This window comes from Natator depressus, chromosome 25 (genome assembly GCF_965152275.1).
Source record: "Natator depressus isolate rNatDep1 chromosome 25, rNatDep2.hap1, whole genome shotgun sequence".
Classification (NCBI taxonomy): Eukaryota; Metazoa; Chordata; order Testudines; family Cheloniidae; genus Natator; species Natator depressus.
In genome coordinates, this window is record NC_134258.1 from 15341286 (window position 1) to 15477988 (window position 136703).

The window sequence follows — 136703 nt, forward strand, 5'->3', positions numbered from 1 at the left end:
CGCCCCATGTGAATGCCATCAAGCGGCGTTTCTCGGGGACCCCACTGCTGCCACCGCTGGCTTGTCGCCATGTGGCGCTCAGCGAGGCCAGCAGGCTCCCAGAGCCAGAGGGCCCCAGGGTCGTGTTCACCATTGAGGAGAGCAGGCCGAGCAGCGGCCAGGAGCCTGGCTTCCTACGGTAAGGCGGGCGGTTGGTGGGCCCCGCGCTCCCCGAGGTCTCCCGGCCGGGCTGGGGAGAGCCTGGCCTCCCCTCCTGATGGGAAGAGCCGGGGCGCTCTCTGCACTGACTGGGGGGGCTCCCACGCTGCCGGCCCTACCTGCTGAAAGGCCCAGAGAGGTGAAGAGAGGCCCATCAGGGCTCCGGCTCCCCCATTGCCGTCTGCTTCGTGGGGGGCTTGGGGAGCCTTATGCGGGGGCCATAGAGCCAGCAGGACTTAGCCTGGACCCCCCAGTTCCCGGCACGGTTAGTGACGCTGCTTCAGGGAACAGGTGAATATACCTGGAGCTCTGCAGACCCGCGAGATGGACGGTGCCTGGCGGAGGGGTGGTGGAGCAGGGGGGTGTCAGCTTATGGGGAGGCCAGGGGTGTGCGGCGCGGGGGTGTGTGTGCGGCAGGGACCATTATTAACGGGTTTCTGTCGGAGAGAGGCACAGGGAGGGGAAATGGCTGCAAAGCGGAGGGACCTCGATGCCTCCTGCAGTTTGTGTGGGCATCTCCAGCGGGCTGGGCTGGTTCCCATGGCTCGCGTTCAGCCCCATTGCTCAGGAAACAGGGCTCTGGTGGCCCAGCTGCTTCGCTCTGTCTCAGGAACGCAGAGCTCCTGACAGCACCTGAAGTGAGCCCAGAGCCGCCGTGTGGATTTTACAGCACGTTAAACCATAAATCTTGGTCTTGAGGCAAAACTTCCCCAAGGAGCCCCTGCAGAACGCTAGGAACTCACCCACTGGACGCACTCTGCAAACTGCCAGGCCAGAGCTGCCACTCCCAGAGCAGCTCGGGGTGATGCTTGCAGCCTACCCCCTGGCCGCCCACTTACGGTGACACCACCAAGCCTGGGGGCCCTTTTGCTTCAACAGAGGCCTGCTCCTTCCCTCGGGCCAGCGGCCCCTCCATCTTCTGCTGCTCATTAGCAGCCTGGCACCCATCCCAGGCAGTGCTCCCGGCTCCAGTGACTGGCTAACCTACTTGATATTCATTCCCCACAGATGTGTTCCCGAACATCTATTGCCTTGCTTTGAGTCCGCTCTCGCAGAGAGCCCGGCACATATTTCATGCTCAGTTTTCAAACTTGGCCGGGAGAGGGAGCAGATGCCCCGGAGGGGGGGCGGGGAAGGGGTACTGCTTTTGGAGCACTCTTCCCCTCCTGCCTGTGGCCCCACTGGCCCAGCCCCCCGCCCCACACCGCCTTCCCCCAGCTCCACATTCTTAACTTCCTCGCCGGCAACATCGATTGTGACGGTTCCGCCGCAGCAGATTGTCTCTGGCTGCTTCTCTGCGCTGGAGCCCGGCACCTCCCTGCCTCACGCACGTTTCGGGGCCGGGGGGGGGGTTAATTTCTTCTTGTGGCAAGAAAAACAAGCGGCAGCAGCCCCGCATCGCCTCCCTGCCCCGCAGCGCGGCCTTGGTGCCGAGATTGGATCCGTGCTGCTTTTCACTGGGCCGATGGGAAATGACCGGCCCCCCAGGGATGCTTTTCACAGAGCCGAGCTGGGGGCATGTTACGCTACTGGTGACCTGCTCTCCCCAGACGGGGACCTGGCTAGAAAAAAGGGTGTTTGGGGAGGTTCTGCCCTCTCGGTCGAGGCTGCTTTGTTTGTGGTTTTTGGCTTCACTTCCCCATTTTGCACCAAGGCGTGATGGCACCATCCCCTGCCCCTCCACTGGCAAGCCGCGAGTCCCACTTGGCAGGGCCAGAGAGACAAGTGTGGGATGAAATCCTGGCTCCACTGAAGTTGGTGACAAACCCCCCATCAACTTGAGGGAGGCCGAGCTCCCACCCCGGCAGTGGGAGTGAGGTTTCAGTTCCCACCCTCGCTGCATAAAGCAGATGCTCTCAATGCCCATGCGGCCGCTGCTGGAGGACCAGGTGTCTGCTTTGTTTCAGACAGAGCAGGTGCCTGTCCTGCCCACGTAGGCTTTCCCCATGCATGATCTAGTCCCTCTTGGCAGGGGGCTTCACCTCCTGATCCAGACAGCGGTTGCTGTCATATGAAAGTCCAATGTGAGGGGAGGTGGATTCTTGGCACTGCGCGTTCCTCCCTCTGTTCTCTGCATGGCCCCGCTGTGCTATGCCCCTCTGCCAGGCCTGCTCGGGGGCATAGGACAGACAATGAGCAATAACCACAGCCCCTGCACATTTGTCTCGGAGAGCCTGGTGCTGACTGTAGGACCAGACGCCTCTGCCTTTGCTGGCTGGCAGTGAACTGGGTCTGGCCATGTTGCTTGTGTTTTAATCAGAGCCCAGAGCTCTAGGCTGTGTCCAGCGTCTCCGCGTTTGGCCTTGCAGCAGCCCATGCATGGCTTCCAACAGGGCCAGCGACAAGCTGCTTTGGGGGAACATGCAAGAATCTGGTGCTGGCCCATCAGAGGCATGTGGCTCTTCAGGTGCGGTGCGGGAATTCCTGTAGGGCCCAGTTCCAAAATCTGCCCGTTGGCCACACTGGGCTTTGGCTCGGGGTCCTGCCCTTGTTCCACATGCTCCTCCGGTAGAGAGGAGCAGAGAAATCCCGGAGCCCAGCATGGGCTCAGCCTGCTCCTCGGGGCAGCACAGCGCCGCACCTTGGTCGGGGCGGAACAATGGTCAAGACACAGTGTGACGAGGCGGGACTGTTCTTAATGTTTCCTCTGAATAGTGTGGGGGTGCCTCAGTTTCCCCTATGCAGTTCTTAAGTATCTAGGTGGTGGGGTAAGGGTGTATGATCATTGCAGAGCCCTAGAGGACAGGTGTGTGCGGGGGGTCTGGACACAGAGAATGGCCAACACCCTGTTTCCTGGCAACTGATGGCCTGGGCCCTTCCCCCCTGTGAGGTGAGAGCTAAAGGGTTGGAGAACAAAGGAATCTGGTGACCTCCTGGCCCGGGAAAGGGACAGAGCAGGGCGGGGCTGGAGGGAGTTTCAGTTTGGGGTTGGCTGGGACATGGAGTGAAGGGCAGACGTGGTTGTCTGGCTCACTGCCCCCCAAAATGGACCCGGCTGAGGGGTCCTGTTCTCTGCACCTACAAGCTCTGTGTTAGACCATGTTCCTGTCGTCTAATAAACCTTCTGTGTTACTGGCTGGCTGAGAGTCACGTCTGACTGCGGAGTTGGGGTGCAGGACCCTCTGGCTTCCCCAGGAGCCCGCCTGGGCGGACTGGCTGGGGGAAGCGCACGGAGGGGCAGAGGAGGCTAAATGCTCCGAGCTCAGACCCAGGAAGGTGGAAGCTGTGTGAGCTGTGTGTCCTGCAGACAGGCTGCTCCCAGAGAGGAGACTTCCCCAGAGTCCTGCCTGGCTTCTCAGGGAGCAGCTCCAGAGCATTGCCTGGGGATGCCGTGACATGGGCCCCGATGGGGAAAGGTTTGCACCCGCTCTTCTTCCGACCCAGACTTCACAGAAGTTTCACATTACCGGACCTGGCATCTGCCAGTCTGCGGGACACTTGCAGGGTTGGTGGGTGTTGTGGAGGCTGGGGTGGCAGGGCCCGGGCGCTGGCCGAGGGACAGCTAAGGGCTGGCGTTGCCTGAGCCTGGCTCTCCAGGGCATGTCCCAACCCTTCGCAGGGGCCGAGGGTCTCCTGAATTGAGGCCAGGCCCAGCATGGCTGACGGAGCAGGGCAGCCTGGCCCTGCCCGGGGCGCCCAACTGGGCATGGGTTACAGCAGCATGATTACTCCCGAGGCCCCTCTGCCCCACCCTGACCTCTCGCCATGGAAGTTACAGACCTCAGTGCACTCTGACCCGCCAGCCCCCCGATGCAGTGGGTGAGAGAGCAACTGGGCTGCTGCCCCCACCCCAGCCGGCTGGGCCCTGCATCTCCCCTCCCCCATACCAGCCAGTGGGCCCCACATCTCTCCTTCCCCCCCATCCCTGCTGGGCCCCACATCTCCCCCACTCCCCCATCCCTGCTAGAGCGCCGACCAGCAGTGTCTGTCCAGCTCCTGGCAGTGCCCCGGCTACCAGGCCCGGTGCGGGGGTCTGTGGCAGAGGGGTCCTGGCTGGGGGGGGGGAGCGGGGGGGTTGGCCCACTGAAAAGTGTCACTGTCCCTTCATGGCAGGCGGTGCCTGGCAGCGATGGTGGGGGCCCAGCCTGATCCGGGAGCAGCCCCCACCCCTTCCCCACAGGCCCCCCCAGGGTGGCCGGCGGGGCCCCCGGGCCATGGCCCATGGGAAAGCAGCAGCCTGTGACCCGGCCGCCAGGCGCTGGTGGGTGGAGGCAGGACCAGCGGCTCCTGCCCCACGGAGCTTCCAGTCCGGCCCGCCAAGGCGCTGCCGGCCCGAGGCCCCGGGGATGGCCGCGCCCGGCTGTGGGCGGGGCGGGGTTAGCGCTTCCCCCCAGCGCACCTGCGCCGAGCTCCGCTATATAACTGGCCTCTCGGAGCGCGCTGCAGCCGCTGCGGAGCCCGGCGGCGGGGGAGCCGGGCGAAGGCGCTGGCGCTGGGGCTGGGGCTGGGGCTGGGGCTGGCCGGCGGGGCGCAGCCGGGAAAGTTTCCGGCCGGGGCCGCGCGTCCTCCCGCAGCTGCCAGGAACTTGCCGGTTCCGTGGGCGGCTCCCGGCGCGCTCGGAGCCGCTTCAGCACCGGGGGGCGAACAGCGCCCCGGGCCCGCAGCCATGGAGCTGAGCCGGGACGGGGCCGGCACCGCCAAGCCCCCCAAGCACCTGTGGCGCCAGCCCCGCACCCACATCCGCATCCAGCAGCGCTTCCACTCCGACACCGAGCGGTACCTGCACCCCCGCGCCCCGGACGGCGCGCCCCGGCCCGGCCTCCGGCAGCCCAGGATGTCCTGGCCCTGCTCCCTGCAGCGCCGGTAAGAGCCGCGCCCCGGGCTGGGGGGGGGTCAGGAGCCCCGGTTACTAAGGGGTTAAGAGTCTCTGTGTCCCGGAGTCCGCCTCGCCGGGTTCGGCCGCCTTCCCTCTCCCTTCCCAGCTCTGGTACCGAGCCCAAGGACTGAGGGGCAGGGGGCAGCCGGCCCGGTCTAAGGCGCGTGTAACGCCCGAGCCGGGCTGGGGTCTCGGCTCTCGCTGGCTGCTGGGCGTTACGGGGCAGCTGGGGGTGAGCCAAGCCCCATCTAGCCCGCGCGAGGGGCTCTGAGTGGGGCTACACCCGGACAAAGATCTGAATAAGTGGGGGTGGAAGGAATTGTACCCGGAGCCTGGGAGGGCCAGCCCCGGAGAGCCCCTGCCCAGATCAGAGACCCAAAGCCCTGGGCGGAAATCAAGCCCCAAGAAAAACCAGAGCTAGCCGCTCTTTTCTTTCCCCCGCTGCGGGCGGCCCCGGGACAATGTGTCACCCCGCAGCCGGGAACTGCCCGTGAAAGTCCAGAGCCAGCTGCGAGGTCCGGGTCTGCGGCTGGTCCTTAGGAATTGTCCCCCCGTTCCCACTGGGGTGAGTCAGGACAGAGCGAGCTCGGAGGGAACCTGTGTCCGACTGAACAAACGGGGGCCCCTGTAGAAATTAATTCCTCGGCGGCCGCGTTAGACTATTTCGTTTGTTTCTGCTGCGTGAGGAAGATTGATGGTGGCTCAGCTGGGCTGGAATCAAACCCTTCAACTCTGGGGCTGCAAGGCTGGTAAAATCCTAATTGCGCCCCAAGCTCCTGCTTGGAAAGCTGGCGCTGGAGCCGGCCCTGTAAACAGCAGCCGCCGGTTTGGGTTTGTTTGTTCTGTTTTACAATCTGTGTATCCAGCAACACAAACACGGAGTCTTGTGGTAAATCAGCTAATCAGGCTGATCAGTCTCCTGGGAAGGAGCAAAGGGTGTCATTATTTTTGTCTGTTAACAACCTTCCCCCCCACGCCCTCCATCTGCACATTGCATGGGCATCTGCCAGGAAATCCTCTTCCAGGGAGGCTGGTTTCAGGCTGCTGGAGGCTTGGCTAAAGTTGTCTCTTCCTTAGCTGCCATGCCGGTCCTGGGCCGAGTCTGTGTCTGTTCGGCAGGTCGGTGGGCTGCGTGGGTGAGGTCCTGGCCATGCTGCGGTCAATGAGAGTTTTGCTGTGATGGCCGCGCAGCCAGGCATCACCCAGCATGCATACGCTTGGCATTGCTAGCTAGGCACTTGCCGTATTTATACCCTCTTTTCTGAGAACCAGCTTCAAGGGGCTGGATTTCACCCACACGTCCCTCCAGAAAAGTGGCAGGGCTTCAGAGTGGGGATTAAATTGGCCGCAGACATGCAGACTGGATGCTGGGGCATTTCGTGGTCTGAGATCTGAGCCTGGCACCTCGGTGCACGGGGACCTTTCTCCCTCAGGCCAGGGGTGTGATGGCCTTGCCCCTGCTCCGCAGGGGGGCTCCATGTTTACAAAGGAGGGACAGTCCTAGAGGAAGCAGCCCCGGGGTGAGCAGAGGCCCTTCTCCTGTGCTCCACTGGGTGCCGAGCCCAGCAGATGGCTGGAGAAGCACAGCCCTGCTCAGCAGAGCTGGAAGGACAAGCAGCGCCAGGATAGAGCTGACTGAGCAGGGCTTTTTCTGGAACAGCCACAGTCCTGCCGTCTGACCCAGCCATCCTGGGCTATCCCTGCTTGGGTCTGGCCAGCGCAGAGGGGGGTGGTTCTCCAGGGACCGGGGCTGGGGGGGAGCAGTGGCCACGGTGAAGCATGAGCTGGGGTTTAGCACAGGCCTGGCCTGGTGCTGGGAGTTTTGTTTTCCAGCTGCACTCGAACCAGAGGTTGGCTTCCATTTCCTGGGGACTGATTGGCTAGTCTTGGGATAGACAGGCCAAGGAACATTGGCCCGGGGGATTGTGAGATAGTGTTGGTGGACTCAGGGCACGAGTTTGGGGCCCTGGCCTGAGCTGCATCCACCCTGCAAAATGATGAAGTTTGGACCCAAGTCCCTGTGGGACTCTGGCTTGGACCCACCCCCTCTGCCAGGTCCTGAGGGCTTCCTAGCCCACATCAGACAGCCTGGTGTGTGGATGGAAGAGAGGCTGGGGCTCAAGCCGGAGTCTGAGCATGGGCTCACATTGCAGTGTAGACGCACAGGCCGTGAGGTGAAATGGGATGGAAGTGACTAGCCCGGAAGGGCTCCAGGCTGTGGGATGGTCTCCAAAGCCAGGGCAGCTCTGTCACTTGGGACTTTACAATGTAACTGGATCAAGCAGGATCTAGCCTGAGCTGGCTGTGTGTTGGCAGGGTGGGAGTGAGGCGCATGATCCTCTCACTCTCCTTTCTGGGCCAGGGGTTTCTGGTTTTATTGATCTCTGCAAGCCCAGCTGATCTTTCCTGGCCTGCTGGCAACCTCTGCGTGCAATCTGCCACTAACGGTCCTTTGCCTTTTGACAGGGATTCACTTGGCCTGCGCTTCTGGCCGGTCGCACGCACATGGGAGTGGAGCAGGTGTCATGGCAGGAATGGTGACTCTAAAGTGGCCACTGAAAAATAAGTGGGATTTGTGTTTGCCCTCTTGACAGTTGCCCTGGAAGTTAGATTCTCCAAGTGCTGCTTGGACAGTCAGGAAGGAGCGGGATGAAGCCACTGAGGGTCCAATCACACCTGGTCCCAGCTCAGACCCCAGACACGCAGTAACTGCACCCAGCTGCTCAGATTGTTCTCCGCTGAATTTCAAATAAGTCTGTGAAAAATGTCACCTGTCAGCCTTTGATCGTTCGCTGCGGCTGCTCAGCATGTGCTGCCTTGAGATCACAGCGGGTTCCGTATTCTGACGAACGACCTTGGTTCCCAGAGGCCTGGAGCCCACGGCGTGGGGGGAGCTGGTGCTCTGGGGGTTCATGTTCAAACTTGGATTCAGCCTCAATTTTTTTTAAACTGAAATGTCATTTCCCATGTAGGGTGATGGCGACCAGCGCTCCTCTGTCTCCCTGGGCTCTGCTAGTGGCATGTGGAGGCCACACTGGGTCAGAGCAAAGGTCCCTCTAGCCCAGTGTCCTGTCTGCCGACAGTGGCCAGTGCCAGGTGCCCCCGAGGGAATGAACAGACCAGGGAATCATCCAGTGACCCATCCCCAGCTTCTGTCAAACAGAGGCTAGGGACACCATCCCTGCCCAGCCTGGCTAATAGCCATTGACAGACCTAGCCTCCATGAACTTATCTAGTTCTTTTTTGAACCCTGGTATAGTCTTGGCCTTCACGCCGTCCTCTGGCAAAGAGTTCCCCAGGGTGACTGCACGTTGTGTGACGACATACTTCCTTGTGTTTGTTTTAAACCTGCTGCCTAGTCATTTCATTGGGTGACCCCTGGTTCTTGTGTTACGAGGAGTAAATAGCTCTTCCTTACATAGGCGCCGAGTTTCTAATCTGCCAGGGGTGCTCCCCCCTGCTCTGCCCAGGCCCCACCCCCACTCCACCTCTTCCCCCAAGGCCCCGCTCCTGCCCTGCCTCTTCCCCGCCCAGATCCGCCCCTCCCCCAAGCACGCTGAGCCCTCGCTCCTCCCCCACCCAGCATCTCCTGACGACAGGAAACAGCTGATCCGCGGGGGCAGTAGGTGCTGATCTGTGGGGTCCCGTGGCAGGCAGGAGGCACTGAGGGGAGGTTCTGCCAGGGGGGCTGCTGGTGGGTGCTGAGCATCCACCTTTTTTCCCCCATGGGTGCTCCAGCCCCATAGCACCCATGGAGTTGGTGCCTGTGCATCCTTATTTACTTCCTCCTCACCAGTCATCGTTTTATAGACCTCTAGCATATCCCCCATTCGTCGTCTCTTCCAAGCTGAAGAGTTCTTCTCTTATTAATCTCTCCTTATATGGAACCTGATCCATCCCCTCGTCATTTTTGTTGTCCTTTTCTGGACCTTTTCCAATTCCAGTATAGATTTGCAACAGCTAAACTTCCTGTCTGGGGCTATCCCAGAGGGATTCTTCCTTCCAGAGCAAAACCTGCTAAATCGCCAGGGGCTGGTGACAAAGGGGGAGAGTCCTTTGGGGACCCTGCTTGAGAGCTTGGCATCTTTTTAGTCATTACAAGAATATGGGTTTTCCTCGGAGCTAGTTTCCCATATTTGGCTGGCTGTGACTCAGACAGGTAACTCCTCTGGCAGACACAGCTCAGTGACTCAGCTGCGAGGGGAAGAGGTTTGGCTCATGTAGAAACGGCCTTGAGTTAAAATTGCTCAGAAGTTAACGGGGCCGCGTTTCTTTTCCAGCTCCCTGACTCACTGGTGTGTAAACGCAAAGTTCGCTGTATTTAAATAGCTTCTGTGTGTTGCATGGAAAGGGGGAGGGGAGAGTTCTTCTTTCGTGTTCTCTTCTGTTCCATAAACAACGGAAGTGAAGAGCCTTGAGGTGGCCCGGGCAGGCGCTCAGACTGCACCTGCAACCTTAGCTCTGCCCCACGTGTCTCTGCAGCATTCCCGCCCAGTCCAGCTCCATGTGCCCGGGAATATCGGGAGCCTAGGGGGTAGCAGCAATCTCCCGTGGCTTTGGGGGCTCAGCGGTGAGTGCCCGACAGAACCTGAGAAGGGGACCCTGGCTCCCACAGCTCCGCTTTGCACTGACTGAGCCAGGGCTCCCACCCCCTCGCGCCTTGTCCAGAGGGCAGGCTGGCGCCGCAGCAGGGCTCCCATATGGGTGTGCACAGTGCAGCCTCCTCCCCAAAGGTCCTGCACAGCCCCAGGCTCAGCTATGTGGGGAGGGACCTGCCCAGTCTCCCGGTGCAGCCCCGGTTAGCACTGGGACTCTCAGTGAGGGCTGCCCTCCTGCTAATGTGCCCCCAGCCCAGGAGCTGCACGATCAGGGCACCCCCAGCAACGTATTATCATCTCCAGGGGTTCTCCGAAGGGCTGGATGGGGGGCTCCCCCTCCCCCAGACGTGCAAAGCACAGTCCAAGGGCTTAGGGGGTACCATGTAGATGACTGGGGGCTCCGTCATGTGCCAGTGTGGGGTCTGCTGGCAGAGAGTCCCCTGCCCTGCATAGATATGGGTGGATGCAGGCCAGGGAGAGGGACTTCCGAACTGGGCCGTGAATCAGGGAGTTCCATTCCCCCAGCCCCTGGTGCACCAGGCAGTGTTTTGCAGCTGTTATTCATAGCCTGGGCATATTGGCGTGCGCAGATGGTGGGTGTGAATCACAGCCCGAGACCTGCCAGGGCGGGGGCAGACTGTAGAGTGGACAGGACCCAGTAGTCCGTGCACGAGCGATACCGACAGCCGGTGATTGCAGGCACTGAGTAGGACGCTGGACCGGCTGCAGGGAGGTGGTTCGCTATAAATATGACTGTGATCCCCCCCACCACACACACAGACTGTGACCCCGTCCATCCCCTTCCCCCCAGCCTCTACTTCCCTCAGCGGGGGGGAAATGTGTTCCAGTATCCCAGGGTGACGAACCTTCCTTCCCATGGGATGCCCCGCAAGGGCAATTTCCCTTCCACACCAGGTTACTGGATACGGGTTTCCTTTCCATGCTGCTCACTGAGCAACAAGCCAGAGTCTCTGGTGCAGAGAGCAGGTGCGAGCGCCTCTTTCCTGGACACGGCAGCAAGACCAAAGCCCGTGGCTCCGTGCCAGGTGGAGCTTCCAAGTTCCCGCCGTGGTGGGCGGTTAATGCAGTGCTGCTGGCTCAAACAGCTCCCCTCCCACCGGCCGAGGCCTCCGCTGGCCGGCCGTGAAATCATGGACGCTAGAGGCGGGCAAAGCCGCTTAGACCACTCCGTCTGTTTCCTGGTGGTACCGACCACCCACCGTGTGTGTGTTCGCGGGAGCGCTCAGCGTCCCAAGCCCCGGGGCTCCCACCCCTTCCTGGGGCGAGGGATCATTCCCAGCGCCCTGCGTCTCTTGGGAGGCTTTCCTCATGTTCTACTTGATTCCTCCCCTCTCAATTTGATCCCGTTCCTCAACTGCCCCCTCAGTCCTTCCTGGCGGTTCAAGCCCTTCCCCTGTTTCTAAACTGTCCGGGTCGCCCTTCCTTCGCCTTGGCGTAGCCCCTTCTAACTAGCCCTGTCTGCCCCAGCCCTGAGAGCCCTGGGTCGGGCTGGCCGCTCTTCTCGCAACCGTCTCCAATTCCTCCGCTGTGGCACTGAGGTGCTGGGGGGGAGGTGCACTGGGGGGGCTGGCCCCTCCCTGCGCCGTGGCCTGGTGCCATGCGTGCTGCTCCTGCAGGGGCATTGCAGGAGCTAAAGGGAGCATCCCTGCCCCAGAGAACTACCTGGGATTGGGTGTCTCTTCCCGAAAGCCGCACTCTTGCTTAGACAGAAGTTCGGGCTGGCGACGGATCGTTGGGGGATTCTCTGGCCTGTGTGATACAGGGGTGCAGCCTGGAGGCCCCTTCTGTGGAGCCGTTACTCTGAGGAGTGGGGTGGGGGAGCTGGGGTATGGACAGGCGTCCCACGGGAGGGAGTGAGCACACCAGTGGTTCCAAGGCTCACACTTATTTAATGCCATTGGTTTATTTACTCATTAAGTTGATTAAAACAAGGGCAGGCACTGATTTCAGCGTTGCTGGCACTAGCAAAGCCACTCCCGGGAGCTATTTCGACACTCTCTTCTGCGCACTGTTTAATCAGCATCACATTTCCTTGTGAAAACGCACAGACCCAAACCGAGGGGAACCTGCACAAGCAGCGTCTGTCCCCAGGCCTTCGCCCTCAGCCAGCCAGGCTCCGCAGCACCAGCCCCTGCTTTCCTGCCTCCGCCACAGAGATGGCGGACAGAAGCCCAGGGTGTGCGTGTGTGTGTGTGCGCGTGCAGGGCGGGGGGCTCTGTGCAATGGATATGGCTCCTGTAGCTCCGTTTAGATGCGTGAAGTTTGCACTAACGCCCTGCTCCATGATGAGTGTGACGATGTGACGCAGCAGGGAGGGGGGAGTGTTGACCTGGGAATGTGCCCTGGGGACGGGAGACCTGAGAGCCTGTCACCTGAGCCAGGAGGGGGAGGGGGAGGTGACACCTCTGCCCAGGAATGTGGACGGAGGCTGCAGCAGGGAACCTGCTCGGTGGGTTTAGTTTCAGTTTGGGGCTGGGTGGAGGAACACAGGGAACCCCAGGGCTGGGGTCTAAGCTCCCTGCTCCCCCAGAAGGACTTCACTGAGGGGTCCTGGGTGTACCCACAAGCTCTGTTTTGGACTGTGTTCCTGTTGTCCAATAAACCTTCTGTTTTACTGGCTGGCTGAGAGTCTCAGTGAATCCCAGGAAGAGGGGTGCAGGGCCTGGACTCCCCCACACTCCGTGACAACTGGTGGCAGCGGTGGGATCTACTGCACCCCGTGAACGGCGCTTCCTGCAGTAAGTGACTGGGGAACAGTAAAACGAAGGGGGATTGACGGGACCAGGCGTGCTGAAGATTCAGAGAGAGACGGTTTCAGGGGGCGGTTAACCCCTGGGAGTGTGTGACCAGAGAGAAGGACTTTTGCAGTAACAGGGTCCCCCGGAGGATTGCAGCGAGCGGTCCCAGGGGCGGAGGAGTCTGCAGCTCGACCCTGGCAAAGAGGTGGTGGCCTCAAGAAGGACTGGCACACTAGGGGCTTTTCCTGGAAACCGTGGACAGCTGCCCGGCCTGCGAGTGGCCAGCCGGGAGATGTACGCTAAACGCCTTAAGAGCGACCTGGTGGAGCTGTGCAGGCAGCGGGGGCTGCGCGTCGGGAGGTCCACCAAGGAACAGCTGATTGCCCAGCTGGAGGAGAGGGGTCGCTTGGATGACCCGATCCCTGTCCCTGAGGGAAGCCGCCCGGCGGACGCAGCGTGGGCCCTGGGGCCTGACCAGGCTGGGAGGGGTCAGACTGCTGCCCAGGACACCCCGAGACCCTTCCTACCTATGCCTGGGGGAGGGGTTGTGGGAAGCCCAGCGAATACCGAGGGCCCCCTGACCCCAGCAGCCAGCAGGGGATCCTCCCAGCGGAGCTCCCCATCCCTGGAGCGGATGCGGCTGGAATGGGAGAGGGAGAGGAAAATGAGGGAGCTGGAGGATCATGAAAAACAATGTCAACATGAGGAGAAACAACGTCAACATGAGCAGGAGGAGAAGGAGAAACAACGTCAACATGAGCAGGAGGAGAAGGAGAGGGAACGGTCAACATGAGCAGCAGGAGAAGGAGAAACAAAGACAGCATGAACTGGAGCTGGCCAGGCTGAGGAGCAGTGGGGCCCCGGCTGCGGTGAGTGAGGGGGGACCCAAGACTGCAAGGAGCTTTGATAAGTGCTTCCTGGCCCAGCGGAAGGAGGGGGAGGACATGGATAGCTTCCTGACGGCCTTTGAGAATGCCTGCGAGCTGCACAGGGTTGACCCTGCAGACAGGCTCCAGTTCCTCACCCCCTTACTGGACCCCAAAGCCGTGGAGGTGTACAGCCGGATGACGGGCAGAGGCAGGGGACTATGAACTGTTCAAACAGGCCCTGCTCCGTGAGTTTGGGCTGACCCCCGAGATGTACCGGAGAAGGTTCCGGAGTCAGCGTAAAACGCCTGAGGTCACCTACCTACAACTGGTCAACAGGATGCAGGGATATGCCCGCAAGTGGACAGCGGGGGCCCAAACTAAAGAGGACCTGCTTGACCTGTTTGTACTGGAGCAACTGTATGAACAGTGCCCTTCCGACCTGAGGCTGTGGCTGGTGGACAAAAAGCTCGCGAACCCCCAGCATGCAGGGCAGCTGGCCGACGAGTTTGTGAACAGTCGGTCAGGGGGTAGCCGGGAGGAGTCCCAAAAGAACAGGCCCCCCCCGATGCAGAGAGAGAGTCACCATGGGGCCTCCCAGCGGGGAAATAGGGAGAACCCCCTCCAAAGGGGAACGCCTGGTGTCGGGCCCCTCCGACCCGTTCGAGGGGACCAACGTGACCTGAGCTGCTATCACTGTGGCCAGAGAGGCCACGTACGGGCCCAGTGCCCCGGGCTCAGGGACAAACTGAGCAGACCCAACCTACCCAGGGTTAACTGGGTAGGGACTCAGCTGGACGAGGGGCAGGCGACCCAGGAAAGGGGGGCTACCAGTTTGCCACCTGCTCAGGAGGGAAGAGTACCCCCAGCCAGCCCCGCCAGAGGGCTGGAGGCTCTGGACTCAGGGTGCTCGGTTTACAGGGTGGGTGCGGGGCTGTCCCTCCGGAGAGAGTGCCTTGTTCCCCTGGAGGTGGATGGGAGGAAGGTCAATGGATACTGGGATACGGGCGCGGAGGTGACGCTGGCCCGGCCCGAGGTGGTGGCCCCAGATCGGGTGGTGCCCAACACCTACCTGACCCTGACGGGGGTGGGCGGGACCCCATTTAAGGTGCCCGTGGCAAGGGTACACCTGAAATGGGGGACCAAGGAGGGCCCCAAGGATGTGGGGGTACACCACCATTTGCCCACTGAAGTTTTGATGGGGGGAGACCTAGAGGACTGGCCAAGCGGCCCCCAGACCGCCCTGGTTGTGACCCGTAGCCAGAGCCGGCGAGGGGCACTGCGACCTGACCCTGGGGAGGGTACCACACTGGAGGCGCGAGACCCTACTCGGGTGGGGAGGGAGCGCCGAGGGGCACGGCTCAGAGAGGCTGTGGCCTCAGACCTGGCCACGGAGGGGGAACCGGGCCCCATCCCTTCCCCAGCCGCTGAGTTCCAGGCCGAGTTGAGGAAAGATCCCTCCTTGCAGAAGCTCAGGGACCTGGCCGACCTCAGTGAGGGACGGACCATGAGGAGAGGCTGCCAGGAGAGGTTCCTGTGGGAGAAGGGGTTCCTGTACCGAGAATGGGCTCCCCCAGGGGAAGGGGAGTCCTGTGGGATCAGGAGGCAGCTGGTGGTCCCCCAGAAGTACCGCCGCAAGCTCCTGTCCCTGGCCCATGACATCCCCCTCGCAGGGCACCAGGGAATCCGACGCACCCGGCAGAGGTTGCTACAGAACTTTTACTGGCCCGGGGTCTTTACCACCGTCCGGCAGTATTGCCGATCCTGTGACCCCTGTCAGAGGGTGGGGAAGGCCCGGGACAAGGGGAAAGCGGCGTTGAGACCTTTGCCCATCATAGAGGAGCCTTTCCAGAAGGTGGCCATGGACATCGTGGGGCCTCTCAGCAAGACGACCCGGTCGGGGAAGAAATACATTCTGGTGGTGGTAGATTTCGCCACCCGCTACCCCGAGGCAGTGCCCTTAGCTTCCATTGAAGCAGACACCGTGGCAGATGCGCTCCTGACCATTTTCAGCCGAGTGGGGTTCCCCAGGGAAGTCTTGACAGACCAAGGCTCCAACTTCATGTCGGCCCTGCTCCGGTGCTTGTGGGAGAAATGTGGGGTCCGGCATGACTGGGCCTCAGCGTATCACCCCCAGTCCAATGGGCTGGTGGAGAGGTTTAACGGGACGCTAAAGATGATGCTGAAAACCTTTATGAACCAGCACCCGCAGGATTGGGACAAGTACTTACCTCACCTGCTGTTCGCGTACAGGGAGGTGCCCCAGGAGTCTACCGGATTTTCGCCTTTCGAACTGTTATATGGAAGGAGGGTGAGGGGCCCCCTGGACCTGATGAGAGACGAGTGGGAGGGGAAGGCCACTCCCGATGGAGAGTCAGTGGTGGAGTATGTCCTGACCTTCCGAGAGACTGGCTGAACTCATGGGCCTGGCCAGGGAGAATCTGGCCAGAGCCCAGAGGAAGCAGAAGGTCTGGTATGACCGCACGGCGCGGGCCCGTGCCTACGCCACCGGGGATCAGGTGATGGTTCTCATCCCCGTGAGAAAGAACAAACTACAGGCCGCCTGGGAGGGCCCGTTCAAGGTCGTCAAGCAGCTCAATGAGGTAAACTATGTGGTGGAGCTGTCGAACCGGGCCCACCACCGCCGGGTGTACCATGTGAATATGATGAAGCCATATTATGCCAGGGGGAATGTGGTGTAGTTGTCACGGAGTGTGGGGGAGTCCAGGCCCTGCACCCCTCTTCCTGGGATTCACTGAGACTCTCAGCCAGCCAGTAAAACAGAAGGTTTATTGGACAACAGGAACACAGTCCAAAACAGAGCTTGTGGGTACACCCAGGACCCCTCAGTGAAGTCCTTCTGGGGGAGCAGGGAGCTTAGACCCCAGCCCTGGGGTTCCCTGTGTTCCTCCACCCAGCCCCAAACTGAAACTAAACCCATCGAGCAGGTTCCCTGCTGCAGCCTCCGTCCACATTCCTGGGCAGAGGTGTCACCTCCCCCTCCCCCTCCTGGCTCAGGTGACAGGCTCTCAGGTCTCCTGTCCCCAGGGCACATTCCCAGGTCAACACTCCCCCCTCCCTGCTGCGTCACATCGTCACAATGAGTAATCAAAGACTTTATAGAAACGCCCACAGAATCCCCTGCTGGAGTGGGACGCTGCCTGGCTTCACAATCTCTCAACCGGTCTCTGCACCATCTGATGCAAATGCCACCGGCGCTCGGCATTGTCAGCACGTTCCCGTTGAAAGCCGGGTATCTGGGCTCAGCCGTGGCCCAGGGCAGGTACAATCTAGCACCCACCCATGCAGCGGCCAGGGCATCCTAGGAAGCACTGGGGTGAGCGTCCCTGAGCCAGTCGCTGGGACAGCCAAGTTGTTTCTCAACAGAAAATGAATTTTGTGCAGTAAGAGTTTCTCTGCCTGAGTCTGGAAGAAAATGATCCTTAAGCACCTGTCTTAGGAGGGGATAAATTATGGTGAAATTAGAGACACTTCCTGGGAAGGGCTGTTATTCAATAGCAGGGGACGCAGAGAACCTAGGAAGGCTGTCATCCCCCCGCCCCCCATGTTTTGTTTAAATCGAGGGAGTGGCTGGTGCAGATGCAGCTGCATGGAAATTGCTCTTTAAATGAAAAGACACAATCCCAGCCCCTTTCCCCTGCCAAGTCCTCTTAATTCCCACTTGTGAGGCTCTGACGCGGGCTCGCTGGGCGTTGGTGATTACAGCCCCCAGAGGAGGATGCAGAACGAGACCTTTGCCCCCAGCTCTGCGTAGGAGCCGCTTGTGGAAAAAGCCGTAATGGTGCCTCCCGCAGGGCCCTGGGGAAATGGCTGGCGGGGCGCCGTGCTGAGTGCTGGCTCCCGGATGATCTGCCAAGAATGATCCATGCTGCCCCCCCAGCAGGACAGAGCTGACGCCTGGAAGGGATCTTGTGTCACCTGTGGGTTAGAAAATAAAAGGGTTGCTAACTGCAGCTCCTGGTGCAGGCCCGGAGAGCCACGGGGGAATGGGTCTTGAGCCTGATCTCTGCAAGGCGTCTGCTCCCATTCCCGGCACTGCCAGCCGCGCCCTTGGTACCAGCCGGGTTTCAAGCACTGCAGCAGCGGTTTTGTCTGTCTGCAGGAGGGGCAAAGCTCTGCCTTGGGGTTCAGGGGCAGACCAGCAGCCTCCTGTGGGTGCCTGAGCAGGGGGACAGATGGCCGAGCCTGGCTTCCAAGGGGGGCCTCTGGGGAGCCCAAGTCTTCAGCTGCCCCTGGTTCCACACCTGTCCCCAGCCCTGCAGCAGGGACACAGCCAGGAGGTAACAGGTTGCCCCTTTGGACTGTGACGGCTCTGGCCTGAATCCTCTCCCAGCACCGTTCCTCTAGGGATCGTGGAGGGCCCGCAGCCCTCCCATCACCAGGATTAACCCCACAAAAGGACATGGGTGGCTGAGCGGTGATAGAACCCAGGAGTCCTGAACTGCAGCCCCTCCCCCAACCGCAGGGTGAGACCATCACCCTGCTCTGCCCTGCGAGTTGGAGGCCTGAAAGAAGACTAACGCAGAGCGACTCCATGTTCCGGCTGGGGCACCGAGAGCACAGGGGCCTCTGCGGAACGGGAACCAGCCTCTGGCCCACAAGGCGATGGACCCCTCTCCCTCCCAGGGCCGGGGGAGGGCTTCTCGGGGCCCCTGCAGCCAGTGCAGCTCCTCAGACCTCAGCCTGCCAGAGCATCGCTGCCCCATGGCTGGGGAGCTGCAGTCTGAGGCCTGGCTGCCCCCCACCACTCTGCTCTTGCCAGCAGAGCCCATGCCCTGTGTAACTGAATGACTGATGGGGGCCAGTCCCACGCCATGCTGCAGGGGCACAGAAGGAGACGCTGCCCTGGCCCAGGAGCCTCTGCGCATTGGGCAGGGTGAGCAGCATGAGAAGCCCAGGGATGGACGAGCCGTTTCCTGGTGAAATGGACACAGAGGGGTTGGTCTGGTCCACAGTCCAGTGCCTTGGCTTTGATGTCCATCTCTGGGGATGCGGGGCGCCCTGAAAAGGCTTCTCGCCCGGAGGTCTGCGTGGAGCAGGCTGGCTTGCCCTGCTCCCAGCCGTCACAGACACTCACGGGCCACACGCTGAGCTGCTGCTTCCGTTCGGTTCCCCACGATCCAGTGGGCGAGGGAGACACCCCAGTGGGGCTGCAGGCCACTTGATGCCGGTCGGAACCTGACTGGCCAGGGGGTGCTCTGGGGGGAAGAGCTGTCGGGCCTGGGGAAGCCCCCGGGGCTGGTGTGTTCAGTAATTAGGAGGAAGCAGGACATGGGTGGGAGCCTTGACAGGGTGTTAATGCTGGGGGCCGAGCTGGCCGGAGGGGGGCGCGGAGCCAGGCCACAGAGCTGCAGCCGTTTTTTAGAAAAGGTTGGAAAACGAAATGTGGCCCAAACCGCAGAGAGGCCTGGAAGGTGACCTGGAGCTCTCGCACGAAGGCCCTGCTCCATCTGGGCAACCAGACTTGCTGGACCTCCTCCACCCCGCTCTGCTGGGGCCCCCAGGCTGCGGAGAAAGGGAAGAAGAGGCCAGGAGCCCTCTGTGTCAGAGGGGACTCGCCCCCATGCTGCCCAGCCCCGCTCTGTAAGTGCATGCTGCTGCCGGGGGGAAGAGAGGGGGCACGTGTCTGGCCGTGGCTCCATGGCTGGGGTTCAGCGGTTTGGGATCTGACCCAGGGTCTCCCAGGCTCCCATCCCAAGGGAGGGAAATGATAGGGGACGACACAGCAGCTAAACAGTTTCTGCCTCCATGTCCTGGCGTCCCCGTGCCATGCTCTGGAGCTGCTCTCTACGAAGCCGGGCAGGACTCTGGGGAAGTCTCCTCTCTGGGAGCAGCCTGTCTGCAGGACACACAGCTCACCCGGCTTCCACCTTCCTGGGTCTGACCTCGAAGCATTCAGCATCCTCTGCCCCTCCGTGCACTTCCCACAGCAAGTCTGCACAGGCGGGGTCCTGGGGAAGCCAGAGGGTCCTGCCCCCCAACTCCGCAGTCAGACGTGACTCTCAGCCAGCCAGTAAAACAGAGGTTTATTAGCCGACAGGAACATGGTCTAAAACAGAGCTTGTAGGGGCAGACAACAGGACCCCTCAGCTGGGTCCATTTTGCGGGGCAGTGAGCAAGACAACCACGTCTGCACTTCACTCCAGGTCCCCAGCCAGCCCCAAACTGAAACTCCCTCCAGCCCCTCCTCCTCTGGGCTTTGTCCCTTTCCCTGGCCAGGAGGTCACCTAATCTCTTTTGTCTTCAACCTTTTTAGCTCTCACCTTCCGGGGGTGGGGGGGGAAGGGCCCAGGCCATCAGGTGCCAGGAAACAGGGTGTCGGCCATTCTCTGTGTCCAGACCCCTGCACACACCTGCCCTCTAGGGCTCTGCAACGATCATACGCCCTTACCCCACCACCTAGATACTTAAGAACTGCCTAGGGGAAACTGAGGCACCCCCACAATATTCAGAGAAAACATTAAGAACAGTCCCGCTTCGTCACACTCCAGTCACTGGAGGAAGCTAGGCCTTTCTCAGAATGGCCAGCAGCCAAAGAAGGGCCCCACAAAGCAGCCAGCAATCGTCTCCATTAGCCTGGTGGGTGCTAACGAGCGGCACTAGGAGAGCTGGCAGCTAACTGCTGCACCTGGCATAGCGACTTGGCTCTGCTCTGCCCGTCCTGGCCCCGCCGTCCCCCAGAGACCAGGCCGGCAGCCACCTCCTGGGAGCGAGCCGAGGGAATTCAGTGCTAGTGGAATATGCCTGACGCAAGCCCAGGGCTCGGGGGATGCTCAGAGCAGGTGCAGAGCGTCCCCTGCACTCCCCTCTGCTCTGCATGACTCCAGGACAAGAGAGCTCAGTCCCGTGGTGTGTCCCGGCCCGCTGCTTGTTCTGAACAGACTGTCCGTTCCTCTGCCAGTGCCAGCCCCATGAAATAGCTCTGAGTCCCGGCCTGCTGCCCCGGGCTGCTGCACCAAGCCCCTGACAGCAGCTAGCCCTGAGGGGTGGGGCGGGGCAGCCGGGTGATTTCCCCCTCCCCGCCCGCTAGCTTTGCCCCCACCCCTGCAGGCCGAGCATTTAGTCACGATGTCACTGCCCGCGAGTGCCCCATGAGATGACAGGTGCCATCCACTGGGCCCCTTTCCAGCTGCCCTGCCCTCTCAGGCGTGTGGCACAGGGGCCTGACCCCCCAGGCCATGCCAGAGGCACTGATGGCTCCGCACCCCAGCACAGGCCTAGGGGCCTGAGTCCCCCGACTCTGCTCAGCACCCCGGCACGGTGGATCCTGGGAGCTCATCGCTCCACGGTGCCAAATACAGACCCCTCCCCCACAAACGCAGGTCCTTCTTTCCGTGCCCACCCCGTTGGGACCCTCTGACACCCATGGCTGTGACTTGTCCCGGGATTGCAAGCCCTGGGCAGGGACCTTCTTGTAGCTGGCGGCAAAGTGCCAAGTGCCCTGGTGGCCCCTTCCAGGCAAAAATCCTGAGCCAGACCCAGCCTCTCCGGGAGCAGGGCCCAGTGTCCGGGCATGGAGTGGGGGGCTGGGGAGGCTGGATGGGGGAGGCCTCTCCTTGTGTGTGGTGATTTGCTGCAGTTGGACCCAGCTGGGTCTGGCCCCGCAGGCAGGGCCGGGCCCAGCTCCCCTCTCCCAGGAAGGGAGCCGTTCCCTGGCCTTAGGGAAAGTCATAAATCGCTGGGCTCACTGGGCAGAGCTCACACTGTGACCCAGGAGACCTTGAACCCAGAGGCTTGAGTCTAGGCTTGGTCGGGCTGTGGGGCCTACCCTGAAGGAAGAGTGGGACCCCCTTGGGGGTCTGGCACACCGAAGGGGTTCCTCCAAGAGACTACTCCAGAGCTGGCTGTAGCTCAGATCCTACGGGGCCGTGACAGAGTCCGTGTGGAGTAGCATGGCCGGGGTGTGCAGTAGATGGGTCTGGACTCCTCGCGTTCTCCCTGCCCATATCGCTTGCCTTCGAGGGTGACTCCCCGGAGCAGCCTGGGGCAGGGACCTTCCTCCAGAAATCCACGTCCTTTTCTGCTCTTTCCCACTGATCCTGCAGCAGTTTCAGGGCAGGAGATGCACAGACTCAGCTTGGACTCTGGCCCGGCGGCTGTGATCTGCATGTGTTCTGGGGAGATATACCTGAGCTCAGGCCCTGGGGCTTCTGCCTCAGACAGAAGAGGACACTGTGCCCTCTAGCACCAGGCTGGGAATCCCTGCTGAGCCTTTGGCTGGCTCGCGCAGCCGAGGCTCAATTGCCCTGCTCTTGCGCCCAAGCTGGGCCATGGCAGCTGGCTCTCTGGCGGCTCTCCCAGGGCTCCATGTGCTCTTAGCCTCCTGATCTTGTTTTTGTGCCTTCCCAGCCAGGCTGAGCAGCCAGAAATAACTCAGTGACTCAGGCCAAGTAAACACAGTCTCCGAGCAGGTGTTTTCCCAAGGGGCTGCTCTCTCCGTGCGGGAAAGTGACCTGCCCTGTCCGCTGGCCCAGGCTCTCGGCCTCGCTCCCTCCAGGCACCCTTCTGGGGAGAGAACCCAGCACAGAACCATCCATTCAAGGGGAACGGGAAGCCCCTTTCTCACAGCAGAACTTAAGGCCCTTCTGAAAGCCTTGCAGAGAGCGGTGTGATCCCACCCGCTGGCTGGCAGGGGTTACCGGCCCAAACCTCCCACAGCAAGGGGGCGAGGCCTGGCAGTCCCACAAACGTCCTCGCTGTGCTGCGGGGTGACTGCGACCCTGTGCCAGGCCCTGCTCCCCCCACACACACACCCACAGCTGCTTATGGGCTCTCTGGGGCAGGAGCTGGCTCTCGCTGGGTCTGGGCTGGGCCTGGCACCATCATGTCCTGAGCTGGGTGGGTGCTGCTTGGGGAGGTTCTGCTCCCCATGGCCCTGTGCAGGAGGGAGGTGATGACCCCCCTCCAGGCAGGGACAGGGGCCCGGAGAGGAGAGGGCACTTGCCCAGGCTCAGAGAGCTGGGAGGTAGAGCCGGCGGTAGAACCCAGATCCCCTGAGCTGTGGAGAACGGGCTCCCCTCGCCCCAGGAATGGGGGTGAATCCTGCGCTGTCACTGCTGTTGTGTTCTGGGGTTCGGGCTCCGGGGCTGCCCCTGCAGCACCTCACCGGAGCTCCGGGTCGCTGCGCCCGGCTGCTGTGACAATGGGACACTGAGAACAGCTCCGCTGTGCTCGGGCCATTGGGACCCCCATTGCACTGGGGCCGTGCCCGGCAGTTCAGACCCCAGTGCTCTGCTGGGTAGGGCCCCCGGGTGCTAGTGCCAGACGCGGCAGAGTGAGGGTCTCAGAGCCCCTGCCCAAGGGGAGTGTAACGCGCAGAGAGGGGGATGGGCAACACCGTGCTCAGCTGGTGCTGCAGATTGTGTTTGGGGGGAGGACCGTGCTCTCTGCTCTGAGTTAATCCCAGGGGGATGGCGCCTGCCCCGTGCCCACCCCTTCTCGCTGCCCTCTCACGCTGTGGCTGTTGGGATTCTTTGTGGTCCCTGGCTCCAGCCCACCCCATGCCCTGCCCTGCCCCAAACTCTCCTGGCTGCCGCATCGTCCAAGGCTCGGCTGATCAGGGAGAGTTTCGATGCCAGGGCTGCAGGAAATGAGCTGAACCGAGCCCAGGCCCCCGGGCCGTGCTCCGTTCCATCACTGGACCATGACGCTGACCCAGGGTAATGCCCAGCCTCCCACGCTCCGCCCATTCTAGCGCAGTTCTGAACACGTTCTGGGGGCTGGCTCCTGTTGCAGCGCTGGGCCAAGGCATGCACTGGGGGGAGGGATGACGTTTCACATGGAAATTTACCAGCCTCCCACAGTCCTTGGTGCTGCAAATATCCCAGACGTGGGGTTTTGTGCCAGCAAAGGGACAGGCTGCTGCCGCTCCCCTTACTGGGGGCTCCTGGTCTCCCTGCCGTAAGGCTCATCCCTCACTGGCCCTGTGTGGGAGGCTGGAGAGAGGGGTCCCAGCCTGATCTTGGACCAGAAGGCAACTCTAACATAGCAGACCCTGCTGCCAGTAGGTTGGCTAATAAACTCGCCCCCTTGACCAGGCGTTCGCCTGCCCTGCGGTGTGTTCTCCAGCGATGAAAGCAATAGCTGCGTGCAGGGCTGGAGGATGCAGACAGCCTTGCAGTCTGCTCTAGGGCTGAGGCTGGGCAGAGAGGGATGTGCGCCTGTAAACGCTCACTGTAATTGCACCTAGAGATTGATGAGAGGCCCCCCCGCCATAAACCGAACAGAAATGAAGTCTGGAGACTAACTTGCTGAGGAGCGATAGCTGCTCGTGTGGGCGTCTGGTGCTTTCTCTGCCTTAAGAGCTTTTCGGGGGCGAGAACACGTCTGTGACTCTCCTAGCCACGCACAGGCACGTGCAACCGGGCGACTCTCAGGCAAAATGGTCGGTGTTTCCATCTGGGTCCCGAGCAGGCAGAGGTGCTGGGGGGAGACTCCACAGTGGATGGGTCAATACAGGGGACTGACACACCAGCTGGGGGTCTGCTGGGTAAATGGAAGCCTTGTAACCTCTGCTCTGCAGGGCATTGTGGGGGAGCAATAGCAGCATGGAGTAAGGACATACAAATGGCCACTTTGGGTCAGCCCCATGGTCCGTCTAGCCCCATGCCTGTCGCTGACAGTGGCCAGTGTCAGGTGTGTCAGACGGAGTGAACAGAGCAGGGCAGTTATCGAGAGATGCCTCTCCTGTCGTCCAGTCCCAGAGTCTGGCAGTCAGAGGTTCAGGGACACCCGGAGCATGGGGTTGCGTCCCTAACCGTCTAGGCTAACATTCATCGAGGGCCCTGTCCTCCAGGAACGTATCTAGTTCTTCTTTGAACTGTTACACTTTTGGCCTTCACAACATCCCCGACCAATGAGTTCCCCAGGGTAACAGTGCTTTGTGTGAAGAAATACTTCCCTTCGTTTGTTTTAAACCTGTTGCCTGCTCATTTCATTGGGTGACCCTGGTGTCCCGGAGTCCCCGGGCGATGCTCTGGAGCTGCTCCCTATGAAACCAGGCAGGACTCTGGGGAAGTCTCCTCTCTGGGAGCAGCCTGTCTGCAGGACACACAGCTCACCTGGCTTCCACCTTCCTGGGTCTGACCTCGAAGCATTCAGCATCCTCTGCCCCTCTGTGCGCTTCCCACAGTGAGTCCGCTCCGGTGGGGCTCCTGGGGAAGCCAGAGGGTCCTGTCCCCCAACTCCGCAGTCAGACGTGACTCTCAGCCAGCCAGTAAAACAGAGGTTTATTAGATGACAGGAACATGGTGTAAAACAGAGCCTGCAGGCGCAGAGAACAGGACCCCTCAGCTGGGTTCATTCTGGGGGGCAGTGAGTCAGACAACCACGTCTGCACTTCACTCCATGTCTCCAGCCAGCCCCAAACTGAAACTCTCCCCAGCCCCTCCTCCTCTGGGCTTTGTCCCTTTCCAGGCCAGGAGGGCACCTGATTCCTTTGTTCTCCAACCCTTTAGCTCTCACCTCGCAGGGGGAAAGGGCCCAGGCCATCAGTTGCCAGGAAACAGGGTGTCGGCCATTCTCTGTGTCCAGACCCCTGCACACACCTGCCCTCTAGGGCTCTGCAACGATCATACACCCTTACCCCACCACCTAGATACTTAAGAACTGCATAGGGGAAACTGAGGCACCCCCACACTATTCAGAGGAAACATTAAGAACAGTCCCACTTCATTATATCTCTCCCCCCTTCGAGATCAAACTGAGCGGGGTCACTTTAGCTGGTGAACTGGGGAAGTTCAAAGCCACCAACGTTCCCATGGATGCCCCAGCATCTCTCCCATTCCTTGGTAGGAGTTACACCAGGCCCTTCCAGTTTCACACCCTCCCTTAGGTCGGGGGTGGTCGATAGCACTCGCAGGCCGCATGTGGGAAGGTTTATGCCGCCCGTGCCCTTTGGCCACCCCAAAACCCCAGGGGGTCAAACTGGGATTGGGTCTTCTCCCCAACAAGCTGGCCAAACACAGCCACTTGGTTATAGGACTGTTTAACTTTCTTAACAGCTTTCACTTCATCTGAGACCTTCTCAAAGCTCTCCACACTGAATCGTTCAACAGGAAAGTTAGTGGATCCATTCACAACAGAAAATTTCTGGCTGTTAGGAACTTTGAAACTTTCTTGATTAAATCACTGTCACACCCTTCAGTTGCAGTAAACTGCTTGCAAAGACTCCTTTCCCTAGGGCTTTTCTATACAACAATTCACCCCTCACAGAAATTCTGCTCTTACCCTCTTTACCTAGGGCTTGCTCTAGAGGAACACTTTCCTGAGCAACAACAGACTCTTTCTGGGTCTCTGTTACATCCAGAATTACCTCTGGCCCATCCAGCGGATTCCTACACCCTAACCCTTTCAGGCAAACTGACAGACTTCCTAGATAAAAGGTCAGAAGCATTCTCCTTCCCTTTGCCACACACAAGTTAGAATCATAGAATCCTAGAATATCAGGGTTGGAAGGGACCTCAGGAGGTCATCTAGTCCAACCCCCTGCTCAAAGCAGGACCAATCCCCAACTAAATCATCCCAGCCGAGGCTTTGTCAAGCCTGACCTTAAAAACTTCCAAGGAAGGAGATTCTACCACCTCCCTAGGTAACGCATTCCAGTGTTTCACCACCCTCCTAGTGAAAAAGTTTTTCCTAATATCCAACCTAAACCTCCCCCACTGCAACTTGAGACCATTACTCCTTGTTCTGTCATCTGGTACCACTGAGAATAGTCTAGATCCATCCTCTTTGGAACCCCCTTTCAAGCAGCTATCAAATCTCCCCTCATTCTTCTCTTCCGCAGACTAAACAATCCCAGTTCCCTCAGCCTCTCCTCATAAGTCATGTGTTCCAGACCCCTAATCATTTTTGTTGCCCTTCGCTGGACTCTCTCCAATTTCTCCACATCCTTCTTGTAGTGTGGGGCCCAAAACTGGACACAGTACTCCAGATGAGGCCTCACCAATGTTGAATAGAGGGGAACGATCACCTCCCTCGATCTGCTCTCTATTCCCCTACTTATACATCCCAAAATGCCATTGGCCTTCTTGGCAACAAGGGCACACTGCTGACTCATATCCAGCTTCTCGTCCACTGTAACCCCTAGGTCCTTTTCCGCAGAACTGCTGCCGAGCCATTCGGTCCCTAATCTGTAGCGGTGCATTGGGTTCTTCCGTCCTAAGTGCAGGACCCTGCACTTATCCTTATTGAACCTCATCAGGTTTCTTTTGGCCCAATCCTCCAATTTGTCTAGGTCCCTCTGTATCCTATCCCTGCCCTCCAGCGTATCTACCCCTCCTCCCAGTTTAGTATCATCCGCAAATTTGCTGAGAGTGCAATCCACACCATCCTCCAGATCATTTATGAAGATATTGAACAAAACCGGCCCCAGGACCGACCCTTGGGGCACTCCACTTGATACCGGCTGCCAACTAGACATGGAGCCATTGATCACTACCCGCTGAGCCCGACAATCTAGCCAGCTTTCTACCCACCTTATAGTGTATTCATCCAGCCCATACTTCCTTAACTTGCTGACAAGAATACTGTGGGAGACAGTGTCAAAAGCTTTGCTAAAGTCAAGAAACAATACATCCACTGCTTTCCCTTCATCCACAGAACCAGTAATCTCATCACAGAAGGCGATTAGATTAGTCAGGCATGACCTTCCCTTGGTGAATCCATGCTGACTGTTCCTGATCACTTTCCTCTCGTGTAAGTGCTTCAGGATTGATTCCTTGAGGACCTGCTCCATGATTTTTCCAGGGACTGAGGTGAGGCTGACTGGCCTGTAGTTCCCAGGATCCTCCTTCTTCCCTTTTTTAAAGATGGGCACCACATTAGCCTTTTTCCAGTCATCCGGGCCTTCCCCCGTTCGCCACGAGTTTACTACTACTACTGCCAAGTTCAGGAATCTTTTCCTTCTTGCTACAGGTTTCCACACCCTCAGCAGGTAACACAATCACATCACCTTCCTGCTCTCCTTGTGCCCTGGCTAGGATCTCACCCTGATTAGACAGAGTTGCGACACCCTTTCCCTACAACACACTAGCAACAGGCAAAATACAAGCACCAGAATTGTCTGGGCTCTGGGATTTTACATAGACACTAACTGGATGCGACCTAGTTACAGGGCCATTCTCCCGAGCAGACACAAACTTAGGACCCTTCCCGTCCTGGGCTTCAGCTGAATCCAGAACCAGCTCTGAGACAACTGCACGACCCTCAACCAGCACAGGCTGAAAGGCCCCTTCTGTCTGCTCCACAGACAAAGAAGAGCCGGACACACTTTCTCCTTTCCCAGACACACAGCTTGGGATCTCTTTCCCCTTGTCCCAGCACACAAGGCTGGTCACAGACAACTGCTTGGAGATCAGGGTAGCTCCCTCCACAGGCAAGTCAATACCCCTGACAGACACAGGCACTTTTCCTTCCCTGTCACAATTCTCCACCCAGGTAACAGGTAAGGTCCAGGGACACTCATCTTCCACTCTCCTCGCCTTGCCACCCTGCTGACTAGACACAGCCATCAGCTCACAAGGCTGCCTAGGCTCATCCAGCCTTTCCTTACCAAGCACCTTTTCCCCAACAAATCATGGTCATCTGTGTGTCTGATCGTTCTGTTCTTTACTATAGTTTCAAAAAATCAGCCAGGTACTGAAGTTAACCTTATCGCCCCTGGAGCCTTTTTTAAAATAGACTTTGCATGAGCTTCCCTCCAGTCAACTGGTCCAGAGACAGGTTTAAACAATATTTTACAGACCATAGTTACTAGTTCTGAAATATCTGAGCTTCTTCAGAACTCTTGGGTGAATGCCATCTGGTCCTGGTGACTTATTGTTTAATTTATCAGTTTGTTCCCCACTCCCCTCTATTGACACCTCAATCTGGGACAGTTCCTAAGATTTGTCACCTAAAAAGAATGGCTCGGGTGTGAGAATCTCCCTCAGGTCCTGTGCAGTGAAGACAGATGCAAAGAATTCATTTAGCTTCTACACAATGGCTTTGTCTTCCCTGAGTGCTCCTTTAGCACCTCGATCCTCCAGTGACCTACGTGATTGTTAGGCAGGTTTCCTGCTTGATGTACTTTAAAAAAATTGGCCTTCCTAGTTATGCAGTCATGGTTGGCTTGCCAGAGTTTATGCTCCTTTCTATTTTCCTCAGTAGAATTTGACTTCCAATTTTTAAAGGCTGCCTGTTTGCCTCTTGTCACCTCTCTTACTCTGCTGTTTAGCCATGGTGGCATTTTTTTCAGATATCTTACTGTGTTTTTTTTTTTGTTTTTGTTTTTTAAATTTTGGGGTATATGTTTAGTTTTGAGCCTCTATTATGGCGTTTTTTAAAAGTTTCCATGCAGTTTGCAGGCATTTCACTCTTGTGACTCTTACTTTTAACTTCCATTTAACTAGCTTCCTCATTTTTGTGTAGTTCCCCTTTTTGAAGTTAAATACTGCCATGGTGGGTTTCTTTGGTATTTCCTGCCTACAAGGATGTTAAATTTAATTACATTATGGTCACTGTTAGCAAGTGGTTTAGCTACATCCACCTCTTTGACTAGATCCGATGTAATACTTCGTACTAAATCAAGAATTGTCTCTCCTCTTGCAGGTCCCTGGACTAGCTGCTCCAAGAAGCAGTCATTAGTGGTTTTTATTTTATCTCTGCATCCTCCCTGAGGTGACATGTTCCCAGTAAATATGGGGATAGCTGAAATCCCCCATTATTATTGGGTTTTCTGGTTTTTTAGCCTTTCTAATCCTCTGACTGGAGGGAAGCTCATGCAAAGTCTATTTTAAAAAAGGCTCCAGAGGCAATAAGGTTAACTTCAGTACCTGGCTGATTTTTTGAAACTATAGTAAAGAACAGAATGATCAGACACACAGATGACCATGATTTTTTGGGGAAAAGTCAACCCAGTTTTTGTAAAGGGAAATCCTGCCTCACCAATCTATTCGAATTCTTTGAGGGCGTCAACAAACCTGTGGACAAGGGTGATCCAGTGGGTGTAGTGTATGGACTTTCAAAAAACCTTTGACCAGGTCCCTCACCAAAGGCTCTTAAGAAAGAAAGCTGTCATGGGGTAAGAGGGAAGGTCCTCTCATGGATCAGTAACTGGTTAAAAGATAGGAAACAAAGCATAGAAATAGTCTGTTTTCACAATGCAAATAGCGGCGTCCCGGTATTGGCACTGGTGTTATTCAACATATTCATAAATAATCTGGAAATGGGAGTGAACAGTGAGAATTTCACACTCATGGTCACCATCCTGGTCAGGGGGTTGTGGCTTATTCCTACTGCTATCCTCTTGTTAGTCAAGCCTGGAATTTCTATCCAGAGAGATTCTACGATACGGTTGGAATCATTTAAGATTTTTACCATATTCTTTTACATGTAGTGCACCCCTCCCTCCCCCCATGCCCCCAGCGTGACCGACTGTCATTCCTATATATATTCTGGACCCTGGTGTTACCGTGTCCCATTGATTGTCAGCCCTCCCCAAGTGTCGTTGGTGCCTATTAGATCAATATCCCCATTTAATGCCAGGCACTCACATTCATCCAGCTTATTATTTAGACTTGTAGCATCTGTACTAAGCAAAACAGCTAATTTGTGCGCCCGTTTACATGCATGTACACACGCACATACCCCTCCATGCCTGTGCTGTGACACAGACCCACTGTCACACCCTGCAGACCCGCAGCACCCCACATCACTGTCCACTGACACAGGTTACAGGGGCCGGCCGTTCCCCCTGGGGCTGCCCAGTAGGGTCCCTAGAACAGCAGAGGGTGTCTCTCTCTCCAGGGCACACCGTGCATTGGGCAGAGTCCATCCCGGGCAGCCCCGGGGTCCAGTACCAGCAGCAAAGCTGCAGCCAGAAAGGTAGCAGGCAGGCGGGGCAGGGGACAGCAGCACTCGTGGACTGGCCTGAAAGACCCTGACCGTGGACTGAGGAGAGTTCAATGTTAAACCCTTTCCGTTTGCATTCGGGGCTATCCCACTGAAAGGGGGGGCAGGGCAGAGCCAGTTCTTGAAGAACCCAGGAGCTCGGGCTCCCAGCTTCCTCCTGTCGCCTCTAGAAACCACTTCTGCCCCCCCAGGGCTGCTCACCGTTCCACCCAGGCCTTGCCCATAGCTCAGCAGGTGGCTGGCCGGTGGGGCTAAGAAGGGGCCAGGCTGTGGGCCCTTCTGCTCTGCATGTGCCCCATGTGCCCCCCTCCCGCTCAGGGAACGGGCCGGGGCAGCCACCTGAAGAGCCAGGAGGCGTTTCCTGTGTAGCTTGCAGCGCGTGGCACCTCGAGGCCCAGGTGGCTGCCCAGAGTGCCCGGGGGCAGCAGGGGGCTCGGCGGGTTATTGCTCATCCATCAGGAGCGAATGAAGAGACATGAGGCCAGCGCTTTTACTGGTAAGCGGCCCCGGGGGGTCCCGCAGCCAGAGGATAATTTGGTTGCACTCTCCCACTGCCCCTGCAATGGCTGAGCTGCCAGCCGGGGACAGCGCCCACATATAACCAGCCCTTAGGAAGGGGCCGCGGTGCTTGCTGCTCCCTGCAAAATGGCCTCACTCAGGCTGGCGTGCAAATTAAACAAATCTGTCACTGTCCCTGCACCTCCCCCACTACCTGGCACAGCCCCCGCTCACACCCCCAGGGCAGGGGGGCTCCCACAGCTGCCTGCCTCCCAGCATCCATTAGCCTCCCTTTGTCGCTGTCCTGTCCCCCCCCCATGTCAGAAAGCCCGACGCCGGCCTGTGCCAGCTCTCTCCCTGCTGCATGGCGCAGCCTTTCCTGCCCTCTGCAAGCTGGAGAGACGGGACTCAGGCAGGCTGAAACCGTGGCCCGCTTCTGTCCTTCTCTCTGCACAGTTTCCGCAGTGTCACAGACCCAGGACTGGGATATCCCTGGGCCAGCATGCCTGCCCTCCATCCACGGCCCCCAGCCCTGGCCACTGGTGTTGCCCACATTACGGCCAGAGCTGTGGTGCCAAGTGTGACGAAGCAGGACTGTTCTTAATGTTTCCTCTGAATAGTGTGGGGGTGCCTCAGTTTCCCCTATGCAGTTCTTAAGTATCTAGGTGGTGGGATAAGGGTGTATGATCACTGCAGAGCCCTAGAGGACAGGTGTGTGCAGGGGTCTGGACACAGAGAATGGCCAACACCCTGTTTCCTGGCAACTGATGGGCCCTTCCCGCCTGCAAGGTGAGAGCTAAAGGGTTGGAGAACAAAGGAATCCGGTGACCTCCTGGCCCGGGAAAGGGACAAAGCCCAGAGGAGGAGGGGCTGGGGAGAGTTTCAGTTTGGGGCTGGCTGGAGACATGGAGTGAAGGGCAGACGTGGTTGTCTGGCTCACTGCCCCCCAAAATGGACCCAGCTGAGGGGTCCTGTTCTCTGCACCTACAAGCTCTGTTTTAGACCATGTTCCTGTCGTCTAATAAACCTCTGTTTTACTGGCTAGCTGAGAGTCATGTCTGACTGCGAAGTTGGGGGGCAGGACCCTCTGGCTTCCCCAGGAGCCTGCCTGGGCGGACTCGCTGTGGGAAGCGCACGGAGGGGCAGAGGAGGCTGAATGCTCCGAGGTCAGACCCAGGAAGGTGGAAGCTGTGTGAGCTGTGTGTCCTGAAGACAGGCTGCTCACAGAAAGGAGACTTCCCCAGAGTCCTGCCTGGCTTCATGGGGAGCAGTTCCAGAGCATCGCCCCCAGGGACTCCGTGACAACTGGTGGCAGCAGTGGGATGTACTGCACACCATGGATGGCTCTTCCTGCAGTAAGTGACGGGCGAGCAGTAAAACGAAGGGGTATTGAAGAGGACCAGGCATGCTGAAGGCTCAGAGAGGAGCGGTTTCGGGGGGCAGTTAACCCCCTGGGAGTGTGTGACCAGCAAGAAGGACTGTGCAGTAATGGGGTCCCCTTGGGGACTGCGGTGAGCAGTCTCGGGGCAGAGGATCCTGTGGCTTGGCCCTGGGAGAGAGAAGGACTTTTGCATTAACAGGGTTCCCCTGGGGATTGCAGCGAGCAGTCCAAGGAGCGCAGGAGTCTGCCGCTCGACCCTGGCAAAGAGGTGGTGACCTTGAGAAGGGCTGGCACACTAGGGGTTCTTCCTGGAAACCGTGGGGAGCTGAGAGCACACAGGCCTGTGAGTTCACAACAACTTGGGAAGAGCGGAGTGATGGCCTGTCACTGTCTCCTTAAGGAGGACATTGTAACCCTGTGCAGAAAGAGAGGGTTGAGCATTGGGAAGTTCACCGAAGCACAGTTAATCGTGCAGCTGGAGGAGGATGACCGCTCTAATGAACAGACTCCTGACCACACATGGGGCTATAGCAGGATCTGGGAGCAGCTGGAGTGGTAGCCAGGCATCCCCAAGACTCCTGTCTCCGACCAGACAAGGGTCTTCACGATCGGGTTCTCCATTGAGGGATCAGAGACGGACGGGATTGGAGCTGAGTCCGAGAGAGCAAGAGGACTGTGAGAGACAGCGAGAGCCCGAGAAAGAGCTGCAGAAGCAGCAGCAGCATGAACTGGCGGTGGGGGAGCGGAGAGGCCTAGGGAACCTCCCCGGGGTGAGTGGGGATAGACCCCGGGGGGCCAGTTCCGCAGGGAACCTCGAGACTAAATTGCTGCCCCTGGTTAAGGAGGCGGGGGGGATGTGGATGCCCACCTCACTGCCTTTGAGCAGGCTGGCAATTTGAACCAGGGGGACCCTGCGGAAAAGCCCCGGTGTCTAGCTCCCTTGCTGGGTCGCAAGGCCATAGACTCCGTCAGCCAGATGGGTGGGGAGGTGGACAGGCTCCCACTCCTGGTCCCAACCTATATGTCTGTGTGGAGTCTCCTGGGGTGAAGCCCCTCCCCAGAGGGAGTGGAAGGTGATGGTCAATGGGGAGACATTCCTGGGGTGGCGAGATCCTGGGACAGAGAGATGCTACCCGCCCCCTTGCACACCGGAGAGAGAGCTCACGCTGGCTCTGATGCAGTGAGCAAAGCAGCGAGCTCGCTGCCTACCCCCACTGGGACAGCAAGGGCAGCGCTGAGCAAGGGGGGAGCTGAGACCCCAGCTGAGTGGGGGGAGACACAGACAGGGCAGGGGATCTGTTGGGAGTGGCAAGGTGCTTGGTAAGGAAAGTCTGGATGAGCCTAGGCAGCCTTGTGAGCTGATGGCTGTGTCTAGTCAGCAGGGTGGCAAGGCGAGGAGAGTGGAAGATGAGTGTCCCGGGACCTTACCTGTTACCTGGGTGGAGAATTGTGACAGTGAAGGAAACGTGCCTGTGTCTGTCAGGGGTATTGACTTGCCTGTGGAGGGAGCTACCCTGATCTCCAAGCAGTTGTCTGTGACCAGCCTTGTGTGCTGGGACAAGGGGAAAGAGATCCCAAGCTGTGTGTCTGGGAAAGGAGAAAGTGTGTCCGGCTCTTCTTTGTCTGTGGAGCAGACAGAAGGGGCCTTTCAGCCTGTGACGGTTGAGAGTAGTGCAGTTGTCTCAGAGCTGGTTCTGGATTCAGCTGAAGCCCAGGAAGGGAAGGGTCCTAAGTTTGTGTCTGCTCGGGAGAATGGCGCTGTAACTAGGTCGCATCCAGTTAGTGTCTATGTAAAATCCCCGAGACCAGACAATTCTGGTGCTTGTATTTTGCCTGTTGCTAGTGTGTTGTAGGGAAAGGGTGTCGCAACTCTGTCTAATCAGGGTGAGATCCTAGCCATGGCACAAGGAGAGCATGAAGGTGATGTGATTGTGTTACCTGCTGAGGGTGTGGAAACCTGTAGCAAGAAGGAAAAGATTCCTGAACTTGTGTGTGGCAAAGGGAAGGAGAATGCTTCTGACCTTTTATCTAGGAAGTCTGTCAGTTTGCCTGAAAGGGTTAGGGTGTAGGAATCCGCCGGATGGGCCAGAGGTAATTCTGGATGTAACAGAGACCCAGAAAGAGTCTGTTGTTGCTCAGGAAAGTGTTCCTCTAGAGCAAGCCCTAGGTAAAGAGGGTAAGAGCAGAATTTCTGTGAGGGGTGAATTGTTGTATAGAAAAGCCCTAGGGAAAGAAATCCTCATGGAGACTTTGCAAGCAGTTTACTGCAACTGAAGGGTGTGAAAGTGATTTAATCAAGAAAAAGAAAAGGAGTACTTGTGGCACCTTAGAGACTAACCAATTTATTTGAGCATGAGCTTTCGTGAGCTACAGCTCACTTCATCGGATGCATACTGTGGAAGCTGCAGAAGACATTATATACACACAGAGACCATGAAACAATACCTCCTCCCACCCCACTCTCCTGCTGGTAATAGCTTATCTAAAGTGATCATCAAGTTGGGCCATTTCCAGCACAAATCCAGGTTTTCTCACCCTCCACCCCCCCACACACAAACTCACTCTCCTGCTGGTAATAGCCCATCCAAAGTGACCCCTCTCTCCTTACGTTGTAAGGAGAGAGGGGTCACTTTGGATAGGCTATTACCAGCAGGAGAGTGAGTTTGTGTGTGTGGTTTTTGGAGGGGGGTGAGGGGGTGAGAGAACCTGGATTTGTGCTGGAAATGGCCCACCTTGATTATCATACACATTGTGAAGAGAGTGGTCACTTTGGATGGGCTATTACCAGCAGGAGAGTGAGTTTGTGTGTGGGGGGGTGGAGGGTGAGAAAACCTGGATTTGTGCTGGAAATGGCCCAACTTGATGATCACTTTAGATAAGCTATTACCAGCAGGAGAGTGGGGTGGGAGGAGGTATTGTTTCATGGTCTCTGTGTGTATATAATGTCTTCTGCAGCTTCCACAGTATGCATCCGATGAAGTGAGCTGTAGCTCACGAAAGCTCATGCTCAAATAAATTGGTTAGTCTCTAAGGTGCCACAAGTCCTCCTTTTCTTTTTGTAAGGAGAGTGATCACTTAAGATGAGCTATTACCAGAGGAGGAGGCGGGGCGGGGGGGACACCTTTTGTAGTGATAATCAAGGTGGGCCATTTCCAGCAGTTAACAGGAATGTTGTCCGAGGAGCAGTGGGGGTGGGGGTGGGGGAATAAACATGGGGAAATAGTTTTACTTTGTGTAATGACTCATCCACTCCCAGTCTGAGAAGGTCTCAGATGGAGTGAAAGCTGTTAAGAAAGTTAAACAGTCCTATAATCAAGTGGCTGTTTGGCCAGCTTGTTGGGGAGACAAGGTTGCTGAGAAAGGCATGTCTCCATGCTAGTTCTGTAAGTGAACAGTATGTGGCCCAGGTCAAGATGGGGGCTGTTAACCAAGAGAGCCCGAATTGCAGGCCTCCAGACTGGAGCGCTGGGAGAAGACCCGATCCCAGTTTGACCCCGGGGTTTTGGGGTGGCAAAAGGGCACGGGCCGCATAAACCTTCCCACATGCGGCATGCGAGTGCTATCGACCACCCCCGACCTAAGGGAGGGCGTGAAACTGGAAGGGCCTGGTGTAACTCCCACCAAGGAACGGGAGAGATGCTGGGTCATCCATGGGAACGTTGGTGGCTTCGAACTTCCCCAGGTCACCGGCTAAAGTGACCCCGCTCAGTTCGGTCTCAAAGCGGGGAGAGATGTGACGAAGCGTGACTGTTCTTAATGTTTCCGCTGAATAGTGTGGGGGTGCCTCAGTTTCCCCTAGGCAGTTCTTAAGTATCTAGGTGGTGGGATAAGGGTGTATGATCCTTGCAGAGCCCTAGAGGGCAGGTGTGTGCAGGGGTCTGGACACAGAGAATGGCCGACACCCTGTTTCCTGGCAACTGATGGCCTGGGCCCTTCCCCCCTGCAAGGTGAGAGCTAAAGGGTTGAAGACAAAGAGATCAGGTGCCCTCCTGGCCTGGGAAAGGGACAAAGCCCAGAGGAGGAGGGGCTGGGGGGAGTTTCAGTTGGGGGCTGGCTGGGGACATGGAGTGAAGGGCAGACGTGGTTGTCTGGCTCACTGCCCCCCAAAATGGACCCAGCTGAGGGGTCCTGTTCTCTGCACCTACAAACTCTGTGTTAGACCATGTTCCTGTCGTCTAATAAACCTCTGTTTCACTGGCTGGCTGAGAGTCACGTCTGACTACGGAGTTGGGGTGCAGGACCCTCTGGCTTCCCCAAGACTCTACCTGGGCGGACTCGCTGTGGGAAGCGCAGGGAGGGGCAGAGGAGGCTGAATGCTCCGAGGTCAGACCAAGGAAGGTGGAAGCTGTGTGAGCTGTGTGTCCTGCAGCCAGGCTGCTCCCAGAGAGGAGACTTCCCCAGAGTCCTGGCTGGCTTCATAGGGAGCAGCTCCAGAACATCGCCTGGGGACTCGGTGACACCAAGAACACAGGATTTCCGCTCCAGTCACTGGGCAAATGGCCTGTGCAGCGAGGGGAAGCTTCAGCCAGCGTGGTGCCGCCCCGAGGAAGCAGGAACGTTCTGGGTTCCCTGCCCGGCTCTGCCAGCCCCTCCTGCCCTGGCTGACCCGCTGTGTTGACATTGGGTCTGCCTTAATCCATGCTTGGCTGCTCCGGGGTGCGGAGAGTCCAGCCTCGAGGAGGGGCCGCTCCCAGCGCGCTCTGCTCTGTGGGCATTGAGATTGGTGTAGAATTATGCCCCCGATTTCGTCAGTGCCCGCCAGGGAGCCATGCGCCTGCACAGCGTGGGCTGCTCTGCACTGCGGGGCCCAGCTCGCTGGCCCCTCGCTCCCCCAGTGCCGGGGGGTGGGCGAGGCTGCCAGGCGTGGGTGGCTGCCTGAGATGCTGAGCAGGGAGAGCCGGCACCGCTGTAGGTGTCAGACCCTGGTGGATGGGGCGGGGGGGGAATTCGGGGGCAGGGGCAGCAGGCGGGAGTGGGGTCCCATGACATGGAGGCTGCTGCCACGGAGGGGCCCGCGTGTCAGCCCAGCAACCCCTGCCACCTGGGTGGCGAGTTTGAGTCCCGGCGCCCTGGAGCTGGAACCAGGGCTCGGGGCAGCAGGGGGAAGCAAGTTAGCTCTGTGCTGCCATCTAGTGGCATTCACTGGTGCATCAAAACCCTCAGCTCTTTCCATGGGCCACCCATTGTTTATGGTTCGCTTTGGGTTAGGGCCTCCTAGGGCCCCAATCACGGGCCCGGGTCCCTGGCGCTAGGTGCTGGGCAGACCCAGACACACAGCCGGTCCCTGGCTGCAGAGCTGGCAGTTGGAGTAGCTTTAGCGAATACAAACCCTTTGTGGCTGTTCTGCCTGGGGACCGTGGCAGGGGCCTACTGGGGACGAGGACGTGGAGGTAGAAATGACCACGTCCGAGGCAGATGTCAAACTCAAACAGCTTCATGGGAGCGAATCGGGGGGCTTAGAAAATCTCCATCCAAGAATATTAACGGAATTGCAAGGCCAATAGCCAGGATTTCTAATGAATCGCTAAACTCTGGCTTGTGATTTAAGTTAAGGGCCGATGGTGGCACACAAACAAATGGATATAAACTGGCCGGGACACCAGACAAACATTTCTGTCGCACTGGAGGAGTGAAGCTCTGGAGCCGTGGGAGCAAAAAACTGAACTGGCTTCGAGACTTAGCTTGATGAGTTTATGGAGAGGATTGTCTGATGAGCGAGGCAACCATCCTCCAGGATCTTAGCTGCCCCCCCCAGGGCCTTGCCTGAGATGAGGGGGGAACGTGTCCGAGGCACAAGGGGTGGAGCAGGGGGTTACCAGACACGCTGGAGACCCCCTGGAGTCGGTCAGTGTCCTGGGGCTCTCATCGGTGTGAATCTCACCAGCCAAACCCCAGAGACTTTGCTTCCTGTGGCCTGGGCAAAGATCCCCACCTCCCCCCCCCGGGGGGGGGGCCCTGATGGGATGCCAGGGAGGAAGTGAGAGTGGAGGAGCTCAGCAGGGTTGGGCTGTCTCCGGCCGGGTGCATGTACAAAGCAGTGTGTAAGGGTGAGTCCCATGAGGGCACCAAGGTCCAGCTCCGAGCTCTGCTAGTGCAGGCAGCAGGGTTTGCAAACTCCTCGGGGCAGAGGCCGCCCGCAGTTCCTGCTCCCGCAGCGCCAGGCAAGCGCATGGCACGAGAGCAGTGCATTGGGATGGTGATAGTGTCCCGGCATCCCCGGGCCATGCTCTGGAGCTGCTCCCCATGAAGCCAGGCAGGACTCTGGGGAAGTCTCTCTGGGAGCAGCCTGTCTGCAGGACACACAGCTCACCCGGCTTCCCCCTTCCTGGGTCTGACCTCGGAGAATTCAGCCTCCTCTGCCCCTCCCTGCGCTTCCCACAGCCAGTCGGCCCAGGCGGGGTCCTGGGGGGGCCAGAGAGTCCTGCCCCCCAACTCCGCAGTCAGACGTGACTCTCAGCCAGCCAGTAAAACAGAAGGTTTATTAGACGACAGGAACATGGTCTAACACAGAGCTTGTAGGTACAGAGAACAGGACCTCTCAGCCGGGTCCATTTTGGGGGGGCAGTGAGCCAGAGCCCCATCTGGCCCTCCCTCCATTTCCCCATGGGGGCAGTGAGCCAGAGCCCCATCTGGCCCTCCCTCCATTTCCCCAGCCAGCTCTCAACTCCAACTCTCTCCAGCCGTCTCTGGCAGCCTCCCCCCGGCTCCTCCTCCAGCCTTTGTCTCCCTGCCGCTCCCCCGCAGCTCACCCTCTGGCAGGGGGTGCTAGAGACCCACGTGGGACGCTGAGTCCTGCAGGGCCGCCCCGTCAGTACAGCAGCTGGCTGAGCTCTCCCTGGGTGGCAGGCGCCCCCTCAAGCACTTGCATCCAGCGCTGGGACTGCATCCCCTGCCGCTGCATCTGCCAGGCCTGGCCCGAGTGCCAGTAAATCATGCCAACCAGGTCTCCTCTACCAGCTGTTCAACGAACCATAGGAGGCTGGTGCAGCCCAGCTGCCCAGGGCCGGTGAGAGCCTGCTGTGCCGCCGTCCCTGAGGGGCGGTGTCCGGACTTGGCTCAGCAAGGCAGCTCCTCTGCAAGCCAAGGCGCAGGGTGACGCAGCCCTCGCCCCCGGGGACGGCGTGAGCTGGATGTTACTGTGACTCATGTTAGACATGGCGATCGCGTGCTTCTGATCGGCGGGGAGCTCAGTCCCCATGGCCCAGTCTGGCCCAGTCTCCCAGGGAGCCACGTGGTGCCAGGTGTGAGGGCAGGTTCCAGTTCCCATTACACACTGGAGGACCCTCCTGTGATGGGTCTGCAGGGCAGGGGAGGGGGGGTGACAGCCAGCTGGGCCTTCTCCGCTTTCAGGGAGCTGGCAAGGGGTTAAGAATGTGTCATCTGAGCTGCAGTGAGACCTTCAGTGGAGACAGACAGGGCTTCCAAACATGCTTCCTGAAACTGGGGCCCCACGGCTGGATTGTGCTGGGGCCTGGGAAGGGCCATGAGGTGGGAACCCCAGTCTAGTTCCAAGGCTGAATGCCTGCAATGCTTCCCCCTGCCCCTTTCCCTGCAGGGCAGCCCGGCTCAGACGCTGGGGCGCTGTGTGTGTGTGTGTGTGTGTGTGTGTGTCGCTGGGGCGCTCTGTGTGTGTGTGTGTATGTATGTGTGTGTGGCTGGGGCGCTCTGTGTGTGTGTGTGTATGTATGTGTGTGGGGCTGGGGCGCTCTCTGTGTGTGTGTGTATGTGTGTGTGTGTGGCTGGGGCGCTCTCTGTGTGTGTGTGTATGTGTGTGTGTGTGGCTGGGGCGCTCTCTGTGTGTGTGTGTATGTGTGTGTGTGTGGCTGGGGCGCTCTGTGTGTGTGTGTGTGTGTGTGTGTGTGTGTGGCTGGGGCGCTCTGTGTGTGTGTGTGTGTGTGTGTGTGTGTCGCTGGGGCGCTCTGTGTGTGTATATGTGTGTGTGTGTGTGGCTGGGGCGCTCTGTGTGTGTGTGTGTGTGTGGCTGGGGCGCTCTGTGTGTGTATATGTGTGTGTGTGTCGCTGGGGCGCTCTGTGTATGTGTGTGTGTGTGTGTCTCCCTTGGCCCTGGGAGCAGCGGAGGCCCCAGTGTCTGTGCCAGGCAGCGGCTGTGCCGACTCGGGGGCTTGGAGATCGCTCAGCCCAGCTCCTGGCTGTGCCACGGCGACTCTTCCCGCAGCCACATCGCGCAGCTCCCTGCGTGGGAGCGACACTGACCCACTGCTGCCTGCTCCCTCCCCAGGGACTCTCCACCCCGGAAACCCTGTCGCCTGGCCCCACTGCTCGGGGCTCTTCTCGCTGCCCTGGGGCCTGGAAGCCTCCAGTCCCTTTCCCGGGGCTGCACTGGTGGCGGAGGCTGGAGCGGGGCGAACCCAGAGCTCCTGAAAGGGGCCTGGGACAGCAGCCTGGCCTGGAGGCTGTTGTGGGCCGGCTGCTCTGCTGGGGGAAAGGCTGGTGCCATGTGGGGAGGTTCGGAGCAGGGCTGGGGACTGTCCTGGGCTGTGGGGATCCCAGGAGCGACCCTGACACTCTGCTTAGTGGGGCTGCAGCTGGCGGGGCTGTTGGAGATGTCCCTTTTCTGGCGGGGCTGTGGGGGATGTTTAAGCCGTACGCGAAGCTTGCACGACCCGCAGCATAGCGCTCCCAGCTGGGCTGTCCATTGCCCGTGCTCCAGGGAGGGGCTCTGCCCCACTGCTCTCCTTCCCAGGCCTCTCTGGGGAACGGGAGGAGCCAAAGGGGAACCCGTCTGGGTTTGTCACGCTCTGGGTTGGGAGAAGGAGGGCGAGCAGGACAGGACACAGCAAGATAGCTCTCGGCTGAGCCCCCCCGGGCCGAGGAGGGTGCAAGCTGGTGCCAGGGGCGTTTCTCCCCCACTGGGTGCTGCGCTGCACGGAAGCCAGTGGGCCAGCTCCCCGGAGGGCGTAAGCTGGCGTAGCTGCACTGAAGTCTTTGGAGTCAGCAGAACTATGCTGATTTACACCAGCTGAGGATCCAGCCCCTGTGGTTTACGATCCTGAGCAGGGAACGTCTCGCCGGTCCTGCCCCAGATTCCAGTGCAGTTTAACGTCTCTGCGCAATTGAGGCAGCCGGTGCTGTTGCTGGCAGGGAAAGGGCTGAGTGCCGCGTGGGGGAGCAGCAAGGCTGGGGGGTGCTGCGCTGCTTCTCCCTTCCACGTAGAGCCCCAGCAAGCCCTGGCTCGTCCATGCAGCGGGCGAGGGAGCGAGCGTCCCTGTGCCAGACTGGCCCGGCCCAGCCCGAGCAACGAGGGGGGCTTGCTTCGTATTTCAGTCAGTATCTGCTGAGCCAGACAGTTGTTTAATTTCCCAGGCAGGGACGGGAGGGGAATGGAAAGTTTCCCTGGGAGCGAGAGTGCTGTGTTTGCAATGCGCTTCCTGCTTTGTACCAAACGGACAGTTTGTCTTCTCTGAATGGGACCCGGGGAGACGGACCTGCGAGACCCTCGGGAAACGGAGCCTCGTAGCAACGCCCCGCCGGCCCCCCGGTCACGCTCGTTCACCTTCAGCCAGAGCACAGCGCGGAGCCGGAGCGAGAGGGGGCAGGCAGCCTCCATGGAGCTTCTGCGCACAATCAAACTGATGGCCTGAAAGTGACTGCAGAGGACCCCGCGCCCCCTCTCTGCCAGCCTGGACCCCGCTGCGTGAACGGGACTGAAGTGGCACCTGTGGCTCTGGCTCCGCCATCCCCTGCAGGTCCCCGCTGTGGGCAGGGGAGCCCTCGAAGTGATTTTCCTGGGGGAGATTTTTGAACAGGGGGGTGAAGGCCCAGCTGAGCCTCTTGTGCACGTGGGCTCCCCCCACTAATTTGTGGCTCCAAAATGCTGAACCCGAAGCATGGCTCCCCAGGGGCCTCCCCCTGCAGCTCCCCCTGCAACTCCCCCTGCAACTCGCCCGTCCTCTTCAGGAAGCTCATGATGAATCAGAGCATCCGCATGCAGCGGCGTTTTACCGTGGCTCACCCCCTCTGGTAAGGGCTGGGGCTGCCCGCCGCTGGGCAGGGCAGGGCAGAGCTAGGCTGGGCAGGTAGGGGGGCTGCCCACCGCCAGACAGGGCAGGGCAGGATGGAGCCGGGCTGGGCAGGGCAGGACAGAGCTGGGCTGGGCAGGGCAGAGCCGGGCAGGGCAGGGCAGGGCTGGGTAGGGCAGAGCCGGGCAGGGCAGGGCAGGACGGAGCTGGGCTGGGCAGGGCAGAGCCGGGCAGGGCAGGACTGAGCCGGGCAGGGCAGGACTGAGCCGGGCAGGGCAGGACTGAGCCGGGCAGGGCAGGACTGAGCCGGGCAGGGCAGAGGCTACCGCTGGCGGGCCGGTTCCAGGGTTGGCAGCTCACAGGGTGCTGAGACCTGAACTCACTGGGAGACTTTGAGAGGTGCCTGAAGATGAGCTGGGCAGTTAGGCCTGTCTGTGTGGCCTGGGGCACTTCCCTTCCCCACCTGGCTGGCCCCAGCCCAGCTCTGCACGTTATGTGGATGACACAAAGTACCAGCCATGGGTGGGCGCTGACAAGCGCAGGGTGATGCCAGGAGGTGCCCAGAGCTGGTTCCCCAACCAAGCACTGTCTTTGGCGGGTGCTCGGTAGGTGCCTTCCAGCCAGGTGTGGTGTGGGGGTGCTCCCCTCTGCTGGTCCATCTCCCTGGCCGCACCATGGGAGGCTCATGCAGAGCTGGCCCACGGGGTGTCACTAGTGCCAGGAGCCATCAACCCTGCTTGGACCCCGCAGCCCTGAGCAAAAGCAGCTCTGAGGCCAGCAACCCCAGCACCTCTTGCCTGGCGAAGGCCCTGGGGTGCTGCAGGGTTCCCCCTGCCCAGCCCCCAGCATGCAGCAGGCCAGGTGCATAGGGGATGTGGGGCTGGGCCGTGGAGCCGAGTGGGGAAAGCACTCTCAGGCCAGGTCGGGCAGCTCCAGCTCTGGGGGATCGAGCCCTCCATCCGCTTCTGCAAATGGGTGAAGGTCCCAGTCCAGCCTCCCGCTGGCTGAAGGGCCTTTGTTTGCCTGGCCTGGCCAATTACTTCCTACCTCTTCCATACTCCACCTGGCAGAGGCCTGGGGCCAGGGCAGCCCCGCTCTGGCCAGCGGGCTGCCGGGCTATGAGGACGGAGGGTGCTGGGGATCCAGGAGGAGCCGGGCTGTCTGGGAGCTGGGCTGCAGCTGCACAACAGATGTGGGAATGTAAATAGAAAGGGCGTTTGTTATGACAGAGAGAGGAAAACAAGCAGCAAACTCATCCTGTGCCCCCTTTCCCCCCCGGCCCCCCCAGCTGGGCAGGCCAGGTGGGCCACAGGGGTCGTGCTGCTGGGTCCGGCGTGCCAGCAGGAGCCAACCAGCACCTCTCCTCACGCACCTGCGGGGAGCCCTGGGACTCCACCTACTTCCCCATCAACTCCCCTGCCCCCAGCACGCCCAGCCCCACCCCTGCTAACACACGCAGGAGCCAGCAGCCCTGGATGCAGCAGGGCTGGGGGCTCATTGATGCCCCAGCTCTGCGTCCCCTCGGCTCCCACCTGCACCTGCCAAGAGCCCCAGGCCGGAGCACAGCTGTCCCACTCGGGCTGGAGGGAGCGAGCTGCAAATGCCCCAGCTTTGCACACTGGCCTCGGCACTGGGACGCCCTGCCCAGGGGCCTGGTGCTGCTGAGCGCGTGAGCAGGCTGCCCGCCAGCCGGGTCCTCCACGTGCTGCCTGTGGTCAGCACAGGGGACCTCTGGGCCTTTGACCCCGGCCACTCCCCTGCTTGGGCTGCCCGCTGGCATGTCCCACACAGAGGGGTCTGGGGAGGCAAGTGGCAAGCTCTCGGGGAGGGGCATTAGTGCATGATGGACGCCAGGCAGCAGCGGGCATTGTTCTCCCAAGGCCACTGCACCTGCCCGGCGGGGGCCCAGCTCTGTGGGGAGGGGCTGGCTGCATCTGCCCACTTGGGGCAGGGGTTGGCTGGGTGACTGGACACGAAACAACGAGCAGTGTGGCGGGCTGCACCCCTGGGCCACTGCTCCGCAGATGGTGCCTGGCGCCAGCCCGCAGTCCCGGTGACCTTTCCAGACAGGCTGCGTAAGGCGGCATGTGATGCTGGCAGCTCCAGTCCATTCCTGGGATTTCTCTCCCCCCAGTCCCTGAGCTGGGGGGCAGGGTGCACGGCAGCGCCTCCTGCAGGAATGACAGCCCCAGAGCTGGCCCGGCAGGTCTCCGTGCACAGGGTCGCGGGGCTGCCCTGCCTCCGGTGCAGGACGTGAGCAGCTGAGCCCTTTGCAATGGCAACAAGAGCTATTTATAGAGGAAACAAACCTCCCAGGCCGGCCTGCCCCAGGCCCAGACTGGCCGGTGAGCATCAAAGGAGACAGCGTGGGACGGAAAGTACGTTTGAATTCAGTTACTAGTCTCCTGGGAAGGGCGCGGTGCCAAGACCTGAGTGTGCTGGGCCCCGGCGGGCCCCTGGCACCTCCGCGGCACGGCCCTTGGGCACACCGGGCTCCCCGGGCCGTGCCAGTGTCTCCATGGGCCTGTCTGTGCTGACACCTAGTGGCTCCGGGCTGCACCACACTCTTTGGGGCTGCACCGGTTTCCTGCTAACCTTACTGTGGGTTTTTGAAATAACAACAGTGACTTGGCCCCTCTTGGCTCAGCCATGGGTCAGCCCCCTTGCTCCCATTTTACTGCGGTCTGCCCCTCCTGCTGGCATGCAACATGTCGGTAGCAGAATTGGGACTAGAACCCAGGAGTCCTGACAGACACCCAACCCAGTGCCCGGGCCATTGCACAGCCAGGCAGGCTCTTCAGCACATGGGCACCTCGCAGACGTGGGCACGGAACCCACCCTGAGGTGAGGGCCTTGCTCGCTGGGGGGCCCTTGCTGCTTCGGGGGCTCAGGGCTCCTAGGGCAGCAGGCTGCATGGCAAAGCCCCCAGCACAACTTACAATGCTCCCCCCAGCACCCTCCCCGGGAGCAAGGTCCCTGCCGGGGTCCCAACAGCAAGCCCTGAACAGGGTGACTCCCCAGTGGCACCTGGCCCTGCCTCCTGCTCAGCATGGCCTCCCTGCCAGGCAGCTGGGAAATGGCTGGCAGAGGCCTGAGTGCCACCGGACCAGCCCTGGCTAAACAGAGGGCGGGCAACCCAGCCCACGTCACACGAGCCCCTTCCTCCCTCTGCTCTGCCAGTGACTGCTCTCCGCCCACAGCAGGGTGTGACGAAGCGGGACTGTTCTTAATGTTTCCTCTGAATAGTGTGGGGGTGCCTCAGTTTCCCCTATGCAGTTCTTAAGTATCTAGGGGGTGGGATAAGGGTGTATGATCATTGCAGAGCCCTAGAGGACAGGTGTGTGCAGGGGTCTGGACAAAGAGAATGGCCGACACTCTGTTTCCTGGCCACTGATGGCCTGGGCCCTTCCCCCCTGCAAGGTGAGAGCTAAAGGGTTGGAGAACAAAGGAATCTGGTGCCCTCCTGGCCCGGGAAAGGGTCAAAGCCCAGAGGAGGAGGGGCTGGAGAGGGTTTCAGTTTGGGGCTGGCTGGGGACGAGGAGTGAAGTGCAGACGTGGTTGTCTGGCTCACTGCCCCCCAAAATGGACCGAGCTGAGGCGTCCTGTTCTCTGCACCTACAAGCTCTTTGTTAGACCATGTTCCTGTCGTCTAATAAACCTGTTTTCCTGGCTGGCTGAGAGTCCCGTCTGACTGCGGAGTTGGGGGGCAGGACCCTCTGGCTTCCCCAGGAGCCCGCCTGGGCCGACTGGCTGTGGGATGCGCACGGAGGGGCAGAGGATGCTGAATTCTCCAAGGTCAGACCCAGGAAGGTGGAAGCCGGGTGAGCTGTGTGTCTGCAGTCAGGCTCCTCACAGAAAGGAGACTTCCCCAGAGTCCTGCCTGGCTTCGTAGGGAGCAGTTCCAGAGCATGGCCCAGGGACTCTGTGACACAGGGGCCCTGGCTATTCACTGTGGAAATGGCTAGCAGTCCCCAGCTCTGGTGCCAGTGCTGACAGCTCCTGTGTGGCTACGGTGAGTGGAGGTCCCTGCTCTTTTAATGGCCTCTCCCCACTCAGGGCTCGGCCCACGCGAGGACATGGCAGGACTTGGCTCAGGCTGTTTGCAGATCTGGGCCCGGTGGCTTTTTTTCAGCCAAGATGCTCATGCAGCTGGCACGTGGTCTCTCTCGTTAGGCACTTCATTCGGAGAGGAGGGCCCAGGCCCTCAGCATTAATGGAGATTTGCTGATCTGGCGGGAATGCCGTTGCTGCACTGCTAGGAAGTGAAGCCAGCCAGAGACCCAGCAATAAAATCCGAGGAGCTCCCCTGTGCAGGTCCAGCCCTGCCCTGCGCTCGGTGCCAGAGGTCGCAGTGAAGCTGCAGCCTGCTCCCTGAGGCTGCCGGTCTGTGATGCATTCCTGCACCCAAAGAGCCAGGGCTCTCGCCTGCACTGCTGGGCCGTGCACAGTCCCAATGCAGCACAGCTGTTCCTGCTGGGCACCGGTGGGGGGCCTCAGCATCACTCACCTAGGGCCAAATCTTCCAAGAAATTCTTGCTCTCGGGGGAGAGGGGGCTTCTCCATGGCTCTGAGTGGGAGCTGCTGGATGCTGCCCCTTGGGCCTGATTCACCTGAGCCACCTGCAGCCCGTTGGCCTTCCCTGGGGGCAGTGGGAGCTCCGCCCCTGCAAACCAGGCTCTGCATGTGGAGAGCTGGGAACCCCAAGCCAGGGGGCACTTTACCAGCCTCTCAGATGGACAGACAGACGGACAAACTCCTGCTGAGAGAGGTGCAATAGGAGATCCCAAGCCCAACATCGCTCTGGACAGGAGGTGTCCAATGGTTCCTGGGCAGCTCCAGCCATAGCATCCAGTGGCCGTTCCCTGGACCAGCTCTGCCCTGGGTGGCTCCCAGCGCCCCAAACGCCTCATGGGGCCCGGCTCAGGGCGGGGGCTCTTGGGCCGGGGAGGGGCCTTGCTGCTGGAGCTCGCAGGCCATGTGGATGGGCACCAAGACACGGAGCGAGAGCTCTGCTGGCAGCAACGCTGAGCTCCCTCCATGTTGCCACGGGAGGCGATAGGGGGCAGTGAGACCTTTGGCTTTTAAAGCACCCGCCCATCAGTAAGGCAAAGCCATGCCGAAATAGCACCAGGGCTGTGGCCAGCTCCAGCTGGAGGCCAGGGATGCGGAGTCCTGGCTGGGCACCCACAGCACGAGTGGTGGCTGTGTCCATCCCTGCTCCAGAGAGCTCCGCAGAGCCTGAAACAGGCCCAGCAGGTGGGGAGGGCTGAGTCCCCCGGGATCAGGTCAGATCCGGGGGAGAGAGAATGGCGCAGACAAGGTAACAGTGCCACGTCCGCCCCTCCACTGTCTCTCCCGATTCCTTGTGGCTCTGCCGTGCTGGCTGGGATCCCATGGCGCGGCCTGGCAGCAGGAAGAGGGAATGGGCTCTGGATACTCCACCCCACAGATGAGTGTGAGCCAGGGCCAGAACTCCCGATGGGCTCAGCAGCCAGCCAAACACGCAAAGATCACGAGTCCGGCCCCAGAGCCGGGAGCATTGGACAGATCGTACCGGGGGGTCTGGGTCTTCACCTGTCTCTGAGTGTCGGCGTCACCCCCGGGCCACAACTTCAAACTTTGCTCTACAGCCAGGAGGAGGAGAAACCTCTTGTTCTTTCTTCAGCAAGAGACACGCCTACTCCAATCCCCTGACTCCAGCAGCTGGGGCAGCCAGGGAGACACCAAATCATGTGAGACTGATGAGGAAATCTGAGCTCCCATTGGCAGACACAGGCAATCTCTCCTTTCACTGGGGGCTGCTGCAAGTCTGGCTCTAGAAGGCTCTGGGGCCACTCTGCCAAGCCTGGGGCACTGCTGCAGGGCATGTAGCAGCATTTGCTTCTGGCTGGAGAATAGCTTCGCCAGCTGGGAGCTTGCAGGCACAGTAGCCGTGGGCATGCAGTGACCTCCTTTGCCAGGGCTCTGGGCACAGCCCCGGCTGCCCACACTCACTGATCTCTCCCTGTGAAGCCTGGCCTGTTGGGTCAATCTTCTGTGTTGCTTTGGGCTCCAACGTGCTGTGAATCGCACGAGCTGTTTGCCTCCCCAGGGCCCAGACGCGCTTCTGTCCCGGCGTCCCCGGGCGATGCTCTGGAACTGCTCCCTATGAAGCCAGGCAGGACTCTAGGGAAGTCTCCTCTCTGGGAGCAGCCTGGCTGCAGGACACACAGCTCACCCGGCTTCCCCCTTCCTGGGTCTGACCTCGGAGCATTCAGCATCCTCTGTCCCTCCGTGCACTTCCCACAGCGAGTCCACCCAGGCGGGGTCCTGGGAAGCCAGAGGGTCCTGCCCCCCAACTCCGCAGTCAGACGTGACTCTCAGCCAGCCAGTAAAACAGAGGTTTATTAGATGACAGAAACATGGTCGAACACAGAGCTTGTAGGTGCAGAGAACAGGACCCCTCAGCCAGGTCCATTTTGGGGGGCAGTGAGCCAGACAACCCCGTCTGCCCTTCACTCCATGTCTCCAGCCAGCCCCAACTGAAACTCCCTCCAGCCCCTCCTCCCCTGGGCTTTGTCCCTTTCCCAGGCCAGGAGGTCACCGGATTCCTTTGTTCTCCAACCCTTTAGCTCTCACCTCGCAGGGGGGAAGGGCCCAGGCCATCAGTTGCCAGGAGACAGAGTGTCGGCCATTTATGTACCCTGGCCCTTTGCTCTGCAACAATTACACCCTTATCCCACCCCCCCCTTATCCCACCATGCATTAAGAAATGCCTAGGGGAAACTGAGTCACACCTACAGTATTCAGAGGAAACATTAAGAACAGTCCCATTTCGTCACAGCTTCCCCTTCCAGTCTGTTTCACAAGGGGTTCTGTGCCCTAGGTCTGCGTCCATGAGCCGGAATTAGGGGTGGGCACTGGGGGGCATCGGAGGAGCATGTTCCTTGGGCTCTTCTGGCCTGGCCACAGCACATTCCTCTTGCCCATCCACAGCCTTTGCAGAGCTTTTTTCCCCTCAGTCTCTCTCCTCGCCGTCCGACCAACCGCTCGGGAGCTTGGTTGTATCGAGGACCGGCCCTGGAGGGGTTGTGAAGCCTGAGTCCCCCCGGAACCTGGGGATCCTGCTGGAGAGGACGCAGGGTCCATGGGCATCGCCCCGACGCTGGGCCAGGGTGCTGAGGAGAGAATAGGGGAGGGGGCTGGGAAAGGGTGAGCTACAGCCTCTCTCCACAGGGGCAGGCCAGGGGCTGCCCAGTGCGGCCTGGCTCGGGTTTTCGTGCCCGGGGCTGTGAGGCAGCCTGGCAGAGGCGGCCAGAGCTGCCCCTGCCGGATGGAGTGCAGTGGTGCCCGCCCTTGAGAGCCAGAATTTCCTATTTAGGAGCGAATGCAGCAGTTTCTCTTGGCCCGGGACCAGGCTGCAACTGATGAGGTGCTTCTTGATCTGCCATTGTGGCGAGCGGCCGTGTTGGGAGGACGCGCAAAATAATGTTATGGAGCCATTTTATCCAGGGGCCTGGAACAAACCCGGGGCCACCCGCTGGCTGCTGCTGGGGCAAGGCAAGCCCCTGCTCCCAGGGCTTCACAGGCACGTCGGAAAGGGCCCCCAGGACCCTCTCTCTTCCCTGCATCGGGTTCGCTGTCCTGGATCCATCTGAGGGCGGATGGCTCATCTTTCTGGGCTTGGGGCCACCTGGCTCGGGGTGGCTGAAGTTACTGGAGCTGCTGACACCTGCAGGGCCCGGCTTGGACGGTATCAGGGGGATTCTGGTCTGGGGGCTGGGGATAGACCACAGATCTGTAGCTCACCGGGACGGTTTGTACTGGAGAACAGGAGGCGCAATGGGGCTCTGTGTCTCTGGTACCATGGGAGAAATGAACCAGCAACGTGAAAACAAGCAATTGAAGACAATGAACATCGTGTTTCCCCAGCAGTCGCACGGCTCCCGGAATCCCGGGCTGCTGCTGGTGGCTTGCACCGCCGGGGCTCATCACAGCCCTGTGGGTCAGGTGTCTCCCTGCCGCCAGACCCCCTGTTCAGGCGCATTCTGCCGAGTGAAAGTGAGTCTCCGAACCTGGAGTGGAGCAGTCAGTGGGGCCGCAGCGGGCATGGCAGAGGGGGTTTTGTTCCCGAGTCAGAGGGCCGGGGGAGATGCCAGGAGGTGTGGGTGGGAGCGTGGAGATGTGCGCTGCAGCTTGGTCCTGAGCTGGGCAGACTCTGGCTCCCGGGAGCATGCTGCCAGACAGCCCTTCCCCTGTCCAGAGGCACTCCTGCATGGGGTACATACGGAAGGGAAAGGGGGGTTCAGGTACGGTTCCCATGGGGTGGGGGAGAATGGGGGGTGATGTTTGGGGACCCTGTCCTCCTGGCCCATCTGCGTGTGGGAGGCCTGGGCACCTGGGACAGAGCCAAATCAGCTACTATGGAGCCACAGCTGCAGCATCTCCGGGGCTCTCTGCGACGCACTCTGGCTGGACCTGAGGGAGTCGTGGAAATCGGTCTCCTACTAACACCCCCAGCACCTCTCTCCCGTGGCGTCACCGCACGCTGCAAAGGCAGGCAAATGGGCGAACAGACTCACAGCCCAGTGTGACCCGTCCCCCCAGGCTGCTCTAGCAAGCAGTCCGGACTCCTGGGTTCCCAGCTCTGCTGCAGATCTTAACCCCTCTGCCTCACTCAGGAGAGCTGCTGCCATTTGCAGAGAGATGCTGAATGAATGAAGCGCTGGGCTGCAGGCCTGCGTCTGCATAAGTGCAAAGTATCCGTGTTCTGAAATCAGACGGTTCAATGGACCAGGAGACCGCGGGGGGTTGGTGGTTTGCTCTGAGCCTCGTGTATTTAGGGGAGGAAACCCTTCCTGTGCTGCTCGGCCAGGCACCTGCTGGCCTCACGCTGCTAGGCCAGGACAGTCCCATCCCAGGCCAGCTCCAGGACGAATGGGACAGGCCCGGGGCGTAGGGCGAGGAACTGGAGTGACGAGTACCAAGGAGGACGCCCTGCCAGGAGGATGTATGAGCCCGGGGAATCGTCTCCCCAGAAAAGGACTGGAAGCCCCCGTGCTGGAGACGTCTTATAAGGATCCCGTTGGCCCCAGAGAGAGAGATGGGCACAATGGGACCCATGAGCCACCTCCATCGGGTACCGGCTGTGACTGCAGACAGCAGAGCATGTGCAGCTGCCTGCTAGGGGCCCATCCGCCAGGGAGAGCTCTCCGGCTCAGCCTGCTGCCCCCATGGGCTTCCTGCCTTCCTCCTGGGCCCTCGCTCTAATTGCCTTCAGAACAAGGCCAGTGGGAGTGGCATGGGGCCTCTTCAGCACCCGCCCCTGGCTGCGTGTCTGGGGATCGGCTGGCTCACGGAGGTCGCTGAAGGTCGCATCTCGGCACAAACGGGTGGATCGATGCTTGGATCAATTGGGGAGCTGCTCCAGTGACGCACGTCCGCCCAGCACCAGGGCAGCTGGGATCCAGCCTGCAGCTGTTATGGGCAGTGCAGGGAGCCCGCATTACCCCCCTCTGTGTGAGGCTGGGCAGCACTGGCAGGGGATGTGGCTCTGGCAGTGAGAACGGGGCCAGGTCTGGCCTGGGGTGAGCTCCAGATGAGAAACCCCCTGCGGGGTAAGCTCGGCTCTGGGCCCAGGATGCTGCTGCAAGCCCAAGGGCTGCAGTCTCTGACCATTGACACCATGGTTCCCCATCAGCCTTGCGTCACAGGGGGGACATGGGCATGCAGGAAAGTGACTTGCCAGACTGGCCGTCCCAGGCCCAGCGTGAGGACCCACCACTACCCCTGTGAGTGGGGCTGTCGCAAGGGATTTCACAGGCAGACTGACCAGGGCACACAGCTTGTTTTCACCTGTCCGGGTGGCTTTCCTCCTTACTCTGCTCCCTCGGCTGTGTCCCGGGGCCACACACTTTCTCATGGCACCATGGAAACGGAAGCCGGGCCAGGATCCGGCAGGGAGAAGCTGGGAAAGTGGGAGCCGCAGGGGTGCTGTGCCAGGCCAGGAAACCTTCCTGACGTTTTCCCTGCGCGCAGTTGTGAGCTGCACCGTTTCTGTCACAGCGGTGGCTTGGAAACCAGCTGGAGAAGGGGCAGGCGGGGAGAGGGGCCTGGCGGGACCTGTGCAGGCTTTGGTGGAGCACAGGCTGTGGGGATGGCTTCCCCGGCACACAAGGCCGGCAGCCTCGCTGGGTCCTTAGCTCGCCTTTCGTGCTGGTGGAAGGTGCTTGGCACAACTGTGGCCCTGAGTCTCTTCCCCTGCTGGAGAAAGGAGAACGAGCCCCTCCCTGCACCCCACCCTGCTGAGTGTGTTGCTGTGGGGCAGCCCTGGGGACTCACTGAGTGGGGGTGCAGTCAGGTGCCACAAGGAACAGCCCGGCTGGGGGGCTCTAGCAGGGGGACAGTCTGCACATGTCCACACTGCCAGTAAAAGTCGTGTTCATAACCCACGTGAGCTAGCTCAGGATAAGATAGCAGGGAAGAGGCTGCAATTCAATGTGTCTCAGCCCCTGGAGTTGCTCTGATTAACACCCAAGTGGACAGCTGAGTGGCCGTGTTTTCCCTGCTCACGTGGGTTACGAACACACCTTTTATTTGCAGTGTGAATGTATCCTGTGAATCCAGACAGCCATCGGTCTATTTCTCAGGGGGGCTACAGCTCCCTTTCCCGGGCAGGTGAGATGAGAGGCTGGGGAGACTGTCTGTGCACAGCGCATGTTGGTAAACATGCTGTTCCAGACAAAACCATGGTGGTCCAGGGGCTCGTGCCAGCTCCATTCCTCGACGGAGGCACACGCCATCCTGCCTTGCCGGCACGGCATGTTTCTGCAGAGAGCATCAGGCACACAGGAGTCTGCCTGGCATTCCAGAGGTGTCTGGAGAAAGGCTGTCGGGGGGGTCTGCTGGGACCTTGGTGCTGCTCCCAGAGTCCGGATGGGCACAGGACAGGGGATGCCCCCTCCTCCCTGCCAGACCATTCACGTTGGATGTAGAAATGGTACCAGTGTGAAAGGCACCTGGGCAGAGATTAAGTACCCTCCGTGCTGAACTAGAGTGGGGATAACACCCAGCCCGTGAGGTCTGGCAGGCTGGGGAAGTTTTTGCACCTACACATGGTTTGGGAGGTTAGAAGCCTTCAGACCAAATACTGTCCCATCCCCCTGTCCCAGCACTGGCTTCTGGCCTGTGGGAGGCACCCAGATGCTTGGAGCAAATATTACAGGGCTGGATTTTGCTCAGAGCCTAGACTCTGCCCTGGCATCTTGGCCAGAAACATCCCAGGCAGCGCCCATGCCAGGAGCTGTGTGTCTGTGTCGGGGGAGCAGAATGGGCCATGGGCAATGGTGCAAGCTGTGAGCTGGAGAGGGGCTCTCAGGCCCCTCTGCTCTGGCGGTCCCTCAGGGTTTGCCTGCACCTGTCTGCGTACGGTTTTCCTCGTGCAGGAAAAGCTAAACTAACCCGTTAGCTGACAACGCTGCAGCTCTGCTGGCTTGTGCCTGGCCCGATCAGAGCTCACCAGCTGAGCAGCAGCTAGCCAGGCCAAGGGGAGGAGACTTCTCCGGAGCACCCGGGTTCTGCAGAAAGTGGAGTTGGCGCGTCAGCTGGGGACACTGTTTCTTTTGACCCAGGGCCCAGCCTGCATGCACCCAAGAGTCGTGAAACTGACGCCCTGGCAGCACATGGCCATTAAAAACCCCAGGGCCGCATGCCAGTTCAGCTACTTAAATTCCACCCCATTTCGGTCGGACTGTTTGCACCCGGCGGAGTTACAGATTGCGCCGAGGGTGACTGGAAAGGGGAGTTAGTGGGAAGTCTTGCTTCTCTCTCCTGCCAGTCTGGGCAGAGCCCGGGTGTCTGTTCGGCTGGTGCTCCACAGCGCTGCCTGTCTCAAGCATGGGCGGTATTGCTGGCAGGTCCAGCTCCGAGGGGAGCTCTCCCGCATGCTCTGCTCTCGCCCAGTAACACACCAGCGCAGCTGCCAGTCTCGCCCAGTTTGGGGCCTCTCCTGGCACTAGCACCTACTGCACCCCGCAGAGCCCTGCGGAGGGCAGTTCTGTCTGCAGAGCCCCTCCAGGGGTCCAGAGGAGGAGAGCAGGGGCCGCGAGGCAGTGCCCCTTTAAGGGCCGGCCAACCTTGCTCATTGATCCGACCCAGCTGGGAAAGGGCCAGGAGTTCTGTAAAGGGCTGAGGATGCTCAGTCCCTCTGACCGTAGGGAGCTGGGTTCCTGCAGGAATGGACCCTACTGGGAAAGCCTGAGAGCCAAGCCCAGGGTGGGCAGAGGAGCTGCTTTGTTTGGGTGGTTTGGCCTGAAGAGTAGCTCTGAGCCCAGCAGCCCCGGCTCAGGGTCTGTGCGCCTGGCCAGACACTTGCCCTGGTGGAGGATGCGGACAGGTGATCAGCCCAGGCACTGCGAGGAACCTGGGGCTAGGCTGGGTAGGTGCTAGCCTCATGGTCTTCACTGTGTTTACACTCCCAGCCCCCTGGGAGGCAGAGCCAGGCTCTTACCCCCAGGCAGATGGGAACTGAAGCCTGTGGCAGAGCAGGGAGTTGGACCCAGCTAGGCTGGGGTCCACCCACTCGTCCACCTGGAAGAACCCTTGGAAACATCAGCAGGAGCCAGACAAACCTGTGTGAAATGCCAGGGAAAGGCCTTGGGGTTTGGAAGCACCATTCTGCCCTGTGCCAATGGAGTCTCTGACCATGGCCCCGACACGGCTCCATGTCAGACCCCCCAGCACAGCATCACCCCGTTGCCCCATGGGAACAGTCACCCCTCGCTAAGCAGCGTTAGCTGCGTCCACACTGGGCTGCTTCTGCTGCCCTCACCTCTAAACGGATGTGGGGGGGGGGAAGGCTGCAGAGCACGGTGCAGTGAGCCCAGCAGCCGTGGGGCGAGAGGCCGGCTGGCCCAGTGGGTAGGGCACTGCGTGGGACTCGGGAGTGTGGGAGCAGGTCCCTGCTCTGTGAGCATGGACCAGCTGCTGATTCTGTCTGTGCTTCACTTCCCCGTTTGCCTGCTGGGGTCACAGCCCTGCCTCAGGGAGTGGCGGGAAACGTGTCCCCCACGGCGAGGGTCTCGGATGTGACGGTCGTGGGGGCTGTAGAGTGGGACAGAGCGTCACTGATAAATGACTTCCCATTCCTGGCTCAGCTGCGGCCCTGGGGAAGCAGGGGGAATTTGGGGCTTTGAGCGAAGGGGGTGAAATCCTGTCTGTAGTGCCCTTGAGCCCCACGTCTGGGTCCGGACACAAACCGTGGGCACCCGCCTGGGCGAGCTGGATTTGCCTCTCGTGGTCACTGTGGCAAAAAGGCTGGAACCACGACGTCATTACCCTGCTGCCAGGTGGTATCCAGCCCCCGTGTCCCCAGCACTGCCCCGGCTACCCTGCTTCTCCAGGGGGCCACCCCAGGACTTGTGTTAACTCCTCGCCTGCTGGTTGCAAGAGTGGCTCTGCCCAGCCGACAGCTCTGCTGCCTGCACCCCCTGGCACACTGGTTCCTGGGGCACGAGGCAGCCTGTGCCAGCCGTGCCCCGGGGGCGCGCCAGGGAGAGGCCGTGGGCAGGAGCCAGCAGGCACATGCTGGGCGGGAAGGAGTTAAAGGGAAATATTTGCAGAGAGCTGAACGTGCCAGCTGGCCCCTCCCTCCTCCCCCCAGTGACATCACGGCGGAGCTGGCGAGCTGGGCTCGCAGAGGGTCCTGTGCCGGTTGCCGGCAGGGGGGAGCAACCCAGGGCTGGGAGCTGCGGCTGGCAGCAGGGCAGAGGGAAGGAACATCTGGGGCAGAGCAAGGCAAAGCCAAGCCAGCCACCGGGGGAGGGAGAAGAGGGGGGGTGCATCTGAGCCTGCAGCCGGCCTGGGGGAGCCGGCACCCTCGCTAGGAGCTGGGCAGCGTGGAGAGGGGACAGGCTGGGAGAGCCAGCCATGGCTGTGTGGAGCCGCCTCGTGGGAGCAGAGAGGCTGAGGGAAGCTGGGCGCGACATGGCGAGGTGCCCGTGCCAAGCCCACCCTGGGCTGCAGCTCCACAGAGCCCCCTAGACCTAGGGGTGCAGCGGAAGGTGCCGTGGGGAGCTGGCCTGGGACGCAGTGATGGTGGTGCTGCAGGGCAGCCCACGGGAGTCTTGGGCCAGGCCCCCACGCTGAGCTCGCTAGAGGAGAAGACTCGCCCTCTCTGCAGCTGTGGAGGGGCCGGGGCCTGCTGGCGTGAGAGCTACTGGAGGGCACGGGACAGGATGAGCCTGCCCACAAACTGTGGCTCCGTGGCCCTGGCAGATTGCGCCCTTATGGTCTGCAACAGCCACCTGGCCGGCTCATCCCGCGCTGTCAACCGGCCCATCGACATCGTGCAGAAGCACAGACGGTAACTGCGCCGCTTGCCGCGTGGCCACTACTCCCCGGTGGAAGGGGTCAAATCCTGGGGCCAGCCCGGCTCAGGCCAGCTGGCTGCCGACACTGCCAGCCCACGGACCATAGTGCAGGCTCCAGCGATGGGCTGTGTGCGAAACAGCCAGCCTGGGGCCGGGGAACCCCATTGCTTGTTGGCTTTGGGGCTGGAGCCTGCTGCCTCGGCGTGGCCCGTAATGCCAGGGGGTCCAACCCGAGTGGCTCCTTCTGGCTCTGCTGCCTTTGGAGGTGCTTGGGGGCCACCTGGGGAGAATCCCTCGCTCCCTCCCCTCCTGGGACTGATGGGGCAAGGAAGCAGAGTTGGGGCTGGCTGCCCTTTCGCGGGCTCTGGGCACATTCAGAGGGGAGAAGGCAGAGGGGGTAACGTGTGTCGAGGGCTCTGCACCCAGCTCCCCCAGCCAGGAGTGACCTGGAGCGTGGTGGGGTGGTGCAGGGAGGAGGAAGGTTCCTCTGTGGGGGGTGGAGGGGCAGGGCAGCGGTTGCTGGGTGGGGAGAGACCACGGCGTCTGGGCATGTTTACAGACCTGGAAAGCAACCGACAGGCACGGGCAGTACACGGCCCCCCTGGCCCTTCCCACCTGAGCTGCAGCAAAGCCCTTCCCCGGACCCTGCTTGCTCAGCCCCACATCCTGCGGCCGGTCCCCACGACTGGTGGCTGGGATGTGCAGGCTGCCTTTCCGCGGGCCCCTGGCTAGCGCCGTGGGAACACTGCAGGCTGAAGGGAGCCGGGGCGGGGCGGGGAGCAGGGCTGGGTGGAGGCCCCGTTAGTAGCAGAGGGTCCCGGGGTGATCAGCGTGCTGGTCAGGGGCACACTGGGTCTGTGCCATGGAGTCCTGCACTGCACACCTCTGAGGAGGCAGGGACCGAAGGTCCAGCCGGTGTCTCTGAGCCCACGGGAAGCCAGGGAGCTGGGGAGGGCAGCTCTCACCAGCTCTGATTTCAGGTGGGGTTACGCCTTCACTGAGGGGAGCGCTCCCATCAGGTGAAAGTCTCCACGGGCGACGTGTGGGGCCAGAGCCCAGGTTTCTCCCTGTGCTATCTATAGGACTGGAATAAAGTGAGATGGGGCCTCCAGCCCCACCCCGCCCAGGTCAGCGCCAGGCAGGGCAGGCCATGTGGTGGTTTTATCCTGCCAGTGGCTCCCTGACACACCCTGGCACCTGTGGGGCTTGTCACCCGAGCAGAACGCAGGGTGTCACCCGAGGGGATGTGTGCACTCCGGGAGGGGAATCTCATTAGAGCTACCGTCACTTCTGTATGTGCTGCGAGGGGCAGGAGCCCCCCACATACGCACGCCCAGCTCCCCCCCCCCCCCCCCGCCCCCAGACAGCACAGTGCAGCTGGGCTGGAAGAGCTGGGTGTGGGGCGCCGGCTGGGGCAGTGAGTCCTGCACCTGTCCTTTCGTAGCATCATAGCAACCTTGGGCTGGGAGTGACTCGAGAGGTCACCGAGCCCAGCCCCCTGCGCTGAGCCCAGACCAAGGAAACCCAGACCAGCCCTGACGGGCTTGTTCAACCTGGTCTTAAACCCCTCCGAAGACGGGGATTCCACCACCGCCCTGGGGAGCCTGTTCCAGGGCTCATCTCCCTCCATCTCCCTGGCTGCAGACAGCCCCCACCTGAGAGGACACACAGAGCAATTGGCCACATCCTCTCGCTAGAACGGCCCTTCACGGATTTGCAGCCTGTTACCAGGTCCCCCTCAGTCGTCTTTTCTCCCGACCAAACATGCCCAGTTTTGTAACCTTTCCTCACCGGTCAGGTTTTCTGAACTGTAGCAGGTTTGTTGCTCTTCTCTGGACTCTCTCCAGTTTGTCCACATGTTTCCTAAAGCGCGGGGCCCAGAACTGGACACAAGACTCAGGTGAGGCCTTACCAGAGCCCAGCACAGCGGGACAATGGCGTCCCGTCTCTTACACACGACACTCCTGTTAATATACCCCAGAATAGCAGCCTTCTTTGCAGCTGCATCAAATTGTTGACTCTCATTCATTTGTGGTCTGCTATAACTCCCGGATCCTTTTCAGCAGCGCCCCCACCTAGCCAGGTATTCCCCAGCTTGTAGCTGTGCATTTGATTTGTCCTTCCTAAGTGAAGTACTTGGCTCTTGTCTTTATTGAATTTCATCTTGTTGAATTCAGACCAAGTCTTCAGTTTCTCCAAGTCAATTTGAATTGTAACCCTGTCCTCCCAAGTGCTTGAAACCCCTCCCAGCTGGGGCTCAGCGGCAGATTTGGTCAGCATACCCCCCTATCTGCTATTGCTTTGTGGAAGCGATGGAGTCGAGGGCTTTTTCCATTGACAAATCGGTAAATTCTGTATCGCCAGCAGAGCAGCAGCTGGACTGTCTCTCTCCGCTGCTACCTGACACTCCCGCTGCTCCTCAGCAATTCTCAGCCCATCCTGGGGCCCCCTCCAGCTCCCAAACTAGTTGACGCAAGCTGCTGGGCCTTTTCCACCTCCCAGCATCCACTTGGAGGGGGCAGGCGTCCTGTGAGGAGGACAAGCAGCTCAGGCCAAAGCAAATAATTCCGTTGTCAGTGTCCAGGAAATGGCAGGGCTGCTGAAAAGCAGCCCCGGGCCTTGACATTGCACTGTCGAGGGGGTGGGGATGGTTCTCAGCTCAGCTCCGCAGTGGGGGCTGCGTTTCCATATGCAGCTCGAGCCATAAACAAGGGTGGGTTCCACCCGACCATGAGAACTGGAGCAGGGCTTGTCTGGGGAGTAACGGGGTGACGGTAAGGAAGGGACGATACCGGCTGAAGGTGGGGACGTGCTTCTCAGCCGTGAGATGTTCGCGAGTGGGACCGAGTGAGAGCTCAGGGACTTGGCACGTCTGAAAACACCTGCCTAATGCCAGAAACTGCAGCAGGCCATCTCTCTCACAGCTCTTGGTCTCAGGGAGCAGTAGCGGGAAAGAGGCCCAACTGGATGGTTTGGCACCCTCTGTCACCAAGCTCTGTGGAGGGGCCATGCTGTGCAGGGAGTGGGTGCCAGGAAAGCTGCCAGCCTGTTTCAGTATCTCTCTGTAGTTCTACAAAGGTGTGCTAGGTGCTGTACAGTGCTGGGCTGGGGAGCGAGCCAGACCAGGGATGGTTGTTAATATTTATGGGAGCGTTGAAGGGCTGTTTTCACTGCCGGGCGAATCTGAGCTGGGCAGGCTGCAAGCAGGGACGCTTCAGACAGGCTAGAGCCCAGTGCCCTGCCCTTGGGGCTGAGCCAAACCAAACCCAGCTGGAACTCGCCAGCTCCCTGGAGAGTTTGTCCCACGTTACCAGCCTTCTGGCTGAGCCTCAGGCCAGGCTGCTGCCCAGCTCCCTGCCACTCCTTGGGACAGCCAGTGTGGGGCATGCAACAGACACACAGGTTCCTACAAATCCCAGTGAACCAGCCCTCTGGATGGTACATGGCTCGGCCAAGCCCATTGTTCCCTTCCCCGCCCCGGCTGTGACCTTCCTGCAGGGAAGGAGACAAGTGCACTGATTAGCTGAGCTGGGCCAGTCGATGGGAACGGGGGCTCCTGATTCCATCCCAAAGTGGGGGCAACAGCTGCTGCTGGAAAATCCTATTGAGCAGCTGTTAGAGCAGCATTCGGCTGCGCTGACCTCTTCTTCCCAAGGTCGGCTTTGCTGCTGCGGGTTGCTCCAGCCCTGGGGGATGTGCTGGTGGCTTGGGCAGCGCTACCAGGACCATTGCCTTTGATCGGGCAGGGCAGAGCCGGGGCTAGCAGCACTGAGCCCCTAATTCATGTTGACCTGTGGGTTGGGTCCCTGCACCGTCCACAGAGCCTGGCTCTTTACAGCTGTCCCTAGCAGGGATCGTGGGGGCCTGGTGCACAGCCTGCAGGACTGCCAGGAGTGTCTCCCTGGAGCAGGCTTTGGACCGGGCCCTTGGAGAGCTGCCTTCTGCAGGGGGCTTAGAGCACATCCCAGAAGTTCATAAGTGGCGGGTGAATATCACGCCCTCTGTTACACAAACAGGGAAACTGAGGCAGAAGGCAGCCTAGTGAGTCAGTGGTAAAGCTCACAATAGGACTCAGGCACTAGACAAATAGTATTTGGCAGGAGTCTCTGGCTGCCCAGAGCCCGCCCTGGCCTCCCCACCAGCCTGAGCTGCCCTGGCATGGCTCATAGCCCTGCGCTAGGGGGTGGCAGCTGGCTGAGTGCAGGAATCCAGGTAGATGAGGCTCAGGCTGGTAGAGCAGCACGTAGTATGCCCGGGGGCCAGGCCTGGTCCCCGTTTGTAGCTTGATAAGAACCTGCCAATTCAGCAAGGCACAGGGCTGGGCACCGTCCCCCAGTGTCACTTCATGGTCCAGATCTGCACGCACCCACTGCTGCTCCCAGAGCCAGGACCCCTCTCCCCTCGGATTAAAACAATCTGCCAGAGGGGAGCCCACAGTGTGAGATGGGCAGGATGCCTGCCCTGCCCCAGGGGGCCCAGAGATGGGCCAGTGGCAGTAGGGCTGGGGGGTTGCAGCACTATGGGGGGTGCGGGGGTAAATGGGGCACTGCAGGGGGCTGGGCCTGGAGCTTTTAGCCCCAGGTGCCTGGGCCTTGAGGGTGCTCAGGGTGCCGGGGGGCTGGCATGGGGCTGGGCATGCTGGGGTGGAGTAGCGGTGCTGCAGAGCACCCCGGTTTGTAATTGTAGGGTTACACTCGAGAGCTAGGGCTGCCCAGAGCACCTCATTGCCATGGGGGTCGCCCGCCATGGGGGTCTCGCCCACAGAGCCAGCAGCAAGTGGGGGTTGTGACAGTCACCCCAGTGTGCCTGGCTGCCTGTGGGGCAAGGCTGGGTCTGCCCCACAGCCCTGTCCCCTGATTGCAGTTTGACGGAGGAGTCTGGGCTGTAGCTGTTCAGAAACCCCTTTCCTTGCCCCTTATCGGGCCTTTCATCGGTCTGTGCCTGTGTTCCCTCCCCTTCCTCAGGCTCCCTGGGCTCCTGGCCTGGCCCCGTGTGCATTGAGTGGGGTTCAGAGCTGTGAGAAATTAGCCAGCAGCGTCCCAGAGCAGCCCGTGCTGGGCAAGGCGGTGTGGGCCCATGGCAGGTCTTGGCTCGCTGCCTTCCCTCTTCTGAGTCTTTCCTCCTTCCCTCTCTCTGCAGCTTTGACATTGAAAATGGCCTTTCGTCGGGGAGGAGCCCGCTGGACCCCCAAGCCAGCCCCGGCTCCGGGCTGGTCCTGCATGGGAACGTCCCTCACAGCCAGCGGCGGGAGTCCTTCCTCTACCGCTCCGACAGCGACTATGACCTGTCTCCCAAAGCCATGTCCCGGAACTCCTCCATCGCCAGCGACCTGTAAGCACCAGCCCTGCCTCGGCCCCGTGCAGCCCCTCTGGGACGCCCCCTCCCCGGGGGGAATGCGCCCTGGGCTGGCAGGCCATCATAGGCCAAGACACCCAGCCTAGGGCCAAAGCGGGACTGGAGCAGGGCCTAGCCCTTGTGTGGGCCCTTTCCCACAGGGAGTCAGTCTGTCTGTCCTTAGTCCAGCCAGACAAAGCTGAAGTCAGGGTGCGGAAGGGAGAAGAGGCCCGGGGCACCGGGCTATAGCTCTGGAACAGGGCTAGGGAACAGCGGGAGCCTGGTGCCAAGCTGCTGGGGCTGGAATTGCATTGCTTGGGGGCATCGTGCCAAGGGGCAGCTAGTGTAACGCAGGGGCCAGACACCACAGCTTGGGCCCGCTCAGCAGCCAGGCCAGCCCCAGCTGGGCTCCCCAGCCTCACAGCTCGCGTGTCTTGGCCTTCCTTGATTAGGCTGGAACCTGTCCTGGGCAGAGGGTGGTTCCATGCCAGCACATCACTCACCCCCTAATTTGTGGTGCCCAGACCCTGGGGCAGCCCTGTGCATGGGGTTCCCCCCCCCAGCCCCTCCCTCACTGCCCACTCGGGGCCTCATGTGCCGTTTTTCCCGTACAGGCATGGAGAAGACATGATCGTCACGCCCTTCGCGCAGGTAAGAGTCTCTTCCTCCCTGGCTCGCCCGGCCCGGCCCAAAGCTGGGGCAGTTGGGAATTGCTCTGGAGTTGGACCTAAGCCATGCTCCCCACAGACAAGCACATCTCCATCCAGACCCACCACGTCTTACCACCACTGCACTGGCCCCCTACGCTCCCATGGACGTGTGCCTGGAGGCCCAGCAGCTTGGGGCACCATTGTGCCAGGCACTGCACAAACACGCAGCAAACGGCCGTCCCTGCCCCGAACTGCTCCCAAGAACCCTGAGCCCAGGGTATTGAATGTCTCCTTGGCTTTTCTACCGCGAGGGAAAACTCTGCCTCTTGCATAATAGGTCCCAGCCGCTGAGTCAGGCAGTCTGGGAAGGGAGTGTCCAGACAGACAGGACAGAATGACGGGCCTAGCACAGAGCCCTGGACTTCACCTGCCCCATCCAAACACCAGCTTCTCCCCCACCCCCCAAATACTTAGGCACCATCCTGGCACATGCTTCCAGGGCTCAGAAAGGCCTTTGGGACATCCCCTCTCCTCTCCACCTCCACCCACCTCCCAGGCCTGGGGCAGATTCTGCCTGTGAGCTCTGGCCATGCACCCCACACTCTCCCCGTATGAGGCTGCTGCTCCTGCCATCTTTGTGGGGCGGATTGTGGCGTGAATTCCAGTCTGATCTCTGACGTTCCAGGCTCCCAGCCACGGGGCTCTCAGGCGTAGCTCCCCAGGAGCCTGCTGAGCTGTCCGGCTCCAGGCCCGCGCCCAGGGTCTTTCTTCGCTGCTTGCCCTCAGCAGCTGCCTTCCTCTCCCACAGGTCCTGGCCAGCCTGCGCACTGTCAGGAGCAACTTTGCCATGCTGACACATCTGCAGGACCGCGTGGCTAGCAAGTGAGTGGGGAGCAGCCAGCAGCAGAGGGGTTCGAACATGCATACTGGGGGGCCCATCCCAGGGGGCGAGGTCCCAAGGGCAACTGGGGAGCATCCCCCAGATCCAAGAGCACAGAGCAAATGATCCTGGGGACAATGGGCTGGGAAGGGGAGATGGGGGAGAATCTGATTCCCATGTACACAGCAGAAGCTGCTTCCCGGTGTATGGGGGGTGGGGAGGTGGCCTTGGGGAGGGGACTGTGTTTGACTCAGGTGCACCCCTGCAATGCCACGCTCAGCCGCTGCCTGTCCCACGTGTCTTGCAGGAGAACTTCTAGCAGCAACCCACCATCTGTGTGCAAGGCCAGCCTGTCAGGTAAGTTCCCTGCGGGCGCCAGGCTCACTGCAGTAACAGAACCAACCGCAGGGCTGTCCCGGGGCGCAGGCGGCTCACATGGAGGCAGCTGGCAGCAGCTGGTTAGAGCTGACAGGGGAGGGTGAGACCCTCCCTAGGATTCTCTCTCCCGACTGGCCTCCCCCCAGGATCCCTCTCTCCCAGCCCCATCAGAGCCGAGGCCCAGGGTTCCCCAGCAAGAAGGACGTGAATCTCCGGCCTCAGCCATCACCCACCTGCCCTGCAGAGCCCAGGGCCGGGAAGTCAGAGCAGCTGCCTGCTGTCCAGTGCCAGGGCTGCAGCTCTCCTTGGTGCTGGGATGTCAGTCTGGTGAGAACGGTGGACGTGGGCACGTCATCCGCTCAGGCGCCTGTCCCGGCATCCCTGGTCGATGCTCTGGAACTGCTCCCTACGAAGCCAGGCAGGACTCTGGGGAAGTCTCCTCTCTGGGAGCAGCCTATCTGCAGGGCAAGAAGCTCACACGGCTTCCACCTTCCTGGGTCTGAGTTTGGAGCATTCAGCCTCCTCTGCCCCTCCGTGCACTTCCCACAGCCAGTCGGCCCAGGCGGGGTCCTGGGGAAGCCAGAGGGTCCTGCCCCCCAACTCCGCAGTCAGACGTGACTCTCAGCCAGCCAGTAAAACAGAAGGTTTATTAGACGACAGGGACATGGTCTAAACCAGAGCTTGTAGGTGCAGAGAATAGGACCCCTCAGCCAGGTCCATTTTGGGGGGCAGTGAGCCAGACAACCCCGTCTGCACTTCACTCCTTGTCCCTGGCCAGCCCAAAACTTAAACTCCCTCCAGACCCTCCTCCTCTGGGCTTTGTCCCTTTCCAAGCCAGGTCACCTGATTCCTTTGTTCTCCAACCCTTTAGCTCTCACCTTGCAGGGGGGAAGGGCCCAGGCCATCAGTTGCCAGGAGACAGAGTGTTGGCCATTTATGTACCCTGGCCCTTTGCTCTGCAACAATTACACCTTATCCCACCACCTAGAGACTTAAGAAATGCATAGGGGAAACTGAGGCACCCCTACACTATTCATAGGAAACATTAAGAACAGTCCCACTTTGTCACAGGCACCACCCCGTGCCATGGGCACCGTCATGCCTGGCCCCTCTTATGGTGTCACTGGCACCGTCCCCATCATGAGCCCCGGGAGCCATGCCCCATGAGGTGCTGCAATGGCAGCTTCCTGGAGATGGGGCCTCCTGTGGCCAGGCCTGTGGGAATGAAGCTCCCCTCACCCTCCCCAGCCTAGTCCCCCAAGGAGTGAGTGTGCCGTGGCTCTGGCACGGCCCCTCCTGATCCATGTCGGGTTTTCGCCTGCTCCCTCCTGGCTGGCTCCTCTTCATGCCGCAGCAAGGATGGAAAAGTCTCCTATTGACGTCAGACGTTCCATTAATAAAACTCTCTGCTCCTGTCTCCAGGCCTGAGTTCCAGCCCCGGCGGGAGGCCTGCTGCCTGCAGCTGGGCTGCTGGGTGGGCCCTGCCCCGGCTTCCTCTGACCCCGGCCAACCCGCAGCACACACACAAACCCGAGTGCAGCTGGCTTCAGCCTGGGGCGTGAGCGAGGGGGCTGCTGATGCCATGTGGGGGCCAGAGGGGCACCCCTCAGCCAGCCAGTGGGGAACCTGGGCACCTTTGGGTGGAAGCAGGGCATAAACCCCCTCATCCCAGAGCCTGGCAGCCCTGCAGAAGTCTGTGCCCCGTTGAAGGGCCAAGTACTTCTCGAGGCTGGCCTGACCTTACTGGGTAGGGCAGGGGGCGTGGGCATCTCCCTCCCTGGGTGGCTGGATGGGAGGGTGTCCCAGGACATCAGGGCTGCTGTCTGGGGCAGGGTCATAAGGCCCAATGTAGGGCCCAATCCTGGCAGGGGGGCCTGCCTGGACTTGGGGCCTCGCCTCCTGCACCTTGGGCATCAATGCCAGGGCAGCTGTGCGCCTGATCTGGCCTGGGGACTATGATGACACAAGTCTGTCAAGATCCAACGGCAGAAGTTGAAGCTAGCCCAGTTCAGACTGGGAATAAGATGCAATGAGTGGAATTAGCCATGGGCTGTGCTGGGGTCTCCCTCACGAGGGATGGTTTTCCTGAAAGCTATACCCTGGCTCAAACCGGCATTAATTCAGGGCAGGTCACTGGCTGTGCCCGGCAGGAGGTCTGACAATCACATCCCCTCTGCCCTCAGAACCTAGCTAGCAGGGCCTTGGGCCTTGGGCCAGGGACATTCACCCCATGGGCTTCTGCCCAGAGGAAACGGCAGCTTGGCCAAGCCCCACTGTGTGTACTGGGCTCAGCTCCCATCGCCCCGACTCTGGGGGGTGCAGTCTGGCCTGTTATTGGGGAAAGCAGGCACTTGGGCCCAGAAATCCCTGTTGTTTCATGGCAGAAAGTCACGCAGCAATTCCCCCAGCCAGGCTGGGGTTCGGCTCCCCCTCGGCTCTGTGCCACGGTTGTGCCTCGGTCAGCGTCTCGGACAGGCTCCCGGCAACGTCCGGGGCCTGGCACCGCACCGCTGGGGGCAGGCCCAGCTCCCGGGCAGCTCTGAGGGACGATGCCGCTCACAAGCTCCAGTGCTGGAGTCCGTGTGATTGCCTGGGCCCCGGGAAGGACTCGCCTGGTAGCTGGTGCATGCAGCAGCCGGGGGAGCAGATCTCCCTCCTCGAGCTCCTTACGGAGGTCATTATCCTGTTGGACCCCAAATCCCCCCAGAGCCCCGGCCCTGCCCCTTCCCTTGGCACCGAACACGGCAGGCCCAACCCCCTGCTGTCACCATGGCAACACAACCAATGGCTGCAACTTCCACCCGATATTTGCAATTTGTGCTTTATGTAACGAGCCGGCCCCGCGAGCACCCCGGCTCGGCTCCCCCCGTACCACGCGCGGCCGGCAGGCAGGCCGAGCGCAGCACAGCCCCGGCGGGAGAGGGCAGAGCAGGCCAGGCAGCGGGAGAGAGAACTTCAGGGCTAGAGGCTGCTACGCTGCCCGGGCGCTGGTCTGTGAAGCAAGGGCACGTCTGGGCCCAGGCGTTCAATGCTGGGAGCAGAGCGGCTGCTGTGCATGGCCCAGGGGGCACGGGCGTGATGCTGAGAGCCTGGGGCATGCTGGCATGGCCTCCGGCCAGCTGGCCAGCGAGCACCCTCCCCCATGCCACCTGCTTCTCTGTCCGCAGAGGATGCCTGTCAGAAGCTGGCGATCGAGACCCTGGGAGAGCTGGACTGGTGCTTGGACCAGCTGGAGACCCTGCAGACCAGGCATTCTGTCAGCGAGATGGCCTCCAACAAGGTGAGAGACGCAGCAGCTCCTCGCAGGAGCCCACGATCCCTGACCGACCCTGCTCCTGCCTAAAAACCCCCACCCCAGCCGTCCTGTGGGCCACAGCTGTGCAGAGAGAGCTGGTGGCGAGCCCCACGCCCCGTCTTGCAGAGCCTGGACGCAGGGGGTCGCACTCCCCTGCCTCCTTCCCCCACAGGAATGCAGCCCGCTCTGGGCTGGAGTGCGGCAGCTGTTTGACACACAGCGATGGCACGCAGCAGATCAGGACAGGAAGTGGAGAACACTCTAGCCAGCTGACATGGGAAGTTTTGGAAAATGGTCCCCAGACCAGAGCCGTGGGGCTAGCACCTTCTGCTGGGCGCTTGGCAGATTATGGCCAACACTGTCGACAGAAGCTGCTGGGTTAGGTGCCTCTGCATTTGGTAGCGGTAGCTCCAGCTGAATCCAAGGCAGCTACGGGTGAGTAGCCCTCTGGCAACCTGGCTCCATGCAACTCCCGCGGGGCCCGACTCAGCATAGGTCTGCTGCTGCTCTGTGTGTCACCCTGGAGCCCAGGTGCCCCAGTCACTGGCCAGGACCCATTGCGCTGGGCGCTGCACAACCACAGACCAGAGAGACACTGCCCCACACCACAGTGACACTACCGGGCGTACCCCTTGTGAGGATGGGACGCAGCAGGGAGCGGGGAGTGTTGACCTGGGAATGTGTCCTGGGGATGGGAGACCTGAGAGCCTGTCACCTGAGCCAGGAGGGGGTGGGGAGGTAACACCTCTGCCCGGGAATGTGAAGACAGGCTGCAGAAGGGAGCCTGCTGGCGGGGTTTAGTTTTTTGTCCACCAGCCACAGCCTCAGGTCGGAAGGGCACTGTTCATACAGCTGCTCCAGTACGATCAGGTCCAGCACGATCAGGTCCAGCAGGTCCTCTTTAACTTGGGCCCCCGCTGTCCACTTGCGGGCATATCCCTGCATTTGGTTGACCTGTTGTAGGTAGGTGACCTCAGGTGTTTTACGCTGACTCCGGAACCTTCTCCGGTACATCTCGGGGGTCAGCCCAAACTCACGGAGCAGGGCCTGTTTGAACAGTTCATAGTCCCCTGCCTCCGGCCCTGTCATTCGGCTGTACACCTCCACGGCTTTGGGGTCCAGTAAGGGGGTGAGAAACTGGAGCCTGTCTGCAGGGTCAACCCTGTGCATCTCGCAGGCATTCTCAAAGGCCGTCAGGAAGCTATCTATGTCCTCCCCCTCCTTCCGCTGGGCCAGGAAGCACTTATCAAAGCTCCTTGCAGTCTTGGGTCCCCCCTCACTCACCGCAGCCGGGGCCCCACTGCTCCTCAGCCTGGCCAGCTCCAGTTCATGCTGTCTTTGTTTCTCCTTCTCCTGATGTTCCCTCTCCTTCTCCTCCTGCTCATGATGATGTTGTTTTTCATGATCCTCCAGCTCCCTCATTTTCATCTCCCTCTCCCATTCCATCCGCTCCAGGGATGGGGAGCTCCGCCCGGAGGGTCCCCTGCTGGCTGCCGGGGTCAGGGCGCCCTCGGTATTCGCTGGGCTTCCCCCAACCGCTCCCCCAGGCCTAGGTAGGAAGGGTCTCTCAGCAGCAGTCTGACCCCTCCCAGCCCAGTCAGGCTCCAGGGCCCACACTGCATCCACCGGGCAGCTTCCCTCAGGGACAGGGATCGGGTCATCCAAGCGATCCCTCTCCTCCAACTGGGCAATCAGCTGTTCCTTGGTGGACCTCCCGATGTGCAGCCCCCTCTGCCTGCACAGCTCCACCAGGTCGCTCTTAAGGCGTTTAGCGTACATCTCCCTGCTGGCCACTCGCAGGCCGGGCAGCTTTCTACGGTTTCCAGGAAAAACCCCTCTTGTTTCAGTCCTTCTTGAGGTCACCACCTCTTTGCCAGGGTCGAGCTGCAGACTCCTCCGCCCCTGGGACCGCTCGCTGCAATCCCCCGGGGGACCCTGTTACTGCAAAAGTCCTTCTCTCTGGTCACACACTCCCAGGAGTTAACCGCCCCCTGAAACTGTCTCTCTCTGAATCTTCAGCATGCCTGGTCCCCGTCAATCCCCCTTCGTTTTACTGTTCCCCAGTCACTTACTGCAGGAAGTGCCATTCACGGGGTGCAGTAGATCCCACCGCTGCCACCAGTTGTCACGGAGTGTGGGGGAGTCCAGGCCCTGCACCCCTCTTCTTGGGATTCACTGAGACTCTCAGCCAGCCAGTAAAACAGAAGGTTTATTGGACAACAGGAACACAGTTCAGTTGTGGGTACAACCAGGACCCCTCAGTCAAGTCCTTCTGGGGGAGCAGGGAGCTTAGACCCCAGCCCTGGGGTTCCCTGCGTTCCTCCACCCAGCACCAAACTGAAACTAACCCCCCCCCAGCAGGCTCCCTTCTGCAGCCTGTCTTCACATTCCCGGGCAGAGGTGTTACCTCCCCCTCCCCCTCCTGGCTCAGGTTACAGGCTCTCAGGTCTCCCATCCCCAGGGCACATTCCCAGGTCAACACTCCCCCCTCCCTGCTGCGTCACATCATCACACCCCAGCGCCAGACTCGGCCTCATTGCCCCCTGTGCGTTGGCTCCCACTGTATGGATGGGGGGGTAACATCTCCACCAGACACGGTGTGTGGCCGGGGTGCACTCCCTCTGGGGTGGCGCAGGGAGCTCCTGGCAAGAGGGTGTCTGCTGCTTCAGAGCCCTTGACCAGGGTAGCAAGAAGCAGGCTCAGCAATGTGCCCAGCTCTGGGATTCCCCACACACCATGAGCTCAGGAATTACGTTCCCGCTTCAGGGCTCTTCTCTGACTGAGTTCTGCACTGACACGTTCTTCGCTCCCAGATCAGATTTACCTTTGGGGTGCAATGGCTAATGGGGTCCTTCGGTGACACTGTGCCCCGCTCGGAGGGCTGGACATTGCTGCTCCTCTCGCTGACGGCAGGCCCAGGTGGGTGGAGGGAGGCGTTAGGATGTAGTCATATTTATGGTTAGTTCTTTGACTGTGTGGGCTCTGGTGCCTTTCTCATGGGGTTCAACGCACAAGGGGTGCGCATACACACAGCCCCGCCCCAACCTGCTCACGCTGCAGCAGCCAGAGAGAATCTGGGCTGTGCAGTGGGCCTGGAAGGTTAAACCCTGGCTCTGGCAAACCGAACGGGGGGTGAGTGCCAAACCCGAGTGAATGCCTTGCCCACAGCTCCTGACCCTTTCTAGCGAGGGGTCTCAGCTGTAGGCCTCGCTGGTCTGAGCCGTGGTGTCCTGGCACAGGGAAAGTGTGTCTCAGGGAACCGGGTCCCAAGCCATCAAGCGAGGGCTCAGAGCTTAAAGCCAACACATTGGGAGCCAGCCCAGCCTCTAAAGTGCTGGTCTAATGCCTCTCCGCCTCCAGGCAGACTGCAGCCTTCGGCACTCGCTTAAGCCTGCGACCTCAGGCCTTCACACTCAGCCGCCAGGGTGTGCCGAGCAACCCAGGAAGAGCCAAAGGACTTCCCCCTGCTTCGTGAAGAGAGGGGAGCACCAGGGTGGTGCTGGTGTGTAGTCACTGGGGCCTTGTCGGCACTGGCAAGAACTGCACCGTAATTCACCAGGGTGGCAATGGAGGAAGGGTGGCCGTGTGGCTACGGCCTGGCTTTGGGAATCGGGGGAGCGAGGCTCAGTTCCCAGCTATTGCTCTGACTCCCTGGGTGATTTTGGGCAACTTACTGGATGTTTCCATGCCTCAGTTCACCACCTGTAAATGGGAACAATGATGCTTCCCTGCCTCCAGGGGGGCCATGAAGATAGGTCCATAGACACTTAGGATGTGCTCAGATTCTTCTGCCGTGCGTATCCAGGCTCAGAGGCTCTGAAAGCTGCCGAGTCCTGCCCAGAGAGGGTTGGATGTTGTCGCCACTGCCGTCCTGGAACTCGTCAGTGCTGACAAAATGTGAGGCAGAAAATCCCGCTCTCCTCCGGAGGGACCTGCCTGGCCAATTGCTCTTGCAGAAGCCAAGCCCACGAGCGATTAGGTTCCTGGTCCTTCCGCTCTGACGAATGTTTGGAGCGGGCTAGAAGGCAGCGGAGACGCTCGTGTGTGTTCGGCGCCAAGTTCTCGGCTTACGTCGCCCGCTCCTTCCTTCCTGGTGTTACGCAGACGTGGCTGCGGCAGCATGTGCTGCGCCGCTCGATCTGCACCTCGGCTCCTTCTCCGGCTCATTTCGGTTTCAGGAGCCTGCATTGCCAAGTGGCTCAGGACTGCGGGCTGGGCCTTCCTTAGAACTGGTCTGATCTGCGGGGTGGGGGAGAGCCCCGATACACACACGCACCACGCAGAAGCGGAACCGGGAGCTCAGGCTTCAGCAGGGTGCCAGGGGTGTAACCGGGAGCAGAGGCTACCCCAGGCTGCGTTGTACACACGCGCTGTCTCTCTCGCCAAGAGCCGAGGGTCTGGTAAAAGGCATTCCTTCGCCAGCTCTCGCTCCAGCACCCGCAGTCCAGCAGCCCAGCCCTCAGCCCGGGATGCTGAGAGCCATTGACCCAGCTGTAAACCCTGCATATAATAGAAACCATTTCAAGCCAGGGGGTGCACCCCCAGCCCCGCTGTGCCCCTGGCCCCACCTTGCCATCCTGAGCTGCACCCACCTCGAGGACTGGGCCCCATTTCCTGCACCAGGGGAACAGAGGCGAGAGCTGTCACCGTGACAGCCCAGGACCCTGCTCCGCAGCCCTCCCCACACCTGTCCTGGCAGCTGCACCGAGCCAGGCTCCGTCCCCTGGCCAATCTTTGAGATGGAGGCTGGCCTGCAGCACACGAAGGGTTAAAGCGGGCTCCCTCGGCGGGGGCTCAGGCAGCCAATGGGAGACCGGTGCTGGGTCCTGCCCCTGCTGCGGAGCCCTCTCATTGGGCAGCAGTGCTCTGGGGGGGCTCCCTGCCACGGGCGGAGCAGCCCTGGGGTGCCCGGGGCAGGCGCAAGGCGCTGGGCATGGGTCCGGACCCCCGCAGCCCGCCACGATGCAGCCGAGAGCTGAGCCGCCAGGCCCCCACGGCCTGCGCTGCATCCCACGCTCAGCATCCCGCTCCAATTCGTGGGGCATCAGGTTTTCGGCTGATCCTCCCCGGCCCCCCCAAGGGGGGACGAATCCCCGTTTCCCAAGGAGCATCCCTGGCTCCGCCGAAGGCTCCCGGCTGCATGGTGCCAGGCTTGCGGGGGGGAAGCTGAGATGCCTGACGCAAGGCCTTGGATCTCCGCAGCCTGGGGCTTTATCAAGGTAAGTGGGTGAGCTGGCCCCAGGCCCAGGGGCTTGTCACCCCAGCAAACGGCGTGGCAGCCTGGTCCAGTCCCGCCCTCTGGCTCTCACACCCCAAGCAGGGTGCAGCCTGCTCATGCTGGGGCCAGGCTGCCCCCCCGGGCGCCCTTGTGCTGGAGAGCCCGGGTCTAGCGTGTCACCCATGGCAGCTGTTCAGGGGATGGCAGGTTGGCCCCCAGTCCTCACAGTGCCAGCTCCCCTGCAGCGCGGAGGGAGGCCGGCTTTTCCAGCCACAGATTCCCAAAATGCAGCCCTGGTGCCCCTGGCTGTGCACTGAGGCATAGGTGCCCACCTGGGGAGGCAGGGCCAGCCATATTTCCCATTGGGTGTCCTATTCTGCCTCGAGCAATTGCCTCCAGCCCTGGCCCTTGGTGATGGCTTTAGCTGCCCCAGTCATGTTTTGTCTCCTGCCCCAGAACCAACGTCACCCCCTGGAAATTCTCCCGGTGAGCTCAGCCAGTGCCCTTCGCAGGGTCCCTGCCAGGCACCTTCTCCAGGGTGGCATTGAGCCTGTGCCCACGGCAGTAGCTCCCACGCTCTGTGTGCTCCCTGCTCCTTTCACACGCACGTGGTGCTGTGCAGTGGGACTGATCCAGAGTGAATTCCCTCCCTCGCCCAGCACTGCAGCAGCCCTGGGGGGCCATGCTCCACAAGGGCAAGGGGCATGCCAGGGACAGATATGCATGTTCGCTGATGCCTGCCACTCCTGGGCTGGAAGAGTTAACCCAATCCCTGGGGCTCCATGCTCTGCTGGGAGCAGTGGGCCATCAGTGGGCCATGCACGCTGCGCACATCCCGGAGAGGGTTGAGCAGCTGCTGTCACCCGGCCACACAGGCCGTACGGCTCGTCTCCTGCCCAAAGGGGCGTGATTGGGAACGAAGGGCCAAAGCTAGATCCCAATGCACACGGTTCAGGGAGCAAGACCTGCTGCCAAGCTCCTGGCTGAGCAGAGGCGTGACCCTGTGTTGACCTGTCTAGAGGCGAACTTGGCAAACGTCTGAGGAGCAATTAGGGCCCAAGTCTCTACCGGGGCCTCTGGGCCTCCCATGATAGAGACCACCCCTAATCACAGCAGCGATAAAAGCCTTCAGGTGGCAGGCCATTCACTGAGCAGACCATCTTCAAAGCCAGCTTCCTGAATGGGTGCTCAAATTACCGGCCTGCCAGTCCTGAGCTCTGGGCTTCCCTCCCAGGCCCAGCCAGTCCCTTCACCGCCCAGCTGATCAGGGGCCAGACTGCCAGCGTGTTGTGATTGTGCCACGTGCAACGTGTGTCAGACATGATGGTGTGAACGCAGGGTCCAGCCCACTCCCAGGGAAGGAGATCGGTCTGAAAGCAGCCTGTGATCAGAACAATTTGCTTCAGCTGCACCTGCTGGGATATTCCCCAAGAATGAGCATGAAATGGGACAACAGCCCTATCATGGAGTATAGGGGAGTATGGAATCCTCTTCTTGGGATTCACCATGACTCTCAGCCAGCCAGTAAAACGGAAGGTTTATTGGACAACAGGAACACAGTCTAAAACAGAGCTTGTGGGTACAACCAGGACCCCTCAGTCAAGTCCTTCTGGGGGACAGGGAGCTTAGACCCCAGCCTTGGGGTTCCCCTGCTTTCCACCACCCAGCACCAAACTGAAACCAAAACCCCTCCAGCAGGCTCTCTCCTCTAGCCTTTGTCCAGTTTCCCAGGCAAAGGTGTCACCTGGCCCCACCGCCTTCCTGGCTCAGGTTACAGGCTCATCCCCTGCTCTCCCATCCCCAGGGCACAGTCCCAGTAGAACTAGACGACATTCCTCGGTCAGTCCACCCCGCTCCCTCCTGCGTCACAGGCCCAGATGCAGCGAGTTCATGTAACAGCCCGTGGTCACGTCTGTGCAGCTCGCACCTGTGCGGGCTACGGCTCTGTGTTTACCTGCTGGTGCCGTTCCGCGGTGCAAGGTCTGGTGTCGTACACCTTGGAAGGCCCAGGTCATTATGAGCACATTACAATAAAACACGTGAGAACCTCCCAGGGCAGAGTGCTGCAACGCTCAGGGAAATGAATTCCTGTTGCCATCTCCAGAGCCCGCTTGGTGCTTCCACTCCACCCGTTTCCCATTCCCCTGGGCAGGGCCATGGAGGCTGGGGCGGGTCCCCCTGCTCAGGTCCCCTGGCCGTGTTCCTAATGGGCACCATTTCTTGTCTTTGCAGTTTAAAAGGATGCTGAATAGGGAACTGTCGCACCTTTCCGAAACCAGCCGCTCTGGCAACCAGGTGTCTGAGTACATCTCCAGCACCTTCCTGGGTGAGTAGCAGAGCCGGGGATGCCGCGCCTGCCCCGTCCGTATGCCAGGTGTGCCCCGTCCATACACGGTGGCACTTTCCTTTAGAGTATGTGATGTCTGGAGTTGAAAGACCAGTGAGAAGCCAGAGATGGCGGCTGGAGCCAGAGATTTTCTCTTGTGCTTCACTGTCCTCATCACCTCCCCACTGAGTGCTAAGCAAAGAGACGAGCCCTAGCCACGTGCGGAAGCCCCATTGTCTCTAGGCTTTCCTAGACTGGGCCAAACCCAGGCAGAAAACATTGAGGGGTATTGGTGCACGGGGTGGAAGAGCCCTGCCTCTTGCATTTTGTTTCTGATTCAATTCTGTGTAATCTCTTTGGGGCAGGGTGTGTTTGCAAAGCACCAGCACAAAGGGGCTGGGGCGAGCCAGGGGTGGCTGTAATCACAGGGCTAATGATTGTTGTGAGGGTAGCTAGGGGAAGATGCTGTACCCGGCAATGCTGTGTCAGCCAGCTAGGGAAGTTGTGTGACACGTCACTAAAGAGACAGGGCATGCCACAGTCTCCTGGGTCCTGCATCATGCCCTGACTAAGCACATCATCCACTTCTTCCCAATGACGGGCCGTGGGAATGGCTGCCCATGAGGCCTCCCCTTTATCTCCTTCGGCAGAGAAAGGAGAAGTGGCCTTATCTGCCCTCCTGACCTCTTGCCGGGTTACTGTGGGAACGTGGTCTCTGCTGGATGTGACGGGGCTGATTAAAGTGGCAAAAGCAAGGTTGTTGGAGAGAGCTGGGGCTGCGGCTCTCTCCTGGGCCCCCTCCACCCCCGGTCAGGATTGAGGGGCAGGCAGGAGGGATTTCTCTGCGTCTCGGCTCGCTGTACTCTCTACGTGTCAGTGTGGTTGGGGTGGGGTCCAGCAGCCTTGCAGTGGCCAAGGTGTGTCCAGCGTTTAGGAAGGGCCTGGTTTAACACGTCCCCAGCTGCAATTCAGCCTGTTGCCCCAGGGCACTCTGCCGGCTTTCCAGCTGGAGATAAAGAGCCGGCCACGTTTCTAGTGCCACAAAATAGTGACACAGAGGCCAGAAGATACATTCCTCAGCATGCGCTGATGTCGCTGCTGCCAGCCCCCGCGTCCAAGAGGAGGGTTTGCCCGGTAACGGAGGGTCCGTCTGCAGAGCACTCGGGAGTGGGACTGCAGCATGCATCGGCACGCCCGAGCCTCCAAGAACAAGAGCACCATAGCCGTGGTAGCTGGGGGCGCTATCCCCCTGAGGATGACCCAGCGTCCTGGGGGATGGGGGGGCTCCTCCATCTTCACTGCTGCTGTTACTGGAGGTAGCCAGATCAAAGTGAGCTTTGTATGCACACCTGCTGCAGACCGGAGAGCAGTGCGGACCGACCATTGAGAGACGGCGACACCAATGGCTGCATGAACGCTGCCCGGTGCCAGCCAGAGGCTGCTGGCCTCTCACCATGCGCCTCCAGCCATGTCCGGCACAGGGCACCACAGCTGTTCCAGGGCTCTGTTTGTAACTGCAATCCAGACCTGACCTGGAGGCGAGATGCTTTCCCTGTGTCTCTTCCTTTCCCAGCAGAGCAGAGGGTGGAGCCGGAGCTCAGCCAGAGCCCTCCTGCTGGAGTCAGCTGGCAGTGGGAGGGCAGGGGGCTCATCTCCGGGCGCCTGGCTCTTGAACTGCAGTGCCGTGTCCAGACAGATCTGGGCAGCATGCGCTGCGTGCAGCTGGCAGCCGATTCCTTTGGGTTTCTCTTGCACAGCCCAGCTCTGCATGGGGCCATGCACAGACCCTGCATTCCTGGGGCTGAGGGCTCAAAGCAGCCCGGTAAGCCAGCGCTTGTCCCTCTGGATCAGCCCTGTCCCGCACACAGACTTGGCTTTGCTTTCAGTTTCCCCGCCCCCCTTCAGCAGCTGCCTGTTTGAGGAGTGCAAACGCCTTGGGGCGCCCTGCAAAGTCTCAGGCCCTTTGCTGAGATAGTGGGGCTTTAACAAAGGGAGCATTCCTTTGGGTATCTACCTGGCTGCAGGAACAGGAGAGGCCTCCACAGATAAAACCTGCACCACTCCTGCCCCCTGGGGCACTTTACCAGTCAGAATGAATGCAGCTTCCCAGCCCTGCCTCTGGGCTGCGTCAGCAGCTCCATTTTACAGATGGGGAAACTGAGGCACAGAGCAGGTCAGCGGCTCTCCTGGGAGCCTCTGGCAGATCTCGGAACAGCACCCTAAGGGCGATGGAGCAGAGTTGTCTGGAAATGAAATGTGTCTCTATGAAGAACCCCGGCTTGCCACGGTTCCCGGTGCTGGTGTGTGTCGGGGAGAGGGCGGGGGGTGGTTTACACAGGCGATCCGTGCACGTGCATGTGCACCAGGGGAGAGGGGAGGAATTGGTCTTTGAAACATCAGTTTAGCTGGGAAGCTCCAACATTCCTCAGCACATTGTCTCCCGTTGCCATGGCAGAGATAATATTATTCGACTCTGCTTACGTCAATTCTGGGTCTGAGTCGTATGGCGGGTGGGTCAGGCCTGAGCAGCGTGAAGCCGTGGGGCTCGGGCGGAAAACACACGGGGGTTGCTCCAGGATTTTAACTCTCTTGGAAACTGACAGCAGTAAGCCCGGTCACAGGCCGGGGCACTGAGCTGGCTGCTCTCAGGCGCTGAGTGCGGGCGCTGGGCCGCAGTGCGGGACTTTGACGGGCGCTTGGCAAGGGTCACGCAGTGTTCGCAGGGGGAGGGGGGAGCTTCCGGTTTGAACTCCCCACTGCCCCTGCTGCCTGTCACCCGCTGCCTGGGGCACAGGTCAGGGGCTTTCCCCCGGCCTGGCAGTGGTGTCCCGATCCTGGGCACCCCCGTTGGAAATCTGCCAGTGTCATGCTGCTCATGGACCTCACCCAGCTGTGCTGCCAAGGGGCTCCGAGGTGGGGGGCGTTCAGTGGGCTCTGACCAGCCCGGGGCCCGCTGGCTCTCAGAGCAGCCTCGGCTCACCAGCTGCTCAAGGAAGCAGGACAGAGGCAGGTTCTGGAATGGTCACAAGGTCCGGACCCGGGCAGCATCCCCAACTCCCAGAGGGCGATGGCCTGCCGGGGGGGCCGTGCCCGACGTGCTGACCGTTCCCTGCATTTTCTCTCCCCCAGACAAGCAGCATGAGGTGGAAATTCCCTCCCCGACGCCCAAGGAGAAGGTCGCAGAGAAGTCGACGTGCCCCATGGCGCAGATCAGCGGCCTGAAGAAACTGACACACAGCTCCAGCTTCATCAGCTCCGGCATCCCTCGCTTCGGGGTCAAGACGGACCAGGAAGGGCTCCTGGCCAAGGTAAGCAGGGGGAGGAATGCTTCGCCCCAGGGCCCCTCGGCCCCATGTCCCCCTGGCTGCACCCCCCATCCCACCGCCACGTGTGTGCCGGCCACACACCCCCACCCCGTCCCACCGCAACGCATGTGCCAGCCGCACCCCCCGCACCCCGTCCCATCGCCACGCGTGTGCCAGCCGTGCCCCCCGCACCCCGTCCCATCGCCACGCTTGTGTGCCTGCTGACTCACTGCCACGTGTCTCTCCCAGGAACTAGAAGATACAAACAAATGGGGTCTTGACATGTTTAAAATCACAGAGTATTCTGGCAACCGCCCACTCACGGTCATCATGTACAGCATCTTCCAGGTGAGTGAGCCCCAGGGTGGCTCCCAGTGGGGGCAGGGCATGGGCAGCGTGGAGCCCACCTAGCAGGGGGCAGGGTGGGGGTGGGGGCTAGGACGGGGGGGCAGGATAGGGGTGGGGGACAAGGGATGGGGGCAGCACGGGGGCAGGGGTGGGGGCAGAGCATGGGGGCAGGGCAGGGACAGCATGGGGGCAGGGCAGGGGTAGGGATGGGAGCAAGGCAGGGGGCAGAGCATGGGGGCAGGGCAGGGGTAGGGGGCAGAGCATGGGAGCAAGGTGGGGATGGGGGCAGGGCAGGGCTGGGGGGGTAGGCGGGGGCGGGGGGGAACCGCACGGTGCCTCTTGCTCTAACCTGACCTCCCAGCACAGTCGCTGGCCTCACCTCTCCCAAGCTCCTCCTTGTCCGAACAACCCTACAGGGCAGCGGTTTGGGGAGGTGCCAGGTCAGCCACGGGTCGGAGAAACTCCCTGGAGCCTTGAATTAAAAACCCTTCGTCCAGCCAGCGGGCGGGGGGGGGGTGTCCCGGCGTCCCCGGGCGATGCTCTGGCACTGCTCCCTACCAAGCCAGGCAGGACTCTGGGGAAGTCTCCTCTCTGGGAGCAGCCTGTCGGCAGGACACACAGCTCACACAGCTTCCACCTTCCTGGGTCTGACCTCGGAGCATTCAGCCTCCTCTGCCCCTCCGTGCGCTTCCCACAGCGAGTCCGCCCAGGCGGGGTCCTGGGGAAGCCAGAGGGTCCTGCCCCCCAACTCCGCAGTCAGACGTGACTCTCAGCCAGCCAGTGAAACAGAAGGTTTATTAGACGACAGGGACATGGTCTAACACAGAGCTTGTAGGTGCAGAGAACAGGACCCCTCAGCTGGGTCCATTCTGGGGGGCAGTGAGCCAGACAGCCACGTTTGCCCTTCACTCCATGTCCCCAGCCAGCCTCAAACTGAAACTCCCTCCAGCCCCTCCTCCTCTGGGCTTTCCCCTTTCCCCGGCCAGGAGGGCACCGGATTCCTTTGTTCTCCAACCCTTTAGCTCTCACCTTGCAGGGGGGAAGGGCCCAGGCCATCAGTTGCCAGGAGACAGAGTGTCGGCCATTTATGTACCCTGGCCGTTTACTCTGCAACAATTACACCACCTTATCCCACCCCCTAGAGACTTAAGAAATGCCTAGGGGGAACTGAGGCACCCCTACAGTATTCAGAGGAAACATTAAGAACAGTCCCACTTTGTCACAGGGTGTCCCTGCCGCTCACGGAGCTGTGCCCCCGCCCCGATCCTGCTAATGCCCCCCCCACACCCCCCACCATTCCCTCCCTGAGCTCAGCAAGGCCCTGGCTGTGGCAGTGCAGTGGGGAGGCATGGGTGGAAGCCCCTGGCTAGGGGAGGGGATGGGGAGGATTTGCAGAAGCAGCCGGGCAGCGGGCACAGTGCTGCTCCCACCATTCCTACCCCACCCTTTCCTGGGCAGGCAGGGGCTGGGCATGGCTGGCACAGCACGCTGGCCCTGGGGTACCTGGGGCTCTCTCTCTGCTGAGCTGGGCCTGAAGCCAGGGACCAACCCTGGCTCGTACTGAAGCTGCAATGGTAGTGGGGAGGTCAACACCCTGCACTGAGCCCATCCCGCCCTCTCTGCTGCCCGGCAGGAGCGGGACCTGATGAAGACCTTCCGCATCCCAGCCGACACCTTCATCACCTTCCTGATGACCCTGGAGGACCATTACCACGCCGATGTGGCCTATCACAACAACATACACGCCGCAGACGTGGTCCAGTCCACGCACGTGCTGCTATCCACGCCGGCTCTGGAGGTGAGAGGGGGGACAGCTCTCGGAGTCGCTCCCCCATCCAGGCTCCAGACTGGGCGGCTGGCGGGGCTGCACAATGGTGTGACTCCATGGAGGGAAGGAAAACGGCACATCAGGTCTTCCCCTGGGCGCCAGAGCTCAGCGCCCCCCAGAGCACGTCTCTCTGCAACCTGGGCTAGGTCTGCACCACGTCACAAGCCATCCATCCCCAGGGAGGTTTGTCCATCCTTTAATTAAGGAGCCATCTTTGCACAGGAATCATAGACTCGTAGGACTGGAAGAGATCTCGAGAGGTCATCTAGTCCAGTCCCCTGCACTCAGTGCAGGACTAAGTATCAGCTAGACCATCCCTGACAGGTGTTTGTCTAGCCTGCTCTCAAAAATCTCCAATGATGGAGATTCCACAACCTCCCTGAGCAATTTATTCCAGTGCCTAACCACCCTGACAGGTAGGAAGTTTTTCCTAATGTCCAACCTAAACCTCCCTTGCTGCAATTTAAGCCCATTGCTTCTTGTCCTGTCCTCAGAGGTTATTGAGAACAATTTACCTCCCTCCTCTTTGTAACAACCTTTGACGTACTTGAAAATTGTTATTATGTCTCCTCTCAGTCCCCTCGTGCAGCCCAGTCCCCTGGAGTTTTGGGTGGTCCCTGAAGGCAGGTCACCCTGTCTGGGTGGGACACATGGCTGCAGGGGGGAGGGGTAGGAGTTACATTTGCTCCTCCCCGATGTTGTCCAGCAGATGCTGGGTCTCCCCACAGTCCCATCCTGGACCTGTTCATACCAGGATCCAAGCTGGGGGACACCTTCTGCCTGGAGTGTGTGGGAAATACTGCGACTTTCCCTCACCCCGGCTCGCTGCCCCAGAATGCAGGCAGCCCGGGGTGCAGGCACCTCCAGCCACAATTAACCAGAGCCAAGAGGCTTGCTCCCAATGGGCTGCGGTGACGTGCACCTTGGGCTCGCCCAGCGTGCAAACCCACGTGTTCGGTGTGTGGGCCCATCACATCCGTCGTCCTGCAGAGCGGCTTTCTTTCCGTTCTGACTCCCTTCCCCCGTCCCTCGTTCCAGGCTGTGTTCACGGACCTGGAGGTCATGGCTGCCATCTTCGCCAGCGCCATCCATGATGTTGACCACCCAGGCGTGTCAAACCAGTTCCTGATCAACACCAGTGAGTTCAGATCTCCCAGGAACCCGCTGGTCCCAGGCTGGTCCCTGGAGACGCGTATGTCATATGGCTGGCTGCCCCAGGTCACTGTGATGGGACACTGGCCAGGTGAAGCAGCCCTTGCAAAGGCCTGCACTCACAGGGTTAATTCCACTGCCACCCTCCCCTGACCGAATCCAGGGCTCCTACTGCAGAGCAGAGCCACGGTACGGGGGCCCTGTGCCATGTGGCCCAGCTCCGTGAGGTTCCTGTGCTGGGCGTGGTGGGTCTGAACCCCGGGTGTAGCCGTGGGCATTGGGAGCTTACATGCAGTTCTTCTGCAAACAGTCACAGTGCAAACATGCTCACCTACTGCAAGGGCAGGCCCGGCCCGCCGAATGGCTTCTGCACTTGGTATTGACGTGGCCCCGGGTATCCCATGAGGTGCCCCAGACCTGGCTGGTGCCAGCCATTTTTCAGCGCAGGCCCCTTTGCAGCAGGGGTCCCACCCAGAGCCGCCAGCAGCTGGCGGCCGGGCGCCCGCATCGGCCTCTTGTGCTAACCCCGCCTGTCTCTGCAGACTCGGAGCTGGCTCTGATGTACAATGACGTCTCTGTCCTGGAGAATCACCACTTGGCTGTGGGCTTCAGGCTCCTCCAGGAGGAAAACTGCGACATCTTCCAGCACCTCAGCAAGAAGCAGCGGCAGTCGCTCCGCAAGATGGCCATCGACATGGTGAGGGGGCCAGGGCCTGCTCAGCGCTTATGAGACGCAGGATCTGACCCCAACTCCAGGGGGGTCAGGCCTAGGTACTCCCTACAGACGCCCCACATGCAGCTGGTGCCAGAGCCACCCTGAGCACCAGGGAGGGGCAGTGTGGTGCCATCATAAAGTCACCCAAGGTCAGCCCCCAAAGTCTGCACGGAATGACAGCCTGACAGTAACGGGCCCCCTTTGACTGACCTGACTCCTGTCAGCTCCGTGGGCCCTTGGTGCAGTGGTATTGCAGAGCAACGGCCCCAGTGCAGCTGGTTCTGATGTCTCTCAAGCTCTCAGCAGGGCTTGGCAGAGTCAGGGTCAATAATCCGCAGACTCAGTGGTGGCCCGGAGGGAGCTGGACATGCTGTTCCCTTCACTCCCAACAGGACCTGGCTGCTCTGGGCACAGCTGATCTCGGTCTCCATCCTGTTCTGTGACATCCCTGGAATGGGAGAGTCGCAGCCTGCGAGGTCCCCTCTAGCTGCCCCTTCCCCAGCCAGCCTGGGATTGTTCCCCACCCCAGGCCCCAGCGATCGGACTGGCCTAGGAGGCACAAGAGACCTGCATTCAGTTCCGTGGAGGTGGCTGCTGGAGCCGGGGTACTGGGGGAATGGAGGGACAGGCTGCCTGGTTTGCTGACCGTGGGGCTGGGCCGCTCGGCTTGGCACAGGCTAATGGGTGCGCTCTCCTCTATGCAGGTGCTCGCAACGGACATGTCCAAACACATGAACCTGCTGGCAGATCTGAAGACAATGGTGGAGACCAAGAAGGTGACCAGTCTGGGAGTCCTGCTGCTGGATAACTACTCAGACCGAATCCAGGTGAGGTCGAGGGATTCTGGGACCCCGACCCCATGGAATGGGGCAGCTCAGCACTGCGTGGCTGCAGGCCAGGGCAAGCCCCAGCCCTTCCTCCTTATTGCTTTCTCCATCGGCCTGAACGGCTCACGTAGGTTGGTCTCCGGCCTGTGATGCAACAGTGACACTCCTTGGTGGAGACGTTCCTCCCTGCTGCTCCCTCTGCCCTTCTGAACCCGAGACAGACCCCAACCACCCACCTTCTCTGGCCCCACCCCAGCACTCAGAGCTCCAGCCCCAGGCCCTGCCACAGCCAGGTCTGGCTCCAGGCTGGGCTGCTCTGGCGCTGTCCACGGGGATAACAAGCGAATGCCCAGCCAGGGCCCTGCCCCCTCAGCTTTGGGCATCTCGTGCAGACATTGCAAGATCCCAGCTCAGCGCTGCCCACAAGGGACGGGCCCTGGGAGTGGGGCCGGCCAGGGCAGCCCAGCATCGGGGAGGAGGACGGGCTCTTTGCAAAGCTGTGACTGTCCTTCCCCCTAGGTCCTGCAGAACATGGTTCACTGTGCTGACCTCAGCAACCCCACCAAGCCCCTGGAGCTGTACCGCCAGTGGACTGACCGGATCATGGTGGAGTTCTTCCGCCAGGGGGACCGGGAGCGGGAGAAGGGCATGGAGATCAGCCCCATGTGCGACAAGCTCAGCGCCTCCGTGGAGAAGTCCCAGGTGAGGCCGGGGCTGGAGCCGGGGCTGTGCTGGGCTGGCGGGGCTGCCCTGTCAGGGCTCAGTGCTGGGCAGGACAATGCAGTGTGGGGTGGAGGGGCCAGCGAGGCACCATGGAGCCCAGCAGGAGGGAGGGATGTGGCCCAGGGAGGAGTCATCTCTGTGGGACCTCTGCATCCACTAGCCTGGGGAACTGTCACCAAGCAGAGGGCAGGGGCTCTTGGGCCAACCCCTCTGCTTCCACCCCACTGCACTCGCCAGTGGGGAGGATCCTGCCACGGCCCCATCCACCCGGCACGTTCGCTCCAAGGCAGCATCCGGGCTCTTGTGGAAGGATCCGGGTGGAGAGAGGCAGCCTGGGCACGACTCCCTGGGGGCGTGTCACGGAGTCCCCGGGCGATGCTCAGAAACTGCTCCCTACGAAGCCAGTCAGGACTCTGAGGAAGTCTCCTCTCTGGGAGCAGCCTGTCTGCAGGACACACAGCTCAGACAGCTTCCACCTTCCTGGGTCTGAGCTCGGAGCATTCAGCCTCCTCTGCTCCTCCGTGCGCTTCCCACAGCGAGTCCGCTCCGGTGGGGCTCCTGGGGAAGCCAGAGGGTCCTGCCCCCCAACTCCGCAGTCAGACGTGACTCTCAGCCAGCCAGTAAAACAGAAGGTTTATTAGACGACAGGAACATGGTCCAACACAGAACTTGTAGGTGCAGAGAACAGGACCCCTCAGCTGGGTCCATTTTGGGGGGCAGTGAGCCAGACAACCACGTCTGCACTTTACTCCCTGTCCCCAGCCTGCCCCAACTGACTCCCCCTCCAGCTTTGGGCTTTGTCCCTTTCCCGGGCCAGAAGGGCACCGGATTCCTTTGCTCTCCAACCCTTTAGCTCTCACCTTGCAGGGGGGAAGGGCCCAGGCCATCAGTTGCCAGGAGACAGAGTATCGGCCATTTATGTACCCTGGCCCTTTGCTCTGCAACAATTACACCCCCTTATCCCACCACCTAGAGACTTAAGAAATGCCTAGGGGAAACTGAGGCACCACTACAGTATTCAGAGGAGACATTAAGAACAGTCCCACTTCATCACAGGGCAATAGCAGGTGGTGAAGCAGGGAGGAGCTGGCACCACTCCAGGTCCTTTAGAGTCGCCCATGGGCCCTCCCGTCAGCAGCCTGTGGAAATCAGCAGAGCCCTGTCCCAGGGGCAGGTCCCCGCGTGGTCCGAGTTGGATGGCGGGAGCTGATGTAGATGCTGGGCCTGACTGCGGGAATCCCCGGGGGCAGGGATGTTGCCCCTCTGGGGACGTACCTGGACCTGCCCGTAACACCCAGCTCTGCCTTTGCTCACAGGTGGGCTTCATCGACTACATCGCTCACCCACTGTGGGAGACGTGGGCCGACCTGGTGCACCCCGACGCCCAGGAGATCCTGGACACGCTGGAGGACAACCGGGAGTGGTACCAGAGCATGATCCCGCACAGCCCCTTGCTGCCTGAGGAGCAGGACCCTGAGAAGGGCAGCGGGGGGGAGAAGTTCCAGTTCCAGCTGACCCTGGAGGAGGAGGGCGAGTCGGACACGGAGCCGGAGGAGGCCGAGAGCCCGCTGGAGGAGGACAACAGTGGCAGCGACTCCAAGACGCTGGCCACGGACGACTCGGAGTCGGCAGAGTTCGAGCGCTTGTCCCCCGGCTCAGCTGGCAGGGACTCTCCGCCCCCCGCGCACGGCGGCCCGCTCAGGAACATGCTGGTCAAGCAGAAGGAGGCCTTGCACTTTGACAACAGGAGGAGTCTGGAGAGGACGCTCTCGCAGCCTGACGGCGGCACCTCATTGGGGTGCCCGGAGCTGGGCCGCAGGGGGAGCCTGGTGGACGGGGAGCTGGGCCTGGACACAGAGGGGAAACTCACATTTCTGCCGCTGGGGACGTAACGGGCGGGGCCCGCTGTGCCCGTTGCTTGGGTCTGGGAGCCACCCGGAGACTGGGCGCCGCAAGGTCGTTAATAAAGAGAGCGAGAGCGGGGCCGTGTCCGGGCTCCCCTCCCAGCGGCCTGGCGTGGAGCACACGAGCTCTGTGGGCCCCCACCCTCCCATAGCACCTGCTGGGGACTGAGATCGGGACCCTCCGGAGGGAGCAGGCAGCAGGTGGCCAGGCGGTCCCGGACTGGAATTGTCAAGCTGCCATGTACCCTCGAGTGGCAACCGGGCAGCGCCCACGCGGCGTGGGAATGGCTCTGTACCTGAGCAGGCCCCCAGCCGCCCTGGGCGGGTCTGTGTGCTGTTGCTGGACTCGGACGGGGCTGCGGCCGCAGCATTGTCATGTGTGTCTTGCCTCACTCTCCTCGGTCTCACCCTGTGCCCTGCGTCCCCGCGCCTGCCAGCCAGGGCCCTCCTTGGCCGGGCAGAAGGGCTGGGAGCGGAGGGGAGGGCAGACGGGCCATGCAGACCCATGAGCATCCCTGCTGCTCACAGCTAAGCACTGTGTCCCCTTCAGGCTGCTGCTCTGGGCACATGCCCTTTGGCTCCCGAGTGGGGAGCGTGTTCCCTGGTACCCCTGGGCCGGTCCCCCTTGGAGCCTGGCCCCCTCCCCCTCCCCCTGCCGGGATGCACTGACTCTCCTCCCAGGAAGGCCAAGCCTTGGAGCCACATGCACATCGGGCCTGTGCCAGCCCGGGGGCCCAGCTAAGCCCTTAGCAGCATCCCTGCCTTGCTGGCCTGGCTCCCCACCTCGAGCTCCTGCGCAGCCAGTCTGCAGCCTCTTGCCTGTTAGCGGCTCGTTGGCCCCCACGGGCCGGCCCAGCGCTCCCTCCGTGAAGCCTCAGCCCCGCCTCCTCGTGCGTTTCGCCCGCTGTGCAGCGTGTTCCCTGCCGCGGCAGTCCCCAGAGACCAGCCAGCCCCTCGCCACTTCCCTCCCATCCAGACACTCTGCTCCCCGGGCAGTTCCCCAGCCAGCCACCCCCTCCTGTGGAAGGGGATGTGGGGCGGGGACCCCCTTCCAGGAGGTGGGGCTTTGCCCCCACGTTCCAGCTCCAAGCACTGCGTCCCGTAGCTGGAGCGCTGGGTGCATGCAGGCCGCAGCTGGGATTTCCTCACAGGGTGCCTGTCCCATCATCTCCCCAGGAGCTCTGGGGCCGGGCACTCAGCTCCTGTGACCTGGCGCAGCTCCTTGGTACCCAGCAGAGCTGCCGGCCTCGGGCCCTGTGAGGAACAGAGCCGGGAGACAGGCAGGAACCCTGTCCATGTCACCGGGCGCAGGCCCCTCTCCCCCAGGCCTCCCTGCGGGCTGGGTCCAGGGAGGTGACCTCCCTGTCGAAGGGTTTGGATTCTACCCGCGTAGCGGCTGGGCCCAGAGCCCAGGCCCAGCTGTTCCCACAGGGGAAGGAGAAGCTGTCTGGGTCTCGGGCACCTTTATCCGGGCTCTCGGTGCCACACCAGAGCTGTGCTGCTCAAGCTGTGGGTAGCCCCTTCCCCGCCCCGCCCAGCCCAGCTGTGTGGGGCCCAGTGAAGCCAACAGGAGGCACCGCTGGGAAAGGGCGTTTCAGAGCGGGGCAGCGGGTCTCTGTATTTACAGGAGCTGTCACGGAAAAGCATCTAGTCTGCCCGCCAGGGACATGCCGTTCTCATGCCTTGTCCTGCGCTGGGTACACGGGACCTCGGCCACGCAAGTACTGTAGGCTTTGGTGTGCTGCTGTGAATCTCCATTGCCTCTAATTTATGCAACTAAACTAACGGGCTGGCCTCCCTCGGCAGGGGGACACTGACCTGCCCCTGCTTCCCCGATGCCAAACGGCCCTTTGCAGGCAGACACTGCAAAATATGAACCGAAAGGGGAGATGCATAAAACACTGCTTTAAAAGTTCCCCATCGCAAAGCAGCAATGGCTCCCCAATGCAAGAGCACCCCGGCTGGGGGTGGGGGGGGGCGCTGAGCGGGCCGGGCAGTGGGTGCTGGGAGACCCTGGAGCGCTGCGGGGGTGGGGCGGGCTGGCTGGGGAGACCAGGGAGAGCTGCAGGGGAGGGGGCTGGGGAGACCAGGGAGCGCTGGGGGGGAGGGGGCTGGCTGGGGAGCGCTGCAAGGGAGGGGGCTGGGGAAACCAGAGAGCGTTGGGGGGGGCTGGGGGACTGGACTGGGGAGACCAGGGAGCGCTGGGGGGGGAGGGGCTGGCTGGGGGGGCTGGGGAGACCAGAGAGCGCTTGGGGGGGCTGGACTGGGGAGACCAGGGAGCACTGTGGGGGGCTGGCTGGGGAGTGCTGCAAGGGAGGGGGCTGGGGAAACCAGGGAGCGCTGCAGAGCGGGGCTGGCTGCGGGGCCTGGGGAGACCACTGTGCACTAGGCAGCGTGTTTAATTTATTGTGGGGCACGTTCACTTTTTAAAGCCTTTTGTAGCTCACTTTTTAATTCCCACTCACATCCTCACTCCCGCGTCCCTTCCTTACACACTGGTTTTACTGTGATCGGCACTCGAAATGCTGCATTTATACCTGGCACTTTGGCGGCCCAGCCGAGCGCCGGGCCCTGTTCCTCCTTAGCCATGGGTCTGAGCTAGGGGAGAGACTCTTCTCCTCAGCGGGTATTAAACCTGTCCCGTCTCTTTCATTTTTTGAGTGTGATCCATGTAAACGTGTTTTCATCATGAGATAAAGTCCCGAGATTCTATGAGATGTGGATTTGGTGGCTCCCTGGAGACTGGGAACAAGACACGTGCTCTGCTGCCCTGCTGTGTCGGGGGTGTGGGCTTTAAGGGGAGCCGCACCCCAGGCAGGACTCAGCCGGTTCTTTCTCCAGTGGGGCTGGTCCGCACTGCACACGCCGTGTGGCCGGTGAGGCCTTCAGGGGCCGATCCGTGGGGGGCTGGGTCTGTCTGAAGCTTGTGGGAACAAGAGGTTTGCTCCAGGAGTTTCCACCATCGCGGAGAGGCTCCTGACCACCCGGGTTCTCCTGCACTGGCCGCTCGGCTGGGGCGCGGCGCCCCGCACAGTGCCCCAGCCTTCAGCAGGCAGGCTGGTCCGCATCCCCTCCCCAGGCCACGGTGACGGGCACAGGGCGGGCTCCAGACTGAGCCGTGTCAGAGCTGAGAAGAGGCACCCAGGACCATTGACAGGAGGGAGGGCAGAGCACACGCCGTCCTGCCTGCTCCCAGGCAGCAGCCAGGCCAGGGTTCACGCTGCCCGGGGGGGGGGGAGTTCTCCTGGCTCCAGGGGCTTCGCTTCGTGCTGCCCCACGGCTGACACGGCTGTGCCAGTGGAGGCCTGCTGCTGGGGGGCACTGTTAACATTAAGCATCACTCTGCTGGGGGGCAGCTAAGGACCCCCGGCCGCCAGGGACCAGTGCCCCATGGTGCTGCCCAGCCAAAGCGCACGGGGCCCTTCCTGCGGAGAGCCAGACAAGGACCAGCCAGGTGTGTGGGGGGGGTTACAGCTCAGAGCCTTCAGCAGCCCCCCCCCATGAGCCAAAATACCCTCAGCGGGACCCTCCCTCCAGCTCCGGAGCAGCTTGGAGGGGGAAAGCGAAGCGTCGGTAGCAGGGGCTGGGGCCGCTTGCCAGTCTGCGAGGAAACCCCATTCTGAGGCGCGTTCTCCCGGCGGGGCTGGGGGATCTCAGCCCGGTCCGCTCCACTAGCAAAAAGGCAGGAAACCCCGCCCTGAGCATGGCTCCTCAGAGGCTCCAGCACCGGCCCCCCGAGCCCAAATCCCGCATGGCCGCAGAGACGAGGCGGTGTCTGCCCGGGTCTCACTGCGGCGCCAGGAGCTGCAGGGAGGGGGGAGTGCTGACCTGGAGATGTGGCAGGGGGGTTTCATTGGGGATGGGAGACCTGAGAGCCTGTACCCTGAGCCGGGGGGAAGGTAACACCTCTGCCCGGGAAACTGGACAAAGGCTGCAGGAGGGAGCCTGCTGGAGGGGTTTTGGTTTCAGTCTGGTGCTGGGTGGAGGAACGCAGGGAACCCCAGGGCTGGGCTCTAAGCTCCCTGCTCCCCCAGAAGGACTCGACTGAGGGGTCCTGGTTGTACCCACAAGCTCTGTTTGAGACTGTGTTCCTATTGTCCAATAAACCTTCTGTTTTACTGGCTGGCTGAGAGTCACGGTGAATCCCAGGAAGAGGGGGGTGTCACGGCGTCCCCGGGCGATGCTCTGGAACTGCTCCCCATGAAGTCAGGCAGGACTCTGGGGCAGTCGCCTTCCTATGAGCAGCCTGTCTGCAGCTCACAGCTCACACAGCTCACCCAGCTTCCACCTTCCTGGGTCTGACCTCGGAGCATTCAGCCTCCTCTGCCCCTCTGTGCACTTCCCACAGCGAGTCCCCCAGGCGGGGTCCTGGGAAGCCAGAGGGTCCTGCCCCCCAACTCCGCAGTCAGACGTGACTCTCAGCCAGCCAGTAAAACAGAAGGTTTATTAGACGACAGGAACATGGTCTAACACAGAGCTTGTAGGTGCAGAAAACAGGACCCCTCAGCTGGGTCCATTTTGGGGGGGGAGTGAGCCAGACAACAACGTCTGCCCTTCACTCCATGTCTCCAGCCAGCCCCAAACTGAAACTCTCCCCAACCCCTCCTCCTCTGGGCTTTGTCCCTTTCCCGGGCCAGGAGGTCACCGGATTCCTTTGTTCTCCAACCCTTTAGCTCTCACCTCGCAGGGGGGAAGGGCCAGGCCATCAGTGGCCAGGAAACAGGGTGTCGGCCATTCTCTGTGTCCAGACCCCTGCACGTACCTGCCCTCTAGGGCTCTGCAACGACCATACACCCTTACCCCACCACCTAGATACTTAAGAACTGCATAGGGGAAACTGAGGCACCCCCACACTATTCAGAGGAAACATTAAGAACAGTCCCACTTTGTCACGGGGGCAGGGCCCAGACTCCCCCAGACTCTGTGACAGCCGGGCCCCCAGGCTCAGGCTGACAGAAACGCAGATCCCAAGTTGGCAGGCGACCTGGCCTGGCCCAGGGCCCGGAGCAGCAGCAGCAAGAAGGGAGCGATTTAGAGCCGTAGGTGCTGATGGAAGCCAGCAGCAGGGCGGGCAGGGGGTGCCCTATCCACCGCCTGCTCTGGGTTGCCCAACAGACGTGCAGGGTCGGTCAGGTGCTGAGTGGATGTCGCTCACAGGGCTTGGCGGGCGCCAGGGGGACAGACACCCCCATAGCACAAGCCTGGGAGGGGACAAGGTGGCCACAGCAGGTGAGGAAGGGAATGAATCTCCCACTCCCCTCAGTCGGGTGGGGGCTGTGACCCACGATCCAGCATGCTGCCTATGGACCCCACTGATGCAATGTGGGGCTTCACCTGCCAGGTGGGGCCCGGGCCACCCAGCGACACCCTGTAACGATGCTGGTTCTGGCGGCACCCAACTGAGAGTGCCAATTCAGGACAAATTGTTTCAAGCAGGGCAGTTACAGCCCAAGGCTGGGGTTTTCCACCGCTAGGACAAACCAAACCAGCAAAACAAAGCAGACTTTGGTCTCACCGCACTGGCTAACCACAAGTCACACATGCAATTCCCTTAGACACTCCAGTTTCCCAGTATCTCCACCAATGCCACTGTGACGAAGCGGGACTGTTCTTAATGTTTCCTCTGAATATTGTGGGGGTGCCTCAGTTTCTCCTATGCAGTTCTTAAGTATCTAGGTGGTGGGGTAAGGGTGTATGATCCTTGCAGAGCCCTAGAGGGCAGGTGTGTGCAGGGGTCTGGACACAGACAATGGCCGACACCCTGTTTCCTGGCAACTGATGGCCTGGCCCTTCCCCCCTGCGAGGTGAGAGCTAAAGGTTTGGAGAACAAAGGAATCCGGTGCCCTCCTGGCCCGGGAAAGGGACAAAGCCCAGGGGAGGAGGGGCTGGAGGGAGTTTCAGTTTGGGGCTGGCTGGGGACATGGAGTGAAGGGCAGACGGGGTTGTCTGGCTCACCGACCCCCAAAATGGACCCAGCTGAGGGGTCCTGTTCTCTGCACCTACAAGCTCTGTGTTAGACCATGTTCCTGTCATCTAATAAACCTTCTGTTTTACTGGCTGGCTGTGAGTCCCGTCTGACTGCGAAGTTGGGGGGCAGGACCCTCTGGCTTCCCAGGACCCCGCCTGGGGGACTCGCTGTGGGAAGCGCAGGGAGGGGCAGAGGATGCTGAATGCTCCGAGCTCAGACCCAGGAAGGTGGAAGCTGGGTGAGCTGTGGGTCCTGCCGACAGGCTGCTCCCAGAGAGGAGACTTCCCCAGAGTCCTGACGGGCTTCATAGGGAGCAGTTCCAGAGCATCGCCCGGGGTCTCCGTGACAGTCACTCGTTAAGGGGATGAATGAAAACTAATACCCCAGTAAAAGAAAAAAGATTCTCTCAATCCCAAAGGACCAAGTCCCAGACCCAGGCCAATACACAAATCAGATCTTACCCTCAAATCATGCTGTTGCCAATCCTTTAGAATCTGAAACCTAGAGGTTTATTCATAAAAGGAAAAAGCTAGAGACGAGAGCTAGAATTGTGAAATGGAATCGATTCCATACAGTAATGGCAAAGTTCTTGGTTCAGGCTTGTAGCAGCGATGGAATAAACTGCAGGTTCAAATCAAGTCTCTGGAGAACATCCCCAGCTGGGATGGGTCTTTCAGTCCTTGGTTCAAAGCTTCAGGGTAGCAAAGTCCCTCCAGAGGTCGGAAGCAGGATTGAAGATAGAGGAGCTGCAGCAGCTTTATGTGGTCTGTCTTTCTTTGTCCCAAGGACAAGCTGTCCATCACACGGCCTGGAAAACCCTCAGAGTTCGGTCCATGGGCAGGTCCCTGCATGCCTTGCTGAGTCCCAAGGCGTGTCTGCCTTCTCTCAGTGGGTCAGTTGTGTAGCTGATGGTCCTTAATGGGCCATCCAGCAGGCTAGGCAGAGCTGTCACCAGCTTGTCTGAGGTGTCCCCTGGAAGAATAGCATAAGTTTGAAATACAGACAGTACAGAGCCAATATTCATAACTTCAACTACAAAAATGATACACACATATAGACAGCACAATCATAACCAGCAAACCATAACCTTGTGTGAGACACCTTATTTGATGCCACTACAGGACCTTGGTTGCAACCATGTTCTATATGGTCCCAGTTCAAGTCAATAACGTGACACCCCCCCACCCACTCTCACATGTCTGGGTTTTGTCCCTTAGAATAAAGCCCCCCTGCCCCCAGCATCCAGAGGTGAGATGCGTCCTCAGGGGTTAAATAGCAGCAGCCGCGGGCACAGAGCCGGTCTGGGGGATGCTGCTCCTGCAGTGAGAGGCAGATCCCGCATGGCCAGCTGCAGCAGAGACTGGTCTCTGCCTCCCAGCAACACCCTCATTTCCCTGATTTTCCGCCCTGTCTTATTGCCTTACATGGGTCAGGCCCACTGGTCTAGAGGGTGGGCTTGCAGAACTACCAGGCAGCTGGCATCTCCAGGCTGCACCCAGCTTGCACCCCACTGCCCATGACCCACTGTGGACACACACAGACTATGGGAAGTCCCAGCCCAAGGGGCCTTGCAGTCAGCGTCCACGCAGCAGCGTGGCTCTCCTGTAGCTGCCACTCGTAGCCCTGCTCCCAATCGCCTGGGTTCGGCCTCCCCTCAGTTTGGACCTCACCTCCTGACCCAGCCCCCGAAACCCAACTCACACTCGGCCCCTGGATATCGACGCTGGCCGGAACTTGCCTACAAAACTCCTCTGCTCCTCCCAGCCTCAGGTTTGGCCCTGCTCTGACCCTTGGTCCCAGCTGCCCCGTCAGGATCCTGACACCTGCTTCCTCCGATCACTCAGTGCTCATGCCATCCACCCACTGCAGGACTCAGCCAGTCCCTTTGGGCGTGGGCCATGGAAGAGAGCCGGTATTTCCCAGAGTCCCTCATTGCCATGCCCCCCAGCAGTGCCCTGGAGCAGCTCCTCTCTCCTGGGCCCAAGCCGCCTGTGGGAGAATGAGCCCTGGGATGGTTAGACCCGAGGCCGCTGATGGCAGTGGCCAGGCACATGGCAGCGGGGATTCATGCTGTCAGCTCAGCTCGCTCTCCGCAGAAAAGCTCCATTCCTTTGAGCAGGGCCGGGTTCTCCCCAGGAAACGTGAATTTGTCTCTGATGCTCCCGACCCAGCTAAAGTAAATACTTGAGCCTGGCCCCGGCGCAGTGCAGCACAATCCCTGCTCCCCTCCTGCAGCCTCGCCTGTCTCCTCCTTGGCGCTCACCTGCGTGATTTATCCCTGAGCGCAGGCTTCCGCCGGGCTCCGGCCTCGCCGCTCGTCTCTCATCGACTCCAAATTCCAGCCCAGCATCGCCTGCCGCCCACAGCCCAGATCGCCCCAGCCTGGGCCCCGCCGCCCCTGCCAGCCCAGCCCCAGACACTGTGAGGAAGCTGACGCCCTGGGGCAAGCCAGGCTGCTGGACACGAATGTGTGCCCACTCCATGCAAGGACTGCGGGCACCGGGCTGAGCCAGTCCTGCTGGGCTGTGTCACCACTGACCTTTCCCTAGTCTCGGCGTAAGTTCCCAGCTTGTCGCTTTTAGTCCCGTCCCTGGGCCGCTGCTCCCTTGTCACAGTATAACCCCCCATGCCCGGGCACGTTCCTCACCTAGTGCTATTCATAATGCTGCTGCCCGAGAGGCGCCAGCCCGGGGCCCCACTGTGCTACTGTACTGGCCCTTGGCAAATGCTCTCAGTGACAGCCCCTGCCCAACACGGCCTAGCCTCCTCCCCCCTCTCCTCTTACTCAAAAGCAGGACTTACTTATTTACCAGACTTTAGCCCTCTGCTCCTCCCGCCTCTGCATCATTCTAGCTGTGCGCCTCCGAATCCCCCTCAGATTTCCCAGCCACTGTGCGGCCGAGGAGCCCAGAACCGAATGCAGGGGTCAAGGTCTGGGCATCCCTGGACCTCCCTAGAAAGGGCACCGGACGCCCTCCGGATCTGGGTATGGAGCATCTCTGCAGACAGAATTCACAAACACGTGGTTCTGTATTCTTATGTATGGTGATAGCACCTGGGGGGGGGCCCCCATCCAGCCCCCGAGGGCTGTGCTAGGCGAGGCACAGACCCAGGCCGGGCCGGGTGCAGTACCGTCACACATTGACTGAGGCCCTGCCTGAGAGAACTCGCAAGTGGGGATTGTGACAAGGTGCAAATGGGAGGGTGGGAGGAGGCTGCGGCCGGCTCTGCTCCACACCTGCCTGGTCGCTCAGACGGTTTATGCATGTTTCTCTGTACAGCCCCGCTCCAGCAGTTTGGATCTGGGCAGGGTCTGATGGAGGGCAATTGGGTGGCATCTGGGGCTGGACAGTGAGTTTTCCCCACAGTGGTTGGCTGCCACTGAGAGCTGAGCTGTCCCTGGAGTATTTGGCTGTCATGCCACAGCCCAGGGAGAGGGCCCCATGTCCTGAATGCAGGGTGCAGAGCTGGGCTCCCCCTGGGGACTTGACAAATTTAACTGAAAGAAGCAGCCAGCTATAAACTCAGCTCCTAAAACTAATCTCTGCCCCAGAGCGACATTAGCCAGCGCTGCCGACTAGCCAAGGGAGCCTGGGGCATCCAGAGTAGCTGTGTCCTTTCCCAGGGGTGACATGGCCAGCCCGGGCCCTGGGAGAATGACAAGCACTGGCTTCAAAGGCTCCTCTCACCCGTTGTCCAGCCAGGTGGCTGAGGAGTCAGGGGGTGCATGGGCAGGGCCGAGAGAGGAAAGGAACCGGCAGCTTGGGGCCCCCCGAACTCCATGGCTTGGCTGGGAGGGAGCAGCGCAGAATGTGCCTGCTGAGTGTATTTTTAGAGGGCTCTGGAGTGCATCATCCCTGAGATCTGGGGGGCTGTTCATCCTCTCCCCGGGCCTCCGGTGACCGGGGAAGGCCTGTGCTCTGTGCGGATTGATGGGAAACAGGCCAGGCAGAGGAAGTGCGTTGCATTCCCCAGGGTTGCCTCACAGGGAGAAAGCCGAGCGCCCAGCCCAGTTGGGCACACATGCTCCAGCATGCAGCTTCACCACTGGCGCTGTCCACCCACCCCTAGCCATCGCCGGCTCCCCATAGCCACACCCAGGCGGCTCCCTGCACCGCACCTTGGCTTGAGTTAGTGCAGACCCAGGGCAGGGCGTGGGGGGCAGGCTGTAGCTTTTGCTCGCTGCTGTGAGCTGCAGAGATTCGTCCTAGCCACTGCTGCTAGGTGGGTATTTCCTCCCTCGCAGGCTGCCTGCCTGTGACGCCCCCAGTGCTATGGCGGGGCGAGCGGCCTAGGCCAGACTGGCTCTCCCCTCCCCGTGGGGGTCCGGGCGGTGCTGTGTCAGCAGGGTAAAGGACACAGGCAATTTGCAAGCTGGGTGCAGCCCCCAACCCGCCCAGGAATGGCACCTGCAGCTCTCCCTGGCCCTCTGGGGTCCCCTGAGCGGGTAGGGCCCTGGAGAGGTCCCCAACTCCCTGTAGCACTGAGCCGGGCAGCAGCAGCCACCACCTCCCATTGCAGGGCAGTGGACGGAGCTGGGGCCGGGGGGTGGAGCAGGGCTGAAGTGGGGGGCCGTGGAGTCCAGGGCAGGAGGCAGATTGGGAGCCCCTGGTGCCCTCCCGCCTGCGTGTGGCTGCCGGGTGTGAGACTCCCTGGGAGGCGCCTGCTCAGCCCCCAGTGCCTCGCTGGGGCTGCCGGGCTCTGACTCTCATGCTGGCCGTGCCCGCAGGGCATCCGACCAGTCACCACGAGGGTCCCTTCTGGCCTTAAGGGCCCGGAACCAGATCGCACAGGGTGGGGCCGGCTACCCCCGGGGCCTGAGCACCCAGAGCAGGAGAAGCCACCTGTCCTTGCCCCCCACCTCCACGATGCTCCCAATAACGGTTCAATGGCACCACCCAGTGGCCAGACGAGTTAGCCAGAAGGACCCTGCAAGGGCTGGGGAGAGGTTTGCTGCCCTGCCTTTGCTGCCAGCCGGCTGGGGGATGGGATGGGGGCTCTCCCAGCTATGCCCGGTAGGTCAGTCACGTCGCCTCCATCACCGCCTCTGCCCAGGGCACGACGGGGCTTGAGGCCCAGGGTCCATCTCCTCACTGGGGGCTGGGAAGGGGCAAAACATGTCACATCCACAGTGCTCACCAGCTTGTGACTCCGCCCAGCCCCTCACTCGGGCAGTGACCTGTTTCCATCCCACTCGCCCTCCCTGCCCGCTCCCTACGCTCACTTGCCACAGCGTGGGCTCTGCCACGAAGCCGCAGGACCTGCGCTACACCCCCTTGGGGAACGCCGTCAGTGTGCCAGACCCCTCACCGCCAACACTGCTGCTCTGAGCCACATTTCGCCATCAACGGCAGCGATTAGAGACCGGAAAGGCCCCACCAGGTCTGGGGCAGCCCACGCCTTTGGGGTCTGTGCAGTGCTGTTCCCTACAACCTGCTTTCTGGGCATATTGCTGAGGGCTGCCCAGCCCGTGTTCTTTGGGGATTGTTCTTAGCTCCGGCTGATGCTTCAGCAACTGATGAAATTATTCTTGGATAGATTTGGTAGCTCAGGGCCGCCTTTCTGGTGGGTCGCTGTGACCGGCTGTTGGGCAGGTAAAGTGAGACGGGTTGTGACCTCAGGGCTGCATGCAGGGGCTTTAACGCCTGAAGCCACTTGGCTGAAAACAACAGCGCGTGTGCGACTGTGACATATGGTGCTTCCACCTAATCCCCCAAGCCAATCGCCTGAGCCCTTTGGGACAGGGCGCTGGCCGGGCCTCAGGGACGGAGCGACGCCAGAGCTAGTTCCAGGCACTGCTGCCTTTTGGAGTGGGGGTCTCAGTGCTGCTGGGACGTCAGCGTGCAGCCTTCGCACGAATAATGGCTCAGCGCCTCCCTTGGGCTCAGGTTCGTATAAATGGAAGTGACTAGGGTTAGGGGCCATAGACCTCCCCAGAGGGGAGGGTTGGGGGTAGGGCTCCCTGGCTATGGGCAGGGTGGGGATTTGTGGGGCCCCCATGGGTAGGATTAGGTTGCAGTCAATGGAGCTCCCCGGGTTAGGGCTGGACCCCATAGAGCTCCCTGGGTTCAAGTTAGGGTTGGGGCTGGTAGAGCTCCCCAAGCTTGGGTGAGGGTGGGGTGTCTCCCCAAGCCAGGTGTCAGGGTGCAGGTGAGGCTTCCGGAGCTAAAGTTAGGGTTGAGGTTAGTAGAGCACCTGGGCCTGCACTTAGGATCGGGGCTGCTGAGACACCCAGGACTAGGGTGTGGGCTGAGTCTGGAAGGCTGCCAGGGCCAGGGTTAGGTGTGGGTCCCATAGGGCTGCCCAGGTTCGGGATAGCGCTATAGGACTGCACAAGCTGGGGTGCAGGACAGGGCTGGGGAGGTTCCTTAGCTAGGGCAAGGATATGGGCCTGTCGGGCTCCCAGGCTAGCAGTAGGGTCATGGCCCATAGGCCTCCCTGGGGTAGGGCTGAGATTGGGGCTGGTGACTCTGGTTGGGCTGGATTTAGGCTTGGGGCACTGGGGCTCCCCAGGCTGGGGTTAGGGTTCATCCCTAGCGATCGCTGGGATAATATGGATCAAGGCATCTTGGGCTCGCTGGGCTAGAATTTAATTTTGGGCTTTTAGGGCTTGGCAGCTGGGGTAGGGTTGCCAACTTTCTAATCGCACAAAACCTTCGTTTCAAGACAAAAACCCTGCCCTGAGGCCCCGCCCCTGCAACAAGGCCCCGCCCCTTCTCCAAGGCCCCTTCCCTGCTCACGCCATCCCTCCTCCCTCCATCACTCACTCTCCCCTGCCCTCACTCACTTTCACTGGGCTGGGGCAGGGGATTGGTATGTGGGAGGGGGTGAGAGCTCCGGCTGGGGGTGTGGGCTCTAGGGTGGATCCAGGGATAAGGGGTTTGGAGAACAGGAGAGGGCTCCGAGCAGGGACAGAGGGTTGGGGTGTGGGGAGGGGGGGTATGGGCTCTGGGCTGGGGGTGTGGGCTACAGGTAGGGCCAGAAATGAGGAGTTCAGGGTGCAGGAGTGGGCTCTGGGCTAGGGCAGGGGGTTGGGGGGCAGGACAGACTCCAGCTGGGGGTGTGGGCTCTGGAGTGGGGCTGGGGATGAAGGGTTTGGGGTGCAGGACGGGGCTGGGGCAAGAGGTTGGGGGGGCTGCGGGCTCCGGGAGGAAGTTTGGGTGCGGGAGGGGGTTCCGGGCTGGGGCTGGGAGTTGGGGTGCAGAAGGGGGTTTGGAGGGTCCCAGCGGTGTTTACCACGGCTCCTGGGAAGCAGTGGCTCCCTCACACCTGCAGGCGCCGCCCCCGCAGCTCCCATTGGTTGTGGTTCCTGGCCAATGGGAGCTGTGGAGCCGGCTCTCAGGGCGGAGGCAATGCGCGGAGCCCCCTGGCTGCCCATGTGCCTAGGGGCCGCAGGGAACTGGCGGCTGCTTCCCGGGAGCCACACGGAGCCAGGGGCCTGCCTTAGCCCTGGGCCCCCACTGCGCCGCCCACCAGACCTTTAACGGCCCGGTCGGCGGCGTCAACCAGAGCCGCCAGGCTCCCTTTTCGACTGGGCGCGGCCCCCGAAAACCGGTCATCGACATGGGGCCAGGGCGGCTCGTACCACCGACCCATGGGGGGTGACATGTCGAGACCGGGGAGAGGGCCTAGAGTGGATCGTACCACCGACCCATGGGGGGTGACATGTGGGGCAGGGGAGCGGGCCGGGGCGGCTCGTACCACCGACCCATGGGGGGTGACATGTCGGGACCGGGGAGATGGCCTAGAGTGGATCGTACCACCGACCCATGGGGGGTGACATGTGGGGCAGGGAACTAGCATGCGGCAGCTCATACCACTAGCTCCTCTGGGGGCAGGTGGGAAATGTGACAGAGGAGGGGGCATAAATGGTGGCTTGTACCACTATCCGTACTGGGGGGAAACGTGTTGTGATGGGGGAGATGACGTGTGCGGGCCAGAGGACATGGTCTGAGCCGGCTCCTACCACTGCCCCTTGTGCAGGATGGTGCCATGTCCGGACAGGGGAGAGGCGGAGAACCAGTTCATACCACTGTTTCCTGCGGGGGTGGCATATATCTTGATAGTGTTGGCTCGTACCACTGCCCTATGGTGTGGAGGGGTGGCACGTCACGTGCCAATAACAGCCATTGCCTTGAGGGGGCTATGCCATCCCTGAGGGACCAGGTCAGCTGGCCGCCCTAAAGGAGGCTCGAGCTCGAGGCTGTCACTCAAAAGCTCACGAAAGCGTCGAATGGGTGGTGCTTTCATGCTGTCAATCATTACCGCGAGCCTATCATCGCGCAAGATTGGGTAGAAGCCCGCCTCCTCCGGAGCCTGAGGGAGAAGCTTGGAATGGGTCGTCTCCGGCCTCCTGACGTCATATTCTCATCTGCATACCGGTCCCCGCCCCTTCGGAATGCTGGCGACGTCAGCCGGGCTCTGCAATTGCCGGGGCCGCGCGCGGTGCTGCTGCATTTGGCGCAAGAGAAGCCTGGGGAGCGCGATCTGGAGGTGAGCGCGCGCCCCCCCGGCCGCCCCCGTGTCCCCCTTGGCAGCCCCGCCCGGCCCCCGCGTGCAGGGCGATAACCTTTATTTGACACCCGGGGGGGATGATGATGCAGCGGGCGGGGCTCGTGGCTGCACGGGAGGAGGGGGGGGCAAGCAGGGGGCTCGGCTCCTGCTGAAGGATGGAGGGAGGGGAGCTGTGTGCTTGGGGGGCGCCCCTAGCATGGCAGAGCAATGGGGGGCTGTGTGCACAAACCCCGCTGGGTGATGCATGCACACAGACCTGCTGGGGGGGGGGGGTGCATGGGTCAGCGTTCTGCATCCATTTCCGTCTCTATCCGGCCTGGGGGGGAGAGCAAACGAGCTTCCGCTTCCCCCCCCTTTCCACCTACGCTGCCCGTCTGGCGGGGGGGATTGAGGGGAGCTGGGGTGCACGGGAGCTCCTTGGCCTCCTACCTGGAGTGGGGGTGATGGGGCATTTTAGGGATTTGTATAAAACATATTGAAGGGTCGTTTTTGGACCGAAGGCTGAATCCGTTCCAGTGATTTGCCAGGCTCTGCAAATGTGATTTCTCAGCTGGTAACGTGGGGAAACATGGAGGTTCAGGGGACCGAACAGGGTCACTGAATATTTCTCTCTCTCGGCCCCAGGTGAGACATTTCTCTTGGTTGGTGCCAGGTCAGAAGATTTGGCTGGGCCTCAAAGAATAACATAGACATGGTGTTTGCTATGCATGCAGCCTTTTCTGCCAGTGTTGGGGGTGGGTGCTCACTGATGCAATCCAGAGAAAGCCTGTTAAATAAAAGAACACTGAGCTGGTTAAGGATGTTTTAATATGAATGATTGATAGCAGGGCGGGGACTCTGAGGGCTGAATGGTACAGACAACTGAATAGCTTGAAGCCATCTGCATCCACTCAACCCCTTGGTCTCTGAGTGACGGTCATTTATTAACACATCCAACCAAGCATGCAGCTTAGTTGGTTCCTGCTGTACCATGCGGTGGTGTATAAGGTTACGGCTTTGCTCTCCTTTTGATGGGTGGTATAACTAACTTCACATGTGCCTAATGCTGCTCTTAAAACAGAGAGCAAAATGGATGTGGGGGCCTGAGTGATTGTTTGCCTTGGCATCTGTGCACTTAGTGACGTTTGCATGGTGAAGGCAAACCAGTGACTGAGATGATCTGCCTACAATGATGGGTGTTTTGTGTTTCTTGGGTGATATTAAAGGATGAAATTTCCAGAAGAACACAGGAGAAGAGCGCCCATTGCTAGGGCAGAAGCTTTTGGTACAGACATACCACGAACCCTTTTCAGTCCTGCTATCTCTTCACTCCTCTCTACAGAGTAAAATTGCTCCCTCCCTCAGAAAAGCCCTAGCTAATGAAAGACACTCATTGCCCAGGTCCTAGGTACAGCCCAGCTTCATTGTTACCCTCTTCCTCACAACATGCCTTGCCTAGGTCAGTGTAATTCTCCGACTTTACCAACCCAGATCTGCCTCCACACCAAGCTTTGCTCGTTAGCGTAGGGTCACTAGTGTCCGTTACTTTACACCAGGACGCTGTGAGGTTACGGGGAATCTTGCCATAGACTCATGAAAAATAGAGGGTCGGCCAGGCCAGGACTGAGCTTGACAGCGTGTTCTGGGCTGCCCTGTCCAAAGGCATTACAGAAATGGAGCCCACCACCAGCCTGATCTGCACGGTCCCTTCTCTTGTGTCCCTTACGGCGCGGCTTGGGTCATGTGTCTCAGTTGGGCCTTGGCAGAAGAGAGATGCCTTTACTTGGGTGGCAAACACTAAGTCGTGGGGCAGCAGGGCTAGTGGGGAATCGCCCTCCCTTTCGCTGGAGTGCTAGCTCATTGCTGGGGTCTCCATGTGCCTGTCAGGAGGTGTGTCTTCCTCTGCATATTGTTCAATGCAGATGCTTGGAGACGGTATACAGGAAAGCTGCCTGTAGGTATTAAGAGTACTGTAATTAAAATGCACTGGAGGAGCTAGCTCACTAAGTGGCTGGCTTAATGTAGCAATAAAATGTTTCTCTAAATATGAACTTGGTCCACAAGGGCCAAATGACTAATATTATGTCGAGACCCATTATTTGAGTTAAATTGCATATTGTTAAAATGGGCTAAGTGACTTGCTGGATTGTATAGTTCCCATTGGATCTGGATTGCTGGCAGATTAGCCGTGTAAACAGGATTTATTCATACACGTGTTTGGAGGTTTTCTTCTGTTTGGCTTTAGAGAAATGGAGCAGGGCTGATTTCTCAGAGGCTGAAAATTGTCTTGATTTTTTTTCCCCCCAAACTCTGAATTGTGCAGCTTATTAGGAAATGGCGTTCGGCTTGGTGCACCGTTAAAGCTTCCTGACGGCATGTAATGGCATGACCATAGCTGTACTGTCCAGTATGTCCGACTGCTCCGTATTTGAGGTGCCTTTGGACTGGGGACAGCATTTGTAAAACAAAAACTCTCCTCCTCCTGGCTGTTTGTAAGTTCAGTTTGATAAAGGGAAGCATAAAGTGGCCATGTATTTCTGGGTGAGTTTTGCACTCAAAACTGAAGTTGCTCAACCTTTTGCCTTGTGCATCGTACGTACACTGCCTTGCGTACACGCTTGCCTCATGTACTCTGCCTGTCACCTTATTGCTTGAATATTAAGTGATCGGAGACTAAAACAAAGGTACAACAATTTCTCAGGAAGTGCGATTAGAGACTCAGAGCAGGAGTCTGCCCAGTAGTGACTGTGAATGAGGTTATAAGGTCGCATTTCCCGATATTATTTCACAGAAAGAGAAAAAAGTACTTTGTGGCTCGGGAGTCTCTGTTTCTCCTTTGCAAAGGGTGACCTTAGAACAGGGGAAGATGCAGCTCACCCACCTTGCCAGCTTCCATTGGCGGTAAAGGGAGACAGCATACCTGGTGCAAGCAATATCCCACGTACTTAAATCTTGAAGCTAAAAGCTCATGCTACTGTGCACCCTGGTACAACTCAGATCAAGCCGAATCTAGTCTCTGTGCTTTATAAACAGGGCTCGGAAACGTCACCGGAGATTTGAAGCGATTAGCCAGGGGCCAGCCTGCAAATCTGAGAAGGTGGGCGTCTGCAGGGTATGCGGGCAACTCCCTGGCATGAAGCAGTAGCCAACCCCCATTCCCTCCCTGGCTCTGGGATTCTTACCAATGAGCTGCCCCTGGACCATGCTCAGGGCTCTTTCTCAGGTCTGGGTGGTAGGGATCTGATAAATGTCAAGCTGCTGGAAGGGAGAAGGATCTGCCTGTCTGAAGAACCTCCTGCCTATGGCAAGGAGAGGAGGTTTGTGCTGCTGTGCTGCTTCCCACAGCCATCTTGTTTTGTGCCTTCCCTACTGCAGATGACTGGAGCGCCCAACTTGAAGTTGACATGGTTGTTGAGTTTCCCTGAGGTGCTGAGACTAAATACTTGAAACTAATTTCATGCTGTTGCTGAAAAGAACTCTTTCCTGCAGCAGCAGAGGCAATGGAAAGGTCTGTCTGCAGATTCAGGAAGATGCTCCTGTATCCGTTCGTACTCTGCTCCAAGTTGCAAAGTTTATGGTTATCTTCCTCCCCTTTCCCCCCCAAAAAAGCTACTAAGGGTTACAGAGGGGTCAAGGGGTGGTCCCTGGTGAACCTTCTGAGACATGTGGGGGTCTCCAATCAGCCTGTTAAGGCTTGCTGCAGGTTCTCCCTCTTAAGAAGCTCACAGCAGAGGGGAACAGCACCCTCCTAGGCCCTTCTGGCCTTGGAATCTACTGTAGGCATCTAGTGTCTCCCCCTGTTGAAAATGGGCCCAGGACTTCCCCAGAATCATTCCCAGAGCAGGTCTTTTAGCAAAACAGCCAATCTTGATCATCTGTTCTCTCCTCCCAGTCCTCCACAGATCTGCTATGGTGAGAGGAGCAGGGGTCCTGAGTGTGTTTGGGGAGCACAGGGGCCTAGGGCTGGGCAGCAGGGCGGGAGCTGTTCAGCCCAGGAGAGTGATTACTCCAGTGAAGGTAACTGTCTCTTGTCCTCCCACTGGGGTCTGGCCATGACATGTTTGAAGCTTAGCCGTGGCGACCACCAATTCTTAATGTCTGAATTTACAAATGGCCTCTCTGCTTCACTTCTGTATTGCAGGGCTCGTTGTCCTCTCTGTTGTGGTGTTTTGGGGGGAGGGATAGCTCAGTGGTTTGAGCATTGGCCTGCTAAACTCAGGGTTATGAGTTCAATCTTTGAGGGGGCCATTTAGGGATCTGGGGCAAAAATTGGTCCCGCTTTGAGCAGGGGGTTGGACTAGATACCCCCTGAGGTCCCTTCCCACCCTGAGATTCTATGATTCTGTGACATTTACATTGCAATAGTCCCTCAAGGCCACAGCCAGGTTGGGCCCTGTTGCGCTAGGCGCTGTGCAAACGCCCAGCCCCTGGAGAGTCGAGTTAAGCTTTGCAGTCTGGCTCTGCAGGAAAAAGAGAGAGTGAGACCACATCTGCACTGGGGGGCGGCAGCCACGTAGCTGTGGCCCATAGCCCCAGAGCGTAGATGCAGAGGGGTAAAGTCTGCAGAGCCTGGTGGAAAGTGCACACCCAGGAGCGCTGTAGCCATGTCAACCTACATTTAAAGCGTAGCCCAGGCCTGAGGGCGAGACGCTCACGGGAGGTGTGATGCAGCACACGCTGGTGTACCTGTGCTGACGTTAACTTAGCAAGCATGGCTGAAAAGAGCGGTGAAGAAATGGCAGCCCGAGCTTCAGCGTGGGCCAGCTAATGCAAGCGTGTCCCCAGCGTGCATTGCACGGGTCGCGCCGAAGGCCTGCCTCTGCATTGTCATGGCTGTTGTAGCCAGCTGGGCTCGCTAGATTCAAGCTGGCATGGTTGTGCCAACCCGTGCTGCCATCGCACTGCCAGCTGCAGGGCAGACCGACCCTTGGTGCTTTTTCAACGAGAGCTTTGGGGTAACGTTTTCAGACGCACCGAAGTCCTATTTCTGAAAGTGATTTAGTCCTTTGAGAGTTTAAGTCTCATTGGAAGCGATTGGAATTTAGGCTCCAAGTGCCTAAGTCACTTGAAAATAGGGCCTAGGCTCCTAAGCAACTTGGGCCCTTTTGACAATGTTGCCCTTGGTCTCTCGCTGACAAGTTGTGCTGCGCAGTGCTTGTTGGGGCTGATGATCCACAAGAGTGCCCCTGTTAAAAATGTTTAACAGCTCTTCATGTTTGATCACAACCAAGTCATCTCAGACCTGGGGGTAGATCTCAGCTTGGAGAATCCGCCCCTTTTGTTACAGAGTGGCACAATAATAGACTTGATGAGCTTCAGTGAATGCCTTTGTTTTTAGGATGTCATAATTCGGGAGCTGCTTGTCCAATTCAGGTAAACTGGGGGGGGAATTCTACCTTGGCTCTAACCCTAACCCACTAATATTGGGGCTGGTATGACTTTAGAAGAGGGGGTGTGTAGGGGGCACAGTTGGGTTTATAAGGGAAAAGGTACAGAGAAGGGCAACAAAAATGATCAGGGGGAGGGAACAGCTTCTCTATAAGGAGAGAGTAAAAAGACGGGCTTGTCAGTCTAGGAAAGAGACGACTAAGGGGGAATATGATAGAGGTCTGTAAAGTCCTGAATGGTGTGGAGCAGTGGCTCTCAACCTTTCCAAACAACTGTACCCCTTTCAGGAGTCTGATTTGTCTTGCGTACCCCAAGTTTCACCTCACTTTAAAGACGACTTGCTTACAAAATCAGACATGCAAATACAAAAGTGTCACAGCACGCTGTTACTGAACAGTGGCTGACTTTCTCATTTTTACCATATCGTTATAAAATAAAACAATTGGAATATAAATATCGTACTTACATTTCAGTGCATGGGATATAGAGCAGTATAAACAAGTCATTGTCAGGATGAAATTTTAGTTTGTACTGACTGGACTAGTGCTTTTATGCTGCTTGTTGTAAAACAAGGCAAATCTCTAGATGACTAGCTCAGTTCCTGGAGGATAGGTCCATCGGGGGCTATTAGCCAAGATGGTCAAGGACGCAAACCCATGCTCCGGGTATCCCTAAACCTCTGACTGCCAGACGCTGGGACTGGGCGACGGGATGGATCACTTGATTAATTGCCCTCTTCCACTCATTCCCTCTGACCTGTCTTGCCCCAACGACTGTTAGAGGACACTGGGCTACATGGACAATTGGTCTGACCCAGTGTGGCCGTTCTTATGTTAAAACATCTTACTTTGTTTGCATGGTTTCGGCTGCTGCCAGCACCCAGGCCGGTGGGATGAACGTTAGACCCAGTAGTGGAGGCCTAGCTTTGTAGTGGTTCAGACCGAGTGTAGGAACATCACAGCTGCATGGATCAAAGGCCTGCACTGGCTGGCTGCCTCAAGAAGGAAATTGGAACCTTATCTATTCATGCAAGCTGTTTGCTTCAAGGGTTTCTTTTGAGGAAGCTTATATAATGGGAAAAACACTGTGGTGCACTTGGACTTTTACTTCACAGGGAGCATTAATTTCTGGGGGGAAGGAGTTTGTCTCAGGACCTAGTAAATACAGACCTCCTGGATCTATTCTTGCATTCAGAGCTCTTGGGACCTCCCAGAGCAACAGTGTTTGCTGGTGCTGTCTGCCCTGCTGTGTCCCTGGAAAATCTAGTGGCACAGACCTGCCCTTAGTTCTCAGGAATTTTGCTCTGGGTTGTCCAGGGCGCTCTCACCCTGCTCCTTCAGCCACATGCCTCTCCACGTTCGCATAGCCTTGTGGGGAAGGCTCTAGACAGAGTCTTGAGATCTGGGCTTGGTTCCTTGCTCTGCCCCAGAGGTCCAGTGTCACTGGGGTGGGGCTGTCACAGGCAGCTGAGAGAGTTCAGGCACCCAGTTCCCATTGAAAACCCAGGAGAGTTGGCCACTGATAATCCTGCCCATAACCTCTCTGGGCGCAGTTGCCAACCTGCAAAATGGGGATTGTATTCCCTTTCTCCCACCATGTGCCTGTCTTGGGCAGGGACTGTCTCTGTGTCTTTGGGCACCACTGGTCTAGGAATAGCGATGCTGGCGTTAGACCAATGGTCCATCTAGCCCAATATCCGTCTCTCACGGTGGCCAGTACCAGGTGCTTCTGGCAGTTGGAGGTTGAGGGGTACCTGGAGCGTGGGGTTGCATCCCTGACAGTCCTGGCTAACAGCCATTGATGGGCCTGTCCTCCCTGAAAGTATCTAACTCTCTAGTCCAGTTCTACTCTTGGCCTTCACAGCGTACCAGGCCACGACCATGGGTTGTTCCATGGCTTGACGGTGTGCAGTGTGAAGCAGTATGTCTGTTTGTTTGTTTTTAACACGTGACCCCCTAGCTTGTGTGTGATGGGAACAGATAAATAACGCTTCCGAATTCGCTTTCTCCACACCAGTCCTGTTTTCTTTGCTTCAATCATGTTCCCCTCTCAGGCGTCTCTTTTCCAAGCTGGACGGTCCCCATCTTTTTAATCACCCATGAAAGCTGTTCCATCCCTAGCAGTTTTTCTTGCCCTTCTCTGTACCTCTTCCCATTCTCATATATTTTTTTGAGATGCGGTGACCAGAACTGCGCACACTATTCAAGGTGTGGGCGTGCCATGGATTTATATAGTGGCCTTGTGATGTTTTCTGTTTTATGATCTATCCCTTTCCTAATGGTTCCTACCATTCCGTTCGCTTTTTTGGCTGATTTTTCAGATTGGGCGGATGTTTTCAGAGAACTAGCCAGGATGATGCCAAAGTTCTCCTCCTTGAGTGGTGACAGCTCATTTAGACCCCATCGTTTCGTATGTACAGTTGGGATCATGTTTTCCAATGTGCATGACTTTGCACTTAGACTCAAGGTGCCATTTTATTGCCCTGCCACCAGGTTTGTGAGATCCCTCTGTAACTCTTCGCAGTCAGCTTTGGACTTAACGATCTTGAGTAATTTTATATTGTCTGCAAATTGTGCCAGCTCACTGTTCCCTCCCTTTTCCAGATCATTTATGAATATGTTGACCATTGGTCCCCGTACAGATCCTTGGGGGGGCCCTGCCAGTGCAGGGATATCGCGCCATCTCCGTTAGAAGCCCCGAGGGGTCCTTGTTTGGTTGACGCATGTGCTGGGGTAGTTCACAGCTACATTAGCAGTTGAGGAGTTTGTGGCAGAGACCTGAGTTTGCTTGTGCTGAAGCTGGGTGGACTCTCAGCCGAGGAGTCTGGGCTAGAGCTTGCCCTGGGTTAGCCCCTCCATGCTGGGGAGGAAGCAGGACTTGTGGCGCATGCTGAGTGTTGTCTGGTGCCTTGCTCCAGTTCACTCCAGCAGCTGGGAAGGAGGGAGACAAAGGTGGTGATGGGCAGAGGAAGCGGAGGCCCTTGTGCAGGCACTGCTGAGAGCAGCGTTCCAGGGAGGAACTGGCCACACGCGTGTGGCTTCCCCAGGCTGGTAGCCGTGAGGCTCCTGCGAGCTGGGCTCCCGCTCCGTCTAGGACTCGGAGCGCAGCTGTGGGGGCTGCAGAGAGCCGTCCTGCCTGCACCGTGAGCCGCAGGGGCTCCATGCAAAGGGCTGCTGTTTGGGGGCCCGTCTGTCAGACCTTCCATTTTCCCAGTGGTCTCTTTCCTGCCCCACTGAACCTGGGGAGCAGAGTCGCCTCTCTCCACACCCAGAGGCTGTGCCCAGTGCTACGGACCCGGCATTCTCCACTCGCAGATGCTGCTTGCTGTGTCTCCACCAGCTGTTCAGACCCTGAATATCCATCGCTTGCCAGCAACAGGCTTCAGAAACGTCATCATGGGTCTGGATCCCTGACGGTTCTGTGGGGCTCGGTCCTGTTTGCACTGGCACAGAACTGCTGCCACATCTGGAACGGACTGACCCCCGTGCTGCCCACCCCCCCAAGGGTCCCGGCCTGAATGGGCTGGGGGGCTCGAACTCCCCTTAGCGGGGCTGGGGCGGGGGGGAGGAGGGGGGAGTAGCGGACACCAGCTGCCCATGGTGTTCTGCCTGCCCTTTGATTACCCAGTGAGCATCAGTCTTCAGGACTCTCCCCGCCTGGCACCTCTCATGAGCCCTGGCAGGGGCTGCAAGGATCACAGCAAGGGCAGTCTGAGCCTTTGGCCAAGTCAAAGGGGCGAGGGGGAAACGCAGTATTGTCTAGGCCCCTCGAACTGGCCCTTTGCAGACAAAGTGCAGGAAGGTCTGGGGAGAGCAGTGGCATTGCCTGGGGGGCTGGAGGGGCTGAGCTCTGAGGGGATCGGGAAGGAACTCTGCCTAGTTCGGCCAAGCAGCAGCAGCCCACGGGGTTCGATGGGGTGCTTTGCTGAGGGCAAGGCCAGGGGGACAGAATGAAGATGCAGAGACTCGAGGTGGGTAGCAGGAAGGCGTTAGGCCGTGATGGGGCTCTCCAGGGCGGGATGAGGGGAGCTGTGCCTGGAGTCGTACAGCCTTGCCCTGGGTGCTGCCCTGGGGAGCAGGCTGTAGGAGCAGCCTTGTGCTGGCTGGGTGATGGGTTGGGTGGAATAGGCCTCTTCCCCCTCGTCGACTTCTGGCTGTAACGTACCCCGAGTATGTGCCAGGACAGAAAGGGAGCCCGGGCCTGTGGTCTGCTGGTCCTCGCGGCTTCCGGCTTGTGAACAGGGCAGGGAGATCCTGTGGAATAGCTGGGTCTGGGAGAGGCTGGATCAGAGAGCCCAGCTGGCTTGGGGCTGGTGTCCTCTGCTGTGCCCAACGTCCTGCATCAGCCGCATTAGTGGGTGGCATGTGCTGTGATCACCCCCAGCTGCCAGTGGGGAAACGTGGGGCAGGGCCCAGGCTCAGGCAGGGCTGGGGTCTCAGGGTTATCCTAAAACAGCATGGCAGAGAGGAGCATGTTTAAAATCTGACCAATCCGTTCTGGGTGTGCGTAGACCTGGATTCTGTTCCCAGCTCTCTGGTCACTCCGCCCCCGCTGAGAAACCTTGTACCTTCGTTCCAGGGTGTTGGACACTGCAGTACTCCGTTGCGAATGACACCAGATATGACCCACTGGAAGGGCACTCCCATGAGCCTCCCCCCTCCCCATTGCAGGGCAGAAAGGGTGGGCATAGCTGGGTGCCATTTCTGGTGCTTCACGGTGCCCGCCCATGTTACTGCACCCAGAGGGGTGATGGGGTGCGATACTGCATGACGTGGCCTCGCTCTGACCTCCCGGAAGCTGATGGTGGGGTCTCTCTGGGTCTGAGCAGGGAGCAGCCACCCTGGTGACTCCATGGGGCCGAGCATGCCTGAATCCCCCAGGAAGCACGTACCCCACCAGCCCAGCTCTGCCGTATGCTTCCCTTTGCAGATGGCTTCCGCTACCGACTCCCGCTATGGCCAGAAGGAATCCTCAGATCAGAACTTCGACTACATGTTCAAGATCCTGATCATCGGGAACAGCAGCGTGGGGAAGACCTCATTCCTCTTCCGGTACGCTGATGACTCCTTCACTCCCGCCTTCGTCAGCACCGTGGGCATCGACTTCAAAGTCAAAACCATCTACAGGAATGACAAGCGCATCAAGCTGCAGATCTGGGTAGGGGCTGTGGGCTGTGGGATGCAGTGAGGTGGGCTCTGTGCTGCTGTATGTCACCGGAGATGTGCACTGAAACCTCCCTGGCCCAGCCAGCTGCTCCAGGGCTGGGGTGATAACCCAGAGTCCTAGCCAGGCCTCAGTCCGGGGAGTCCTGTTCGGCCACCCTCAACTTCCCTGCGGCTTAGACTGGCCCCCCGGCCTTGGCTGCTGCATGGTGTGCCTGGCGCCGCGCGGCTGGTGTGTTCTCCCCAGGCCGTCAGTGGGCACCATGGGATCGGTGCTTGCTGGGGGAGATGTTCACGAAGTGATAACCAGCCCGGAGCGTTTTCCGAAGGGCAGACATCACATGGGTGACGCCGGTTCTGGTTTCTTTTACGCTCTTTCCCCCCAGGACACAGGTTGCTAACTAACCACTTCCACGAAGTGTGAGCATCCTGCATCTGCTGCTAGCCCCGCGGCGGCCTGGCAGAGTGGCCCTCAGAAGAGGGGTCCTGGTGTGCTGTGTGCACCCTAGTCCGCGTGGGACAGCGGCAGTGAGAAGAGGCTTGGACGGGTGGTGGCTGTGGCCATGCTGTCTCCTAGAACCTGAGCACCGCGCGTAGGCTCAGGGCTGTTCTAAAGCCCAGCTCTACAGCATGGCCTTTCCCAGCTCCTCTGCCGGGCCGCTGCAGAGCAAGCCTGGGCTGCCCCTTGCTCTGCACCCAGGCTGTCAGCTCCACCTTGATTCACCTTGGCCCCCTCCACCCCCCCCACTCTCACGCACACACAGCCTCTGGAAGGAGCCATTAGCCCAAGGCCTTGGCTCCAGAACGCTCAGAGGTGGCCTCACGCTCCACAGCGCCGTGTGCTGACAGGCTCCCTGCCTCCCCGGGCACAGAGCGTCAACACAGAAGCGCCCGGAACAGTCTCAGCAGCAGAGATGAGGGAGCAGCCGGAGTGACAGATTTAGCTGTGGTGGCTTTGCCCTCGTTCCCGTGGGATGTAAATGCGGCTTCGTGGCTCTGAGCTGCCTGCCGCAGCGATGAAAGGCTCTGGGTGGTGGAACCAGAGAAGCGATGAGCCTGGTGACTCTTGGTGAGCGGGGAGGGGTCTCTTGGGCACACGTGCCAGTTCCCAGTCTAACGAAGCCGCTGCCTGGGAGCGCAGAGTGGGGGTTAATTTTCAGGAGAGCCGAGTTCGGGGTTCTTTGCTGGGGCTGCGTTCAGCTCCCCCGGTAGCATTGCAGGCAGCAGAATGGTCCCTTGCTGGGAGGGGTGCCCCTGTCTGACACTGAACCGCTTCAGGGCGGCTGTCTGAACATTGGGGCACGCGGGGGGTGTCCCTGCCCCTGCCTGCTGGGCTTTGCCCTGTAAATTCTGTGGCTTTCTGTTTTCTTCCCTGGGCTCCTCTGGTCCGTCTGTCCTCTGTCAGAGTGCGTAGGGAGGGGCTTCTCCAGCCTTGCTTCAGGCTGCTCCTTGCAAACTCGGTGAGCTGGGCTTTTCACGCAGACGTGTGGCTAATCGCCGGGCACCCCACTCCCACAGGCTCATCTGAAACGAAGGGCTCCCCCTTCCCATTCAACGGCAGGCGAATGAGAGGCTGGTATGTTGGGAGTGCCTGGGCCTGCCTCTCCCTACAGGCCTCCCTGGACAGGACAGTCCCAACCCCTATTGGCCGCTCTGCAGCCGAGCCCCGCTTGGGTCCTGCTCCTCAGCATTGACGTGATCCTGGCAAGGCAGCTGGCATCTGCTGTCAGTGCCTCCCAGCATGCCCTGCAGCCAGGGGTGCCCCAAAGGGAAAGGGTAGATCTGCAGGGAATTTGGAAATTCCTTGATTGGAAGAATCATAAAATAATTCAAATATAAAACCAGGGATGTGGCGATTCCAGTGGGATCAGAGCGAAAATCGGGAACCGGTCTCTTGGCCAGGCTGAGACTCTTAGCGAATCCACCCCAAAGTCCTCCCCTTCGTCTGCTTGAAACCCAGCCCTGGAGAGAGACGGGTTCAATTAACGCACCTCTCCTCTCCTGAGCAGAGATGCCATGGCAGGTCTGCCAGTCCCCCTCTCTGCCCCGTGTGCTTCAGCTGGTCCAGGGTGGCCCACTGGGGACGGGGCGCTCCTCCAACCCGAGAGACCCCTGGGTGGGGATGGCAAGTTACTTGGCACAGTAGCGCTGCAGTCGGCCAGCCACCGGGGCGGTTTTGTTATACAGTTAGTCACCTAGTAGTTAGAGTAGGGACTTACCCAGGAGTCCCTGGTTCTGTTCCCAGCCCTGCCACTCACTTGGCTCATGTGGCCTCTGACTCTGTTTCCCCATCTGTGAAATGGGCAGGAATCTTTCCCACCCCCACCGAGGAGTCGGGGCTGGTGGTTGTCTGAAGTGCTTGGAGCTGCCCACGGGTGTCGCTTTACCGACTGGTAAACATCTTGCTTCTGCTGCCCTCAGTGCTCGGGGTGGATTTCTCCTCTCCGTGGCCTGCCCTGCAGCACCTGTTCCCCACGCCGACAGCCACAGGCCCTGCACTGCTCCGGAGCGCTGGGTTGAACAGTCCAGGCAAATAAGCAGGGGCTTCTGCCAAGCTCCTGGGGCCTGTGGGTCCCAAATAACGGAGCGGAGCAATGACTAAACTCCCTGGATCCTGCCCCCACCCCCGCCCCTACCAGCACTTGTGGGAGCTCTGGGTCAGATCTTGCTAGGAGGCAAAAAACGCCCAGGTAGGGCCACTCGGACTCCTGCTGCCAGGAACCAGGGGGCCAAAGCCAGACTGTGAGGTGCTTCCCCACCTCTGCCTGTCCCTGCGGGGAGGTCTGGGGCAGGGCCCCCTCCGCATGGATCCCCAGGGCAGGGTCTGGCCCGATGTCTCGGGTGGATGCTGTGGCTCACAGCCCTGCTCAGACCCCGGGCTTCTTTCCTGGGCCTGGGGCCGGCCGGCTTCTTCCCAAACTGAGCACGCCGCTTTGGCCCTGAGCCAGACAGGGTGGGGGGAGCGCAGGAGTCGAAGGCATGTGCATGCGGGGGCGGGGCACTTTGGCAAGAGGCGTGTGCATGCGGGGGGGAGCTGTGGCGTCCCGAAGCACACGTGTGTGGGATGCATCAGCAATGGCTGGAGGCCTGGGGCAGGGGCGGTGGGGGTCCGTGGGGCCATGGAGGAGCTGTCTGCAGGCATCGCTCTGATGCTGGCCGGGCCCCAGCCCTGCCCTTGGTGCAGCCGCATGCAGGGCTGGGAAGGGAGGGCCTGGGCCCACCAGCTCTGGGTGCGAGAGCCGCCCGCCGGAGGCGGCAAACCACAGCCTGTCCCTGGAGCTGGGCGCGCAGTGTGGGACCAAGGCTCCCTTTGGCACGGGGACGGGTTGCCATGGTGAATCGCAGGCAGCTCCACTGCAGGCCGGGCTGAGCCTCCCAGCTGTCCTGGGAAACCCCAGCGACAGGGAGTCGCGGTTCCTCTTCCCCCTGCTCCTTGGCAGGGCTCCCTGGAGGCCCCGTCCCCCTCCCCACCCCCATGGCACACGCAGGGTTGCTTGGGTGTGATCTCACTGCCGGGCTTGGGAGGGGATGTGTGGGAGAGGCGCTCTGCCGTGTCCCGCACTCTCCCAGCCCAGGAGACGCCGAACGGGGCAGGGGGGCGCACTGGCCTGGCCCCGTGCCCTAGATCATTCTGGGTGGGGGTCAGCAGCTCTGGGAGAAAGTTCCAGAGACTTGGCTAAACATTGGATTTTCCTTCTTTAAATCTCAGAGGCAGGATCCGTCTCCTCCCGTCTCGCAGTGCTGGAGCTCCGGGGCCCGGGCGGGGGGTGCACGGAAGTTAGGGTGGGTTCCCACATCCTTCCTGCTGCTCCCGAGTGACCCTGCTCTGGTCTCCCCAGGACACCGCGGGCCAGGAGAGGTACCGGACCATCACCACCGCCTACTACCGGGGGGCCATGGGCTTCATCCTGATGTACGACATCACCAACGAGGAGTCCTTCAACGCCGTGCAGGACTGGTGAGCGGGTGGCTCTGAGGGCACCGGGAAGGAAAAGCAACACTGAGCCTTGGCGCTGCGGTGATGGGGGAGAGGGGGAGGGAGCCTCTCCATCGTGCAGAGCCAGCTTCTCACTGCCGTCACTTTAGCCATGCTGGGACCCGGCAGCCAGGCCACTCAGCAGGTGTCTAACTGCGCTTCTGCCCAGCCCCGAACTGGCCTGTGTAGCCGGGACCCCTCCCCCAGGCCATGTCTGCATGCCCACGGACTGTGGTCCCGCTGGGAGCACTCCCTGCGCGTGACGGCTCTGAGGACAGCACAGACTCTCTCTGCCGCCAGCTGGTCACCAGGTGCCCTCTAGGGCCCGCTCCGCTGCAGAGCCGTGCTCCTAAGGGGCTGCTGTCTTCTCGAAGCTTGCCAAGATGTTCCCCCACTTACAGCCTTCCTCTGCTAAGGAAACTCCCCCCACACGCACATTTGGCGCCTGCACCCCCTGCCTCCTCCTAGGGCTGCAGCTTGGACTCTGCACCGCCGCTGCTGGCTGTCTTTCCGCTGCGGCCCCCCACCCCATTTGAAGTGGGTGTTTCCTACATCTGGGTAAATACATCTCTGCGGGGTGGAGCCGGCCTGGCCTGGCCTGGCCTGCGATGCCCCCAGCTCTTGTCGCCCAGAGACAGGGCAAGGGTTGCTGCCTGGAGCTTCTCCCTCCCCTGTGCACTGCGATTCCTGGCCTCTGCCCAGGTTTGAGGGGACAGGGGCTGCTTGTAATGCAGCCAGCATGGCTCCCCCCACAGGGTGGTCCCCAGCCTTGAGTACTGTGCTGTCAGCAGCCTGGCTAATAACCCGCCCGCGTGGGCTGTCTCTGCACCTGAGCCAAACGAAGTGCAGCCCTTGCAGAAATTCTGGGCCAGGAGCCGCCTCCTCCCCCAGCCCACGGCAGCGAGACGAGTTCAGAGCCCCCAGGAACACTTCTGCAGCAGGCCGGGAGAGCTGCCCTGAGCCAGGTGCCAAGGTGCCCCAAGCAGCCACTGACGGGCCATGTCCGTGGAACTAGTCCTGGCTCCAAGTGCGAGAGCTGGAATCCGGGCCGGAACGTATCCCGTTAACACTGAGCCTGGCTGGCTGTTTGGGCCGCCCGCTCCCTCCCCAATGCGAGACCGAAACAGCCCCCGAGTGCGTTCAGAGAGGGTCCTGTCAGTCTAGCGTGGCCTGGTTCCCACTTCCCCAGGCTCTGCTTTCAGCCCTGGATCACTGGGAATCTCTCAGAAATTCACCCTAGTGCCCTCCCCTCCCCGATGTTGCCCAGACCTGCTGTGTAGCTGGAGAGTCCCACGTACAAGCACAGCTCCTGGCCTTTAACTGAGCCTGTGCTGGGCCCTGCCAGCCCGTTCCGTGCATCTCGCGCTGCTGGTGGCAGGCTGCCTGGCTCTGGCCGTTGGGGACGGCGTCCAGAGCTCTCCCCCTAGGAGGCTGGTTCCCGGATGGGCAGTGACCGAAATCCTTTCCTGGCACTTGGTGCCCAGGTGCAGAGAACAGGTGGCGTGTTTTCAGCACACTCGCACGCAGCCCCCCAGGCATGCCCCTCATGGCAGTCTCTGCAGAGAAGCTGAAGCCCTGGACACCCCAGCTGGGCACGCTAGGGTGGGGGGCAGGCAAGTCGCAGAGTGGTTTGTGGGAGGAGGGGAGCCCAGCTTGCTCTGTTGCTGTCTATTCTGTGCTAGCCATGGGGTGTCCAGGCTGCTCGTCTGGCCCCTGCCCCCAGCACTGGGCTTGAGCTTTTCCATCTCTGCTGTCCCCCTCTCCCCACTTCCTCTGCTCCCCTGTTCTCTGTGCACTGACCACCAATGCATCTTGCTACTGGTTTCTCTTCCCATTAGCTCTCTCTTAGGTCTCTTCCTGCTTTGCTGGTTTCTTCGCACTCTGTGGCTGCAGCTGTGGTGGATCTCTGACATGCCCTCTGGCAGTCTGGCTGTGATGGCTTGAGTGAAATGGGGTGAAGGCGAAACTTCTCTGCTAAGAGGCTGGGGGGTGAAGGCCTCTTGCCACTGACCCAGAGAACCAGGCTTCAGTCTCTGGCTGGGATCTGGGACTTTTGGCCCAGAGTCTTTAAAAGTATTGATGTCTTGCTATGCTCAGCACTGCAATGCCTAACTGATTTAGGAGCCTAAATTGCATTAACTGTCAATGGGATTTTGGCTCCTAATGCGTGAATCACTTTTGAAAATGAGCTAAAGGCTCCTAAATCAAGTTAGGCATTGCAACGCTGAGCACAGCACCTTTGACAATCTGGGCCTTTGTCTAACCAGCTGCCCACAGCCCTGCTGTCTGAATATTGTGATTATTTGTTCCCCTATTGCGGCTTTAAGGTCAACCCAGATCAAGACCTATTCCTGGGATAACGCACAGGTGCTACTGGTGGGTAACAAGTGCGACATGGAGGATGAGCGAGTTGTGGCGGCGGAGAGAGGGCGCCAGCTGGCGGAGCACCTGGGTAAGTGCTGGGTGCTGGGCACTGAGCCCCAGCCTAGGTAATGTGCCGACCCTGCAAGGTTCCGGTTGGCGCTGCTTGGGCCCTTTCAGGATTCAGTCTCATGTGAGCATCTGAGAGGGTTCCAGGCATTGCCGAGCTGTTGGGGCTTTGCGCTGCCTTGCACAAGAGCAGGTCAGAAGCACCGTGGGTAAGTCCTGGGCATGGGAAGGTTCTTTGGCCAGTTGAGCACCAGCATTTGCTGCCCCAAAAGGCATCTGGACGTCCTTGTGCTGAGAGATGGCAGTAACGGTGCCCTGCAGGCCTGGGCAGCATCTTTTAGGGGCCTGACAGGTGTGGGGAAGATGGGGGGTGCTGCACAGAGCTGTAACCCTGCAAGGGGACCTGTGCAAGTGCACGCGCGCGTGTGGAGGCGGTGCCGTTGTATGGCAGGCACAGGAGCTGTAACCCTGAGAGGGGACCTGTGTGTCTGTTTCTTTCCTGTAGAGTAATTTAATTGACTCATTGCACTTGCCATAATTCTGTCATTAAGTAGCAGCATGGCTTGTCTTCTAACAAAACTGTAATTGCCGAGCCAGCGCCAGTGTTTTCGATAACTGTTTCTATTATAATCTGTTATTATCACAACCGTATAAACCCTGCGTTTACTGCTGTAAAGTGGTTGGAAAACCAGTCGGCCTGGGTGGATTTAACAGCAGGTTGAACCCAGTTTAGAACGTGGGGCGAGTTTATGGATTTATAACTAAACCCTTTTCCCTGCAAAGTCTCCCATTAAAATTTAACAGCCCAGAGGAGGAGCTGTAAAACCCTTAAAAATTCAGAGACTTTCCATATTTATCATGAGCATGACGAGAACTGTCTATAGCCAGCAGGAGCCTGAGCGGCCCCGCCCATGGACTCTGTCACCTGCCTGGACGGGACTTAGGCAGTCAATGTTAAGTTACCCCCACCCCACATCTTTAAATGGTCAGTCAAGACCCAACTGCTGATCAAAGAGGCGTGGGTATTTGCTGGGCTTTGTAAGGTGGGGTCCCTTGCACGTGGGTCTCACCTGGCTGCACAGAAAACACTCAGCTCTAGGGATGCTGAGCACTGATACTTGGTTCTAAGCTGGTGGAATCCCAGCCCCGGATCTCGGCTCTTGCCGTCAGAAATGCAAAGCAAAGCTTGTAAAAGTGCCTTCCTCTGACTGACCTAGTTAGCTTGAATCAGCAGTTCCTGTGATGGGGAGCAGGAGTCTGAGCCGGGAGGGTGACTTCGCTGGCCAGAGCGATGGTCCCCGGCTGCTGACGCTGCCTATGCAGCCCCTGCCTGCTGCTGAGGTTGCCTTGTTATTTTCCATGTACATTTGGGGCCATGTAAAAGTAATTACCTGGGACAGATTCATTTCCAGGGTCTTTAATTATCCCAGCTAAAAATACTTCCCAGGGCTTAGGAATCGTCTGGTAACTTGCATTGCAGGGGCCCCTGTTGGTGAGCAAAGGCCCTGCCTTGCCCCAAGTCCCTCCCGGCTGCCAGTCTCACACTCTCCCATCTCTCTCTGGGCAGGTTTTGAGTTCTTCGAAGCCAGCGCAAAGGACAATATCAACGTCAAGCAGACGTTCGAGCGGCTCGTCGACATTATCTGCGAGAAGATGTCCGAGTCCCTAGACACGGCGGACCCAGCAGTGACTGGTGCGAAACAAGGGCCGCAGCTGACTGACCAGCAAGCACCCCCCCACCAGGACTGTGCCTGTTAGAGACTGCAGGACGGCCCCCTCTGCCCGCGTAGGCCACATCACCCCTCCAAGTAACCAGTGCCCTAGTTACGCTCAATTATGCTCCCACTTCAACACCCCAGTCACTAGGTCTGGTGGGATGGCCCATAGCGAGGAGTTGTCTGTCTGCTCTCACCTGGCAGGATTTGAAAGGGCTCTGGCCACCCTCTCAGAGTCTGCAGGTTCCATGGGGCGTCACCCCGCCCTCCAGTTTTCCAACCTGGGATGGTAGGAGGAACTTTTTTGTTGTTTGCTTTTAACTATTTCCTGATCGTGCCCCCTTGTTTATAGATAATTGTCTGTCTTGCTGGAAGGGGAGGGGTTAATTGCAGAATCCTGCATTAACTGGCTGACTCAGCTTGGCCAATGTGTTCATTAGCTTCCTTCCTTCCTTCCTTCCCAGCTGGATCCCTGCTGCTGGGTGGTGGGAGGAGCCCTGCTCGGGGGACAGCAGCTTAAAGGACTAGAGTCCCCTTGGTCCTGAACAAACAGCCCTGCCCCATGGAACCAGAGACCTGCTCCCTTCGCTGTAGTGCTGCTGAGGGGGTGACGTACTGGGGTTACATCAGGGCAGATGTGGATTTTAACCTTGACAATTCAATCACTTCCTAAATGGTGCGTCTAGATCCCAGTAAGGCATTAGTGCAGGTGGTTTGTTCTTCATAGAGATGTGTTCCAGCCCTGTCTTTACACCTCCCCTTAACTTGTTCTCCTTGCTAGCACAGAGGCCTTGGCCGATAATGCTGGCTGGCTAAAGAGCCGCTTGACTTTCATTCCTCTGCTGCTCTGTTCTCCCCCACCAAGGATGGCTAGTTCCTGACTATTGTATAAATAGATGCTAATTTATGCTCCTGCTGTCTTCCTCCTTGTACATAAAAACAACCTTCCTGTAAATAGAAGTAGCAAGTGACCATGGTGTGACATGCTGTGCTGTGATTGTGCAGATGTATTTATTTTATCAGTGTGGTATGAACCTGCTTGTGAATATCACTTTTAAATCTATTATTTAAAAACAAAGCTGAGTAAGGGCCAAGGCACTCCTGTACCAAACTAGCCCCAGCCCGGTGGTGGATGACCAATGGAAACCTCGCACTAGAGGAAAAACTTCGATGGTTTGCCTCAAGCAAAGAAACAAGCCACCGAACTGCTGCCCCATTCCATGCTGGGGGTGGAGTTGACACCCCACCTGCCCCAGGATGTTGCACTAGCAGCTGAAGGGTGCTAGTTTGCTACAGGCCTCGCTGTTCCTTGTCTGTTACTATAGTAATGTGTTATTGTAGAGACTGTGAAGCAGTAGATCGAATTCTATCAATGCCCAAACCTGGTGCGTTGCTTCCCTCTATTTATTTTTCTTGGCGAACTCTCTGTATTTCGCAGGTACACACATCCAGCCTCCTGTTTTTGTGATGTTTACTGTAAAAATGTCAAAAGTGTCAAAGTAAAATTTCCTAAAGATCACTGTATCCAAGAGCTGGTGTGAAGAAATAAATTAATGCTAATCACAAGTCCTTCAGGCTCATTTTCCACAGCCCCATGGGGTGAGGGTCAAGAGCTAGTCCTAGAGCAGAGGTGCCCAAGCACCATACCACTGCACTAGTTCACCTGTCCTGGAACGTCCTTGCTCTGCGAGGCCTAACATGGGCTAGCACACTCCAGTCTGTGGCGGGAAGGGACCCCATCTACTCCTTTGCTGTTTGCTCTTAAGCCTGGAATGGGGGCTCTTTCTACAAAGCTGGATCTGACTAATCCAGGGTCCCTTCTCAAGCCTGAGGCGTCTGATTGCCTTGCTAAGGCTGAGCTTAGATCAGTGTTTGCAGCCACTCAGCCTGGCTGCAAGCAAGACCAAATATCTGGTTTCTTAATTAACATTCACCAACCCCATGGTTCTAGTTTTAAGTGAGCAGCCTCCCCTTCCCACAGGGTGAGCTTTAAATTCCCACTGTGGGACACAGTTACTGTTTCAAAAGACAAGCTACATAATTAAGGTCTCATTTAATTATTTTTTTAAGTTACATTTTGGTACATCACGGTTTCTAGCAAAATACAGTTTTCAGACACAGTGAGAATAAATTAAGTTGGTTCCAAGTCATGGGATTATTTTAAGGATCTTGGCTCACTTAGGGATGCCTGGCACCTTGGTTTCAGGTGCAAAACAGTAATGTGCAGCACCTGCCCCACTTCCGCAGAAGTCAGTGGAGGAATAAGAAACTCAGTCATATTAGGCAGCCTGTTGACACATGATTCTTCGTTTTAAAAAGTCACTGGGTTTGCGGCTAGTAAGTTAAATGCTAACTCAGAGAGAGAGACCCCCTCATGTTTCTCTTCCACACCCATCAGGATAGGTCAGCCACATGACAACGGTAGTGATTTGTCTCCAGGAAGCATTTTGTTCACTTGATCAAGCTATTTTTTCTGGTCTGCATGGGAGCCAGCTCCCTCCCCCAGGAACAGATGGAAACAGAGCAGCCATCCTTGCAAACAGCTTGTCAGCCCACAGTTTTCACCCCAGTGCGGTGGGGCTGAGTACTGCTCTTCAGCTCAGCCTCAGCACCAAGTGGCTGCTTGTGCTACAGACGCAAGAGAAGAAATTGACTGAACCATGATTCATTAAATGTTTGTTGAAGCAGCAAAAGCTCCAGCACAAGGGGTTAGTGGCTGGGGAGCTGACAGCAGCCTGCAATGGCCTGTCTGGGTAATACTGACCCTGTGTTTGAGATAGGAAAGGTATGTGTCCCAGCCCAAGGTCAACACGTTCACATATATCACCCGATACTTGGGAGGAAGGAACAGGAAGTTAATCACCTGAGCTGCTGGCCAGACGCACCAGTCTGCCTGGGAAAGAGAATCAAGTGTTAAGAAAGGGGAGAAAAGGCAGGGGGAAGCTATCAGGGATTCGGAGCAGCCTTACCTTGTAAAATTCCCAGAACTTCTCTCTGAGCTCCTCCCAGCTTTCCTCCAGCCTCTGCCCCTCCAGTGACCCCATCCCTGTGCAAGGCACAATTGGTTGCCGGTGAGTGAGTGAGCAAGCAGCCCTGGCCCCCTGCTTTACTAGTGCACCTTTCTTCCTGCCCCCTAGTGGTCATCCCGAAAGTTGTAGCAACATCTTGGAGGCAGTAATTCAATGAGCCAGGGAGTGTGATCTTTAGTCTCAGCAGGCCAGGGACTTTGCTGACTCAGGTTTCCCCAGCTATATGGGGAGCTTAGTAAGGCAGGGAGAAAAGGCAGTGGCCGTGCTTTCATCTAGCATGGCAGCCACTAACCCATGCCTGCCGTGAGCTCTCTGTGTTTATCAGGACAGAACATGCCTCCCAGGGGCTCTGTTCTCCCTCTCAGCTCCATGGGGCAGTACACCCCCCCCCATGCCCCAGCTAACTGGAAAACAGGACTGGCTGGAGGAGAGCGAGCTCTCTGAGTCATTGCAAATACAGCCACTTAATGCACATGTTGGAGTAGAGCCTGGGCACTACACTCACTCCCCAGCCAAGGCAGGGAAACACTTCAGGTGGAAGGAGCAGGCCTGCTTAGTGCAGAAGGGTCTCAGTGCTCCCCGACTGATGAGTGTTGGAGAGGGCACACGTTTGAATAGTCTCTTAGTAACATTTACATGAGAAAGTGATATTTACCCAGAAAATACCAGATTCCAAAGGCCGGAGATGCTACTATCTGGTCAATGAAGACTTTCTTCAGGACAATTTTAATTTCTTTTAATCCACTTGCAGGAAATGCTCTGTCTAACCAGAGATACCAGTAATGCACTAATGGGCCCATGCTGCAGCCAATAGCAAACATCCGAACTGCAACAAAATGCCACCTTATTAATAAATACAAATGCCCAGCACAATGCCATCATGCATTATTGACACAGCTCTGTAAGAATATCTGTCCCTTTACAAAAGGCGCATGTACCCTGCCTCACACAAGGACGCACGGAGATGATGGCAGATTTCAGTCTAGAATATTCTGAATGTTGCTTTGACTCCCTGCAAAAATGGCTCTAAAAGCAGAATGGTTAAAACAGCAGCAGTTCCCCAAGGGTTGGATGTTGCAGGGAAGTTTGGCCCCAGCAGATGACAGACAGCTTCCACGGTTCATGCACAGAAGGAAGACTGACCTAATAAGCACTAGGCAGAGACTGGGGAGACCTGGGTATGATCCCCAGATCTACCACTAACTTCTAAGTGATGCTGGGGAACTCACCTCATCCTCTCTGGGCCTCGGTGCCCATCTTCCTTTTCTGTCTGGCTGTGACCTCTTCAGGGCAGACATTCTCACTTGCTATGTGTATGCAGCTTTACCCAGCAGAGTGGAGCCCCTTCGCTACCACAATACACATAATAAATAACAGAGTAGACCCCACATGCTGTTTCCAGCCCCCTACTCCCACCCAATGCTGCCCGCAATACAGGCCAAACAGCAGGAGAACTCACAGGCTGGGCAGAGCCAGGCATGAAGATGCCCCTCATTCCATTTAAATGGGTCAGAGGCAGCTGGTGGGTCCTTTCCGGAGGCAGGGGGAGACACGCGAGCCCTGTGAGTGGTACGTGCCCACCCCTCCTGTGGTACAAAACAGCTGGCTGTCAAACAAGCACACAGCGGACACACCTGTGCGGCCCAGCTCCCGCTTCCGCTCCGGGTCATTCCTCATTTGCCACGTCTGCTGGACGGTGTCGCCAGTCGCCATGAGAGCCCCGCAGCTCACAGTGTTTGTAACCAGGAGCAACCGGCCTCTGAAAAAAGGCTTCCAATACCCCGAGAAGCCAACGAACATCTGTCTGCCACGGGCCAGCATCCTTCGCTCAGCAGCAAACCCTCAGCATCCAGGTTGCACCAGCTGTGCCTGCGCCAAAGAGAAACAGAACATCGGGGCGCTTGGCACTGCGCCAAACCGCTGCCACTGCCCTGGGCAGCCTGGCCTGCTCGTCCCCAGCTCTGTGCCCCACACACCCACCACGAGTCCCTGCGCCCAGCTCCACACGTACCCCGGGGCGGGGGGCTGCCCCGACCTGCCGGGCCCCACCCGTCGCCCGCTCTGCACCCCAGAGCGCCAGCCTGCAGGGCCACACAGGCCTTGGGACGCCCCCTCCTCGCCACAGCCCCTCCCCCCCACAAGTGTCCCGTGCCCCTCCCCGCCTCCCCCACAAGTGTCCCGTGCCCCTCTCCCCACAGCCCCCCCCACAAGTGTCCCGTGCCCCTCCCCGCCTCCCCCACAAGTGTCCTGTACCCCTCTCCCCACAGCCCCGTGGCCCCCTCCTGCCATAAGTATCCCGTGCCCCTCCCCACAAGTGTCCCGTGCCCCTCCCCCCCACAAGTGTCCTGCTACCCCCCCCCCCAACAGCCCCACGGCCCCTCCCAAGTGCCCTGTACCCCGGTGTGTGAAATGTCTCCATTACCACCAGGTGCGAAGCGCAGCCTGGGCGGGGAGTCGCGGGGCAAAAGGCAGCGCCGCGGGGGGGCGCCCCGGGGGGGGGGCCTCGCTCAAAGCCGGATCCGGGCGGCTCCCGCCACACCTCAGGGACCCCGCCCCCGCCCCCGCCCTCTGCCTGACCCCGGCGGGTCCCGTCTCCTGGGCCGGCTCCGCGCAGCGCCTCGCCCCGCCGGCTCCGGCCGCGCCCCGGGCTGTGTCACGTGACGGCGCTGCGCCTTCCGCTTCCGGGGCCGCGGCCGGTGACCCGCCCCGCCCCCCCCCGCCATTTCCCGCCGGCGGCCGGAGCAGCCGCAGGTCGCCGGGCAGCGCCGAGCACGGGGACGGTACCGGGCCTGGGTCAGGCTGGGCCTGGCGGCACAACTGGGCTCTGTGCCCCCCCCCCCGGCTCCTGCCCCCCCCCCGACTCCCCCAGGGGCTCTGTGACACCCCCCCGGCTCCTGCCCCCCACCCAGGGGCTCTGTGACCCCCCCCCCGGCTCCTGCCCCCCCCCCCAGGGGCTCTGTGCCGCTCCCGGCTCCTGCCCACCGCCAGGGGCTCTGTGACCCCCCTGTCCCGGCTCCTGCCCCCCCCCGCTCCCCCAGGGGCTCTGTGACCCCCCCCCCCACTCCCAGCTCCTGCCCCCCCCCGCTCCCCCAGGGGCTCTGTGACCCCCCCCGGCTCCTGCCCACCGCCAGGGGCTCTGTGACCTCCCCCCACTCCCAGCTCCTGCCCCCCCCCACTCCCCCAGGGGCTCTGTGACCCCCCCCCCACTCCCAGCTCCTGCCCCCCCCCGCTCCCCCAGGGGTTCTGTGACCTCCCCCCACTCCCAGCTCCTGCCCCCCCCCACTCCCCCAGGGGCTCTGTGACCCCCCCCCACTCCCCCAGGGGCTCTGTGACCCCCCCCGCTCCTGGCTCCGCCCCCCTCCCCGCCCACTCCCCCAGCACCGTGCTCAGACAGGGGTGCCAGGGGCCCCCAGCCCAGCAGGGCGCGGAGCCCAGGCAGCTGCCGTTGAGCGTTCTGGGGCCCGTGGGCTCACGGCCTGCCCGTGCGGCTGGCTGGGTGCACACCAGGGCATCTGCGAGGGAGCCCGCTTCACCCTACCAAGGGCAGTCACAGGACATCACCGCACTGCACAAGAGATTGCGCTTCTTCCCGCCCAAGCATCCCATCCCGTGGGCCCTCTGCCCACACCCAGCTGGGCAAGGCAACTGGCCATGCGTTTCAGCAGGTGCTTTGGAGTCACCAAGAAGGGCTCAGCTTTTCCTTCCAGGCTGTGCCATTTGAGTTCCTCTCTTGTAACCATTTCCTGGGTTGCCGAGTGCCTTCTCCTCCCGGCCACCCCCTCTGGAACACTTCTCACTTCCCGTCCTGTGGCCCTGGATGGGGAAGCAAGGAGCCAAAGGGGTACACGTGGGTCCCGCTCAGGAGGTGAAGGACATCCCCTCTGTCCTGGTGATCCTCCCAGCTAAGCTGGGCAGTGCGAGGGCCTCAGCCTGTCAGCAGCTTAACCGCAGTTTGCAAGACCTTGCAAAGTGCCCCATAGGAGGCCATGGGCCCCTGCTGCCAGGACTGGGCTCAGCAGCTACCACATCAGGGGTTAGGCAAATGCAAGGCTACTGCAGCAAAACCACAGGGAACTCGTGACAGCACTTAAATACACTGAGCGTTTCCTGAGCTCAGTCCAGTGGAAGTTCCCCAAGGCACAGAGAAGGCATCTAGCCCCCAGAGCTAGGTCTCTGCCCCTCCCCCCAATTTGGTCCAGGCTTCCTACAGCACTGTTTGGCTATGGCACAGAGAAGAGCATCTCCCCAGGGGAGGAGCTTCCAAGAGCCCCTCTTTAGCTGAAAGCTAATGGCCATGTTTGTGCTAACCGTGAGCAAGGTGCCATCCCTACCCTGTGGGTGAAGTGAGAGCAGCTGCACCAGAGGGACTGTTACATTTCCCCAGTGTAGACATGGCACCAACATCCCCACACCAGTCTTGCCCATCACCCCTCCTCCCACCCCTGGGCTCAGGGCTAGACGCAGGAGAGACCCAAAATGAGAGAGAACTAGACCAGGAAGTTACTCAATAGATTCATTTGCAGGAAGGGTATTCCTATCCCGAGTCCCAAGAATCTGCATTTGTGACATCAACACAATTAGAGCAAGTAGAAGGGAGTGTGCATCAGGCTGGGGAGGGCAAGGTCCTGGTCTGTTTGCATGGAAGGAGGATGGGGCTTAGCGACACAGAACCATTTCCTGGAGGGGCCAGTGGGTGGAGGACATGGAGATGTCAGCGTTTGAAGGGGCCGGTGGAGCTAGTTCACATAAGGCATCAGTACGGGCAAAGGGTCAGGTGTCAGGCACCAAATCAGCAAAGCAAATGTAGCGTGTCCCCCAAGATTTGCTGTGCTTAAGCCTTGTCCCCCTCTGGTCACAGCACCCGGCAAGCTGCGCAGCATAAAGCAAGATCTGCAGCCAGTCTTGCTGGTGCCCAAGGCCGGGGCAAAGCAGGGCAGGTGTGGGGCCCCATTCCTGGTTTGGAATGTCTGCTGTGACAGGCGTAGGTTCCAGCCCAGCGATGGGGCACCTCCTCGGAGAATGAGCCGGAATGTACCCTCCCTTATTTCATCTCGACAGAGATCTGGAGAGGGAAGAGCCGAGGGGGTCAGGGAGTTCCCTGATGTGGATAGTTGCTCCTGCGCTTTCAACGCGGTGTATTCAACACACTTATGCTGGCCGAGATATCTGGAAGCCTTTCCAGGCCCATGCTGCCAAGCTGCTCAGCCAGGCTGCCTACTGGAGTCAGGGTGACCAGATGCCTCTCTCCAGCAGAACTTGCTCTTTTAACTGACTCTCCAGCTGGTGCTGCTCCCTGACCTCTGCAGGGCTCCTGCTGCTGCTCTTCCTGATTACAAGGCTGGGCTCTCCCTAGCACAGCTCCTGGTGCTAGACATCCTGCGTGAAGAGATGCTTCAAATTCCCATGTCCAAATTCAAACCATCTTGTGCCTTTTCTCACAACAAACCCCCGCTCACAACTGAACTGGCCCCACCTGCAGCAGAGGTTACTGGGCATGAGCCCAGAGCTGACATCATACCAGGCAAAAATACATCCCCCACTGCCTCTGGCTGTCTGGTCACCCCAATTGCAAGGCCAGGAGCTGGGGTGCAGGGAGCTGCCCTAGGCTGGGGGTTAATTCAGGCAGAGAGACTGGATCTTCAGAGGAACTGGGACTCAGCCCCCCCGTCTTTGCAGGCATCTGGCTTTTCACCCTGCAAAGACACAGATCAGTCAGGGACCCTCACGACATTCCAGACACAGGGAGGGGCGTAGAGAGGAAATGGCTGCAGTCGTATTGCTGGAGCTCTAAGCCTCAGCCCCTGCCCTTGCCTTGCTCCCCTCCCAGCAGTCCCTAGTCTTTAGCCCCAGTGGGCACCCTGCCAGGGAGGCAGGCTGGCTCGAGCTGCTTGTTCTTTGGGCAGGCAGGACAACAGCTATTCCAGCAGTTTCGCCAGTAGAGGGGCGTCCCCGAATCTGGCTAGTGGGCATCCTTAGGGCAAGAGCTGGCCAGGGTGCTACTGCAGCTCATTGCCCAGAGCCTGGGGAGCAGGGCGCTGTGACCGTGGTGCATTGGGAACAGCTGCCCACACAGGGTTTCATGCATTTCCAGGGTCCACTCACCGTGTACATCTCACAAACCATCTTGAACAGAGCACTCTGGGCTCGCTCCTGGAGAGCGTCTGTGTGTTTCTGAGCAGGAGAGAGAGAGGACAAATTGGTGTCAGCAGCAGCCCATTCCCAGGCTCAGCCTCTGGCTGGAGAAGGCAGGCAGGTGCTCAGTAATTCCTTCAGGAATCTAGACATGCCTTTAGCTAGGGCTGCTGCCTGGAACACGAGCGACAGCTCTGCAGCGCTTCGCTCCAGACACACAGGACGAGATGGAGCGAGATCGGATGGTGCTACCTGGCTGCGTCAGTTGCTACCTGCATGGTGCCCTCAGCATTCACCGGGGTCCCTGTTCGAGCAGCTGCAGAATGGGTGTGTTTCTTGTCAGCACAAATCCAGGGCTTGTGTCTGAGCACAGCGCAGCCTCTTGGGGGCTACGGCTCGGGTACAGAACATGCCGCACGCCAGGGAAAGTCAGTGTGAAATCCCCTTGCGGCCCAAGGCCCAAATCATTGCGCCCATGGGGGACATCGGTCACACCTGGGCCAAGTGGGTACAATGTGTTACCTGAGCAGAACGGCAGCATCAGGCCCCCACGTGGCCCAGGTGTAAGTGACGTGACGTGGCGTCAGGCAGGGGAGTGCCACGCCTCAAGCAGGACGGGCTCAAGGGAACACAGCAGAACTGCATGCAGGGAGCTCACACCGCACCTGGCTGGAGCCAGCCCCTTGGATTCAGTTTCCTGAGCAGATTCACCCCAAAGCAAGTGGACGTTCATAGAATCATAGACTATCAGGGTTGGAAGGGACCTCAGGAGGTCATCTAGTCCAACCCCCTGCTCAAAGCAGGACCAATCCCCAACTAAGTCATCCCAGCCAGGGCTTTGTCAAGCCTGACCTTAAAAACCTCTAAGGAAGGAGATTCTACCACCTCCCTAGGTAACGCATTCCAGTGTTTCACCACCCTCCTAGTGAAAAAGTTTTTCCTAATATCCAGCCTAAACCTTCCCCACTGCAACTTGAGACCATTACTCCTCGTTCTGCCATCTGCTACCACTGAGAACAGTCTAGATCCATCCTCTTTGGAACCCCCTTTCAGGTAGTTGAAAGCAGCTATCAAATCCCCCCTCATTCTTCTCTTCTGCAGACTAAACAATCCTAGTTCCCTCAGCCTCTCCTCATAAGTCATGTGTTCCAGTCCCCTAATCATTTTTGTTGCCCTTCGCTGGACTCTTTCCAATTTTTCCACATCCTTCTTGTAGTGTGGGGCCCAAAACTGGACACAGTACTCCAGGTCGAATAGAGGGGAACGATCACGTCCCTCGATCTGCTGGCAATGCCCCTACGTTTCCTGCCCCTTTGTCTTCACTGCAGGGCAACCAAGGGCAGCCAGATGAGGCTCATGCAGGAGGCAGCGGCAGGGCCTGGCTGCTGAGATAAAACATTTCCTCAAAAACTCCGCAACAACTTTAACCCTTCGCTTCACCACAAAGACAGGCTCTGTGGGTGCTTCTCAGAGCCGTTCATTCCTCCCAAATCCCACAATGCATTGCACTCAAGTCACCTACCAGAGCTAGATACCAGGTGCATGGGCTCCATAGCATTAACAGGCACGTGCTTTGGGACGCCCCCCCGTATTTCACACGCTAGGTGGCTGGTGCTCCCGTGCTGTAACACCTGGCTCTGTGTGGGACTGCAAGAGACTGACCCTCTGGCTACGAGACCCACCGACTGCCCTGCCTCAGTGTTCTCAAGGGCAATAGGCCTGGGTTTTGGAGCTGAAGGTCCCAGGTTCTAGCCCCTGCTTCCCATGCACGTCTATTATCTGCAGCACATGGACGCTGCACTGAACTTCTGGCTCTGGTTGCTGCCCACTGATTCGTTGTGTGGCAATGCCCATGGGCCCTGCCAGCATTTCAGCAGGAAGGCCACAAGACACCATGTCTCCTACCCCATTGACGAGGATCCACGGCACGTAGTTATGGGGTGGGTTGAGGGCATCTGTCAGTTGAGCATTGTGGTGCATCAGCTTGTTCCCCAGATCTCCTGTCACGCAGGCCGTGATCTCAGCCAGCTGGGTAGCTGGGGCATAGACCTGCAGGCACTGCGAGGAGAGGAGTAGTCAGAACCAGTGCAGAGAGCTGGTTACCCAACCGCCCACCACACAGGAAGGCTGAGGCCAGGGGCTCCTATCTGTTCTGAACTCATTAACCCACAGTGCAGGCTGGAAGCACAACGGGCCATGGGACTCAGCCAGTCCCAGGGGCAACCCCCGTGACTGCCTGCATAATGCTAGAGTCTCCAGAGCATGTCCCAGTTCACCTGCCACCTGGGCCTCACTCCTGCAGAGCACCTCTGGAGTGAGGGCAGGTGCCTGGTGGCAGCACGGAGGGGAAAGCGTCCTTGCAGTCCACATGGGATGGCTGAGGCGTGGCAAGAAATGGACATGGCCTTGTCCTTGTCACTAAGCTGCCAATGGCCAAGGCCGGATGTCCCACCAGACACAGATTGGCAGGAAATGCCAGCCCTTCTGGGCATTGGGTCAAGACACTTAATTGGACCTGGGCAGGGGAACAAGGGGCAAGTGGAAGGGGGGTTACTGTGGGGTGGGTGCAGAGACCAGCTGGCTGAGGCAGCTCTCCCCAGGACTTGATTGAACCAATGGAGTTTTATAGCTCTGGGCCCGCCCAGCACTGCCAACGTACAGCTGCAAGATTCTCGACCACAGAGCCCGCCGATTCCATGCAGAAGATCACAGGGAAAAACCGATCAAAGTCCTTCAGCTGGTACATCAGGCAGGTCTGGAAGAGCAGGGCAAGCCACAGTGTTAGTGCCCTGAGCCCAGTGGGAACATACCCAGGAGCAGAAGCCCTGCCTGAAGAGCCCAGAGAGGCTGTGCCCCGGGGGTTCTCCAGTTGGCAGAGCCTAACATGACCAGCTTCTCCTCCTAGGGAGAGAGGAATGGCTGCAGGGGGAGCCCCACACTTCACTGTCAACTGGGAGAGTCCTATGGAGTCCTTTCCCCAAGGTGGGATGATGCTGAGAGGCCTATAATGAGGCAGCTGAGGGGCAACCCCCCCGAATCCTGTGGAAGGCCCCGGGGAAGGTGTTGCTGCTCTCTGATGTTCACCCCGAGATGTCCTGGCTCACCCCCATGGGTCACACCTGGGTGCCTGGCTCCCGATGCCAGCACAGCTGCCTGAGTGGTTCCTGGACTCTGCCCTGTGGGGCCAGGGGCCTCTTTGCTCCTTCCCTTGTGCCAGCGAGGACGTGAAACTCAGCAGGTCGAGTGTCAGATGGTGACCGTGCTGAGGCCACACGTGGGACAGGGCCTAATTCCACCCCAGGCTAGTCCCGTAGCAGAGCCCTTGTGGCTCTCACCATGGGCCCCACCTCCGGGCCAGGGACGAGGGAGCCCTGCCCCCTCCTCCCCCACTCCAAGCACAGCTAATGAGTCCAAGTCGCCCCTGGCTCAGTGACACGGGGGTGGGGTGGAGTGTGGGGGGTCCCATCACCTAACCAGGAGCCACTGTTTCCTTCCATCCCGCTGTCCTGCACATTCCACCGGCAGCACACCCCTCCCCCCCCCAATCCTAATGCCATGCCTGGGACCAGCCCCACCTCAATCATGTTCCCCTTGCACTCTGGTTCGCCATGCTGGCATTCGAACTGCCACTTCCCGCTGACGTTCTTCTCCTGCAAAGGAAACCGAGTCAGAGCCTAAGATAACACTACCCCTCCCCCACATGCCTCCCCATGTGCCGCCCCGGCACTCACTCTTCCCCCTCGCCCCACAGCGTGTGCCCCACACACCCTGCCAGGATCAGGGCAGTGGGGGGAGGGAAGACCAGGCTACAGGGACAGAACAGTCGTGCAGTCCCTACCCTTGGCTCAAACTGGGGTGCAGGGCCCTTTCCCCCACCCTCTGCAGCCAGAGACTCTGCCTCTTACCTGGGCATTTCCGTACGGCACCAGTGTGATGTTCATGATGTCATTGAGCATCACCCAGGTGGGGAAGAGCTGGGTGACCAGGAAGCCGCGGCAGGCCGGGCACAGGCTCTCGTAATACAGGCTCAGCGACACAGGGTGGGCTGCCTGGGGGCGGTGGTAGAAGTTGGTGCATTGCTTCTCCACCTGCGTGCAGTGAAAGATAAGGGGAGGGGGGATGAGCAGCAGGGTTGGGACAGGCAGAACCAGGACTGGCACAGACCCCAGAACAGATGTGCCACATCAGGGCTGGCCCTGCCCCAAAGAGTGAGCTGGGACCCGGCCATCCTGAGCTCTGGTTCCGGCTTGGTCACAGACAAACCGGGCGTGCACAAGGGAGTCATGAGCCTCCTGGGGCGTGCGGAGGAGAAACCTGACCCTGCTGGGAGCCACCAGGGTGCTGCAGCAGCTGCTGTGAGCAACCCGTTTATGCAACAGCCAGCGAGGGGCCTGGGGACAAAGTCCCTTCCCCAGAGGCGCTTGACTGACAGGATGGGGGTGCCACCTGGAGTCACCTTTAAATAGCAACCAAGTGTGCTGGTGCCGACAGGTGCAAGGAGGGTCCCTGTCGTAGGACTTTGCTCTGCCTCTAGCCCAGCTCGTTTGTATTTTAGAGGAAACAGAGCTGGGAGACCTGCCAGCCCTCCCCAAGAATCCGGGCCAGAAGGGAAGTGAAACAGGACACCGGGGTTTTCAGTGGGGCTTTCTGGGGAGCTGCAGCCGAGCCTGCCACACACCAAGCAGCTTCTGGGGCTTTCCAAGGGGATTTTCTCAATTCACTTGGTTCAAACGTGCACTTCAAACGCTTAGCGAAATGAGTCCACACCCCACGGAGGGATTGGGGGATGGGGGAGACATCCAGGTCCAGAGCACTCAAGGGCTTTTTTCCTTCTGGTTCCGGGAGCACATCCGGGCCCCTAGACTCTCTCCTGCTTCAACGTCCCATCAGATCCAGTTCTGGCTTCTGTTCAATGGGCAGAATCCAACCCAGCAACTGGGGCGTTAGCAAACAAGCCTGTAAGCAACACATGCAGCAGAGCCTGGCTCCCATTGCCAGGCCGGGTCTGCGGGGTCCATGGGGCCAGAGCTCAGGCTCCCATTGCCAGGCTGGACCTATGGGGACAGACCCTGGGGCTCTGGCTCACGTTGCTAGGCCAGGCCTGTGGGGCCCATGCGGACAGACCCCGGCCAGGGCTCTAGCTCCCGTCGCCAGGCTGCGCCTGTGGGGTCCATGGGGACTAGGTGACCAGATGTCCTGATTTTATAGGGACAGTCCCTATATTCAGAACTTTGTCATATATAGGTGCTTATAACCCCCCACCACTGATTTTTTACACTTGCTGTCTGGTCACCCGAATGGGGACAGACCGCCGGGGCTCAGGCTCCCGTCGCCAGGCTGGGCCCGCGGGGCGGACCGAAGCTGAGAGTTTGGAGTAGCGTCTGGTCGGGGCTGCCAGTTTCTGAGCCCCACACTCTGAAGCCCACACCGTGGTTGTGCAGCTTCAGGCCCCGCTCCCGCTCCGCAGTGGGAGGGTTATTAATAGCTGCTGTGCTCAGAGCGGCAGAAAAAGCAGAAGTATCAACAATGCCCCCACACAGCTGGATGGGGTGAGGGCAGAGCAGGCTAGGGCCATGGCAAGGGTGCGGCGACAGAGGTCAGGAGCTGCATGGCAGCGCAGCTCTCCCATGGGGATGGCAAATGGACCAGGGCCCCAGGTGTGTCCCTCTTGAGCCAGGGACCAGGGCCAGCTTCCCCCTGCCCTGCAGGCTCTCTCCTGAGCCTGCCCACATCAGGGAGGCCAGGGGCAGCTCTGAGCCACCAGGCGAGGCACAGGGTCAGAATGGCGGGGCTCCCCCATCCCGAGGCTCCTGCCAGCGCTGAAGGCCTGGGCTCGGCTCAGGGGGTGACTAAGGAACAGGGAGGTGCGGGGAGTTAGCCGGAGCTAGGACGCTGTTCAGCACCATGAAGAGCTCATGATCCAGGCGCTGCAGCGTGCTGCCCCTTTAGGTCTGGGGCCACGGCCACAGGCAGGCACTGGCACCAGGCACTGCTACCCTGGAGCACAGGGTAAAGAGCAGGAACCAGATGCTTGCTGGGTCCCATGTACAACCCCTGTGGGGGCGGGGGGGGGCGGTGAGGCACAGCGTTGTCTGCGCTGCTCCCAGTGAGGCACAGGAGATTACAATTAAGAGCTTGGATCCTGGTGCCTAGATATTGGGGTGATGGGCAAATTCTAAGCTGGGCAGGCAGGAACTCAGGCTGGGGGAGCAGGGGGTTCTTTCTCTGACTTGTGCTTATTTTCCCAGCTCAGCCCCTATGCTGAAGCTCATGGGGATAGGGCTGCTGCTGCTGCAGTGGAGAGCTGAGGGGGGCTAGCCCCTAGAGGCAAACCTCTCTCCTTTCCCCACAGCGCCCAAGGAACGCCTCCTCTTACGGACACATCCACAGCCAGGAGCCCAGGGGCTTGTGGCCTGCGAGTCTGCTCGGGGCAGGCTGGGTCCCTAAGTGGGTTGCAAGGCCCCAGCCCTAGGGGGAAGGAGTCAGCACTGTCTGCCTTTTACCCAGCCTTGCCCCAGCGAAAGCGAGGGGACAAGGGATGGGAAGGGATTTACTGTGTCTCACAGGGGGCCCGTAGGCAACATTGGTGTTGGAGTATCAGTGAGTACATGTACTGCCCCCTGATTCGCCAGGGGTCTGAGCCGGTTTCTCTGCGGTCAGGGTCACTGAGGGGGAAGCTCAGCTCAGCCTTGTTGTGAAAGGACCAGGCAGGTTCTCCTCTTTCCCGAGACCAGAGAGGAAGCAGCTGCTGCCAAACCCACAGGACAGAGCAGGGCGAGATGCCAGCTCCCCAGCTCCCGCTTGGAGCTCCCCAAGGACAGGCTGCCCTGAGTCGTCCCCCTTACCTGGCAGGCCACGGCAATCTTCCAGGAGCTGCACAAGAGCCTGGGCGGGTAGTTACAGGCTGGCAGGGAGTCCCCACCGCTCACAGCCCAGAGGGCCAGGGCAGCCAGCAGCCAGCGGCTCATGGTGCGATCAGCCTGGAGGGGAGCCAGAGTGAGTAGAGCTGGGGAAGGAGCTGGGACTTTCAACGATCTCTGGTCCCGCCCTCAGCTGCCTGCCTGCCCAACTCGGCCTGTTCTTCCTCCTCCTGTGCCTGCCCCACCTTCCAGCTCAGCCCCTGCTGACACCCGGAACAGCAACCACATCTGGGCACCAGAGAGGGGGCAGGGGACAGTACGAGCCGTGCACTGACCACCTCCTGCACACACCTTTCACTGTATGGGGGTAACACCCCCCAAACCCCAGAGAGGGGTCAGGGTGCTAGGTGCTGTACACCCTCCCAAAGGAGCTCACAGTCTACATGCAGGATGAGGGGGAACAGGTGAGGCAGCAGGCTGGCAGGGCAGGACAGTTGCACTGCGGAGACCGACAGGGAGGGGCTCCCTCTGTCCCAGGGCAGCATTGCTCGGAGCTGCCTGGCCCCCATTGTGCCTGTTGAAATCAGCAGCAGTCCCCCTGGAATGCACTGAGACCAGGAGGCTCCCAGGGCTGGGCTGGGGCCTGCTCCCTTCCCAGCAGTTCAATGGGGGATTTATTTGCACAGGAGGGTGAATCGGCCTATAACCCACCCCCTGGGGAAAGGGCCCCTTGCTGCCTCGTCGCCGCCCCCAGAGCCAAGGCTGCTTCCCAGGTGCCGTGGGGCAGGCAGGCTCGGAGGCAGAAGCCGAGAGCTGGTTGGTCCCCACCCCAGCTCAGGGAATTAGTGCCCCGGAGGCTCTCAGCCCCCTCTGCTTCACATTGGGGGCAGGCTGGCAGGAGACGGGTCTGCACAGCTATAGGCTTGACCCCTCCCAATTAGATGAGGAACAAGGGGCTACACATGCACAGCCCCCTCCCCAGCCCTCCCCACTGGCTGCCTGCTCTGCCACGTCTGCGCACACACCATTCCTTGGGCCCCAGCAGACACTGAGCGAGCGCCACTCATGGCCTCCTGGCTGCTGGCAGGTCACACCACAGCCCTGCTGCTCCGACTGGCACGCCAGGGCAATGGTCTTGGGCATTACCTGGGGGAGGCCCTTTTGAACTGGTGAGAAGTCGAGAGGCTCAGGATGTTGCCTGGGCAGAACAGCTTGCATTGGCACCCTGGCCACAGGCTCCCTGTGCAACTTATCCAGCCCCCAGGCAGGCGGGTGGCCAGCAGTTGCTGAGGGAAGAGTGGAAAGCACCATGCAAGCCCTGGGTGCAGGTCTATGCTGGGGTGAACATGGGATGCCCTGTGGTGTTCCCATGGCCAGTTCCATAGATAAAATGCTACAAGTTACTGTCCCCAATGGCCATGGGGAGACTTCTACACATGACCCCCAAGCTGAGCCAACAGCCCCTATCCCCCTGCATTACCCTGAACAGTGCCCGAGGACACCAAGTCCCAGAAGTGCTGGCTACTTCCCATGGCACAAAAATCTGCTGGCCACAGTGATGTGAGAGATTTGAGGAACTTCCCTTTTCTAGGGAAAAACAACATATGGCCACTTCCTGCCCTGTCAGGGGGTCAGCTTGTCACAAGCTTGTCTCCCCAGGGTCCACATCTCCCCCTGCTCACTTGGGAGAGCCTGGGGCACCAGCAGCCCCCAGTTAGGGATCCAGGGCCTAATGCGCATGAGATTCAGTGACTTTCTCTTGGACGCGATGGGAAATCCACCCCATCACAAGCCGGCTGGGCAAAAGAGCTTTCCACTGCCACGGGGGCCCAGAGTCACGTCTTACTGGGGGACCCATGGAGGGAGCATGTAACCCCATGCACTGCAGCCTCCTGTGGGCAGGCCTGGAGCAGCGCAGTTGGACCCTCGTGGGAGGGTCTTTGTCTGGCAATTGACACCTTCTAAACAACTGGACAGGCCTCTCCCTGCCAGAGGCACCTGGAGCCCTGCAGAGGCGGTGGGTGCTGCCTGCCAGAGTGTGAGCGGTGGGGAACTCCCACACAGGGCCCAGTTTTACCTGCTGTTCTCTGCAGCACAGGTAACCAGCCAGCTCCTGTTCCAGAGCTCCCCAGCAAGATAATTTAACCCTCTGGGGAAAAGGCAGAAGTCAGACAAAAAACACTCCTGAACTTACAAGAACATTTTAAAAGAATTAACCCCCCCCCCATCCAGCAGCTTAATTCTTTCAGTTTATTTCTTCCTTTGTTTAAAGTACCGTACAAAAATGATCTGACAGTAACAAATCCTGG

The 136703-nt window shown here is 59.8% G+C and overlaps 5 protein-coding genes across 11 annotated transcripts in view; 2 read left to right on the forward strand and 3 right to left on the reverse strand.

The window, feature by feature from the left end:
• The first annotated feature begins 4911 nt into the window (after nt 1-4911).
• On the forward strand, nt 4912-87197 carry PDE4C (phosphodiesterase 4C). Of its 2 annotated transcripts, none has more exons than XM_074939321.1 (15): nt 4912-5001; nt 61498-61689; nt 62307-62343; nt 63151-63224; nt 63530-63579; nt 66768-66880; nt 74346-74439; nt 77569-77747; nt 77994-78092; nt 79726-79890; nt 80959-81058; nt 81615-81769; nt 82492-82614; nt 83134-83316; nt 84654-87197. In XM_074939321.1, the coding sequence occupies exons 1-15, from the start codon at nt 4973-4975 to the stop codon at nt 85227-85229; spliced, it is 2169 nt and encodes a 722-aa protein (XP_074795422.1). In that variant the 5' UTR covers nt 4912-4972; the 3' UTR covers nt 85230-87197. The 2 variants fall into 2 exon arrangements, with proteins under 2 accessions (XP_074795422.1, XP_074795421.1); XM_074939320.1 differs by lacking the exon at nt 4912-5001 and adding an exon at nt 55906-56351.
• A 12349-nt stretch (nt 87198-99546) lies between these two features.
• Nucleotides 99547-119922, forward strand: RAB3A (RAB3A, member RAS oncogene family). Its single transcript, XM_074939769.1, has 5 exons — nt 99547-99702; nt 110020-110247; nt 114092-114210; nt 116556-116680; nt 118226-119922. Exons 2-5 carry the CDS (start codon nt 110020-110022, stop codon nt 118414-118416), a joined length of 663 nt encoding a protein of 220 aa, XP_074795870.1. The 5' UTR covers nt 99547-99702; the 3' UTR covers nt 118417-119922.
• MPV17L2 (MPV17 mitochondrial inner membrane protein like 2) lies at nt 118955-123893 on the reverse strand. 4 transcript variants are annotated; one of them, XM_074939774.1, is made up of 6 exons: nt 123825-123893; nt 123037-123271; nt 122058-122228; nt 121343-121419; nt 121237-121266; nt 118955-119847 (listed from the first exon to the last, which is right to left on the reverse strand). In XM_074939774.1, the coding sequence occupies exons 2-6, from the start codon at nt 123221-123223 to the stop codon at nt 119845-119847; spliced, it is 468 nt and encodes a 155-aa protein (XP_074795875.1). In that variant the 5' UTR covers nt 123224-123271; nt 123825-123893; the 3' UTR covers nt 118955-119844. The 4 variants fall into 4 exon arrangements, with proteins under 4 accessions (XP_074795875.1, XP_074795874.1, XP_074795872.1 ...); XM_074939773.1 differs by lacking the exon at nt 118955-119847 and adding an exon at nt 120424-121001; XM_074939771.1 differs by lacking the exon at nt 118955-119847 and adding an exon at nt 120424-121001 and having other exon boundaries at nt 121138-121266.
• Nucleotides 123894-125935: 2042 nt separating this feature from the next.
• Nucleotides 125936-134514, reverse strand: IFI30 (IFI30 lysosomal thiol reductase). Its single transcript, XM_074939766.1, has 7 exons — nt 134380-134514; nt 131440-131622; nt 131110-131184; nt 130194-130289; nt 129440-129592; nt 127505-127573; nt 125936-127095 (listed from the first exon to the last, which is right to left on the reverse strand). Exons 1-7 carry the CDS (start codon nt 134500-134502, stop codon nt 127042-127044), a joined length of 753 nt encoding a protein of 250 aa, XP_074795867.1. The 5' UTR covers nt 134503-134514; the 3' UTR covers nt 125936-127041.
• A 2105-nt stretch (nt 134515-136619) lies between these two features.
• The window catches only part of PIK3R2 (phosphoinositide-3-kinase regulatory subunit 2), a 36498-nt gene continuing 36414 nt past the window's right edge, over nt 136620-136703 (reverse strand). For all 3 annotated transcript variants that reach the window (XM_074939764.1, XM_074939763.1, XM_074939765.1), the window contains exon 16: nt 136620-136703. This exon is cut by the window's right edge and continues 4726 nt beyond it. The gene's annotated coding sequence lies outside the window, so the exon portion shown is untranslated.

Coding starts and splice junctions, on each gene's coding strand:
- RAB3A (XM_074939769.1), top strand. CDS start 110,020: ATGGCTTCCGCTACCGACTCCCGCTATGGCCAGAAGGAATCCTCAGAT. Junction 114,211..116,555: donor TTCAACGCCGTGCAGGACTG/GTGAGCGGGTGG, acceptor TGCGGCTTTAAG/GTCAACCCAGATCAAGACCT. Junction 116,681..118,225: donor CCAGCTGGCGGAGCACCTGG/GTAAGTGCTGGG, acceptor CTCTCTGGGCAG/GTTTTGAGTTCTTCGAAGCC.
- MPV17L2 (XM_074939771.1), bottom strand. CDS start 123,223: ATGCTGGCCCGTGGCAGACAGATGTTCGTTGGCTTCTCGGGGTATTGG. Junction 121,267..121,342: donor AGTTCTGGGAATTTTACAAG/GTAAGGCTGCTC, acceptor TCTCTTTCCCAG/GCAGACTGGTGCGTCTGGCC. Junction 121,002..121,137: donor TTTCCTATCTCAAACACAGG/GTCAGTATTACC, acceptor TTGCGTCTGTAG/CACAAGCAGCCACTTGGTGC.
- IFI30 (XM_074939766.1), bottom strand. CDS start 134,502: ATGAGCCGCTGGCTGCTGGCTGCCCTGGCCCTCTGGGCTGTGAGCGGT. Junction 131,623..134,379: donor AGATTGCCGTGGCCTGCCAG/GTAAGGGGGACG, acceptor CACTGCACGCAG/GTGGAGAAGCAATGCACCAA. Junction 131,185..131,439: donor TGCCGTACGGAAATGCCCAG/GTAAGAGGCAGA, acceptor TTTCCTTTGCAG/GAGAAGAACGTCAGCGGGAA.
- PDE4C (XM_074939320.1), top strand. CDS start 56,224: ATGAGCCTGCCCACAAACTGTGGCTCCGTGGCCCTGGCAGATTGCGCC. Junction 74,440..77,568: donor CATCTCCAGCACCTTCCTGG/GTGAGTAGCAGA, acceptor TCTCTCCCCCAG/ACAAGCAGCATGAGGTGGAA. Junction 77,748..77,993: donor AGGAAGGGCTCCTGGCCAAG/GTAAGCAGGGGG, acceptor TGTCTCTCCCAG/GAACTAGAAGATACAAACAA.